The 120775-nt window shown below is 59.7% G+C and overlaps 4 protein-coding genes and 1 long non-coding RNA gene across 9 annotated transcripts; 4 read left to right on the top strand and 1 right to left on the bottom strand.

Moving 5' to 3' along the window:
• The first annotated feature begins 9620 nt into the window (after positions 1-9620).
• Positions 9621-60253, top strand: PACS2 (phosphofurin acidic cluster sorting protein 2). Of its 2 annotated transcripts, XM_033107673.1 has the most exons (25): positions 9621-9788; positions 37656-37787; positions 38665-38752; positions 40813-40902; positions 42027-42152; positions 42918-43080; positions 43612-43685; positions 43931-43987; positions 45088-45147; positions 47295-47452; positions 48658-48748; positions 49035-49109; positions 49619-49761; positions 50250-50382; positions 50539-50643; positions 50720-50826; positions 51173-51327; positions 51908-52018; positions 52348-52456; positions 56476-56518; positions 57742-57784; positions 58011-58146; positions 58834-59060; positions 59239-59352; positions 60033-60253. In XM_033107673.1, the coding sequence occupies exons 1-25, from the start codon at positions 9670-9672 to the stop codon at positions 60149-60151; spliced, it is 2778 nt and encodes a 925-aa protein (XP_032963564.1). In that variant the 5' UTR covers positions 9621-9669; the 3' UTR covers positions 60152-60253. The 2 variants fall into 2 exon arrangements, with proteins under 2 accessions (XP_032963564.1, XP_032963563.1); XM_033107672.1 differs by lacking the exon at positions 37656-37787 and having other exon boundaries at positions 43931-44011.
• Positions 60254-64091: 3838 nt separating this feature from the next.
• TEX22 (testis expressed 22) lies at positions 64092-75257 on the top strand. The gene is made up of 3 exons (XM_033108125.1): positions 64092-64682; positions 72016-72147; positions 72240-75257. Exons 1-3 carry the CDS (start codon positions 64518-64520, stop codon positions 72417-72419), a joined length of 477 nt encoding a protein of 158 aa, XP_032964016.1. The 5' UTR covers positions 64092-64517; the 3' UTR covers positions 72420-75257.
• LOC117023423 (uncharacterized) lies at positions 66641-79461 on the bottom strand. 2 transcript variants are annotated; one of them, XR_004423202.1, is made up of 3 exons: positions 79108-79461; positions 69688-70192; positions 66641-68617 (listed from the first exon to the last, which is right to left on the bottom strand). It is a non-coding gene; the product is annotated as an uncharacterized LOC117023423 (long non-coding RNA). The 2 variants fall into 2 exon arrangements; XR_004423203.1 differs by lacking the exon at positions 79108-79461 and adding an exon at positions 78476-78603.
• Positions 78673-112350, top strand: MTA1 (metastasis associated 1). Of its 3 annotated transcripts, XM_033108121.1 has the most exons (22): positions 78673-78769; positions 90779-90846; positions 94605-94698; positions 98109-98159; positions 98238-98364; positions 98431-98494; positions 100236-100353; positions 103322-103424; positions 103685-103784; positions 104396-104584; positions 105751-105825; positions 106028-106086; positions 106404-106519; positions 106762-106913; positions 107006-107195; positions 107294-107383; positions 108344-108496; positions 108640-108675; positions 110316-110327; positions 111267-111298; positions 111549-111700; positions 111784-112350. In XM_033108121.1, exons 1-22 carry the CDS (start codon positions 78742-78744, stop codon positions 111932-111934), a joined length of 2160 nt encoding a protein of 719 aa, XP_032964012.1. In that variant the 5' UTR covers positions 78673-78741; the 3' UTR covers positions 111935-112350. The 3 variants fall into 3 exon arrangements, with proteins under 3 accessions (XP_032964012.1, XP_032964013.1, XP_032964015.1); XM_033108122.1 differs by lacking the exon at positions 110316-110327; XM_033108124.1 differs by lacking the exons at positions 107294-107383; positions 108344-108496; positions 108640-108675; ... (2 more) ...; positions 111549-111700; positions 111784-112350 and having other exon boundaries at positions 106809-106913; positions 107006-107147.
• A 3339-nt stretch (positions 112351-115689) lies between these two features.
• Positions 115690-120219, top strand: LOC117023995 (cysteine-rich protein 2). The gene is made up of 8 exons (XM_033109304.1): positions 115690-115838; positions 118256-118350; positions 118465-118522; positions 118767-118907; positions 118985-119053; positions 119129-119223; positions 119507-119564; positions 119651-120219. Exons 1-8 carry the CDS (start codon positions 115796-115798, stop codon positions 119716-119718), a joined length of 627 nt encoding a protein of 208 aa, XP_032965195.1. The 5' UTR covers positions 115690-115795; the 3' UTR covers positions 119719-120219.
• Positions 120220-120775: the final 556 nt, after the last annotated feature.

The raw sequence follows: 120775 nt of genomic DNA, 5'->3' as shown, positions 1-120775 counted from the left end.
TTTTCCCTTGTGTTTTCTCAGGATATCATCAAATTCCATTAATAATGACAATATAACCTCCTCCTTCCTATAGCTCTTACTATTGTTTTAAGAGCTATGAGGTATGATCAAACAATACGGTGAATGTTTAAATAAAAAAAAAATTTTAGGGGCCGGCCCGGGGGCTCAGGCAGTTAGAGCTCCATGCTCCTAACTCCGAAGGCTGTCGGTTCGATTCCCACATGGGCCAGTGGGCTCTCAACCACAAGGTTACTGGTTCAACTCCTCGACTCCCACAAGGGATGGTGGGCTGCGCCCCCTGCAACTAGCAACTAGCAACGGCAACTGGACCTGGACCTGGAGCTGAGCTGCGCCCTCCACAACTAAGACTGAAAGGACAACAACTTGAAGCTGAACGGCACCCTCCACAACTAAGATTGAAAGGACAACAACTTGACTTGGAAAAAAGTCCTGGAAGTACACACTGTTCCCCAATAAAGTCCTGTTCCCCTTCCCCAATAAAAAAATCTTTAAAAAAAAAAAAAAAGAACAAGTAAATTAAATAAATATAAGATAAAAAGTTATATAAAAAAAATTTTTATAACAGTAAAGGACACATTGCCATTAATCTCCCTCAAAATATTCCCCCTCACTTCGAACACACTTATCCCATTGTTCTTGCCACTTTCTGAAGCAGCTCTGGAAGTCCTCTTTCACGAGTGTCTTTAGTTCTACTGTCATGGCTGCCTCGATGTCCTGAATCATTTTGACTTTGGGGAAGAGCCAGAAGTCGCATGGTGCCAGATCCAGTGAATAAGGTGGATGAGGACGCACCGTAATGTTTTTATTGGACAGAAATTGCTGTACCAGAAGCGATGTGTTACACGGAGCATTGTCGTGATGGAGGATGATTCACGGCACACTTACAACACAACTTCTCTCAATCGTAGCTCACACCCGACTGACTGCACCGAACAAGTTGAAACTTGTCACACACTGTTACTAAGATTCAACACGCCACTTCCCATATGAAGAACACTGCCTTTCTGTTTGATGGCACTCGGCAGCAGCGTTCACTATATTTTGTGATCACAACAGGAAGGCTCCGCGTCACACATTGCTTCTGGTACAGCAATTTCTGTCAAATAAAAACAGAAATTGCAGTGTGTCCTCATCCATCGTATTCACTGAATCTGGCACCGTGCGACTTCTGGCTCTTCCCCAAAGTCAAAATGATTCAGGACATCGAGGCAGCCATGACAGTGCAACTAAAGACACACAAAAAAGGACTTGCAGAGCTGCTTCAGAAAGTGGCAAGAACGATGGGAGAAGTGTGCTTGAAGTGAGAGGGAGTATTTTGAGGGGGATTCATAGCAATGTGTCTTTTACTGTAATATTTTTTCCCTTGACTCCCCTCCTGCCCCCCCAACTCCAAGTCAAGCCATTGTTTCTCAGTCTAGTTGTGGAGGACGCAGCTCACAGGCCCATGTTGGTATTGTGGGCATTGCGCTCTACCCAGCTGATCCAATCGGTCGTCAGCCGCTCACGGCAGCTCCTGGCATCTCTCGCCGGCTGCCATTCACTCACGTTGGCTACCGGCCGCTCGTGGTAGCTCATGGCAGCACATGGCAGCTTCACGGCAGCACAAGGCAGCTTACGCCGGCCGCTCGTGGGAGCCCAGCCGTTATTCTCAATCCAGCTGTAGAGGGCGCAGCTCACTGGCCCGTGTGGGAATCAAACCGGCAACCTTAGTGCGAGGAGCACAGTGCTCCAATCACCTGAGCCACCTGGCCACCCCCCATTTTTTTTATTTAAACATTAACCATATTTTTTTTATCACATCTCCTAACTGACCATTTTAATGAGATGCCAGTGATGTTTTACCACATATATGATGTTGGTCTAAATGGCCCCAAGTGGACATCTGGGTAAGCAGATTAGAGTAAATCCGTATCACAGAACACCAAAAGCCACTGAGAAAAACTTTCAAGGTTTCAGCAATTCTCTCAGTGTGTTGTTAGGTGAAAAAACGTGGTATGCATACTTCAATCCAAATTTGAGAGAAAGTATGTGTGTGCATAGAAAAAGACCGTAGAGACATACCTGAGCCACCAGACCTCCTGGTTCTGAGCTCATGGTTGTGTCCCTTCACTCTGTGCTTCCAACACCCAGCGGTGTGCGGGAAGGCTGGGCTGGTATCCTCTGAGACGCCTGCACCAGTGGTGGTTGCTGGCCACCTGTGGGGACACCTGCATGTGCCTCTTCTTGTGGCTTGGGCTTCCTCCCAACATGGGTCTGTCTTCCAAGGGCAAGTGGAGAGAAACAGGCAGAATTAGTCAATTCAGGCCACCATAGCAAAACACCACAGACTGGGTGCCTTACACAGCAGGCATTTATTTCTCACAGTCTGTGAGCTGGAAGTCCAAGAGCAGGGTGCCGGCCAATGCTGGCACCTGGTTCCTGGTGAGGGGTCTCCCTGCCTTACAGGTGGCCACCTACCTGCTGAGTCCTCCCCCAGGAGAGAGAGCTTTTTCTCTTATAAATCCAGTCCTATCAGATTAGGGCCCCACCCTTATGACCTCATTTAACTCTAGTTACCTCCTAACAGCCCTGTTCTAGAAGACAGTCACATTGGGGGCTTCCGCATACGAATTTGAGGGGGACGCAGTGTAGTCCTCAGCAGAGACACTGAGAATCAGAGATGGAGAGAGGGTGTGAGTGAGCCGGGTGGAAGCTGGGGGCCTATTCCAACCCAGCCCTGAGAGCCACGCAGGGTTGTGTCCACTGAGGCTCCTCCTGGCCCAGACAGGAGGGAGCGGGTGGTCATTGGCAGGAGAAGCCCAGGGGCCTCGGGAAGGGGTGGGAGCCAGTGCCAATCCAAAGTTAGGACGACCTGGCAGCGGACCTGGTGGCCAGACAGACGCTGCCCTCTGTGTAGTCATGGAGCCCGGGGTGGCCAAGCCCGGGGTGCCTGCCCGGCGCTGCAGGCTCCCTGTGTATGCCCCTCACTGCTGGCTAAGCCTGGCCATCCTGGGGCCCAAGGTGCCAAATCTGGCTCTCTGCTGGCGATTTGAAGTCGTGGGTTTGGGTGTAGCTGTAACCCGGGAAGGTGCTCTCCCCACGGGCTCCCTCAGGAAAACAGTGCTACTACCCGCCCTTCTCTGTCTCAGAACTTTGGTCCTTTGTTCCAGGAAATGGAGCGTCTGTGTTTAATGCCTTTTTTTTTTTTTAAAGAGGGTGCAGCCTATGTAGGGATCTAACCGGCAACCTTGGTGTTTCAGCACCACGCTCTAACCAACTGAGCTAACCGGCCAACCCTTTAACACCTTTTTAAAAATCACTTTCCTGACCCTGAAATTTGTTTGTGGAGATAAACATCCAGAAACTCTAATATCCACAGCACTGCTGGGTCCATGGCAGTTGGCAGGAGGCTGAGAGCCAAGTTCTTGTGAGATGAGCCCCCAGGGTGTTGCCTTTGAGAAGTCTGGCCATAAACAAAACAATAAGTGAAGATGGGTTTTGTTTGCCAATTTCTGTGGTGCAAATACTTCCACGATGGCCAGCGTCCAGCTGCCAGTGTGACATCCCGATTGTGGAGCTGGGAAGAGGTGCGAGTGGCACCGCGTGCAGACGCCACAGCCACGAATGCCTCCAGAGCGTGGGTCAGTGGAAAGTGTCTTAAATTATCAGGAAGAGGGCTGTGTGTTTATTGCCTTTGTTTTTCACACCATTTATTTCATTGTAAATTTATATAATTTTTAATAGTGAATGTGCAACGGGGGTCATACCTCCTGCAGATTTTTCTATTAGGCTCTTTTTTTCATTACAGATTTGCAAGAGCTCTTCACGTGTTAAAAAATTAGCCTTTTGATATACCTGTTGCAGTTTTTCCGTTTGTGGTCCGTTGACTTTTTTTAAAGAACAGAGACAAAATGATTAATCTTGTCCTTTAGAGTTTTGTGGCTTGCTTGACAAAGCCCTCCTCACTCCAACATGATAAACAGTTTTTTCTAATTTTTCTCTAGAGCTCTTCTGGTTTCATATTTTATGATTAAATTCCTATTCCATCTGGAATTTATTTTGGTGTAAGGAGTGAGGTAAAGTTTCAGTTAAAAAAAAATGCCTAGCCGGTTGTCCCAACAACATTTACTGGGTAATCCATCTTTTCCATAGTGATTGTGATACAACTTTTGCTGCGTCCTAACTTCCTGTATAATTCAGGTCCATTCCGGACCCTCAGCCTCGTTCCCTTGATCTGTACTGAGTGCCACCCATCACGTCATCCTTACACAACACGTGGTCATTCCTGACTCTTCTGTTGCAAAAGCATCCCGGACATGTGCTCACACTGTTTTCTGTAAACATCTGGGAATTAACTGGACTGTTTCCACATTAGCATACCGATGACGATTATAGTTTAGTACAGGTTAAAGGAGTGAGTAAACCTCTTTTCTTTCCCGAAGTAGGATTTTCACATTTTCTGGTTTCTTAAGTTCATGCCCAGGTGTTTTCTTTTCTTCTGCTGTTCTAAACAGGTGCTTCTCTACCTGCTGGTGGTTTGAGTGATGGGTGACACACCTCTGGGTTACCATCTCCTTTGTGACCTCTTCTTCACTCACCACTCGCTACGTAGCCGGGCCTCTGAATGGACGGACTCTGACTCCCTTGCCTCTGGGCTTCCAGGTGCATCAGCCTCTTGCGCTGGCCAGGGCCCCATGGAAAGCCACAGCCCTGCAGGAGGCCCCTCCTTCCAGGGTCCCATGACTTGCCCTGCCCAGCCCTCTCCCTGCCCTGTCTGGGTGTCCCGTATACCCACCCCCAATAGGCGGGTGCATCTGCTTCCTGGAAGGACGGCCCTGACACACGACAATAGTACGTTATTGATATGCCCACTAGTAACATCTCACCGAGGAGGCAGGTGACGTGTCATTAATGGGCATGTTAATAACGTACTATTGTCGTGTGTCAGGACAGTCCACGTTTCACTCTCACTTGCCCTCTCACCTTTCACCTCCCGTCATCCCTCGCAGTGAATTCACCTCCATCTCCATCTATCATCCTCATACTCTTCATCCAGTCCTGCTGAATCTTCCTCCAAAATCCACCCCACCTGTAGTCACACCCCACCCCCTCCCCGGCCTCCACCTCTGTCCATGCCCCCACCCCATCCCCGGTCCCCACCCTTTCCCCAACCCTCACCCCCATTCATGCCTCCACGGCCTCATACCCACCTTTGCCTCCACAATCGACGCTCCCCATAACCAGGGATGCTGTGGGAGCAGGACGCTGACCCTCTCTCCCACTGTGGAAAAACTCCCAGTGGTTTCCCATAGTGGATGCAGAACAAGCGTTGAGAGCCTGACTGCCGACTGCTTGTGCCAGCCTCCTACAGTTCCTGTTTCAGCTGGTTGTGGGCCCACCACACTTTCTGTTCCTCCGCTGGCCTGCTCAGAGCGCTGTGCCCTAACGCTGCTCTACTATGATGGGTCCCGCAGGAGGAGTGGCCTCCCTATTGTCTGTTCTCCTTTGTCCCAGAACTACGAGGAAAGGTATGTTATAGATCTGCACACCTCTCGCCACACTTTTGACCTCTCTTTTGCATTTTCTGTTAGTGCTGCATCTATTTCATATCTTCAGACTTGTCTTCCACTTCACCAATTCTGTCTTCAGCAGCACCTAATCTTTTAACCCATCCACTGAATTTCACAGACTTCAGTTTGTTTATTTATGGAGGATCTCTTTGGTGTTTGTTTTTGAAATCTGCCTGGTCTTCATTTTTCTATTAGCTTTTTCCTCCTGTTTCTTTTGTACCTGCTTGTGTTTTTGTCTGTGGGTGATAACTCCAGTATCTAATGTCCTTCATGTTTGATTCTTCTACCTGTAGTGCATGGGGACTTGTTTCCTTTGGTGTTGTCATCCCCTGCCTGGGTGCCTTTCTCTGTGGCAATCCTGCACAGTCTGGAGTGAAAGGATGTGTGCTGCTGCCACCAGCCACCCAAAACCCCCTAACCTGGATCTCTGGGATAATGTCTTGGCTTTGGGTCTCTGAGACCACACAGGGAGCATGAATTTTTAGCGCAAACCAGGCTGAGGGCAGGCCCCATCTAAACCCTTGGGAAATACTTTACCTTTCAGAACCCAGGCCACGCAGGTGCGTTTCTTGGGCACTCCTCACTGTCCTTTGGTCCTCAGCTCAGCCATCATCTTCCCTGCACTGTCCCAGCCACAACACCCTGGTTTATACTTCCATTCTGAAAGTACAATGTTTCTGTGTGTTACTTGACTGGTCCATAGTCTCTATCCAGGAGAACATAAGCTCTGTGAGGGCAAGAACTGTGTCCTGCTTTTTCTTCCCTGTGTTCCCAGTGTTTGAAATTGGCTTGATAATTACTTAGTAAAGGAACCAATGAACAAATGTTTGAACCCTTCAACTCAGCTCTGTGAGGGTCACCTGGGCTGTTTTCAATGGGCAGCTCTTGATAGAATTTGTAGCTTCTATAGCAATCTGTCAGCAGTAGTGGTGAGTGGGGCACCTCAGCCATGCCAGCCACTTAACAGGGCATCCAGGGGACATGCCAGATGGTGCCATGACTCTTGAAATGCAGGCTGTAGTCAGGGGTGGACAAGTCAATAGGACAAGCAGGCACTCCCAGATGTCTGAGTCTCTAACCTTATGTTCAATATCAATGGATGGATTATTGGTGCTGCCCTCAGGTGTCCATCTGCTGTGTGCAGGTCTTGGACCAAATGTCCACATACCTATTCCACCTTCATGGAGCATCTCAGACATGCCCTAGGCTCTGGCACTCTGCAGCAACCTTCTGCTCCCATCAGTCCCTTCCTACCTGCCCTGCACCAGGAGGCTGTTTGAATTCCTGGTCACAAGTGTTCCCTTCCTGTGAGAGGACTGCCTCCCTGGCTACTCCTTGTGATGTGCTGTGCCTGCTGTGCAGCTTCTGTCCCCACCTCAGTGATGGTGGCTCAGCTCCATAACATGTTCCCCCCCCATGGGAATGGATGTCACAGGCCACATCCAGGGGTTTCTGAAGTACTGTCCCTCTGCAGGACATGGTGAGGCCAAAAAGGAGCAACAATGGAGCCATAGATGGGGGAGTCATACCACTATATTCTCGCTGGCGGCTGGGCTGGAGACACAGGGAACAGGCTCCACATGAGGCAGAATCCGCCGACCGCTTCTCTGCTCACCAACCAACCAACCCCCCTTGCTAGCTGCAATCCGCGTCCGTTAGCTCAGCCACGGCAGTTATATCAGTGGCCAATGGCTAACTGGTTACAGCTGATGGCCAACTAGTTATAGCTGATGGCCATCTACTACCTGAGCCAGCACCTTTCCACCTGAGGCCGAAAGCCTGGAAACTGCTCTCTGGGACTCTGTCCCCACAGTGCAAAAGAGAGGTTCTGGCCAAAAAAAAAAACTCTGATCACCAAAGTGATATCTGTCCACCATAGAAAATTTGGAAAATAGAGAAGGCCATGATCTCATCCTCACTAATTTTGGTGTCCGTGTGGTTGTACCTTAAAAAACAAATGAACATACAGATCCCCAGACCCAGTGCACAGTGTGTTTTTCTGTCTGTGACGCCCCCCCCTTGCAGAAGAATTTAAGCATGTCCACCATAGCGGTGAATTGGAGCAACTCTGAGCCACTGTGTGGGCCCACGCCCTGGCTCCTTCCCGTAGCAGTTGCATAATCTTGTGTGTCTCTGTTTCCTCAACCATCAAATGGGGATGGGACAGGGCTGTCCTGTCCAGGAAGGGCTCACAACAGTGCCTGGTACAGAAGAGTGACACAGCTCTGCTGCGGGGGGCAGCTGGTGCCAAGCCCCGATGGGTACGGCTAGTCACCCATTTCCTCACTTGACCCCCCAGTTGTACTCCTTGCCTGGGTGAGACGCTGGCGCACACAGATACAGTGTCAGGTGGCCCGTTCATCTGTCCCTCACACTGTCCCTCAGTGCAGCATGCCAAGTGCTGAGGTCAATGGTGTCTGTCTCCTGCCCTGCCACCAAAGGCAGCCTGTCCTCACAGGGGACTGTACCCGCCCTCTGAACACCTCCTATCTCATAGGTATGAGACACACAGGTGATCGCCTGGCAGGAACTGCAGTGTAGGACAACAGCCAGTCTGTGGCTGAGGACAGACCCACCCTCATGCTGTCCTTACCCCAGAGGAAAGGAGCAGGAGCCGTGGGAAGCAGATTCTCTCCCAGTGTGGCCCTGGCTTTAAGCAGCTGCAGCTGTTTGTGGCTCCAGATACAGGGTTACAGCTGGAGGCTCTTACAAAGGAGGGAGCCGACTGGGATTCTTTGAGGAGAAAGCACCCCCGGGGCTTTATGGTGGTAAACCCGAGGGCACGGGAAGGAAGTCCATCTGCTTGGGCTGACTTGTTTCCGTAAAACTACTTGTCGACAACAGGACGCAGACAGGAACCAGGAGCGGCAGAGAAAAGCAACTATGTAATAATACCGTGGACAGGAGGAAAAGCTTTCCCTAAGTCTCAGCACCTGGTGACCGGCCAAAACAGCCGCCAAAACGACGGGGGAGGGGAACTCCTTGGCCCCCAGACTTAGATGTCCTTGCCTAGGGCCTTTTCCCACCTTCCTTGGCCCGTGGACCCAGTGGGTAGCTCTGGTCGTTGCCTCCTACTGGCCTGGGTCCCCAAGTTCACTGTGAGCCCAGGGTCAGGTGCCGCCCCTGCCCCATACATTTGTTCTCCATTGTCCTGTGTAAAAAATGCAGAAAGGGCTTTGCTGGATAATAAGGAAGCTCAGGCATAAAAAGGACACCCCAGAATGGAATTACGGAGGATCAATTCCACACACTGAGGCTGGGGGGCGCCCCAGGACCCCGGCAGGCAGGAACCCCTCCGGCGGACGAGGTGGGCGCGGGCTCCGCCGCCCGCGCCACTGGTCCTCCTGCTGCATACCTCCGCCGGGCCCTGGGAGACTGGAGGGGCGCGGAAGCCTGGTGGTCTAGGGGGTCGGTGCGGGAGACACAGGGGACCCGGGGACTGGAGGGCGCCAGGGGCCACGGGGAATGCGCAGAGGATGGGGAGACTCGGAGTACGCTCGAAGGCCCGGGTTGGTGCGTGGGGACGAGTGCTCCTGAGGGGGGTGCTGCAGAACCCAGGGGTGCGCGGGACGCTCGGGCAGGGAAACGCTCTGGGTGGGCGCGCCCGGCGGGCGGACCCGGCTTTCTCCTGGCCTTTCCCGGCCGCTCCCGGGGGGCGGGACGGAGAGCGCGGGGCGTGGCCTGTAGTCAGGCGCGGGCGCGAGCTCCCGCAAGCCGCGGGCGGAGATGCCTCGCGCGACGCCGGCGGGGAGGTGAGCGCCTACCTCACTTCCGGAGAGCGTTCCGCGGGCCGTGACTGGTCTTGAGGCGGTGAGCGCGCCCCCGCCCAGCCAATCGGCGGCGGCGGCGCGGTCGGGGGCCGGGGATGCGCTGCGCGGGCGCGCGGGGCGGGGCGCGCGCGGCGCGGGGCGGGGCGGCCGCAGCCTCGTCGCCGCCCGCGGGCCTGTCTGTCGCCTGCCCGGCCGTCCCCACCGCCCTGCCGCCATGTGACCGCGTCGCCGCCCTCCGCGCGCCCGGCCCGCCCGCCGCCCTCTGCCGCCGCCGCGCGTCCGCGGCCCGGCCGCAGCCCCAGGCCGCCGAGGAGCGGGGGGCCGGCGCCATGGCCGAGCGGGGCCGCCTGGGCCTCGCCGGGGCGCCCGCCGTGCTCAACACGCCGGTGCCCATGAACCTGTTCGCCACCTGGGAGGTGGACGGCTCCAGCCCCAGCTGCGTGCCCAGGTACGCGCCGCACGGCCGGCCGCTTTGTTCCCGCGCGCACCTGCCACCCACCTGGGGCCGTCCATCTGGGATGGTCCACCCGGGAGCTCGCTCCGGGGCCCCCACCGGGACCGGGCACCCGGGACCGGCCACTGTAACATCCACCTGGGGCCGGCCACCGGGACCCCACCCGGATCTCGCGCTCGGGGCCGTGGCGTTTGCGTCCCACTTTCGGAATGCAGACTCGTTCCCTGCGAGTAACCCCTGATGCCTGGAGGCTCCCCGAGGTCCCCGTCTCCCGGGCGCGTTCACCTGGTTGGCTCCCAACCGGCATCCTTGCACCTGCCTACTGATGTAGTGCTGGTGGAGTCGACCGAGGGTGTCGCCTCTTTCCATCCGTACCACAGATTTCCTTTTGCGTCCAGCCACACTGAAGTCTGAGCAGCCTGGGAGTGACTCTCAGGGCACGCAGTGTCCAGAGGACACACAGAGCTGCGACCATGATCACACTCGGTCATCTAGCACACGTGTTTATTCGTTGTCCTGGGAGGGGTCTGGGGCTACCCCCTCTTTTTTGGTTGGTGGTCATGTTCCTTTCCTGTTTGCACTATGCCTGGTAATTTAGGGACGGACATCTGTTTGTACATAAACACTGCTCTTTGGAGCATGCTGTTAATTTTGCCATGGCCGAAGACGTTGTCCTCCCACTTGGTGGGGAAGCCCCATCGCCCCCTGGTAGCTGCTGGACGAGGTTTGCCCACAGGCCAGAGCTGTGGTCAGCCCCACTCCACTCAGACTGCCGACTTCCCTGTTTCTCCTGTCAGCTTGAAGCTCTACTGATCTCTCTCCGCTTTTGTGGTGCCTGCTGTGAAGCTCCCAGGCTGAGGGGCAGAGAGGAGTGGGTGGTTGCAGCAGGGCCTGGTTCTGGAGAGACCCCAGGAGGCAGGGAGGGCAGAAAAGAGGTCTCCCTGGGGAGACCTGTGCTAGGGACCCCAGGAATGCCCTCCAGGCACAGGAAGTGGCTGGGGTGCACTGAGGGCCATGCACTCTGCCATGGCTCCTTCAACAGGTGTCACTGAGTGAGGTGTTGGGGATGCAGGGGGTGTGGACAGCGGGGTTGCCCTCCCAGAGCGCAGGGCTGAGAGCTGAGGGCACTCAGCACGGCTCCCACACCTGTGTGGGCCTGGAGGCCAAGCTCAGGAGTATCTTCTCAGGCCCAGCCTCGTCCCTTTCCTGTCTTGGCAGTTGCCCCACTGCCAGGTCCCCGTTAGGGGACCCTCGTTGTGACCTCTCCCCTCCCGGCTTCTCGTGTCTGTTCCCTCCGCATTGTCACCACCACCAGCATGCGCTGGACCTCTTGCCCTGGCTGCCTTCCATTAGAGCTGCCCCAGTCCACGCCTGCCCCCTTCCTGGCCAAGTGCCCAGACACAGTGTGGCATGTACCTTGCCTTTGCTGTGCCTCTTCACGGGCTTCCTGGGGATCCACGAAAGACCACTGAAGTCTTAACCTGGAGGGGGGAGGTGGCCGGAGAGGCCGTGCTGAGGGGTTGTGTCAGCTCCCCCAGGGAGCTGCTCGTAGCCCAGTCTGGTGTGAGAGCGGGGAGGTCGTGGGTGGGATGTGGGGTGTGGGCTGGACAGCACTGGGTGTCGGGGAGCTGCCATCATGCTGGGCAGGGCAGAGCTGCCGGCATGTGGTACAGAACAGTGTCTCTGCTGAGGGCCCCTCCTTGTTCCTCCGGGACACCCATCCTTGTCAGGCTTGTGCGGGGACTTCTATGAAAGGGGTCATGTTGTCTTTGTTCTCAATTTTGCCCGGTCTCGAAGTTTTTGCGTGGCATCTGTGCTGATGGCTGTCACTACTGCCTGGTGACCCTGTCAGACAGCAGCGTGAGTCTCTGCTCTGTCAGGGGACTTTTGGCTTATTTTCCAGGTTTTGGCCGGTTACGACCGTGCCACTGTGGGCATTCAGGCCCTGTCCCTGTTCTGTGTGTTTGTCTCCTATGTGCGGGCAGGCCTGAGCGCATGCCGGCGTGGGGTTTGGGGGTGTGCTCCGCGTTACTACCGGCGGCTCCCCAGAGTGCTATGCCAGCCCGGCCCCCACCGGCATTCTTACCGACACTGCCTGACTTTTAATTTCTGCCAATCTGGGGGGTGTGAAGTGGTATTGTGGTTTTAATTTGAGTTTCTCTGATGGCTAATGTAGCTCACTTCTACTTCCTAGTCAGCGAAATTCCTCTTTCTTCTGCCAGTTTTCTTTCTCCTTCCCCCAACCTGAGTCTCAGCAGCTTCTTTACGGGCACTGATCTTGCTTTGGCCACGTGTGTTAAAACCCCCTCTGCTGACAGTATGTGTTTCTTGGCTCCACACAGTGTCGGCCTCTGTCCTCTTTCTTGCTCTTTCGTCCCTAGCGTGGCGGGGAGTTCGTGCCAGGCACCTTGGCGGTGATGTGGGAGGGCTCGGTTTCGTGGATTTCCTCGAGGTGACACAGCCCTCCTCCTCCCTGCTGACCCCGAGCCAAGCTGTGTCCGGCGGGGCCACCCTTCCCTGACTGTGCCCATTGTCCCCAGAGGGCTCCGTGTCCGCTGGCTCCAGCAGGGTCTGGGGCCTTTAGACCCCTGCACTTCCACTTAAATTGTTTTTCCTGTTATGTTTCATGAACTCGTTAACGTGTCTGAGGTAGGACATGTGTGCACGTGCTATTGTCCCTGCACTTTCTCCGGCAGCCTCCTTGAGAGCTCCGTGGCCCTGTGAGGGAGGTTGTGGAGGGCCGGCTTCCACTCGGGGAAGGATCAGCAGTGGTCAGCAGGGGCAGCTGCATGCAGGAAGCCACCCCAGCAGGCAGCAGGCCCCGGCCGCCTGTGTCGCCTGGGATGTGGGGCCCTGGGCCTGCGTCCTCTGCTCAGACTGCGAGCCTTTGCTGCTCATGTTGCTGGCCGTCACCGTGGAGGAACAAACCACACTGTTTAAACCTGCTCCTGCTGGTAGGCGTTTGGGTTGTTTCCAGGTCAGGGTTGTTGTGTTCAAAGCCGCTGTGACCATTTGGGTACAGGCTGTTGGGACGTGTCTTTTCTCTTCTCTTCGGTAAATAACTGGTCACAGGGGAGGTGAGCGGGTATCAGCTTTGTAAGAAACTGCCAGTTTTCTGAAGTGGTGACACCACCTTCTGCGGCCACTCGCTGTGTTACCTTCTGTGTCAGTGTCTTTAGTTTTAGCCATTCTAATGGTCTCTCCTTAGGTTCTACTTGTGCTCACTGCGAGTGGGTGTTGAATATAACCAAACGCTCTGAGTTAAGGGCGTCATGTGCTGCTTCTCCTTTGTGATAAATGCGTGAATGACCTGCTAGTGGGGACTGCGCCCTCTGGGAAGGATAGCCGAGCGCCCGTGTGTGGCGACCTCGCGCTCTGAGCGACTGGGTGGCCTCTGCGCCCACGTCTGGGCTCTGTACTCTCCCTCGGCTAAGTCTTGTTGGGCTTCGGGCCAAGACACCTTGTGGAGAAAGCCAGGACTGTTTCCTCTTGCACTGTCCCGTGGTGTCGTCGGCGTAAAGCTGGAATTCTTCCTGGGATGTTTGGGGGTAATGTCCCACAGCAGCCTGAGCTGGGTCGCCTTGTGGGAAGTCCGTGCCCTGGTGCAGCCCCTTTGAAGGACGTTTTTTTTGTCCCTTGGGTTTTAGAAATACATTTTTTCTGGGAACTTGTCCATTTTGTCCAGATTTTCTAGTTTACTGGCATAAAGGTGTTCGTATTAGTCTTATTTTTTAAATGTCTGCAAGATCTGTGGCTCTGTCCCCTCTATTCTTTATGTGACCTCGTGCAGAGGGACACGCACACTGCTCTGTCACCACGGGCTCATCAGGTTTTCAAATGAAATTAGTTCTCATCTTTATTCCCTTCTGTTTACACTCCTTAGGTTTACTTTGCTGTTCTTGTTCTAATTTCTTAAGGTAAGCACAGCTCATTATTTTCCCTCCTTTCTTTCACGTAGGCATTTGTAGCTGCAAAATAAGTAACGCTTTAGCTGCGTCTCACAAGCTTTTTTATGTGGAGAATCGTTCACTTACTTGTAAAATCTTCCATTATTCTTTCTCTTTACGTGATGGGCTATTTCAAGGTTTCTTACTATCCAAACATACTGTTTTCTCTGGTGATGTTTCCGTTGTTGAATTCATTTTTTCTCCATTTTACATCATTCGTTCTTGTTCAAGTACGTGGTCAGTATGGGACTTGCCTTATGGCTCAGTTAGAGGTTGCTTTTCCTATAAGTTCTGCTTGTACTGAAAGGAATGTGTTTGGTGGTTGAGGTGCCGTGTTTGGTGTCTGTTCACTTAGGTCAGGCCCGGGCCGTGCTCTTGACGTACGTCCCTTTGTGTTCGAATCTTCCGATCTGACATCGGTTCTGTCGTGTGAGACAAGGGAACTAGGTACACACACGGTTAGAGTTAGACTGCCTTCCCATGCTTGAACTCTTTAGCATGTGTGGCTCGTGACCTGGTCAGGGTAACGCTTTCTGTCTGAACCTGGACCCTGAGAGCAGCATAGCGCTCTGTAAGCTCCCTTTCGGGTAGTATTTGCCTGTTATATTTTCTCCCAACTTTTTACTCGAGACTTTTCTGTATCCTTGCATGTTTACATATATCTTTGGTTATTTGACATGAGTCTACATTTTTGTTTTTGTTTAACCTGACAATCTTTATTTTTTTAAATAAAACATTCAATACACATTTGTTTTTCTTTTTTGTCTTTAAGTGGTTACTGTGAAAATTGTCCTTTGCATGCTTGCCGCTAAATTTTAAAGTTAATTGTATGTTTAATCTTTTCCTGAACAACACGGGGACCTTAGAGAATGTCATTCTGACCAAACCTGTCATGTTTATATGCTTTTGTTTAATGTGTTTCAGTTGTCTTCTTTTTAAGCCCATAAAAGGTTATTACAGTTGCTTTCTGTCTTTGATAATTGATTAACGTCCAAACTCCGTACTTTCTCTTGGTCGTTTTTCTTGCCTCTCGGAATTGGAACCCTTCCTGTTCCTTCTGTCTGACAGCGCGTCTTCAGGGGCTGCTTCAGTGACCCTGCCGGTCACTAGCGGCTCTTTCACTGTCCAGCAACGTCTGACCTCACTCCTGGGGCTATCCTGCTGGCCCTGGACATCAGGTGGCAGGTCCCCTCTGCACGTGCAGGTGTTCTGATGGCCGTGGGCTTTGGGGGACAGGTCCTCTCTGCGTGAATGATGTACCTTCCCTGACTTGGCTCTCGGTTTTGCTGTTGAGTGTGAGTGTCAGTCACATGTGAGTCATTTGGAGGTCTGTCCTGTGTCCTCGTGGCTCTGCAGTGGCCTTTGTGTCAGGGTGGGTTTCTGCTGTTACTGCCCGAGTCAGGGCTGTGGACTCTGAATTGTGGACTGGTGGTGTTCGTTCATCTGGGAAGTCCCAGACACTGTCAGGTGTCACCTCTGCCAGCCTGTGTCCTCGCTGCTGGGGCACCGGCTGGGTGGGTGGGTGCCCTTCCCACTGACCGGCGTTAGCGGAGCAGCAGGCTGGGCAGGCTGCATGTCCCTGTGGCAGCGGCCAGCGCCAGCCCTTTTCCCACTCAGTGCACGCCCCCTGGCCCTGGGCTGTCGGGCCCTCCCCACCCTGCCCAGCGCCTGCGTGGGGGGCTGCTGGTGAACGTGCCTGGAGTTGAACAGAGATGCCACACTCAGGCGTGTGGGTTTCATTTCGTTCGGGTGATGCTGACCTCCTGGAGGGTGTGCTTGGTTGGGGGGGGCAGCGGCGATGGGTGGCTGTGTAGGGCAGTGGGTGGGGAGGGGCGTGCGGTTTGCAGGCTCTGAGGGCGCAGTGCTGCCCCAAAGAGAGACTGCGGTGGCTGACACTTGGGGGTGCCTGGCCTGTGGGCTGGGTGTGTCGGGGGGCAGGCAGTGCAGATCCACTGCGCGTGCACGCGTGCGTGCGCATACACACGCTGAGTGTACCTTCTCTGTGCCTCCGTCGTGCAGTGAAGTGGCAGTCGGTGTCCGTGGGGCTCATGCCGTGATCACCTCCTCTTTTTGAGTTGGCATCTGTGCAGAGGCCAGAGCGGGACTTGAGTCCAGCAGGGCTGTGACGTCCTCTGATGCTTTGTGACCTGGGACATTGGGGGCCCTCGTGTGGCCCTCCGTGTGCTCCTGTCTTCGCAGATCTGAGCTCGAAACTGGGTGTCCCCCTCTCCCCGTTATGCCTGGCGTTCTGTCCCGGGAGGATGGAGGCGGTGCTGGTGGGGGTGGGGCGGCTGTTCCAGACAGTGGCTCTGCGTCAGGAGAAGAGTGCGGGGTGCTCTGACCCTGTGAGGGGCGTGGAGGCAGCAGGGGCAGACCTCGAGTGTCCGTCAGGAGCCCAGCGCCCATGACATGGCCAGAGTGACCCATCGCAGAGATACGGAAGCTCAGGTGCGGGCGGGACCCCCGCCACGGCCCTCCTGCCCCCCGTGATGGGCACGACCAGGTCTTGTCCAGTCTGGGACCCCGAGCTGCTGGCCTGGATCACTCTGTTGTCCTTCCTGCTGGTGCTGGGCACAGTGTGGGCTCCCGGCTGTGAGAGTGGACCGTGTGTGAGCGGCTGGCCCAGCTGCCATGCCTGGTCGGCTCCAGTGGCTTCTGGACAGTGGCACTGAAAGGTGGCCCTACAAATAGCATGGGAACGCATGTAGAAGCTGGGTCCCTCCAGCCTGGAGGTGGGTGGCGTGGACGTGGCCTCAGTGCGAGGGACTCAGCAAGTCAGTGTCTCTAAGGACTGCTTTCCTTGTGATGGCGCTTTGTGTTTTCAGTCCCCAGCGAGCACTGCCCTCGGCCTGCTCCTGGGGGATGCGCGCGCGTCTGTGTCCTGCAGGCTGGGACGCACGCGCTTCTCAGGAGGCTGCTCCCCACACTGCTGCTGGCACAGTGCTCCCCGCCTGTGGACGGGCATCAGGGCCGCGGCCTGGACGGGTCCCCTGAGCAGGGAGCCTGGAAGCGGTGGGGGACGTCCTTGTGCGCTCGCACTCCCTTCGTGGGGGCGTCTTGGTGTCTTCATCTGAGGGGTGCAGACGTGCTCACTGGTCACTTGCACATGCTCTGAGGCACTGCCCAGTGACGGAGTGAGGTGGTGACCCTTCCTCACCCTGCGAGGGCCCAGGGGTGCCCTGCCCCTCTACCTGGGTGGGCGAACATTGGCTGTGAAGACCTGTCTGGCTTTTGGACTCTTGTGACCTACCCCTCAGCCAGGACACTGCCATCTGTTCCTGGCCAGGGTCTCTGTGGGCATCCTGGGCGGCCCCAGCCCCACGCCAGCCACACGCGCCCGCTTCTCCAGGAGCGTGAGTCCAGCTCAGGCTTGAACCCGTTGCAACGTAAGTTCTAGTTGTCGCTCTTTGGAGCTAATGGAGATTGGCAGTCACCACGCCCTCCTCTCTGGCTTGGCCCTGGGATATGCTCACAAACCACACAGCGTCAGGTCAGCGTGTGGGGCTCATTGGCAGGCAGCATTTACTTTTCGAGTGAAAACCAGCCTTGGGGGGCCCCAAGAGAGGAGCGGGGGTGGAGGCTGAGCTGGCGGCTGGGACCACACTCTGGTGCTTAGCGCTGCCCCACTCAGAGCGAGTCCTGGGAGGGACGAGGATGCAGGCAAGGCCGAGGGTCTGGCAGTGGCAGGAGACGCGTGTGTCTGGGCTGGTCAGCACCGACCAAGGACTGCCCCTTGGGCCTGGCAAGTGGCGCGGCTGTGCTCGGGTGCCGAGGGACTCGGGGTCCCGGCTCCCCCACCGGCCACACTCTTCTCCGGCTCTCAGCTGGTAGCACATTGTGCATGGGTCTTGCGCTGGCCTTGCAGGCTGTCACCTGGTTCTGTGCCCAGCTGATGGCAGTGCCTGCTGCAGGTCCCGCAGGGGTCTGGCCTGGGAGCCGTCTTTCAGTTCTGCCCCCCCCACCTCCCCACTCGTGCCCCGGGGGAACAGGTGGGACCTGGCTGTGGGTTCCCGAGCACCGTGGCCTCTGCCAGGTCACTGAAGTTAAGACGTTCATTAGGAACCTGGGCCGGAAGCAGCTGTGCTGGGTCTCCCGTGGCCCGGCTCAGGATGCTGCAAAGGTTGTTCTCTGGCACAGACGGGCAGTGAGTCCGTGAGGAGAGCCGTGTCCTCGCTGCCGTGAGGCCCCAGGGCCAGGCACACGTGACCTGGCCCTAGCCCTGAGCTAGAGAGTGTGCACACCTGCTTTCCCTCATTCATACTTTGCCTCCTGGAGAATAGCTCCCTGGGGAGGGCGATGACGGCTGCTGGAAAACAGCCCCCCAGCCCCCGGCGCCTTGGGGCACGGCTGCTCCCGCCCAGCACTTGGGCCCTTGACAGGCCGACATTCCATCCCTGTGCCACCACGGGAGCCCTGCGGGGGAGGGGGGGCAGCTGCCACCAGCAGCCCTCGTGTGGCGGACACAGGAAACTGCTGTGCGCTGGTCTCATGGTCACTGGAAAGCTGGGATGTCGCCCATGTGCCCTGTACCTGGCAGGAGCAGTGCCGGGCCCCCGGCCTTCGGGTGAGCGAGAGCTCAGTGGGCGGCTTGTCTGAGGGGTGGAAAAGAACGTGCTTGAAAGGACCCTTAGGAGAGCCCTGGTGGCTTTCCTCCTACGCTTAGCTTTCAGAGGACAGTGAAGATGGCGGTCTGCCACTGTAGGAAACGTGGCGGGGGGCCCCATGTTTGCACGTCGCTGACAGAGTCCCCAGCGTAAAGGGCAGGTGCGTTCCCTGCTATGGAGGTGACAGCGCTCGGGACCTGCCCTTAACCTTCACACTAGACAAGGCTGGGCCGCGGTGCAGACGAGCCGTGTCCTGTGCTGCCCCGGCCCCGGGCCCACCTGCAGCCCACTCCTGCAGGAGCAGCGCCCCCACCCTGTGCTCGCCCCCTCACACCCTGTGCCTGAGTGGCACTTACTCTGTCATTGGACATTTGCTCCCAGGCCACTGTCACCTGCCCTACCTGGACGAGGAGCCCCAGGAACCAGGGCGGGCCTGCTGTCCCCTGCCAGCTGCTCTTGGGGAATGGACTGGCCAATGCCCAGAGGAGGGTGTGGACCCCCAGGTCAGCTGCAGTGCAGTGCTTCAGGGCCGGGGTCCTGAGCACCCTCCGGGGGTCACTGTGGTGCTAGGCAAGTGGCCACAGCCCTCTGGTCCCCTCAGGCCTGGAGTCACTCCAAGGCCATCTCACAGGAGCTGGGCAAGGTGCCCTCAGCCCTTTGGGGCACAGCTGAGACGCACACCTGCAGCTCCTCCCCAGCTCTGCAGCCCCGGTAACTGGCAGGCCTGGAGCACCCCCTCTTTGGAGGTGTGGGAGGGCATGCGAGCCCAGAGGGAGACAAGCACCCCCTGCCTGCACCAGTGGCCCCTCCAGAGAGGACAGGCTGTGAGGCAGGCCCCCAGATGGGCGCAGTGGTGCCTTCCAGGCCGTTTAGCTGCTCAGACACTCAGCACCCATGGGCTTCATGCTGGGAAAGCCAGGGCCCCGAAAGGTGACCGTTGTGCCCATGGGGTCATGGGACGTGGCCTCTGGCCTCACCAGGTGACAGCCCTGGCACATGTGAGCACCTGCCCGGGGTGGGCCCGAGGGCAGTGGCGTGACTGAGAAGATGACAGGTACTTGGCGCTGGGCTCCCTGGACTCTGCCAAGGGTGAGACGGCTGACAGGCAGAGCCTGAGACCCAGGCTTTCCAGAAGAAAGGCCAGCTTCTGGGACCCAGGCGTGTGGGGAGCATGGACCCTGGTGTTGGGACCATTCCAGTGGTTCCTCTGGTGGGGTGCACAGCCTGGTGGGGTGTGGCCAAGGGAGACGTGGTGAGGAGGGGCCCGAGGGGTAGGCAGCTGTCTAGGAGGGGAATGGAGCAGGGGTGGCTAGAGGAGGCTTGGGGTCAGTGTTTCGTGCCGTGATGGGGGCCGGGTGCTGCGGGGTGCACCCAGGGGGAGGAGGCATATGTCTGTTCCCCTCCCATCACCTGTTTCTCAGCAGAGTGAGAGTGGGAGGGATGTGAGGCGATGGCCCAGCGAGTGGAGGGGAGGCAATCCTAGGAAGGCTGGGGGCTCGGACGTCCCTGCTGGGGGCCTGGGTGGGCAGGAGTTCTTTGGGGCTGTGTCCAGTGTCTCAGGTGGAGTAGTCAGTGACCTGGTATTCCCAGGTAAAACCGGGAGGCCGGGAGGGAGAGTGGGCGCGGGGCTGGGTCTGGTGCTAGAGCAAGTGAGACGTGTTCTGAGTGGTGGTGCAAACGTGTCATCTCCTGGGGACAGGACGCGGGGTGGGGGGGGCTGCAGGGAGGTTTCTGTGGAGAAGTGGGGTGGGCTGGGTCTCCACGAAGCCCAAGGAGGAAGGGGCTGGGGCTTCTGGACACTTCCCGTTAGGGCGTGTCCTTTCCCAGAGGAGGCCACGGAGACAGGACCGCTGTGCTGCACGGTTTCCCACTCTGACACGCCGGTGGCTTGCCCCCCACCAGCTGGGCCAGCCGCATCTCTCTGGACCCCATGTCCCACTGGCACTGTGGCCACCTGCCCAGCTGGGACACCAGGATCCGGGCCCACCCGAGACCTGCCGTGCTCCCATCTCTCCCAGGACATTCCGGAGGTGGCCAGGCCTGGCCTTGGTTCAGCTTCCAGGTGACCTGTCCTCTTATCACTTGTCATCTCTAATGGAGCCCTGCTTTCACCTTTCGCACATCCTGACACCATCCTGCTGCCCCCTCTGTCCCTGCCCAGCCCACAACGACGGCCTCACCAGCCCCGGGAACAGCATTGTGAGGCCCACACTGGCTCGTGACAGGCGGCTTTCATTTCTGTGATGACCGAACTATGTGCACTTATTTCTGTCGCCTCATCTTCTCTTTGTTGTGCTTTTCCTTTGCTATTTTTGGTCATTTTCTTGCAAATTGATAGAGGTTGATTGAGTTTTGTTTATTACTCTCTCCAACAAATCTGATTTCTGGTCCATTTGTTACTGATTTGCTTAAAAAGTGAGATTCCTGACCCTGAAGGAGAACCAGTGTGTCCACCTCCCAGCAGGGAGGGGACCCTGAAACACAGGACCCTGCACCCTTCCTCCGCCCCCTGGTTTCAGGTCCCTCCTCACAAAGGGCCAGCCCTCCAGCTGCACCCAGGTGCTCTCCCGCGGGGCTGTCAGTGGGAGGTGGTTCCCTGGTCGGTGGTTTGTGCCCTAGGCATTTGGACGATTCTGTGTTGTGGCCTCTGGTGGTTTTGAGGGGTTTGCACTCAGCCTGCTCATGGTTCCTGGGGGTAATGTGTTCTCCCTGATTCCTGGGCTTTCTCTAGATTCATCGTGTAGGGATGACTTTGTTGTCAATGCTGTTCCATCCTTCTTGGGACTCTGTCGTGTTTGCTGAATACGAGCGTTTGTGTTTTTCCCGTTTTGGGAGAATTCTCATCTGGTCAGATGTTGTGTGTCCCCTTCTCTGCCTCCCTGTTCTTCCACCTTCCTGGAGGGGCTGTGCCCTGCAGTGCTCAGTCCTGGGGTGTCCACCTGCTGTGGGGCAGAGGAAAATCCAACAGGCTTGCCCCTCCCCTCTCTGGGTCTCCGCAGCTTAAACGGGCACCTATCCCTTGGCTGGGAGGCTGGCAGTCCCATATCTGGTGAGGGAAGGGGACAGGGAGCTCCCTGGCCTGCTGTAAGGTGTTGATCCCATTCGTGGGGGCTCCCCACTCCTGATCCATCCCCTTGGGGTTAGGTTTCAGCATATGGATTTGGGGGACACAGAGTTCAGTCTGCAGCACCAGTGTCCCCCAGCATTTCGGGGGATATCCACCTGGAGCAGCTCACCTCTCGGGTGCTTTGAGGCCACATGGGTCTGCGCCCTCCACCCCTAGCCCTGGCGCCCATACGCAGTGTGGTCTCACCCACGCTGAGCCTGTGGCCAGCAGAGGCCGGCTCACAGTGGGCCTGCAGCCCTGTGCTGGGAGGGGCCCCCGTGAGGGTGTCCACTACGCCTGGGACTTGGAGCTGGGTTGGGGCCCTTGTGGACCAAGTGGTGTAGGACGTCGGGATGCGTGGAGCCCGCCCTGTGCCCTGTCAGCTCTGTCTGCTCCCCTCCTACCCGTCTGCTGCCACACCTCCCTTCACCCCTCGGTGTCCAACAAACAGGGTCACCTGCAGTGGTACTTGGTTTTCAAACATAATCCATTCCGAAAGACCGTTCAAGTTCTGAAATGTTCGAAAACCGAGGCACGGTTTCCCCGTAGAAAGTAATGCAAAATGGATTAATCTGTTCCAGACCTTTAAAATCAACCCCTGAAACTGCAAATTTAGCATGAATTTTACTATCCAATGATACCATAGATCCATAAAATTTTTGGTGTTCGTAAACTGAAACGTTCGTCAACGGAGATGTTCGAAAACCGAGGTACCACCCTAATGTCCCCCTAGATGGCTACGCCCCGCGCCCAGCAGGGGCCGTTCTGTGCCTCCCTCGGTCTGCCCATGAGTGGGCACTCTGGGAGGCTGCCCCATCGTAGGTGTCCACATCGTGGCTATGCTTGCTAGCCACACGCCGCACACTCTCTCTGTGGTCAGCCATGGGCCCCGCTCCTCTGTTGACCCATCACTGAGGACTGTGCTGCCCGGGCTGGGGACATGCCTAGACAGGCTGGACTGGAGGTGAGGCCAGGTGTGCTCTCTGAACCTGTGGGAAAGCTGGATGTTAATGGAGCCGGAAAAAGGGGTACCTGTCTCCAGGCCCACCCCGAGTGAGCACGCACCCCTCCCACCCTGCTCCTGCCCATGGGAAGTCGGGGGAGGGACAGGAGATGGCTGGCAAAGAAGCCCCTGGGAGGCTATCACCCGCATCCTGTCCCGGCAGACCCCAGGGCTGGCGGCCAGCCAGTCCCTGCTCTCCTGACCAAGAGTCACCTGAACCACCGCTTCCCGCCTGGAGCACGGCCGCCTGGGCCCATCGCTCGGTCCCTGAAGTCTGCTGTGGCAGCTCCAGGCCACAGGCCGTGCTAGAGGGTCACGTGGCCTGACCGAGGTGCTTTTGGGGCTCCCTAGCCCGCACCCCCTGCACCGAGCTTCCCATTGGGGCCTGTGCCGCCTCTGCTGTAATGAAGCCATGGGCAAGCCCTGGGCAGGTACTCTTTCCTGACAGGAAGACCCATCAGCCCTCACCTGCTGGGACAATGTGGGGTTCCCCTGCAGCTCTTGCTGAGGTGCCTGCAAGCCTGGGGCTGCTGGACTGGAGGCGGAGGGGCAGGGAGTGACCTCTGGGCCTCTGAGTCACCAGGACAGAGGATGCGGCCTGAGGACGGGGGTCCTGATGGCTGGGACCAGACTGGGTGATGCCGCTGTGTATAATGGCGTGGTCGCTGGCTGGCAAGGGGGTGGTGGTTTCCAGCGTTGCCTGCCAGCCCGCGGAGCCCCGCCCCCCACAGACACTTGGCACTGCAGGTGCCCGTGCTGAAGAAGCCTCTGAATGCAGCGCCCCCCACCACCCTCAGACGGGCCCGTCTGTCTCCGCCCCGACCCCATGGCTGGCACTGGGGGGTGGGCTCACAGCGAGCCAGCCCCCTCCCCCTTTGCCCTTTCCAAGGGGTCCCGGCCTGGGTGATGAAGCCCCTGATGTCCCTCGCCTCCTGCAGGAGCCACCCTGGCCCCACATGCTGGCGGCAGGGCCACTGAGAGGGCACCTCTGACCTCTCCTGATCAGCAGGAAGCTAGATAAGGCTCCGACAGCAGAGAAAGCTGAGCTGGGCCAGTGAGAGCTGGCAGCCGCCTCAGGCCTCCGAGAAAGGTGACCAGTGCTCGGTGTGGGGAGAACTTGAGCCCTCACCTCCTGCAGAGTTGGCCCTGACAACCGTCCACGCCTCGGCTCTCCATTGCTGGACCGTTCTTTTTTTTTTCTTTCTTTCTTTTTTTTTTTTTAAAGATTTTATTGGGGAGAGGTAACAGGACTTTACTGGGGAACAGTATGTACTTCAGGACTTTTTTCCAAGCCAAGTTGTTGTCCCTTCAGTCTTAGGTGTGGAGGGCGCAGCTTAGCTCCAGGTCCAGTTGCCATTGCTAGTTGCAGCGGGTGCAGCCCATCATTCCTTGCGGGACTCGAGTAGTTGAACCGGCAACCTTGTGGTTGAGAGCCCACTGGCCCATGTGGGAATCGAACCGGCAGCCTTTGGAGTTAGGAGCACGGAGCTCCAACCGCCTGAGCCACCGGGCCGGCCCAATGGACCGTTCTTAACGGAAGTGCTTTGGACAGCCTGCTGCTCTGCAGGCCGTGCCCTGGCTGCATCGGCCTTGGGCACAGCCGGAGCCCAAGCAGGGCGGCAGGCTGCTAGCAGGGCCCACAGGGAGTGCATGGGTGCCCCTCTGCCCCCGCCCTGGGCCGTGATGTCTGGGAGGCGGGCAGGGTGTGGGGGCCGCCTGGCCAGCTGCCAGTGCAGAGCTCTAACTCCCACTAGGACAGACACGCGACAGCACAGGCAGGTCAGCCCTGGAAACAAAAGGCCCCTTCGTTTTTCCTCCCACGAGACACTTAGCGCATTTGGGGCCACAGAGGCACACCCACCCCTCATGTCCCCGGGTGCCTGGCAGAAAACGGCAATGTCAGTGTTGTCACAGGGCCAGCCAGACGCTGCTGCATTTTTTACAAACCCATAAATGCTTTCTGGTCCTACGAGGGCCCTACCCTGTTGTGGGGGGCTGGGCCCAGCCAGGGCCCCTCTTTGGCCCGAGTGGTTGGCTCTGTGCCAGGCCTCCAGCTGGGCACTGCTGCTGGGAACATGAATTGGGGCAGCCCCTCAGAGAGTTACGCAGTCGCCATGTGACCCAGCAAGTCACGCTTTCCAAAGGAATGGAACAGGGACTCGGACAGAAAGCTGTCCACCGATGTTCACAGCACCTTTCTTCACGGTTACCCAAAGCTGGACCGAGCCCAGGTGGCCATCAGTGGGTGAGTGCGTGAACAAATGTTCTGCCCCGAGTGGAATGTTACTCACCCTGACAGGAGAGCAGGCCTGACCCGCCCCAGCGTGGTGAATCCGGAAAGCGTGCTGCTGCGAGGCAGGCAGGCACTGAGGCCACCAGTGAGTGACTGCATGGCCAGAACACAGACCAAGGGCTGCCACCGGAGGCTGGGCAGAGCGCGGAGAAAATGTTCTGGAATCAGAGGTGAGGGCCGCTTGACATGAATTTGTGCTGCCTGCCGCCGATTTCTACACAAGATGGTTGAAATGGCGATTTTATGCTGTTTTTTTGTTTGTTTGTTTTCCTGCTTTCATCTGTGTTTATTTTCCTTTCATATAAAAGTTACCGGTTTGAAATGTCTGCAGGAAGATGCCACTATCAGCCAGGCTAGTTGGGAATATGGTACGTGTTTTGCCACAAAAAGTTGTAAGAAAGGAGGACAGGAACGGTTCTAGATTGGAGGACACCAGCCAGGCAGGCGCGCGGGTGTGATGCGTGGCTGCTGATGGCGGAAGGATCCCCCGGATAATGGGATGGCAGGCGTCGGGCTGGTGGATGCCTTGGGGACAGCCCCTCGCTGGGGAGGAGACACTCCCTGGGGCTTAGGGACTCACGCTCCAATTCACCGGGTGGCCAGAAATCGCAGGTGCACGGGAAGGTGCCCGAGACCTGGAGCGTTCCAAAGAGAGCTCAGCTGGGCTCCGGGTGCGGGAGCAGCCAGCCAGCCTGAGGCTGTGGGGCCCGAGGGCCTGTGTGTGAGCGGGCCCCTGCCGGCCTCCTCCCTCCTTTCTATGGCTCGTCTGTCCTTTTGTTGTGCTTCCGTAAGAGCCTTTGTGCTGGCTGCATCAGCCCCTCGTCTGCCTTTGGCACTGCGGCCCTGCTCCTGAGGCGGCCCGCCTGGCTCTGACTTCGTTCACAAGAACGTCACGTTTCAGTCTGAAGAATAGTGTCACTGCCCAGAATCGGCTCAGCGAGCAAGCGAGTGAAGGCACACGCTTGTCCCCTGCGCACAGCAGGGCTAGGGCACCGTTGGGTGAGATAGCCCTGTTTGTGGGAAAACCCTCTTAGCAAGTTTTTAATCAAAAGTTTAAAAACCAGCCCCCGTGCACTGCTGCTGGCAGTGTAAAATGGTGCAGCCCCCGTGGAAGACAGTGGGGCGTCCTCAGAGCACTTAGAACAAACTGACCGTGCCACCCGCAGTGTCCTCTGTGTGTGTCCTAGAAGTGAAGCAACTTAGATAGACATTGGTGCCCCCACGCTCACAGAGGCAGGCTTCACCAGTGCCAAGACAAGGAAGCCACCAAGTGTCCATGGCGGCTGATGGGTAAGCCACCTGGTCCACCTACACACTCGGACGTCATTCAGCTTTAAAGAGGACGGACACCCTGACATCTGCTACGACACGGATGGACCTTGAGGACGTTATGCTCAGGGAAACAGGCAGCCACAGAGGGGACGAATCCTGTGTGATCCACTCATACGAGGCCCGACAATTAAGTTCGCGGACTTGTTGCAACGATGTTGCTAACCTGTTTTTATGTCAGAAGGATTGTTTGTTATGATTTTGTACCAACTGGACAGTTCACCAAGTTGACTATTTAGAAGTGCTGAAAAGGCTGCGTGAAAAAGTTAGACGACCTGAACTTTTCGCCAGCAATTCATGGCTCTTGCATCACGACAAAGCACCAGCTCACACGGCACTGTCTGTGAGGGAGTTTTTAGCCAGTAAACAAATAACTGTATTGGAACACCCTCCCTACTCACCTGATCTGGCCCCCAGTAACTTTTTTCTTTACGCAAAGATAAAGGAAATATGGAAAGGAAGACATTTTGATGACATTCAGGACATCAAGTGTGATTAGGACAACAGCTCTGACGGCCATTCCAGAAAAAGAGTTCCAAAATTGCTTTGAAGGGTGGACTGGGCGCTGGCGTTGGTGCATAGCTTCCCAAGGGGAGTACTTTGAAGGTGACCGTAGTGATATTCAGCAATGAGGGATGGAGCACTTTTTCTAGGATGAGTTCGTGAATTTCATTGTCAGACTGCGTATGAGGTCCCTGGAGGAGTCAGGTCCACAGAGACAGGAAGTAGATGGTGGGGCCGGGGCCGGGGGAGGGGGTACTGGGCAGTGAGTGTTTAATGGGGACAGAGGTTCAGATTGGGACGATGAGAAAGTTCTGGAGACGGATGGTGGCGATGGTCACACAACAGTGAATGTGCTTAATGCCACTGAGCTGTGCACTTAAAATGGTTACAATGGTAAAATTTTATGTATGTTTTACCACCATAAAAAAAGACAAAATTAGACATTGCCAAACTATTCTCCAAATAATGCTGTAGCAACTAACACCCCCTCCTGGGGGAAAAGTTAAACCAGAACCCTCGGTGCTGACCGGCGCTGCCTTCACCGGCCTGGCTGGGCTGTGGGTGCAGCTGGTCCACATGGGCTCCAGCCCTCTGGGCAGGGACTGCCCTTGCTCACACCTTGCCCTCCCAGAGCCCCAGGGCCCCTTCTTGAAGAGCCTGTCCCCACCCGTCCCCCGCGAGTGCCCTCCTGCAGCTGAGTGGAGCCAGGATCCCAGAGTACCTGCCTGCTGCCCCAGCTCCTGAATGGGGTGGTATTTTAAAGGAGGCACCACCCCCTCTGCCCAGATACTTGGGGGGCCCTCCAGTCTCTGGTTTGCATCACACGTGCTGGGACATGGGGGACAGTCTTCCAAAGAGAAAACTGCCACTTTGTGTTGTTTCAGGCCTCGCTCCCCCCCACTGGGAATTGGGGTTCCCAAGGTGAATGGGCTGAGGTCTTTGTTCTGGGGCTGGGGTGCTGGTGCTGGCCAGGCTTCCTGGACGCAGGAACGGGGCGTGGGCCATGAGGGGCCCTGCTTCCTTCTGCTGTGTGGCTGCGTGTGGGGCCCACAGAGGGAACTCGGCAGGGTAGGTGCGACCCGCCATCCAGCCCCTGGGGTGCAGTAACCGTGCGGCTGTCCTCTTGACATGGAAATGCCTTGCAGGCCTTCGTGTATGAAAACTGCTTCAAAACCAGGCTTCTGCGAACTTTCTGAAATGTCACTTGTTCTGCAGCTCACAAAAACCAGGGCTGTCGGGGTGTGGTGCCTCCCTCCCAGGATACCTCCCTGACCTCAGGGGCCCCACCAGAGTCTGAACTCCAAGCCCCTCATCCCCGCTCCCCTGGGCTGTGTGTGTTCCTGCCCCCAGGGGTCTTGTTGAGTGACACTGCTGTCCCGTTCTCCCTGTTCTCCCATTCTCGGTGCTCCTCCCTCACCACGTCCCCGCTGGCCTTCTGTCCCAGAGTCGCAGGGCTGTATCCATCCACTCTTGATCCCTGCCCCCCAGGGTCCAGGCCCAGCAACATGCACCCCAGGCCACTGGATGCCCCTCTGTCTCTCCCCTTGGAGTCCACCAGTGCAGGTCAGCTCCGGAGTGGACGTGGCCACACCTGGAATTCCCCGCTTCCCTGTCCTTCCCCCCACTGCTCTCCCCTCTTACCTTGCCAGCACCTCCCTCTTTCTCCAGACTCTGGCCCTTACAACACAACCGTCCAGCCTCTGTCTGGTGCCTAGGCCAGCCCTTCAGTCCATGGCCTGGAGCTGAGTGGCTCTGCAGCAGCTCTGGGCTGGGCGAGGACCAGCCCCCGGAGGCGTGCCAGCCTTCTGGGTGGGCGGGCACCAGGCAGTGCAGAGCCTCCGCTTGTGACCCAGGAGCTCCATCCTGTGGGTGCCCCGCACTGCAAAAGGCCTGGGAACATGGGGACACCACAGCAGCTGGTGTTGGTGCTGACAGACAAACATCCACAGAAAGGGGCCTTGGAGCCAGCTGGATCGCCCGGTCTCCTGGGAGCCCACCTGATGGCAGGAGGTGGTTCTGAGGTGGTCACAACCTGCCTTCAGCCAACAGCCTAGCCTGGGGTGCCCAGTTGTCCTGGGCTGTGGGTACCTCTGCAGCTCTGCTGACCATCATGGCTTACTTCCTGCACGTACTCCCCAGTCCCTTTGTAAGTTCTTGGGGACGTGTGTGTGTACCTGTGTCCCTCAAAAGTTGCCAGAAGTCCTGCAGCCCCAGCTCTTCCTGCGTGACATGAACCAGAGGCCCTGAAGATTGAAGAGTGTGTACAGGGCAGCTCTAAGGACCAGAGACTGTATTCCTGCCCAAGAGTCCTCATCTTCAGGATGGTCCCCAATGACAGCAGCGGCTGCCTCTGACCAAGGATGGGTGTAGCGATCAGCTTAACTAGAAGCTGCGGAAGGAGAGGTGGACTGTCCCATCCCCACTGAGACAGCGAGACCAGCTGCTCTGAAACGGCAGGGCCAGCAGACGCAGAATCGTCCGGAGAGACGGAAGAAAAGGTGTTAGATGTACACCTCTGCCTGGCTTAATGACCAGGAAACCCCCTGGGATCCATTTGGATGAAGAGGGACGCAGGGCCAGGCAGGAGCTGGGAGGGCTGCTGGGGATGGCTGGTGGGTCCCAGACACACGTCTGTGGTGGGGGTCTTGTGAAGTGGGGCGCTAAGCCGGCTGCTTGTCCCGTAGGGGGTTGGAGAAGCCCGGAGTGAGCAGCTGGTGGACTGCCACATGGAGTAGTCATTGTTAATTCTGAGAACAGACTCCTCGTATGAAATGCGTACATTCAAGGTGAGAGGTCAGCATTGAGTCACAGGAGCATCCAAGTCAAGTTACGTGAAGAACGGAGAGAATAAAAAATTAGAGGAGCAGACGTCATAAAGAGCAACACGTAATGAAGGAGAAACAATGCTGGATGTGGCTGAAGCCAGCTGCTGCCAGGAGAGGCCTCTGGGAAAACGAGTAAGAGGAAAGGAGAATGCACCAGATGGCTGGAGGGGTGGGTGGTACGGCTGAAGTCGGAGTTGAAACCCAGAAATACAGGGGTAAACATTGTCAACCCACAGGGAAAGTTGGTAAGTGGGCTAATTCAGTAGAAAAAATGTGAATTACTTAGTAATTGACTTAGTAAAATAGAAAATGTAAAGAGACCAATTACATGGAAACCTGCTCTCTCCCCAGAGAGCACCAGATGGTTTTATGGCTGAATTTCTCCAGATCTTTAGGAAATAAGCCCTATCTCACATGATGTGTTCCAGAGACTGGGAAGGTTAAGGAAGGATGCAAAGCTGCTGTCTGATAAGGGCAGCTGGGTCATGGAGGTGCCCAAGGGCAGCAGCAGGGAGAGAGCAGGGCAATGCACTTGGGAACACAGGTGTGAACATCTAAGTCACACGTGGATCCCAAACCCCTGCAACATATGAAAAGGTGACTGTGCATCATAAAGTAGGAATTACTTCCGGGATGTGTGGTGATTTATTTAACGTTAGAATAATTATTTTAACTTACCACTTTGCAGCCTCGCACACACCATCCCTGCAGGAAGTTCACAGCGCTGCTGTCACTGTCCTTAAACATTAGAAACATTACCTTTAAAATCAAGAAGAAAGGTGCAACAGGACCTGGAAAGCAAATAGGATGGAGTTCAAAGAAACAAAGTTGCCATTGGCAGTTCAAAAGGACAATCAGAGAGTATGCAAATAATTAGAACCAAGAAGAATACCGGAAGGTTGATTGATGTAAGATCAGCATACTGAATCAGTACTGTTGAAATACCTGCAATAAGCGGAAAATAAGAGAAGTGTTTGTTATTCATGAAAGCAAGGAGCCGCTGTCTAGGAATAATGGGAACAAAGGGTGTTAAAGACTTTCCCAGGAGAAGCACCTAACGATGTCCTCCAGGACATAAAACACCTGACAGGCAGACTCAGCGACCTGAAGATGTCAGTTCTCCCTAAACGCAATTCAATTTCATAAAATCCCACATAGGACTAGAACTTGGCAGGCTAAGTCTAACGTTTATATGAAACAGGTGAGTGAAAATGAGATGTGTTTGTGTTGGGGACTGTTTCCCTTAGCAGGGTGTATTTAAATGAGCCACCCCGATTAAAATGGTATGAAATCAGCAGAGCACAGAAAGACCCAGACCGCGCGTCACTTCAGAGGTGGCCGGACTTGGCAGTAGGGAGAGGCTGTGCTCCTGAGTAGGTGGTTTGGGGTGATTGGACATCACATAGAAAATAATACAGTCGAGTCACTCTCACAGCCACAACTCTTGAGTGGACAGGTGACCTCAGTGTGAGAAGAGAAAGTAAAACTGGGACGAAGGAAGTGGAACGACAGAACATAGTATCTGGGAAGCATCAATCATAAAAGACACGCATTTAATTCTGTAAACGTTTTTTAGAAAGCCATTTATGTGACGGCCTACAGCGAGGAGATGATATATGCAGTACCTAAGCCAACGATTATATCTAGACAGTAAGAAAATGCCAGTCCAACAGGCTATGGACAGGCAGTCCACAGGAAGTGCCCAGGGCCAGTGCACACCTGGACAGGGGCACAGCCTCCTACAGAGGAAGCCACAGGGGAGTCACGTCAGACCCCCAGATCTAATGACGCTGTTCGTTTGCATGTCAGCGAGTGTTACGGGCACAGTTGGGCCCCCTCCCCCCCAAGTTCACATGTTGAATCCTTAACTCTCCTAGTGCCTCGGGAAATGTGACTGCATTTAGAGACGGAGCCTTGAAAGATGTGATTGAGTGACAGTTAGGTCCTTACGGTGGGCCCTGACGCAGTATGACTGGTGTCCTAAGAGGTTTGGACAGAGGCAGACACCAGGGGTCCCGTGCAGAGGGACGGCCGTGTGAAGCGGCAGTGGGAGGGCAGCCATCAGCAGGCCGAGGCCTGGAGCATCCTTCTGACCAGAAGAAGCCAACCTTGCTGGCATCGCGATCTCAGACTTCCAGCCTCAGAACTATGAGAAATGACGGACTTGTGTAAGCTGCTGTCTATGGCGTTTGTTAAGGCGCCCGAGGACACTGACATTGTGACGTGTGGGACTCAAACGGGCCAACAGGAGTCACACTAACCCCACGACTTGGGAGAGCAGTGTGGTGGGCCCCAGACGGGTTCCCAGTGTGCAGGGTGCAGGCTCAGCCACCCCACTCAGCTGGGTGATGCCAGGAAGCTCCCACACAGCCCATAGCAGGTTAGTACATGTGGGTTACCCACGGTCAACCAAGGTCCGGAATTTTAAGTAGACGCTTCCAGAAGTAAAATGGTTCATAGGCTGTCAGTTGTGCGCCATTCTGAGCAGTGTGGTGAATCTCCAGCATCCCGCTCCGTCCTCCCAGGATGTGACTCATCCCTGTGTCCTACGTCTGCACATGGTACCCCCCCCCCACTTGTCACAGAGGAGCTGGCGTAGTCACTGGATTGGCTGTCAGTATCGCAGGGCCCATGTGCAGGTCACCCTGATTGTACTTGACTGTGGCCGGAAGGGCAGGAGCAGTGATGCTGGCAGTAAACTGGACACACTGAAGAGAAGCCATGAGCGCAGCACAGTAAGATATTCTGAGAGCGAGACTGCGTTCACATAACTTTTATTACTGTTAGAATTGTTCTGCTTTATTGTCATTGATCTCTTCCTCTCCCTAATTTATAAATTATCATGTATATAAAGGAAAAACCACAGGATATATCGGGTTTGGTACTATCTGCGGTTTCAGGCATCCACTAGGGGTCTTGGAAGGTGTTCACTGCGGCTCAGGAGGGGGGAGCAAGTATCAACTACACTCAGTAAGTGCACAGCAGCCAGGGGTTTGCACATTTGCTGTGTGACCTGGCGTCCCCAGCTGTCTGAAAGAAACGAGATGTTGGTGCCAAGGGCAGTTGCAGAGGCACACGCAGGGTGGCCCTAGCCACATGATCAAAGAAACAACACTGCCATGTACATGCGTGTGTAGGGCAACCATGGCGAGCCGGCAGCTGAGTGTGCAGCCCACGTTTCTATAACAGGCAGGAAACAGGGCTGCCCCCTGGTGCTGCCTCGTGTAACTGCAGAGGTCTGTGCTCCAGGGCTGGGCCGGGGCTCTGCCATCCTCGACACATGGCTTCTGCCTGTGTCCGACCTGACTGCCTAGTTCCTGCCATTGTGGCCAGAGGGGAGACAACCAGCAAGGTGCTGCCCAGGACGTGATGGCCATCACCTCTGCTCAGGGGCCGCCCTGGCCTGCTCAGTGCCTGGGAACAGGACCGAGGTCTGGCTTGGATGCCGAATGACACCCAGCTACCAATGGAGGGTAGGGAGACCGAAGTTTAGGGACAGCTGACAGTGTCCTGGAAGGAGACCCTCTTCCAGATGGTGGTTCCTCAGAGAGAAAGGAGGGAGGGTGAGGAGAGCGTACGCGGGTTTCTCTGGTTCTGGTCTTCTTTAAAAAGATCAGAAGTTAATTCTTATTGGTGGATATGTGGGGTTTGTGGCATCACTCTCTAATTTTTCTAGCCAAACACTTCTGTTTTAGAAAACAAAGCAGAATCCTGTTCCTTCAGGTGAGGTATCACCTGCCCTGAGCAGATGGGGGAGGGAGAGGCCCAGGTGTGGAGGGGTCCCCCCTGTATGGAAGCTGTGCAGAGCTTGTACCTCACACTGACTGCGATTAAAACACTGGCTTCCTTCCCGTTACTACTGATCTGGTCCGATAGCAGCCTGTTCTATGGAACAACATCCCCAGGTTAGTGATGAGTCACGGTTTGTGGGTTTTGAATGTACTTGCTCGTGATTTCCTTGACGGCCAAGTATAAAATACTGGCTACAATCCAGCCCTCAGGCCTTTGTCTCAGAACAGTATTGGCGAGAAAACAAACACCTTTGTTCTGTTGGTGTGGGTCAGTTTCTGTATGCAAATGATTCTTCTTATGCTTTTAATGTTTGCACAAATAGCATCAGCTTGAACATCTCTTAGGGGGAAAAAAGAAGGAAAATCATAGCGGCTGTGGGTGTCCATAGTCAAGGGAGATGTGCCTCCAAAGTGGGAGCTGTCCCGCATGTGGGCCCCTCGGGGCTGAGAGGAGGAGCCCCTCTGCACCACTAAAAGCTGGCCTCTCGTGACCTCTGAGCTCCTGTGACAAGGACACGTCCGAGGGGAGTGCCACTGTGCTACTAGCCAGAACCATCTCCACGCTGTGGACGGCACGCGCTAGACGCACCCGCCTTCCCAGTCAAACACGCTAAGGGATGGAAACTAGAAATAGAGGTTGAGTAGTTCCCGGAAGCCAGAGCTCCAGACCCTGAGACCCCCACCCCCAAATGTGTGTCAGGGACCCATTTGTAACTGGTTTAGTGGAAGTAGGGTGTAAATCAGGCCCATTGTTTCAACTAGCTGATGTGTCCCTTAGGTCCTGTGGTGTCTTTAATGTTTGAAAATTTGCTTTTTAAAGTTTGCCTACTGTGCAATTCAACACGGTCCGGCTGTGTGTACAGCTCTGACCCGAGTCCTGTCACCCCTCCGTCAGGCTCAGAACACTGGCCAGTTCCCCCAGGCCAGGCCCCTTGCGGCCCCATGGCCGTCACCAATCCTGTCCGCCAAGGGGTCTCCGTCCTGCTCTGGCCCACAACCACGGCACGCGAAGACGCGGGCGCCATCTGCCCGCCCCAGCTTCTCTGTGTCGCGCCTCCCTGGGCCGGTGCGTATGCAGAGGCTTCCCATCTCCTGTGCCCGTCGCCCTGCAGCGCGCTGGCCGACGGATGGTTCTGAGGGACTTGCAGGTCCGTCCCGGTTTGCGGTCATGAACATCTGCTGTGACGCGACGCGTTCCCTGGGGAGGTCTGTGCAGGGGCTGTGCCCAGGGAGCCTGTGTCTGACCCGGGTCCCAGCGGCAGGTACCGTGGCGCCTCCCTGTGCGCCGAAGGCCTTGGCCTTGCTGTGGCGCTCGCTGTCCGTGTGGCTCCCCCGCGTTTGCGTCCTCGCCAGTAAAGGCGGGCCCGTGTTGCAGTGCTGCTTTACTGACCTGGCCTTGTGGGTGACGTGTCTGTCCACATCTTTTGCCCATTGTTAGTTGGGTTGTTGAGTTTGAGGAGTTGTTTATGTATTGTGGATAAAGCTCTTTGTCAAACGTGATTTGCAAATATTTTCTCCCTCTCAGCGTATCTTTCCATTCTTAACGGTGTTTTCCACAAAGCAAAGTTTTAAGTTTTGATGAAGTCAGTTTATCACACTTTGCTCTCCTGCTCTGTTAACGCACGTGCCTTCCCTTTTGTTGGCACCACACCGTGGTGATCACTGTGGGTTCACAGGAAGTCTCCATGGCAGGTAGAGGCAGGGCCCAACGTACCTCATTCTCCTTTTCCCAGTTATTTTGATTGTTCTGGTTCCTTTGCTTTTCCGTATCAATTTTAAAATCAGGTAATTGATACCAGAAAAAAGGCCTGCTGTGGCCTCCTTGGAATTGCCTTAAATCTGCAGGTCCGCTGTGGGGCATGGTGCCCCTGTGTTTAGGTCCTGGATCCCTAGCATCGGCTGTCGGGAGTTTTCAGCACACAGACCCTGCATTTGTTTTGTTAGATTTGGATATTTACTTTTGGTTTTGGAGCCACTGTAAATGGACATTTTTAAAAATTGACTTCCAGCGACTGCTTTTTATGTATTGGACTTGTATGACATGATCTTGCTAAGCTCACAGGTTCTGGGTGCTGGTTTTCACATTTTTCTACATTCCTGGGGATCGACTACGTGAATGCGCAGGCTGTCTGCAAACAAGGAGAGTCTGTTCTCTCCAACCATCTCCTTTTATTTTCTTTTCTTGTCTTATTGCACTGGGCAGGCCGCAGCGCCATGCAGAGGCAGTGGTCAGAGGGCATGGCTTTGCCTGTCTCCAGTCGTAAGGGCCAGTCATCCATCGCTGGCTTTCTAGCTCCATGTCAGCTGGGGCCTTTGGACGTGCTCTTTGTCAGGTTGAGGAAGTTCCCATCCATCCCTACTTCCCCAAGAGTTCTTAATCACAAATGGACATTGAATTTTGTCAGAAGTTTTTCTGGGTCAGTTGAGATGTCATGGTTTTCCTCAGTAGGCCTGTTGCGGCGAATGATTTTCAAGTGTTGAAGCAGACTTGCACTCCTGGACAAGCCCCACTTGCTCGTGCCATGGTATGCGTCACTCCTTTTGTATGTGGCTGAATTCAGTTTGGTCGAAGATTTAAAAATCTATGTTCATGAAGGAATACTGGTCTGTAGTTTTCTCTTTTGTATGTTTTTTCTTGTGTTGCTGTCAGAGTCATTGCTAACCTCATAAAATGAATTGAAGTATTCCTTCCTCTTCTGTTTTCTGGAAGATCTTATATAGAATTGGTATTACATCGTCCATTTGCCTGGAGTTTTCTCCTTCAGAAGGCTTTTAACTGTTAATTCAAGCTCCTTAATGCATTAGGCTGTTCAGATGGTCTGTTCGTCTCGGTGAGTCCAGGTGGATTTCTGCCCTTCGTCCAGGCTCTCAGATCGATGTCTGTCCTGACCACTCGCGTTGAGTTAGCTCTGTGCTGATGGCCTTCTATTCCTGATACTGGTCATCTTTTCCTTCTCTCTTTTAATTTTTTGTCTGGCTGGAGGTTTTACCATGGTATTGATCTTCCGAAAGAACCAACTTTGGGTTTGGCTTCCTCTGTTCTTTCTCTGACTTCACTTTGGGTTTAACACGCTCTCCTTCTCCTCGTGTCTTACAGGGTGTCCTTGACACCGTCCTTCTTTTCCAGTGTGAGCTTTTGGCGCTGTGGCACCTTCTGGCAGTGTTTAGCGGCGTGACACATGTCTTTGCACTTTCGTTCCCCATGAAGTATTTCTGGTTTCCGTCGACACTTCCTCTGGCTGGTAGGTCATTTAGGGGATGCTGTTTATTTTCCCAGGTAGTTGGTGTTCCCCAGCTACCTTTCTAGCACTGAGTTCTAGTTAACGCCATTTTGATCAGAGAACACACTTTATGTGATTTCAGTTCTTTAAACTCATTCACATTGTTTTATGGCCCAGGCTGTGGCCCGGCTTGGTGAATATTAACTCATTTAATCTGCCTTCACCGACTTTTATCCATGCAAGTTTGTTTGTTCAATGAGGCAGAGCCTGAGGAATCAGAGCGGCCCAGTGGGTGGAGGGGCCAGACTGGGAGCTGTGAGGGGGCGCCGTGCTGTGTGAGGTGTCAGCCCCCCCCCATGGCACTCCAACTTGGAGCTGTCCCTGCCTTCAAATCAGGGTGTCACAGCCTGGGGAAGGTCTGTCTCCTGGCTCCTTTGGGCTCAGTGGAATGCAGACAACATTGGGTTTCAATTTATAAAGGTGACTGTGTGACCATGCAGAGCGGTCAGTGCTATTGAAAGAAAAGTTTAACGTCACTTACAGTGCTTGGGGAACAAGAGGTACGCCATGCCACACAGGGCCTTGGGGGGAAGCACCAGGGACTGTCCGGAGGCAGAGGCCAGACCAACCTTTTTTATGGGGGCTTCCATGGAAAGGCATGGCTTGGCAAATAGCTTAGGACCAACGGCCCCTCGGGCACAAGGGCTGTCCCTAGTTGTCTGCTGCCTGTTCTGGTGTTTAGGGCAGGGGCTGGTGTCTTGGTGTTGAGGACTGGATAAGGAGGGGGTTCAGGTGTGGGCTCTGGATCCAGGGAAGACGGGCAACTTTGGCCACGGAACAGCAGTGAGTCTCGGCTCTGCCTGGACAGCGGCGGGTCTCGGCTCTGCCTGGACAGTGGCGGGTCTCGGCTCCGTACCTGGATAGGGTGGGTCTCAGCTCTGCCTGGACAGCAGCGGGTCTCGGCTCTGCCTGGACAGCGGCGGGTCTCAGCTCCGTGCCTGGACAGCAGCTAGTCTCAGCTCTGCCTGGACAGGGTGGGTCTGTCTTGGCTCCATGTGTGGTGGCCAGGCGCTCAGGGGCTCCTGAAGTATGTGGTTCCAAGGTCTGTGATTGCTTGTGCCCAGGCCCTATTCCCAGACCCATGCCCGCCTGCCTCATGCATGGCTCCCTGATGTCTGGATGTAGACGTGTGCGGGGTCTTCCTTCTGACCCACTGTGTCCTCACGCCCCATTCACAGGCACAGAGACAGCAGAGCGCAGTGTCACTTTGATGGCAGTAAACGGCTGTACCATGTGGCCTGGCTGTATCTGGTGTCTGTCCTGCTGCTTGGGGTTTCAATGCGTACCTTGGGGACCGAACAACAACTCAGGTGGGCACGGAAAGTCTGGATTTCCCAAGTGGGACTCCAGCACAGACCTTGGGAGTTCGTCCTGGCCCTTGAACCTATGCTGGTGGACAGTGACATGTTGGATGGCTGTGCAGTCACCCTTACGCAGCCGTGTCACTGTCCTGCGAGCCAGCAGGCTGACGCCTGAGTGGAAGTGAACCAGGGCCTCTGAGACGTGTGACCCTGGCCGGCGGATGCGGGTCTGCACACACTCTCACTCCACCGACCTGGCGCCTCATGGGGCTGCTGCCTCCAGGAAGACCGCTGGCGCAGGGCAGCACATGTGCGCGTGGGCTGTAGGAGGAAGGTTCAGGCCTAGTGGACACGGTGCACATGTGTCCCCCACACTCATCGCCACGAGTCTGTGTGGCTCAGAACGGAGGATGGAGGTGAAAGGTCAAGAAAAGCTCCCTGACCAGAGGGGAGCGTGGGCAGGGCCGGTGGGGTGGGGAGGCCAGTGCCCTCACAGCTGGGGGCGCTGGCACCCTTGGCTGTGGGGGCACCACTGGTCGGCACGCCCTTCTTTTGCCTACTGTCCACAGACCCTCACCGAGCTCCCCCTACGACAGGGAAACCCGCCCTCCAGCACCCTCTGGAGAGGGGCGCCTGGCCGACAGCCTATGGATGCTGAGGGCTGCCTGCCACACAGGGACCATGAGGGTGGCTCCCAGCCTGGATGGGCCTGGGCAAGGGATCCTGGGAGATGTGTTGGCCAGTCTAGAGGGGTGACGGTCGTGCTGGAGGCTGGGGGCTGAGGGCATGTGGTCCAGCGTGACCCAGCTGTAGCCAGGGCCTTCCTGGGGTACAAGGAGGCGTGGGAGGGTGCAGTCATGCTGAGCCGAGTCTGTGCCCTTTGCAGATTGTGCAGCCTGACCTTGAAGAAGCTGGTGGTCTTCAAGGAGCTGGAGAAAGAACCCATCTCAGTGGTGATTGCCGTGAAGATGCAGGTGAGGCTCTCTCTCTGCCACTGTCTTGGGGCCACGCAGGACGGCTGTACTGCCCAGGAGACGACAGGGCACGACCACACCAATAGGCAGCCCCACATCTGTGCAGGTGGCTGGGGGCCGAGTGCGTCCAGGGAGCGGGAGGGCCTCTCCCGGGCAGTTGGCTTGGAAGACAGTCCTGATGCTTTGGCAGCGTTGGAAGCCCCCTGGGTGCAGTGCCATCCCCTGTGGGGCAGGGAGCTAGCCCAGCGTTCTGGAAGGTGGAGGAAAGCGAGTGCTGAGCTCACCTGCGGATGGGCCTTCCCGGGGCAGAAGTGCGGACCCTCCCTGCGCTGCACACACGCCCCCCGCACGTGCGCCCGTCACCCACGAGCCCTGACCCAGGGCCTCGTGTCTGTGCGCTAGTGCTCCCCCAGCTTCGCAGCCCCCTTTGTCTGGTTTGAACAGGTCACTGTGTCAGGAGGGCCGGACCCTCAGCACTGCCTTCGCCCGGCAGCCAAGGAGGCAGGGGCCCCGTCGGCCGTCTGGGCTATTGTGGCCTTTTCAGGGGCTCCTGGGTTCCAGGTCCACTGCCCAGGATGGGAGGTGGCTCTCAGCCCTGGGCTGCCCAGATAGTGCATCCTGTGGCCCTTGGCGGCCATCCCCCCACAGGTGTGGGAGCGTGTAGGATCCACCTCTCCCCGCTGTCCCCCAGCACCGGCCCACAGCCTCCTCTAAGTGTGGGAATGCCCTTGGCGGGGCCCCCACAGCTGACCTACAGCAGGTACCGGTGCCTCTCCTCGTGCCTCACACCCCACCCAGGCCCAGCCTGCTGGGGCCCACGTCTGTGGCCCCATGTGAGTGCTCGGGACTGGCCCGTGGGTCACCAGGGCTTCCTGGCCTGACCTGCAGGAGCTGCTCAAAGACCTGGGGCCATGGAGCTTGGCTCACCTCCGAACTGAAAGCTGGCGTCTGAGGAGGCAGAGGCCCGTCCACTTTTGTAGGCAGTTGCCGCCACCTGGAAACATTACTTTTAAATAAAGTTCTGAAGAAATTCTATCCTTGCTGGAGGTGCTGTTGCGAGTCCTCAGCGTCCCAGCAGGCCGTGCAGAGCTGTGTGCTAGGCCGCAGGAAGCTGCCCACGGCTGGGCTCTGGGCCTGAGCCCCTTCCTCCAGCTGCCCATTTCCCAGACCCCTCGTGACCAAGCCTGAGCATCCAGGATCAGGGTCCGAGGCACTGGGAGCCGCCCTGCCTCTCCAGCTCCCCCACTGACTGGCTGCTTGCCCACCCCCACGATGCTCAGCTCCTTCCGGCTTCCCTTTGGGCATCTTCCTGTCTGGGTCACCTGCTGTCTGCCTGCTCTGCACCTGCGTCCGAGGAGCTGGGCCATGCCAACCACCCCACCATGTCCCTCCGCCTGTCCTTGGCCTGCTCCTGTCACCTCAGTCCCCACCCAAGCTGAGGTCCTTCTGTTTGAATTCTCAGAGGAAGCAATCTTGCTGGCCTTTCTCACTGACCCAAGCCTGCGCTGTGCTGGGTGCCCGCCTGGCCTGGGCATGGCTTTGTACACGTGGCTCACACCCCACTCACCACAGCCGTTCAGTGACGACTTCCTGCCAGCCTGCAGGCTCGTTGGCATGCAGCACATTTGTTCCCATGCGTCCATGTGTTTCTCGGGTCTGTTTGTAGGCCCTCTGGTGCCCCATCCTGTGACACCGCCGCCACGTTTTCATTGGTGACTCTTGCAGGGTGGTCACGCCCCACCGTCCTGCGTTTTCAGAACTGCCTGGCATCTCACCCAGCTCTTCCCAGTGTCCAGTCGCCCTGCACCCTTGGCTGCATTTCTTGGTGGCTGCAGTAAATTTACAGTGACTGTTCTAAGTGTCTCAGTCCTTAGGCAGATTCCTAGAAGAGGATTCAGTGGTTCAAAGGCGTGGACGTCTTTAGGGCTCTCGATAAATCTGTCGAGCTGCCCTCGGGACCTGTGCCCCCACGCTGTGGCTCCTCATCCTGAGAGTTTGAATAGAACTGAGGGGACGTCTAGCTGGTGTCACGTGAATGGCACGCTGTCTTACTCTCCCAGGGCTCCAAGCGCGTCCTGCGGTCCCATGAGATCGTGCTGCCCCCCAGTGGACAAGTGGAGACCGACCTGGCCCTGACCTTCTCACTGCAGGTGGGCTCTCCTCAATGTCACCCGCCCCACGGTTTACTCTGAAACATTAGACAGTGCGCGTGGCTTTATAACAGGTGGAGTTTTTTCATCCCCGTTCCATGATAAAGAGAGAGCAGTGAGGCTGGAAACTCAAATTACCGAGTTTCAGTCTTTCCATTCTCATGTTGGGAAGAGATGGGGAAGGGACATGGAGACGCGTAGTATTAGCTCAGACCCCTTCAAAGTATTTCTGGGGGCGGGCAGTGGATGTGGGCTTAGTTTAGACCGGGACACACACCCCCAGAATGAAGCAGACAACATCCCCTGGACTCTGTCCACCCAGATCAGCCCCAAACTGACCAAAGGGCAGCTTGTCCTGCCTTTGTTTCTGTTCTCGTGGTTGTTTTAAGATCCGTGTTATTTGGATTCAGCAGACATACTTTCTCCTTGCCTAACACGTGCTTTAAACGTTCAAACTGTGTTTAGTGTCAGTCCATTTCAAACCCACAAAACCCGTTTCTCCTTGTAAGTGGGTAAGACAGGTGTGGTCTAGTGGATACAGGAGAGCTCTGCCGGGTCCTGCCTCCCGCCCTCCCCCAAAGCCACTTCCCCCGACCCTCGCAGCCCCCTGCTGCCTGGCTTTGTGGGGGGGAGGGCAGGGGGACACGTGGGTGGCACCCTGACCCCAGCTCTGTCCCACCACAGCGCGTCTGGGGCTTGTGGGGATGTTTTTCTTTTTGTGGGGGTCAGGTTTATTGGAGTATAATTTACAAAACGTACAATTCCTTCTTTTTGAATATATGGTTCTGTGAGTTTTAAGAAATGGGCACAAGTGTGTAACCACCATCGCAGCCCGGTCTTCAGGTGGAACTCCAGGTGTATGACCACTCCATTGCCCCAACTGCAACATTGGTTTTCACTTGTGAACTTGGAGAAGAACCTGTGGACACCTTCGTGCACACAGCTCTGTGACCCTCAAAGCCCTGCCACACCCCCCAGTGGCCCCGACCAGCCCCGGGTGCATAGCCACCTGACACCTTCGGCAAACCGCATGTTGCCTGTCGGTGGCTTTTAGTGTTGACTGGGGCCAATGAGCCGGTGAGGACCCAGTGGGCGGCCTGTGTGACAGCACCCCTCCCCCGCAGTACCCTCACTTCCTGAAGAGGGACGGTAACAGGCTGCAGGTCATGCTGCAGCGGAGGAAGCGGTACAAGAACCGGACCATCCTGGGCTACAAGACGCTGGCGGCGGGCGCCATCAACATGGCCGAGGTGAGGCAGCCGGGCGGCCCCGTGGCCCTAGCACCACCTTCTCAGCTGGGATCTGAAGGGATGGCTGCCCTTCGGCTGAGGGTAGCTTTTGGCCTGGACTCGGTGTGACCTGTCCAGCAGGACAGGGCTGCAGACGGCACCAGGGATGCCCGGGAGGGTGGTGCATGTGCTCAGGGTGGGTCAGTAACATGAAGTTGAAGTCCCCTGGTGAGGAAACGATGGGAAGTGTGTGAGAACAGAACCAACCCTAACCACCTGTCCTGGAGGGCCTAGTGGTCCCCAGCTCCAGAGCTCTGGCTCTCCAGGACTTTGGAAGCAGCAGGCTGGGCCCAGGGGCGGGCAGCAAGGGCACGTTGGGGTCCCTGTGCTTCGGGGCCTTCACGGTCATGGAGCTGTGTTCAGGGCGTCAGGGACGTGGAGCTGTGGGTAACCACCTGGCGTGGGGCAGGGCAGGGCCACGGGCAGGTGGCCAGTCTCCGTGGTCCTCACAGACATGTGGTCATATCCTGTGGGCTAGTGGTCATGTCTGGGAGCTGCTGTCTTCACATAGTTCGCTGCAGCTGTGGCCCCCGGGCAGGCGGGCAACCTCTAGTCTCCGGAGCTGAGCCGGGCGCTGCCCCCCCAGGCTGGCCCAGTGTTCTCCCCCTGGCCCGTCCACCTGGCTCCCGTATCCTCTGGCCCTGTGTCCCTGTCTCCTGCCCGTGGCGTCCCCCACCCACACGTCCTGCCCTGGTCCATTCTGGAATGTGCCACCCCCTCCCCCAGGTGATGCAACGCCCCCCCGAGGGCGGCCAGGTACTGAGCCTCTGCAGCAGCGTCAAGGACGCCTCTGCCAAGGTAGCCGAGATCTGCATCTTCTCCCTGTCCAGCCAGCCCATCGACCACGAGGACAGTGCCATGCAGGCTGGGCCCAAGGCCAAGTCCACGGGTGAGTGCCCCTGCCTCTGTGCCACCTGGCCACCATCCTGCAAGTTTGAGATGTCAGAGGTGGTGGTTGTGTGGGGTTTGGGTTGCCTTGGTGGCCCCGAGGTCAGAGCAGAGGTCCTTGTGCTGTTGTGGGGACTTGGCTGTGGGGCGTCCCAGCCCTGCCCTCGGCATCCATGACGTCGGCAATAAGTGGAGGTTGTGGGATGGATCGTGGTGCCTCCCGGGTCTGGGTACAGGGCCTAGCATGGGCTGTCACCGTCACAGGTGGGGTCACTGTCCCTGTGAGATGAAGGGGGACCGGCAGGGTCCCAGTCGAACACAAGATCCAGGCTGAAATGCATGCTGTGCTGGGCGGGAAGGGCTGTGGGGGCCGCCATGGGTGCGGTGGGGCCTGAGGTGGTGCAGAGTGCGGCCCCCTCCCCCACTGCCGCCTGCACCCCACGCATCTGGGCCGTCCTTGGGTTGCTGCCCCGTTGCCAGGATGCCGGGGGGAATCTCAAGGCGCTGCCCCTTCCGTGTGCCCACCCCGCAGATAACTATTCTGAGGAGGAGTACGAGAGCTTGTCCTCTGAGCAGGAGGCCAGCGACGACGCCGCGCCAGGGCAGGTACCTGGGCCGCGCAGGCCAGGACCCCAGAGCCAGCGGCTCCGTCAAGACCCTCCAGATCCGTCACGGGGGGCGGGGGGCTAGGCACCCAGCCCCAAGGGCTGTGCCAGTTTCGTCCCGGGGCTCGGAGTGTGTGGGCAGGGACTCAGGCACAGCCCTTGGGCCCCTGGCCTCCTGCGTGAGCCCCCGGGAGGCCGCCATCCCTGTGGGCGGGGTCCCTGGCCTCAGGTGCCGTGTGTCTGCAGGACCTGGACGAGGATGACTTCGAGGAGGGCAAGCCCAAGAAGCAGCGGCGATCGATAGTAAGAACGACGTCCATGGCCAGGGTCGGTGGAAACTGGTGCTACTAACATTAGGGAAGGGCGGGGCGGGCGCCGGGCGGGGGGGGCGTCGCAGTGGGCATACGCTGAGGGGTGGCCTGCCAGAAGTGCTGTCTCTTCCCCTCAAGACCCCATGCCGTGGCCTGGGAGTAGGGACTGCAAGGCACTCAGGCATTGCAGTGAGAGCTCCCCTGGCAGACGCGAGCCAGGCGGGGCGTCCCCATGCAGACCCCACCTGCTGTCTCAGGCTTGTGGACAAGCTGGGGTGGCTGCCTTCTTGCCCAGGTCACTCCATGAGCATAGCTGGGGGCTTTCCTGTCCCCACTTGTGCCCAGAGGTGCCCTGTGTGAGGCCAGTCCCATCTATGTTCAGCATGCAGCCCCCCTTGGCAGGGCTGGCAGGCTTCTCCAGGAGGAAAGCCTCTGGCAGAGTCCTCAGCTGGCACAGAAGGCCCCCCACTGGGTGCTGGAGCTCCTGGGACAGCTCACAGCTGCTCCCCATGAAGCCATGGCAATGGGTGCCCAGGGCCGCCCTGGTGCTGACGGCCCCAGCACTTCTGTCTGGTGGCACAGTTGCCCCCACGGCTGCAGCAGTTTGAGCCTCAGTCCCAGGGCCTGAGTGTCCCCCCTCTGGAGGGGGAGCCTGGGCCTGCTTTGGCAGGGTCGTTCCCCACACACACACTGTGTCTGAGAGTAGCCGCCTCGCTCCGAGGCTAGTGGCTGGAGCAGAGCCTGTGCAGCCCAGGGTAGCACTGGGGCTTAGATGCAGCTGGGGCTCTGCACTGCACCCTGCCGGGCTGTGTACAGTGCCTGGGGAGGGGCCGGGGACCTAGGCAGGGCGGCAGCCGCGTCTGCCCGGAGGCTTCTGGGAGAACCTTGGAGTCAGCAGACGCTGTCTCTCTGGTTCCTGTGGTGGGTCTTCCCAGCCCGTTTCCGATATGACTTCAGCCGTGGTGGAAAATGCTTGTTGTTAAACTTCCGAGGGTGCCGTTCAGTGTGCATCTCCCTCCCGCGGAGAATGCGCTGGGCGTGTCCTGAGGGAAGCGTCTGGGCTGTGGCTGTGAGTGTCCTGTTGTCCCACAGCAGCAGAACTTCAAGCAGAAAGTCGTGGCGCTGCTACGCAGGTTTAAAGTGTCGGAGGAGGTGAGAGCTACCACGGTCCCCGCGCCCCCTTTCCCCCAACCCCGTTTCGGCCAGGTCCTGCCAGCCCTGTCTCTCCGCCCATCCCTGTCCCCGCCCCGTCTCTGCACCCCCGGGCTTCACCCACAGAGCAGGTGGTGGTGTCCACCCCCAGAGGCACCCCAGGGTCCAGCAGAGACCGCAGGAGACCACCTGCTGTGTTTCTTGAATTTCACCTGGATGAACAGACCAGGAGGAAGGCTGCACTTCTTCCTTGGGGGGTGTGATCACAGGTTTTTGTGGGTTTTTTTATGCATCAACTTTTCATAGCAGTTTTAGGTTCACAGTGACGTCCAGCGGAAAGTGTAGCCATTCTTTACGTCCTCACCTACACACAGCCTGCCCACCGTCAACACACCATGTGTTTTGACATTTCTTCTTTTAGCTTTTTTCTAGTCTTCAAATTTTCTGATGAGTGCGCATAAATAACCCTTATAACCAGAGAGAAAACACCTTCTTTTTTCTTAATGTGGTCAGAGGAAAATTAGTCCCCAGGTTCAGGACCCACCAGGGAGATGTGGAGCTTAAGTATCTGAGCCCAAGTGAGGTCATCACACACGGTCATAACAGCAGGCAGTGATCTGAGCCTCCCGGGTCGGCTGCACATGCACCTCCACGGCTGTGCCCTGGGCAGGGGCGGCGGCCGCCCTCGCAAAGGGCTCCGCACACTCATCCCGGCTTCAAGGCCATTCCTCGCACATCCCCAGCTGACTTTCTGCCGAAATCGACCAGCTAGTCCTAAAACTTAGGTGGGAATAGTATGGACCCAGAAGAAAGACAGCAACCAGAAGAAAGACAACCAACATGAGAAACAATGTTGGCCTCATGCTTTCTAATTTCACAACTTACCTCCAGTCCATGGTAATCAAGACTGTCTGGCAGTCAGTTAAGAGTCCAGAAATAAGTCCTATTTAAGGGAAATCGATTTCAACAGGGATGCTAAGACCATTCCATGGGGGGAAAAACAGGTTTTTTAGCAAATAGAGATGGAACAACTGGATAAATGCAAAAGAATGAAGTTGTCCCGTACCTTGCACCCTGCACAAAACCCAACTCAAAATGAATGAAAGGCCTAAATGTAAGAACCAGAACTATAAACTCAGGAGAAAACACAGGAGTAAATCTCCGCGACCAGGGGTCAGGCAGTGGTTTCTTAGATGTGACACCAAAAGCACACACAGGGCAAGGAAAACCAGATAACTGGGATTAATGAAATGACAGCCCACAAAATAGAACATTTTTGAAAATCACGTATCTGATAACAAGACTTGCATCCAGAATATGTCGAGAACACGTACAACTCAAAAAGACAACCTAGTTAAAAAATTAGCTACTCAGTTAACAGTTAGGCACAGGATCAGACTAGACATTTCCTCCAAAGAAGATACACGAATAGCCAACAAGCCCGGAAAAGATGTGTGGCGTCACTAGTCACCAGGGAAATGCAAACTGGCACCTCAGCGAGGTGCCAGGTGGCTGTGACGACGGGAACGTGGGAGGTGCCGCGCTTTGGAAAACAGTCTGGCGGTCCTGCCGCCCCTCAGGAAGTTAAATGCACAGCTGCCGAACAGCCAGCCATCCTGCTGCCGGGTGTCTGCCTGTGAGAGGTAGAAGCACGTCCACGTGAGGACTGGCAGTCACGGAGGCTTCACTGGAACGGGCCCTTTGTGTCGTGGCACCGGTGGGCAGACACAACAGGATGGCGCTCACGGCCATGGTGCTGAGGGGGAAGCCCAGCACAGGCTGCGTGCTGCGTCACTCCAGTTGTGGGATGTTCTGGAAGACGCCAAGCACAGGGGACAGTCACTTCGGGGTGGCCTGGGGAATGGGGAGGAATTGTAGGGCAAGGGGCCTCTGAGGTGGGGAGGGGCACACAGCGACACACACCTGTCCAGCTTTGCAGTCCAGATGGGCGTCTCCGTGTTGAAGCACGGCTCCATCAGTGGGATCGGGGGGCCTGTGACGGTCCCCGGGGGATCGCCCCAGTGTCTGGGATAACGGCTGGTGGGGCTGCTGGGGGAGGGTGCTCGGTGGCTCTGCCCTCCTGCCTATCCTGCAGGTGTCCCTTCCCCAGCCCAGGGCCAGCCCTCACGTGTCTGGCCTTGTGGTAGGTCCTGGACTCGGAGCAGGACCCTGCAGAGCATGTCCCCGAGGTGGAGGAGGACCTGGACCTGCTGTACGACACACTGGACATGGAGAACCCCAGCGACAGCGGCCCGGACATGGAGGACGATGACAGTGTCCTGAGCACCCCCAAGCCCAAGCTCAGGTGGGGGGCCAGGGCCTGGGCTCGGGGGCTGTGGCTCCTCAGGGTGCCCCAGGGGTCTGAGCTGAGAGGTGGCTCAGGGTGGGAACCAGGCCACGGTCTGGGATGTTCTCTGGGATCCGTTGGGTGCATGGTCAGGGGGAACCAGAGGGGAGGTAGATGGGATCTTGCTGCAAGTGGCTCTGGTGTGGGGGATGGGGCGGTGGGATGTAGGATGGCGGTCGGGGTCCTCCCGGGGTGCTGGCTGGGTCAGGGGTCAGGGGTCCTCCCGGGGTGCTGGCGGGGTCAGGGGTCCTCCCGGGGTGCTGGCGGGGTCAGGGGTCAGGGGTCCTCCCGGGGTGCTGGCGGGGTCAGGGGTCTTCCCGGGGTGCTGGCTGGGTCAGGGGTCAGGGGTCTTGCCGGGTGCTGGTTGGCCGGGGTGTTGTCACGGGGACCAACAAGTATGAGGCCACAAGGCTTCTGTCCATCGGGGAGATGGGTGCTGGCAACCGCAGCGGTGTCCCTGTCACAGACAGGAGGAGGGAGCTGCACTGTTGGTACCTGTCCCCGAGGTGGTTGGTATGGCTAGTGACAGCAGGGATTCCCAGGGAGAGGACAGGGGCAGAAGAGGTGCACAGTTCTGGGGGTGAGGAGTGGCCATCTCAGGGCTCCTGACCCTCCCCTCACGTTTCCATGTCCCCACATGGCTTTGTCACCAGACATTACATGAGTCCCAATCATCATTTCAGCTTGAGCTATCTTCTGAGTGCCTTTGAATCTTGAGTCTCTCCCACCCTCTCCATGTCCCTATTTCCTGGGACAGGACGTTTGGCCGGCTTGGCCAGGGTTGGCCCAGATCTTGCTGATGGTGCTTTGCTTGTGCTGTTCAGCGTGTTCCTGTGCCCCTACAAGCTGGCTGGGGCTCCCAAAGCCCCCACTTGGGTGGTCCTCCAGCAGGATTGTGGGGTGGAGCTGTCACCCTGTGCAGCTGGCCGCCCAGCCCAGTCCTAAGGCCCTGAGCAATGGGGTTTCAGGGACACAGGTCAGGCTGATCTCAGCAGGTGCCAGACGAGAAGGCACCCGGCTTCCCGGGCTTGTTGTCTCTCCCACGCCGTGGTTCTTGAGGGTGGGGGGCCTTCTGATGCTGCTGCTGTGCCATGGGGCAGTGGCTGTGCCTTTGGTGTGGAGAGGGTCCTGGACAGTGATCCCCTCTGTCCCCATGCCCCCAGGCCATACTTCGAGGGCCTGTCACACTCCAGCTCGCAGACAGAGATTGGGAGCGTCCACAGCACCCGGAGCCAGAAGGAGCCTCCGAGTCCGGTGAGTCCAGGACCCCCACCGGGCCCCCCCCACCCTCCTGTCTCAGTCACCCAGGGGTCACTCACACATTGGTGCTGGGCAAGCCCAAAGTTCACGTGCTCTTGGTTTTGTGGTGTGGCTGGGGTCTCCCTGCCTGGTGCCAGGTGACTGGCGTGGGGCAACCCTGAGCCCACGGTCCAGGAAACCCCAGCCAGTGTCTCGGGCCACCCCCCAGCCCAGAACACCCTGCACACAGTTGGATCAGCCTCGGCACGCTTGTCAAACACAGCCCATCTCGTCCATATAGGCCGACGTACCTGAGAAGACACAGGCCCCGGGCGGCAAGCAGCCGAGTGACAGTGTCTCCGACTTGGTGACTCACGTAAGCAGGCAGAGGCCGCGGCCAGTCATTGTTGAAGCACAGACCTACCCACACGCTGCCTTTAGGGGTGTGGCCCGCAGGTGGGGGCTGACACACAGGTGCTCCTGCTCGTACTGCCAGGGACCACCATCAGGGCCCCTGGCCACCCCACCCTGGGGATGCTCAGGGTGGACAGCGGTGTGCTGGGTCACCTGCTGGACAGCGGTGTGCCCTGCTTTGCTGTCAGGCACAGGCCCCATGACACTGGTTCCTGCTGTCCATGTGGGTATCCCGGGCTGTGGGGCAGGTGTTAGATTTGGGGAGGTTTGGTGGGTCTCCCGGTGGCGCCAGGGCCAGGAGCCCTGTGGTGGGAGTCAGGTCAGCTCGGCAGCTCCCCAGGGCCGCGTGCGGGTGTGTCCACAGGCGGGGACCGCCAGCCCCCAGGAGGCCTGAACAATCCCACACACACCGGGAGGAGGCCCAGGCAAGGTGTGCGTTCTGGCCCGGCAGTGTCCTTCCCCTCCCAGCAGGGCACACCCGCCCCAGGGGAGCTGCTGGCACAGCCTGAGGACAGCCCAGAGGCGGAGACCTCTGCCCTGGGTGTGTTCAGTGAGAAGCTGCCGCCCAGTGGGCGTATCACCAAGACCGAGTCTCTCGTCATCCCGTCCAGCAGGTGACAGGCCACCCCGGGTGGAGTGTGGGCCCAGCAGTGCCTGTGGGAGGGAGGCCGACCTGGGAGGGACGCCCGTCAGCAGGTGTGGGCGCCTGTCCTCGCCAGGCCTGTCTGATGGTGAGGAGCATTCTGATTTCGGCGCCACCCTGAGGTCCACATTGGTCCCCACACCTCCACTTGTCACTAACTGCCAGCAAGTCTTCTGGGCCAAAGTGTGGCTGCCGTTGAAGGCGAGGAAGGTCATCATTGGCCCGATCTCGCATTTCCTGACCTGGCCCCATCAGCAGGCACCCCCACGGGCGGTGCCTGTGTGAGGGCCGTCTGCTCCCATAGCGCGTGTCGCCGGTTGAGTCCCGGGGCCAGACCCTGGGAGAGCTGGGCTGCAGCCCCTTCAGGGCACAGGCTCAGGCTCTGCGTAGCCACCCTGGGCGCCCCTCCTCTGGGGCAGGGAGCACGTGGGCCTGCCCCAGCCTGGCCTGTCCCCACAGGACCGAGGGCAAGCTGGCCGGCCGCCGGGGCCGGAGCACATCCCTGAAGGAGCGGCAGGCGGTCCGGCCGCAGAATGAGCGGGCTAACAGCCTGGACAGCGAGCGCTGCCCGGACGCGCGGAGCCAGCTGCAGGTAGGCAGAGCTGCGTCCTCGCGGCTATGACGGCCCCACGGGGCCTTTTGCCTGTGACCTCTGTCCAGAGCTGAGTTCTGCCCACTCTGGGCAGCGGCTGTGGGGGCTGGGGGCACGGCAGCCCTGCCTTCCGTGTGGACGGGTCTGTGTCTGCAGATCCCCAGGAAGACCGTGTACGACCAGCTGAACCACATCCTCGTCTCAGACGACCAGCTGCCAGACAACATCATCCTCGTCAACACGGCCGACTGGCAGGGGCAGGTGGGGCTGGCACCCCCCCAGCGGGGCCGGGTGGGCTGGGGGCGACTGCAGCCCACCGTGCACCCTTGCTTCCCAGTTCCTATCGGACGTCCTGCAGCGGCACACACTGCCCGTGGTGTGCACGTGCTCCGCGGCGGACGTGCAGGCGGCCTTTAGCACCATCGTCTCGCGGATACAGAGATAGTGAGTCCCGCGCCCATGGCGTTGCCACTGGGTGTCTGTCTGTTGGGGTCCCCACTCCCAGCCTTGCCTGTGGCTCCGTCGTGGGGGCTGCCAGTGTATTCCAGATGTGCCGGCCTGCAGGCTCCCACAGTCCCGGATTCTCCTGGATCTGGGGGGGAGACTGGTGGGCGTCCCCACTGTTGGGGGGCCATAAGGGTGGAGAGAGGCCACAGCTGCCCCTCCGTGCGGGACAGGCCCCGATTCAGGGGAGGGGGCCGTGCTCGCTCGGGGCGGAGCAGTGACCACGGTTGTGCCGGGAGGACAGCGCCCTGACACGCCGCGTCCTCTGTCCTGCCGCCCCCCGCAGCTGTAACTGCAACTCGCAGCCCCCGACGCCCGTGAAGATCGCGGTGGCGGGCGCACAGCACTACCTCAGCGCCGTGCTGCGGCTGTTCGTGGAGCAGCTGTCCCACAAGACCCCCGACTGGCTGGGCTACATGCGCTTCCTCGTCATCCCGCTGGGTGAGGCTCGGATCCTGCCTGGACAGACGCCTTGGCAGTGGGCGTGGGACGGGCAGGCCGAGGCCCTCTGCCGCTCTCCATAAGTCAGTGCTCCGTTTGGTTTCTGTTGTCAGAAATGCACCGCGGCTTATAAATCCTTTAAATGACCAAAACCCTGTGTCCCTGAGCTCTGCTCGCTTTGCTTTACACAGTTCGCTCTGTTACAAACGTCTATACCTGTCAGTCTGCTGGGAAGTGACTAGTCTGCAGCGGCAAAGAGCCTCTGGTCTCCCTGCTCCTGCGGGTGCAGGCAGTGGGCGGGGCCGGGGCCGGGCGCAGGCTGTGGGCGGGGCCGGGCGCAGGCTGTGGGCGGGGCCGGGCACAGGCTGTGGGCGGGGCCGGGTGCAGGCAGTGGGCGGGGCCGGGGCCGGGCGCAGGCTGTGGGCGGGGCCGGGCGCAGGCTGTGGGCGGGGCCGGGCACAGGCTGTGGGCGGGGCCGGGTGCAGGCAGTGGGCGGGGCCGGGGCCGGGCGCAGGCTGAGGGCGGGGCCGGGCACAGGCTGTGGGCGGGGCCGCCTGCCTTGACGCTATCCTACCTGTAGGGTCCCACCCTGTGGCCAGGTACCTGGGCTCCGTGGATTACCGCTACAACAACTTCTTCCAGGACCTGGCCTGGAGGGACCTGTTCAACAAGCTGGAGGCCCAGAGCTCTGGTGAGGCCCACACCACCAAGATGAGACCCCCATGTGCCCACCTCTTTGCCAGGCTGTAGCTCTGCATGAGCACATGGAGTGTCCCCACAAGCCACACAACTTGCTGGGGGGCTGGGCTGGGAGACGCAGGGCGGGGCTCTGAGGGAGGGATCTTCAGGATCTGGGGACGCCTTGCTGCCCTTGCCTGGGACCCCGAGAGGGTGGAGGTCAGAGGGCCCCTCAGCCTCCCCAGGGTGGCCACCACTGCTGGACTCTGCTGGGCAGCCTCAGGGAAGTAGATGTGGACTGGGGCCCAGCTCGGACCTCACGCCGCTGGGCTTCTCGTGCAGTGCAGGACACGCCAGACATCGTGTCCAGAATCACGCAGTACATCGCAGGGGCCAACTGCGCCCACCAGCTGCCCATCGCAGAGGCCATGCTGACCTACAAGCAGAAGAGGTACCTGGCTGGGCCCTGGCCAGGGCTAGGTGCAGGGGCTGTAAGAGAGCACCCAGGCCCATGCTGCAGACGCAGACCGCCTGTGGCCACCGTCCCTCTGCGTGCCTCCCTCCCACCGCTGATCTCAGCCCAGCCGGCCTGTGTCCCAGCTCATTGGGTGGCACATTAGGGGCTCCAAGAATGGCCATCAGGGACAAACCCGGTGGGCCAGGGGGTGGGACCGGAGCTGGGCTTGGAGTTAAGGCTGTGTCCTGGTCCTTGACCACAGGACCCCTCACTGGCCCCAGATGGGAGTTAAAGTAAGCTGGTCATATTATCGCTCTATTTCTGTATGTGTTGCCGTTCCCCGTAGTGAAAGTTAAAAGAGCAGCTGTCATGTGCCCAGCCTCTAGCAGTGACCTGCTCATTTGAATCCAGGCACACGCCCCAACAGCCAGGGCTTCCCGGGCCAGGGGCCACATTCCCACCCAGCTGCCCAGCCTGGGTGATGTGGAGCTGGGTGCACAGGCCAGGGCCTCGGACACGGCAGGTCCTCTGTGAGCCCTGGGCGGGCCAAGGGCCCATCCCTGGGAGGTGAGCTAGACGGGCAGGCTCTGCAGCCAATCACACGAGGTAAAGCGTCTCTACTCCTAGGGTTACATCTTCCCTACAGCGGAAGACAAATTAATTCGAGTGTTGTGGAGGGGCCGTGGCCTGTGCAGCCCCCAGCTGCCACTCTTCCTGACCAGAGGGGCACACCATCCCTGCGCGGGGACCTCTGCTGGCTGTGCCTGGGCTTCCGCGCGTACAATAACATGTCTGTTTTCTCTCTCGGTGGCTTTCTGAAAAGGAAAAAGAACTTTCATTTTGACTTTACCCTCAGGTACCACTGTTTCTGGGTCTGTGCCCTCCCTCTGTCCCCAGGCTGGTCTTTAGGGCTGTTTAGCAGTGTCAGCAGGTGGGGGTGCGTCCCAAAGGGCCACCGCCCCAGATTCACTCCCCCACTGCCCACTTCCTCCCGGGACTGCACTGGCCAGGGCCTGTCCCTTCCTCAGCACTCCAGCGGGTTTATGGATCAGAAAACCCTGCAGCTGACGGTCGGCCAGTGGGCTGTCCTGTCTGTTTCAGTCCCGCGATTTGGTTTAAGAAGTGGCTGAGTTCAGCCCTGCAGTGAGTAAATGTGCTTCATTTCTGACGTCATTTGTGGCACTGCCTCTTAAGTTAGAAGCCGGTGCCTAGGATCAAGTTTGAGCCTCTGGCCGCTGACACCACACTGGCCGCGTGCGGGCTTTGCTCCCAGCACATGGTCACGAGTCCGCCTCCCGTGCTGATGGCCCTAGAAGGACAGCATTAATGCTGATGGCAAACGTGGGGACCGAGGCAAGCGAGGACGGGGACTTTCCCCGGATGACAGCGGTCAGTGCCCTGCACAGAGGGTTTTCTCAGAGAAGTTGTGTGGCTCACCGGGAGAGGTGGCCGGACACTGATACCCCCACATGCGGGTCAGGGGCTTTTCACCCCAAGCAGGCTGCACCCTTTGAAAACTGTGAGAGCATGTCTGCGGAGAGCTGAACCCCGGGCCTCCCCAGAGCCGCCTCTCACGCGGCCCCTCTCGTCCCTCCCTCGGGCACCCTCCTCTCTGGGTCTTGGGTTATTTGCTCTCCTGGGAACGCCCCCCCACCCCCAGCGCAGGGTCATTGGTCCCAGGTGGCCTCCCTGCTGGGTCTTGGGACAGACTAGAGGGAGGGTCTGAGCTCCTGGGACCACCCTGCTAAACAGGCCTTCTTGGGCTCGAGAAAGACCAGCCGCCGTGTGCCCCACTGCCCCTCACTCGAGCCGCCCGGGCTTGTGGCACGAGGAGCCTCCAGCATGTCTCGTGGCCTGGGCCCAGCTTTTTGTCTCCCCTGGTTGGCTCATCTGAGCAGCAAGCCCAGGTTTTGCGGGACCCTGACCCTCCTCCCGTGCCCCCCCCACCTTCGCGTTACAGTGGTGACACCGGCACTGGGGGTGGGAGTGGGCTGCGAATGCCTTGGATGGAGCCTCGTGAAGGCCCCATGTGTCGGCCACCCTTAGAGTTCAGGGCCAGGAAGTCAGCAGGTCAGCCTTAGGACCCTGCTGTCCACCCAGGAGACCCAGCAGAGGGTGTGGGCAGCCCTCCTGACCCGTCTCCATCCTGAGCCCCCTGAGAGCGTCTGCAGGGAGGGTCCTGTCTCATAGCACCCAGTTCCCCGCTGAGGTCACCCACCTGCCGTGTGCAGCCCAGTGGCTCTGGGGGCAGTGGGGATACTCGGTGCCCCGGTCCGGCTCCCACACCCTGAGCCCCAATGTGAAGGTGACGCTCATGTGATGTGTCTCATGAACGAGACCCAGAGCTGGGGGTGTGGCCACGCCTGCCACGGACGCCTGTGTCCCCCTCTGTAAGCAGGGTTCAGGTTGAGGGGTCTCAGGGGTAAGCCGGTGTCACCCCTGTCGCGCCAGGCACGTGTCCAGTGCTGGCTGTTATGTGCATGGCCCAGAGGTACAGCTTGGCTTGGAGCCTTCCAGCAGCATCCCTGGGCCACGTGCTTCTGAGTCCAGGCCCTTCAGGCCATCACCTGACTTCCTGCGTGCCGCTCGTGGGGAGGGTCGTGGGGACAGTGGCTTGCGAGTGGCCTGTGGGCTAGAGCCTCCCATGCACTGGGCCCAGGAGCCCACGGGACCGCCTGCCTCCTGCTGCCTTGCATGCAGAAGCCAGCCTGGGCACTGCATTTGATGGCTTTACTGTTTGAAACAGGAAACGGGGGACATTTTCTCCTTCGCCTGCATTCCCCTTAGAGAGGACAGAAAGGCTGGGAGTTTGGTCATTTTCAGTGAGACACACTGAATCTGTAGGCTCTTCCATCCAGACACATTTTCTAGGTGTTGTATGGAGGTGGCGTGGGCTGTGTTGGGGCTGAGACTGTGGACCCCCATATCTAGGTGGCACCTGGGGGAGGGCGGGTGCTGTGGCTGCTGTCCCTTCATGCAGGTGACAGGGCTCAGGGCAGCACTCCTGCCAGGACCAGCCTTGAACAGCCACACGTGTCTGTGTCAGCCCCTGGGCACGCTTTGTAGGGAGCGCCAGCCAGGCTCCAGGGAGCTGGTTCTCAGGGGGCGCCGTCCCCAGGCCTGCTCGCTGCAGAAGTCTCTCCCGAAGGACCCTGTACCTGGTGACACCCCTCAGGCCAGCACGGACAGAGGCATCTGCAGAAGAGTGCCACAGGCTCTGCAGTATGGGGAACAACACAGAGGTGGCTCTGAGAGAGTGGCCCAGAGGGCTGGACCTCGGCAGCAGACACCACCAGCCAAGGAAGTGGCCGAGGAGGCACAGCCCTTCTCGAAGGCCACAGGAGGGACAGAGGGCCCAGACTGGCCCTGCCCTGTGGACCGTCCCAAAGGCCAGGAAGGACACGCTTGTCCAGCCTGAGTCCTATGGGACGGCCCCTCGGGCCACAGCCCAGGCCAGGGTGGAGCCCGGCCAGCAGGCAGCCGGCTGCAGAGACTGGCCACGGGGGCTTCCCCCAGCCTCCGTGCTGACCGCGGTTCCAGGGAAGCCACCCTTGTGCTGGCCGCTGTCCAGAGCCAGCTGCAGACAGCCTGCCCCACCTGGCACATGCCGGCAGCTCAGGACGGCAGCACGCAAGAGTGAGGGCCTCACGTGCGAGCTGCCCTTGGGCGTCAGTGTGTTACAGCGGGGTGTGTGCACCCCGTGAGCGAGGCCCAGGGCCTGGGGCACAGGCTCCCACCCCAGCCTCATCTCCAGTTGGAATCACCTTTACCCAGACTGTCTGGGTGAAACCTCTGCGCCCTGGTTTTGGGGTGGTCACCCCCATCATGGAGGAGGCCCAGAGTGTCGCTGGGGGTCCCGGGGGCTCCCCCACCCCCTCCAGCGCAGACAGCTGTGCCCCTCTCCCGGCATGTGGGATGGGGCCTGGGACCCGAAGGTCCAGGCCGGGCACTGCACCCACGTGGGCGGGCGGGTGGACATGTCCCGAGAGCGCTAACCCTGTGTTTGCTCACAGCCCTGACGAGGAGTCCTCGCAGAAGTTCATTCCCTTCGTGGGGGTGAGTAGCCTTGCTCTGCCTGCCTGGGGAGACTGTTAACCAAAATGTCAAGTTTTGTCAGCCTGTTGTTGCATTAAGTTGATATATTCCAGAACCTTCTTCACCAGTTTGAGCTGAGGACTTATGTTAAAGTACCCCCATCTTAAAGCCCGTTGTCTTTCTCACGTGTTGAGTGGGGGTAGGGCCCAGGGATATAGGGCTTCAGGACAGGACCCACCTGCGTGGGGGCAGAGGGGTGCCTCCGTCTTGTATGAGCCAAAGCACAGGGAGGGGTGTCCCTGTGTCACTTGCTCACCTGGGGTGTGGCCTACAAACCAGGAGGCTCAGTGCCAGCCAGCTGCTGTCCCTCTCCTATCCTGAGTTTTTGCAGCTTTGTACCCACTGGTGGCCTCCAGCGAGGTGTCTGCTGTGACAGCCATAGGTAGCCTGGCCAGTGGGCCACAGGGCAGAGCGGGGCATCTGCTCACCCTGGTCAGGCATCCTGGGAGGAAATGAGTCTAGAGCAGCCTGTCCTATGGAACCCTCTGGAGTGACAGGACGGTCCTGCACTATTGGATACAGCAGCCACAAGTCTTCTCTGGACACTTGAAATGCCACCATGTGACCAAAGCATGACTTGTCATTGTACTTCCCTCTATCTTGCGTAGCTCCCACAGTCGTCCACACAGGTCTTGGAGTCCCAGCAGTCCACACGGGCGTTTGGAGCAGCACCTGCCTGAGCCAGGCACCTGGTGCAGGCTGCAGGGCCTCCATGTCCAAGCTGGGAAGGGCTCCCTCGGTGCCCTCGCTTGACTCACATCTGGGCCTGGCCACTCACACAGGCTCCCAGTTTGCTGAGGGTTAGCCATGGGGGAGGACACCTCTCCTGCCGAAGGTCATGTGCGTCCTGAGCACTGGCCGCAGCTCGGGGACAGCCCAAGGGCCACTGGCTGCTGTGGCCCCTCCCAGAGTGCAGGATGGCCAGGGGCATGCTGCAAGGCGGGAGTCTCCCACGTGGCCCTTGAGGGAGGGTCCCTCGCCCTGGCGGTGGGACCCTGAGCGTGGCTTTGCCCATGGACAGGAGGGGCTGGGACCTGGCTCTGCCCCAGGAGCCTGACTGGCGGGGGCGGCAGCTAGTCGGCCCAGGAAGCCAGGGCCCTGCCTGGGTCTGGAGCCTGGGTCTGAGTGGCGGTGGGGCTGGCCGCCACCCCACGCTGCTGCCAGCCAGGCCTATTCCTTTCTAGGTGGTGAAAGTTGGAATAGTGGAACCATCCTCGGCCACGTCAGGTAACCCCATCCTCCCTACCCTCAGGGACGGGATGCAGGGCGGGCAGGGAGGCTTGTCCATGCCCACTGGGCATTTCTGCTCACTGAGAGGGCTGGTCCCTGGCAGCCCAGGAGGCCTGGCAGCTCCTCCCAGTGAGCGGTCCCCGTGTCCCACATGCCCTCCCCAGCCCGGGGTTCTGCTGGGGCAGAGCAACGGGGGAACTCAGCGTCCCCCGACTCCCCAAAGGTGACTCGGACGATGCAGCACCCTCGGGCTCTAGTGTACTCTCGTCCACCCCGCCGTCCACGTCTCCCGCCGCCAAGGAGGCCTCGCCCACCCCGCCCTCCTCCCCATCAGTGAGCGGGGGCCTGTCTTCCCCCAGGTAACGCGGCTTCTCTGTGTGGGGGCTCCTCTGCTCACGTGGCGCCCACCCGCTCCCTACATGTGCTGTCCCGACTCCTGTCCCCCACCCATAGTGGGTTTGGGTCAGAGAATGCTGCCAATTGCTGCTGGTCACTGGCCACCTCCTGAGGTGCCAGGAAGCCAAGGGTCTGGCAGGAGGGTGGGCTCAGAGCAGTCTTGGGAGGCGACGTATGGACGACTGCTGAGAGGACACGGGCTATCTCGGACAAGGATGCCCCGTCAGTGACGGGCAGGGCACGGGGCCTGGGGACAGCATTGCTAGGGACACAAGGGTAAGTAAACGGGGTGCTCTGTGCACAGACGGGGGTTCTGGGAACCACGGTAGGGGCAGAAGGTGTTGGAGACAGTAGGCTGGTGGTCAGCAGCCCCTCTCGGCGCCCTCGTGTCTCGTGAGCAGAAGTCACCCAGACTGAACTGTGGGATCTGGGGGAGTCTTCGCACTTGGGGCCGGGGGGTTGCGGGGCAGCAGGCCCAGACAGCCCGGCATTGCGACAATGCAAAGAGGCCATGGGCACAGACTGGCTGTCCCAGAAGGCCAGGGATGGCCCTACAGTGAGCTGCAGGTCAGCGAGGCAGCACAGGCAGCAGCTGGCACCGTCCTGCCCGCATGTGAGGGTGGATGGTGAGCCTCCCTCTGCTTCCCCAGCCAGGGTGTCGGCGCTGAGCTGATGGGGCTGCAGGTGGATTACTGGACGGCAGCCCAGCCCGCAGACAGGAAGAGAGACGCAGAGAAGAAGGACCTGCCCGCCGCCAAAAACACGCTCAAGTGCACCTTCCGGTCTCTCCAGGTCAGCAGGCTGCCCAGCAGTGGCGAGGCCTCGGCCACGCCCACCATGTCCATGACCGTGGTCACCAAGGAGAAGAACAAGAAGGGTGAGGTGGGGGTGGGGCTGGCCCCTCTGACCAGAGCCCCAGGCAGAGGCCACCTGGGCGGGAGGACGGGCAGGCGCCACGGGCATGGTGAGAAGTGGGCATGTGGTGGGCAGGGTCGGAGGGCCACCCCAGGCGCTGGAGGAGCAACAGGAGGACAGCATGGCCCCTTCCCTCCTAGTGATGTTTCTGCCCAAGAAAACCAAGGACAAGGACGCGGAGTCCAAGAGCCAGTGCATCCAGGGCATCAGCCGCCTCATCTGCACGGCCAAGCACCAGCAGAACATGCTGCGGGGTGAGCGGCCGCAGGCCCCGGCTGGCCCGGCGTCCCCGCAGCTGGGTCCTGACCAGGGTCCCCGGTCCTGTCGAAAGTAGGGAGCACAGCAGCCCCCATGGGCACCTTCCTGAGTGAGCACAGGAAGTGCCTGTTTGCTGTGGGGTGGGCATCCGAGCTGTGCTCGGAACACGTGTCTTTAAGGCACTTGTGTGCATGTGACAGCTTTTCAAGTTCCGAGCAATAATTTTTCGATCCTGTCTGCTGTTCTCGAAGCCTGGCTGTGTCTCAGGTGTTTTCTGGAAGACACTACACCCTGACTGAAATGGGGCTCCGGGGGCTCACAGTTTTCTCTTCCCACGAGCTAGAGTCTGATGGCCTCGGGTTTCGAGAACCGCCAGCCTCCCTGCCTTGACTTTTCTGGTTTAAATGGAGGGTGTCTGCCACCTGGTTTGCATACGGGCTGGGCAGAGGGGTGTGGACCAGCAGCTCCCCACGGTCGGTTGGGGAGAGGTGGCCTCATCGGGTGGCTCAGAGTGGAGGGAGGGTGGGTGGCAGGCCCGGCCAGCAGGTCCGCCTACCTCGGGCGGTAGGAGCAGGCGTGTGTCACCCAGGAGCCTGGGAGCCCTGGGCTGTCGCCCCGCAGCCTGTGCTGTGTCCGGGCCCACTGGGCAGCGGGTCAGGCGGTCCTGTCTCCACAGTCCTCATCGACGGCGTGGAGTGGAACGACGTCAAGTTCTTCCAGTTGGCAGCCCAGTGGTCTTCCCACGTCAAGCACTTCCCCATCTGCACCTTCGGACACTCCAAGTCCACCTTCTAGCCCGCCCGCCGCCCTGCAGCCCTGCGACGGCCGAGCGCCGGGAGGGCCCCGCTGCTTTCCTGTTAACATTTCAGTTTACTACAGAGACAGATCCTTAAAACACAAACAAAAACCGTCTTAACGTCCGAATGTGCTCACAACCTGGAAACTAACGCACGGTCCCCGCTGGGAGCCCCTAACTGCCCTGCTCATTAACCAGGATGTTCTGGGAGGCAGCGCGGGGACTGGCAGGCAGTCCCCGAGCGGGGGAATCCCCAAAAGCGTTTGACCTCAGAACCTGCCCCCCAGGCCCCCAGCAAGAAAGGTTCTCGTCTTTGTGTCCTTCCTCCCTGAAAGCCAGGACTCTGTTCCTCAGGGAGCCGGGCCCCGGCGGTGGCCTGCATGCCCAGGCACAGAGCCAGGCCGCCAGAGGCCACGTCCTGAGCAGAACATGGAGGCCGGTCAGCCCAGCCCGGGGCCCCAGCCACCGACCAGGCAGCCAAGCGGCCCCAGCACCATGCACTCCTGGTTCCCAATAAACTCCAGCCTCACAGGCAGCGGAGGTCTTACAGTAGCAGATATTTTTAATGCTTCTAAATACATGTTACAATGTAGCTGCCAAATAGACGTTGCTCTTCGGAAGTCCTAGCGCCTGGAGCTGGGCAGAGCCAGCCAGCACTTCCCCCTGCCCAGCCCACACCCGCCTCCCATAACGCACTCCCTCAGGCTATTCTTGAGACATCCTTGTGCCCCAAACTTAGCAAGCACAGTGTCCTCCTACCCCCAGCCCTAGCCCCACCTGCTGCCTGGCAGGTGTCTGTGTCACCTGCGGCACTAATGTGGCCAGTGAAAGCTCAGGCAGGGCAGCCCGGCACTGTTGGAGTGTGGGTAGGTATAGGAGCTGGCCGGCCTCTCTAGGCCAAGCTCCTCAGAGAGAACTGGGTCCCACCCTCTGCCTTCCCGTGCAGCAGGAGGGACATCCTGACCTCCCAGGAGCCAGGGCACTCCCCAGTCCTGCTGCCTCCCCCAAACCCCACACTCCAGGTCTCCACAAGAAGAGCCTTTAGCCTCTGCCCTGTGTGGCCCTGGGATCCCAGCAGCCCTCCACAGGGTTGTGGGCCTGGTTTCCCAAGGCTGAGAGCCATGCAGGCTGTGCTCAGAAAACAGTGCCAAATGCATGGGCTGCAAGCCGCCCTGTGCTTCAGAGAACAGGCCTCACCAGCAGCCTGCAGCACAGAGGGGTCCCATCCTTGGGGAGTGGGGGAGGGCTCACCTTTCTTACCTGTGACCTACCTGCTTACCTCCTCCCCCAGGTGGCTAGTCAGGGTCAGTGTCCATGGCCAAGGGCCTTGGGTCTAGTTGGCGGATGGGACTTGGGCATGACCTTGGGTGCATCCCACGCCTCAGGTGCCTGTGCACAGAATGCTGGACAGAGGGCCCTTCACCACGAGAGCCCCTTGCTGAAATACACCACCTCCAAACAACGCCTGGACCAGATGCCTGAAACTGAACTCTGCCTTAGGGCCCTGCCCCTCCCTGGGAAAACCTGGGGTAAGGGCGCAGGCCACTGAGCCAGCTACCCCTTGGGCAGCCTGTGAGGCATCCACCTGCAGATACACTGAGAAGCGAGTGAGCCATGAGACCTTAAGCCTCCCACCCTTGTTCCCACCACTGGCCTTGGGGCCTTTGTCACGGCTGAAGTTAACTTGCCAAAGGTCACTCAACAGGACAGGTACAGGTGAAATGGCCTTGACTTAGCTTTCTAGCTTCAGAGCTGGTTTTGGAGGAAGGGGCCAAAAGGGGCTGTCTTGTCCATCCTGGCTGTGGGTGGCCCCTTTCCTGGAGCCATCCTCCCCCATGTGCTTTCTTGTCCACTTCCATGGCTGTGTCCTTATACACTTAAGGGGAGGATACCCTGTTCCCCAGCCCTGCAGAGACCGCTGGTGGTGTGCTGTGCCTCAGTGCCCTGGAGGTCGTGCACACCCCGGCCACCGTGACCCACTGAGACCTGGGCTTCATTCACCTGTGCCTCAGTTTCCCCATTGGCTCAACGGAGATAGTCACATATCCCCTGCCTACCTCATGGAGCTGTTCTCAGGATACACATAAAAGCACCTTGTCCCTCAAAGGAATGGGACACAAGCCAACACCATCTGAGACAGCTAGTGCAGCCGTAAGCATGGGGGAGGGCAGTGTGGGATGTAGAGAATGCAGACCCTGGACAGCGACCCCACAGGACAAAAGGAGCCCCCTCAGAGCAGGGGTTGCCAGCCCTTTGGGTGACCGAAGGTAACTGGAACTCAAAAAGTTAAGCTGCCAGTCACCATGGGGCAAGGCGAGGCTCCTCCTGGGTGGTGTGGCAGGCTCTGCTCTTGCCTAGGCCCCGTGGGGGTCAGACTCGGTCCTGTAGCCCAGCCATCTGCTTCCCTCTTCCCATGTCTGTCCCTTGGGTCACTGTCTCTGCAGCATGCAGGCAAGTATTCTGTGTCATGGCCACAGCTTGGGGATGAGAGGACCCGAGCCCAGAACCAGGGGTCTGCAGAGGCAGAGGGGAAGGGGCGGGATCAGAGTGGCCAAGGCCAGCCTTGTGGCACTGTCCTCACTTCCAGATGGGAAGACCTGACTGCCCTCTGGGGTCTGGCCTTTGTGCTGGGACACTCGTCACACGACCAAGCCACTTGTTCTGGAGGGCCAGCTGCCTGACAACACCTGTTCCTTGATGCCTCCCCGGACCTGTGCTGCCCTTCCTGTGGCGGGAGGGAGAAATGTCCCCGGCAGGGGGGTCTGCAGGGAGCGTCCTGAGGGCTGACCTTGGTGGCGCCCCCTGGAGCTGACCCTGCAGACCCCCACCCAGTTCATTGTGAGGTTTGGTTTCTAGGATGTACGTGTTGCTACTTTCTTTTTAATGGAAAACAGGATTAATGTAAACAGCCTTTCGGGGGAACAGATTCTAAACTCACGTATGTGAGCACATGGACTATTTCAAGGTGCTGATGCGACACTAATAAACCTGGGGGGGCGCTCCCCCAGGCCCTCCCTCGCCTGCTGTGTGATTCCTGTCGGCGGCCACAGCGCCCTCCCCGACCTGCCATCCTCCCGCCGCGGACTCCGCCGAGTCGCAGGTGCCGGGGGTGGGGGGAGGCTGTGAGGCCGAACGACCGGGAGGTGGGGGCCCCGGAGGGCTCCGGCAGAAGAACCCAAAGCTCCGATCTGCGCCTTGGAGACCCCCGGGTCTCGGGTCTCGGGACACGGACGGGTGAGGAGGCTAAGAACCGAGTCGCTCGGAGAAGCGCGAGGACAGCATCCTGGAGAGGCCGAGAGGAGGCCCCTTGCTGGCAGGCGCCAGGGCGCAGGCGCAACGCGGCCGGAAGCGGAACCGGCGGGGCAGGGGGAGGGGCTGTCGGAGCGGAAGTTCGGGCTCGGCTCCGCCCCATCAGGCCTTCGAGAACCTCTGTGGACCCCACCCCTACTCTTTGACCCTCCCACCGCGGTAGGCCCGCCCTCCACTGCCTCGTACCCGGTTGTACCCTGCCCCTTCCCCTGCCCCTTTCCCCACCTCCGTACCCCAGTGTACCCCGCCCTCCCCACCTCCTTAGCCAGTGTACCCCGCCCTCCCCACCTCTGTACCCCATTGTACCCCGTCCTCTCCCATCTCCGTACCCCATTGTACCCCGTCCTCTCCCATCTCCGTACCCCAGTGTACCCCGCCCTCCCCACCTCTGTACCCCATTGTACCCCGTCCTCTCCCATCTCCGTACCCCAGTGTACCCCCTCCCCTCACTGACCCGGGTACCCCCAGTGGTGTCCTCCTCACCCTCCCTGTGTGTTCTTCTGACCCACCCCCACTTCCCCACCTGGTCAGCGACCTCCCCCTGCAGTGGAGAGGGGCGGCCTCAACCCCGCTTGGGCCTTGGGGTGTGGTCCCGGAGCTTGGAGGTGAGGTCACAGGGGTGCCGGCGTCCCTTCAATCTCTCTGGTTGTCGTTTTGCGCAATCGTGCGTGGTTCTGTGCCTTCGGTGCACAGGCCACCCGGGTCCTGAGAAAGCGCGGTACTCAGGCAGAGGGCACGTGCCTGGAGTGGAGCCAGGGTGGGAGGCCCGCCCAGAGAGGTGTTGTCCCTGGGGGAGGTGGGGTGCTGCGGCTGCTCCACGGAGGGTCCATGTGAAGAAAAGTGGCAACAGGAGCCCGGGCCCCAGGTCACCCACTGGAGTCCAGCGTTGAGTCTCACTGGCCTGAGGCTCCCCCAGCACTGTCTGGCCAGTGGCAGAAGGTGAGCCTCTAGGGCCTGACACTGCCTCCATCTGCCAGAGGGGCTCAGAGAACACAAGAGGCTTTGGGGTCCTTCGCCTAGAGCCCAGAGGTGCAGACAAGCAGGAGCTGGCTGGAGATGGAGAGCATGAAGCATCTGCTTAAGGACCCCCAGAGGGAAAAGCCGGGACCACAGCTGGCCCCAGAGCACAGGCAGCCCTCTCCCTTGCCCAGCCCGACTGCAGTCTGGGGCCAGCCGGGTGTCCAGAGCAGCAGTCAGCAGAGACTGCAGACTCAGGACTGGGTAAGCTGAAGAGCCTGGCCTCGGCCACCCCACGGCTCCCCTCCGGGAACCCCAGGAACTGGCTCTGGAGGTGGGCTGGGAGGATGTGCGTGAATGGACAGGGCTGAATGGTGCCTGAGGACGGCTCTCTTCCCTGAGTGGGCACGAGAGTGGGCTCGCACCCCTGCTGCATCCCATAATTGTGAGCCGTCTTCCTGCCTTTACTGGGCACCTGGGTGGGGCCATGCGAGGCCAGCGAGAGGGGCACCCCCACCCGGGATTGAGACGGCGGCCCCAAGTGCAGGGAGCCCAGTCAGGGGAAGCTGCCTGCCCACACAGTGGGGACAGGACAGCTTCGGCAGGCAGTCAGCAGAAGCACTTGTCTTCGCAAGTCGTGACCAAAACATTCCTAGAGACTCTACTTGTGACAGCCCCAAACTGGAGGCACCTCTCTGTCCTCCCCGCTGCCCCCATTGGTGAGCAGTTGCTCCGTTCCCATACTCCAAAGCATTACCGACACAGCCTCAACACCGGGAAGACTCAGCAGCACAGAGGCTTCTCCCCGCGCACTTCTCAGTTCCGTGTCATCAATGACAAAAATGCTGTTAGGTTGGTGCAAAAGTAATTGCGGTTTTTGCAATTTTTAACCTTTTAAACCGCGATTACTTTTGCACCAACCTAATAAACATCTCTTTTTCAATACGGCAAACTGGTCAAATGGAAAAACCAGACTAGTTTCAGCCCTAACATGTATGACTTGGTATCTCAAAGCTTCAGTTACCAAAGCAACAGGGTCCTTGCACGTGATTCATGAACAGCAGAACCAAACTGAAAATCTGGACATTGACACAAGACATAATTAAAAACAAAACGAACAAGTCTTGGCGAGGACATGGAGAAATCGTAACCCTGTGCACTGCTGGTGGGGTGTAAAATGGTCCAGTCACCATGGTAACAGAACGGAAGTTCCTCAGAAAATTAAGCAGAATTACCGTATGACTCAGTGATCCGCGCATTTATTTGAAAGAACAGAAAGAGACACAAGCAGGGACGTGCACGTGCGTGTTCACCAGCATCCGGAAGGTGGAAGCGGCCCAGTGTTCATCAATGCTGAGTGTGGTCAGCACAGAGTGGGACGTCACTCAGCCTTAAAAAGAAGGAGGTTCTGACACCTGCTACGACATGCGTGGGACCTTGAGGACACTGTATACTAGTAAAGTGAAATAAGTCAGTCACAGAAGGACAGATCCTGTGTGATTCCACTTACATGAGGTCCCTGGAGAAGTCAGGTCCAGAGACAGGAAGTGGATGGTGGGGCCAGGGCTGGGTCGGCGGATGAGCAGTGAGTGTTTAATGGGGACGAAGGTTCTCATCAGGACGATGAGACAGTTCTGGAGACGGATGGTGGTGAGGGCTGCATCCCAATGTGAATGTCCTTAATGGCAGTGAGCTTTACACTTAAAAATGGTTGAAGTGGTAAATTTTATGTATTTTATCACAGTACAAAAAGCATAAAAAGGAAAAAAGAAGGAATGGATGTCATTTAATGACATACAGCTGCCCACGGGGAACAAATAGGGTGAAGCAAACGAACTTCTCCAAGCCCCATTAGTGGCATTTTCAGTAAGAGTGGGGTCTAGTCTGGGGGGGAGGGGTGAGTGCGTGTGTCTGGCCCTGAGTAGTTAACCGAGGACACGTGAATGGCGGGCAGTGTGAGAGCAAAGCACGTGTGCCCAGCAGGCCCCGGGTGGGCAGGACACACTGAGCGAGGTGGGCTCATTCCGGGCCCGGCTGGGCCCTGGACTGGACACCCTGACAAGTGGATCAGCAGGTTGTGCTGAAAACAGAGGGACATGAGCGCCTTCCTGTCCCCACACCCAGCCCCCAACAGACACAGGAGCGAGAGACAAGACGCCAGCCACTTTTTGCACTGGCAGGAGCACCCTGAGGAGTGCACTTAGAGAGACAGCATGTGGGACATGGCACATGCACCTGAGAAAGAGACAGATGGTCCCAGAACGCACGGGCCTTCCACGGAGAGCGAGCCCCAGCTGGCCACGAAGAAAGTAAGAGGCATGTCATGTCTGGAAAAGAAATGAAATTGTTTGACAAAAATACGAAAGGCAGAGGGTATAAATGTTGACAAAGGTGTGGGGACAGAGCCAGTGCTTCTGCTGGTGGGTGTGTGCCTGGCTATCCCAGAAGAGCCTGCATGTGGGCAGAAAACAGCCCAGTTGTCCCATCTGTCGGGGTGAAAGTGGTACAGCAATGACAACAAATGAGTCAGCCCCTCGAGAATCCATGCAGACATGTCCCAGGACTGTGCTCAGTGAGGAGCCCACGGAAGGCCATTCCGTGCCTGCGGCACTGTGCGCCTGCCTGGCTAGACCAGCTCAGAGTCGAAGGCCGCGGGGACTGGGACGTGGCGTCCTATGGCACTCGGCTCACAGGCGGACGAAGGAACCCCGGGCAATGAGACCTTGTGCGTCACATTGTGTTCCTGGGGGAAGTCGGAAGCAAGCATGGCATTGTTCATTAGACCAGTGCGTTCTTGAGTTTATAGATGCTTTCCTTTGCATTTTTCCATGTGGGCATTGTTTCCAATTGTAAACTGAACGCGTGCCTACGGTCAGGCTGCGGTGGGACAGCCCTTCTACGGGCAGGTCTGGAGCCCAGAGCCCTGAGGTGGGCACAGCCCTCCCTTGCCTGCCTGCAGGGACCGGCCGGCCGTGGGCTGCGTGAGCGCCTGGGGACTAGGGGCACCTCACAGTGCCTAGGACATAGATGTACAGCTGTCTCCTGAGAAATGACCAAATTCCCAGTTTCAGTGGGTGTAATGCAGCTTTCCGAGAAGAAAACGGTCAGGGATGAAACAAGTAAGAAAAAAGACATAACTGATTCGAGGAGCACAATTACCAACAAGAGTGACTCGCTGAGCCCTCAGATGTCGACCATGACTGGATTTCAGGGAGCCCGTGACTAACACACACCTTGTCCCTCCTAGAACCCTGAACATGGCAAGCAAGGCATTGGAGAGGCCTGGAGAGGCCGGAGCAACGGAGGGTGAGGCTGGGAAGCAGGTGGCCAGCCCCGCGGTGACTGAGGTCACAGACGGCTGGAAGGCCTTGTCCTATAGAAGCCACCAAGAGGCGCCTGGCCCAGCGCCTGCAACAGGTGCAGGGGGCTGGTACAAAAAAGAAAGAAAGAAAAAAAACAGATCAATAACAGCAAAGGAAATTCTAAAGTGGCCCCAGATCTTCCCTAAATGAAGAATTTATGGGTGGGCACCCCCAAGCAATGGAGAAATTAGTCATCCCCGTCCGTGAGGCTGAAACTGCCCAGAGCCAGCCTCACCTAGACACCCACGCTGGGAAGAGGAGGACGGAAAAGGGAAAAAGAAGGAACCCGATGTCCCGATGTCACTGGCAGGAGCACCCTGAGGAGTGCAAACAGCAGCACAGCAAGAACACTGAACAGCACGGCGGTGTCGGGGTGCCCTGCCCGCCTCCAGGAGAGCAGGGGCTCTGTCTGCTTCACTGCTTTCCCAGGACCTGGGAGGGTGCCTAGCACACAATAGGTGCTCAGTGAAAGTACTGAATAAATGAAGTTGTATATAAATACAAGAAAATTGTATCTGAGGAAGAAGGAATTTGGGAATTAATAAAATGCTCTACATTATCAAAAGGAGGAAGGCCACACGATTATCTTAGTAGATGTTGAAAATAATATTCATAAACTTCAGTTTTGTTCCTTAAAAATAAAACAGAACTGAAAACCTGTTGACTCTTCATAAGGTCAGAAGGGATGGACATTTCTGTACCCTGAGAAAGGGGGCTGTCTCGTGGGCCTGGAGTGGGCCAGCAGGAGTGTTCCTTGCAGACTCGGGCAGCAGTGCGTTGCCATGACGATGAGACAGCCTGCGCAGGAGTCAGGAAAATGAAGGGAGCTATAAACACCTGAAAAGAGAAGACATAATGGTCACTATTTGCAGCTAATACACTGTCTGCCTAGAAAATCCACGGAAGCCAATAAAAACACACCACTAATAGAATAGGAAGGTTGGACATATGACCACCATTCAACACAATCGTCTTCAGCATAAAAGTAACCAACCAGAAACGGACTAGCAAAAAGGGCCATTCACACTTAAAACAGGACCACGATGTCTTCTGAGTAAGTCTGGGCTTGGCTGCCGCCTGTACGGAGAACACTAAGGGGTGGGAGGGAACCGCAGGACAGGATGAAACCCAACCCATTATTAGATGGGAAGACTGACCAAAACCTGCCAGATTTCCCAAGTAACTAATTCAGTGCAATCCCAATTTTTAATAAACTTTCTGTGGATCCTGGAAATCATATTCTGAATGTACACAGTGTTCCTGGCAGCGTATGCTGCCAACAGAAGCCCCTGAGTCTAGCAGCTGAAAGCGCTAATGAATACATCTGCCCCGTGTCTGCAGCAAGAGGCTCGGCAGCTGCAGACTGGGTGGCGGGGCCCCTCGAGGGCACTGTCAGATGTCAGGCAGAGCTACAGTCGTCCGAAGCTTGGCTGAGGCTGGCGGGGGACCTGCCACTCACATGGCTGGGCAGTCAGGGCCAGACGTGGGCAGGAGGCCTTCGGCTCTCCACCGCCTGGGCCTCTCCTCGGGCCTTGAGTGTCCTCAGTCACGGTGGCTGGCGGCCGCTTCCCCCCAGCGAGTGCTCCAACACAGAGCAAGGAGGAGGCTGCAGTGTCTTGTGACAGCTGTGGAGGTCACACCCCTCATTTCTGCAACTTCCTATTGGCTACACTGGTCATCCTATCTAATGTGAGATGGAAGTCCAGGGCATAAATGTGGGAAGCGACACTGGCCAGCTCAGTGAGTGAGGCGTAGTCACGGGCCGGCCCGATTCCCCGCAGGAGAAGTAAAGGGCATCTGTACCGGGAACCATCGTAGCGAAACTGAAGGACGCCAGAGACAGAGATCTCAGAAGCAATCGAAGAGGACAGACGCACACCCTTCAAAGGAGCAACAGTCAGACTAACCTGGACGACCTTAAAGCTTGACGGGGTGTGAGGAGAAAACTGTCACCCTGCGAGTTCATGTCCAGCAAAAATACCTTTCAAGAAAAGGGCAAAATAAGTAAATAAAATGACAAGTGGGAGAAAGAATTTGCCCCCAGCTGACCCTCACCCCATTCTGAGTGAGAACAGACCTCACACAGCAGGAAAGTGACCGCAAATGGAAGGAGGGGCACAAAGAAGGCAGTGTGTGGACAGATGGAGACTAACGTGGGCGAGTCCGGCCGTATGCAGATGTCGCACGCACACACAGGAATCCCAGGGCATGCACACCCACCACGGCACAGGTGTTAGGAGCGGCCCTGTGAGCAAGGCAAGTGTCCTAAACTCCTGTGCTGGGTGAGAAGGTGATGGAGACGTGGTCAGCTTCAGACTTTGATGAGTTTGCACATACACCAGGATGACACCAAAGAGAACCACTTCCAAACCAGTGGAGGGAACAGCGGGAAGGACACGAGGCCTGATGGGTCTAGAGGAAAGAAGAGAGGGCAGGGGAAGACCCGTGAAACAGGCGAGACAAAGCACGAGTACCGACAGCAGTAACTCAGTAGGTGGACCAGACGGCCCAGGCGAAAGGCGGGCGTCGTGGGAGGACCCAACGCCCCTTCCCGAGGACGTGCACCGGGACTTGTGAGTGGAGCCTGGGGCTCGGACCGGGTGGGGAGGAGCCGCACCACGGCGGCTGTGCCACTCAGAGCGGGCTTTGCCGCTGCCTCCCCTGAGGCCTGGAGTTGGAGCCGGCGGATGGCCCTCAGACACGACTGGAGCCACCTCCCCGGGGAGTGGGGAACCGGGCCAACGAACACTGTGCTGGGCCTTTACGGAAACTGTCACTCTGACGTCACACTTTTCATCTCCAGGGCTCCTGTTTTCTGAATGGCCCTCCCACGGACACATCGTACCCGGGAGGTCACAGCTCCAGGTCACAGCTGTCTGTCCTCTGACTCTGAGGCCTGTGGGGAGGCTCTGTTCCAGGCCTCTGTCCGAGGCTTATGGACGGCTGTCTTCGCCGTGTCCCCATGCCTCACATGGTCTTATTCTCTGTGTCTCTGTTCGAATGTCCACTATTTACTTGTCGTCCTAACCATTTTTAAGTGTACAGTTCAGTAGTGTGAAGTCTATTCACATTGTTGTGAAACACATCTCCAGCGCTTTCTCATCCTGCACATCTGAACCGCTGTCCCCATTACACACTCACTGCCCAGCCCCTCCTCCCCCGGCCCCGGCCCCACCATCCACGTCCTGTCTCTGTGGACCTGACTCCTTGAGGGACCTCGTGTAAGTGGATCACACAGGATTTGTCCCTCTGTGTCTGCCTTGTTTCCCTTTATATAGTGTCCTCAGGTCCACGTGTGTCGTCACGGGTCAGAGTCCGTCCTCTTTAAGGCTGGGGACGTCCCAGTGTGTGGCTGGACCCCATTCGTTTACTCACTCATCTGTGGTGGACACTGGGTGGTTTCTACCTTTTGGCTATTGTGAATGGTGCTGCTGTGAGCGTGGAGGTACAGCTAGCTCTTTGAGACCTGCTTTCGATTCTTTGGGTGTATATCCAAAAGTGGGGGTGTTGGATTATATGGTGATTCTTTTTTTAATTTGTTGAGGAATGGGGACTTCACTTTGAGTTTGTCTTTGCCCTTATTTTTAGCATGGCAACCCCCCCATGGCAACCCTGTCTTCCCCAGGGAGGTAGCAGGATGGGCCCCAGCTAGGCAGTCTGGGAGGGGCCCCCCAGGGTCTTTCACAGACAGCCTAGTTCTGGGAAGTTCTGCCAGCAGGGCCCTGCGAGAGTGTGTGGGGCCTGCTTCTGGCCTTTCCCAGTTGGTAGCACCCCCAGTTTCTTGAGCGTTGTGGATTCCTGAGCATTATTTCTTCATTTCTTTGTGGTCATTTTAGGTGGACTTGAGGAGGAAAGGCTGACTGCTGGGCCCCGCCTTTCTTGAAGCACACGACAGTCTGGCCGCGGTTCTCCCGGCCTCCCCAGAGTGTGCGCGCAGGCTCAGGTGCCCCGTCAGGGCATGAGCCGGGCGCCCACGGCCTCGGCTGTAGACTCCACGTCTGGGGCCAACCTGTGCGCACAGAGGCGGGCAGGGGCTGGGAAGGCGTCCAGGCGCAGACCGCGGTGCAAAGCCGCGGAAGCCACAGGACCAGGGGCTGCGGGGCCCTGGCCGCCGTCCTGGGAGCCTGAGCTGGATCCGGGGAGGGATGACTTGGCATCCACCTGGGGAGGGTGCAGAGGATCGCGGGTGCAGGGACCCCGGTCGTGGCGGCCAAACCGCTGTCCTGTCCCCGCAGGTGTGCGAGCCACCACGGAGGAGCAGGCGCCCCAGCCGACACTGGAGCCTTAGCATCGAAGAGCGCCGGCGTTGGGCCATGCTGGGCATCTGGCAGAGGCGTGGGGCCGCGGGGGGCTCTGCCCACTGCCTGGTGCGCTGCCGGGAGGGCCACGCGGGTTCGCGGGGGCCTGACTCTTCTGAGCCCCGCCCCGGCACCGCCCCTGACCCTGCCATCTCCCGCAGGACGTCGCGCAGATCGTGGCACAGCTAGTGTCCCAGGACGTGGACAAGGACGTACTCATCCCCCACCCGCGGAGGTCCTTCGAGTCCAACCACGCCTTCCATGCCTTCCTGGCCCAGAGCGTGCCTTCCTGGCAGAACTCGACTTTGGAGGCCCAGGTTTCGAGTTGGCCGCCCTCCTAAGAGCCACTCAGCTGGTGTCTGTCTTCAGCACCTTTCCTGGAGGGTCCTGGGGGAGGTGGCTGGCCGGAGGGACACTTTAGGCCATTTTCACATACCACCCAGGGCCACGACCAACCCACGAATGAGAAAACTGGCCCAAAAGCACTGTCTGGCTGTCTCTTCCCAGAACACGCACCCCGGAGGCCCTGGAGGCCACCTCCAGGAGGGATGCCTTGCTCCAGCCCAGCCTGCAAGAGGCCACCTGGGGGCCTGGAGGACAGCGGGGTGGGGGTGGGGGGCTGTGCCAGGAAAGGCCGCCCACACCTGTCAGAGGCCAACAGCTGTGGGCGGCCTGGGAGGGCCTGGTTTATGACCAGCTTCTTTGCGGGCCTGGGCTCAAGGGGTCTAGGCTGGGGGGCCAGGCCCCCTTGAGGAATCAGGCGCCTGCTTGAATGGCTTGGTGAGATGGTGGGACCAGTAGTCCTTAGGAGGGTGGGGCTTTGATATCCTGAGACCTCAGGTCCTGGTGCCTGCCCAGCCCTGGGGTGCCAGTCAGCATTGGGCCCTGCCTCCAGGAGCCCACACGTAACCCGGGGTGACACTGTGATGGGGAGCAGCCAGGGGCTGCAGGGCCAAGGAGCCGCTAGACACGGGAAGGCCTCCTGGAGCAGGGAGCCTCCCCACCTCTGCATGTGAGCGGACTGGCCAGCCCAGAGGCAGCGTGGCGGAGGTCTGGGGTCGCTGTGAGGAGCTGACCCTGCGCCTGCTGTGCTTTTGAGGGGTGGTGAGGCAGGGCTGCATTTTTGGGGAGACCAAGATGGAAGGGGATGGGAAGTGGCAGGGGAGAAAGGGGGTGCTTGCAGGCTCCCAGCCCTCGTGGTGCGAGGACAGCAGCAGGGCAGGCCTTGGTGACTGACTGTTGGGCTGACGGGGCTTCAGTGTGGGCAGCTGGGTACAGGGCGCTCTGGGCAGCAGGAGCTCACCAGCCGCGGGACCGGGGCAAGGGCAGGCGTCAGGCCTGTGCTGGCACCAGCAAACGGGCAGCACTGCCCAGCCCGCTCCTCCCAGAGCCCACTGCTCAGATGCTGCACCCCTGCCCCCCCCATGCCCCCACTCCCGCCCTTCCTGACTGCAGGACTCAGGAAGCTAGGTGCCCCCACTCTCTCTGGGGGCCCTGAAAGTAATTTTGTTCCAGGTCTGTGCATTTCTCAGGATCCCTAGCGTGGGTGGAGGGCCAGAGACGGAGACGACGGGTGGGACTAGGGGAGATGTCCTTAGGGGCGGGGGGGGGGGTTCAGGCAGGGCTTTGTAGCTCCCAATGAGGAAGTGGGGTGGGTGTCAAGGGCAGGCTGCGTGCTGGGCAGGACGGCCTTCCCCTGCTCAGTCAGCCGTTAGGGCAGGTGACAGGTGCTGTGGAGGCCTCTTGCTGACTGGCCTCATGGGCTCGTTAGTCACTCGAGGTCCAGGGCTTTGCTGGCTCACCCGGCCAGGATTCTGGGGTGGCCAGTGCTCTGCCCTCCACGAGGTCCCCCCACCGGGACCAGCTGTCAGGTGGCCCCAGAACCCCCACCACAGTGCCGAGGCCTGGAGCTGGGAGCCTCCTGGGCCGCCTCCCATGCAGGCGGCCACAGGGCCAACCTGACTCTCGGGAATGAGCGCCGTCTCCTGGTGGGGACTGGCACGGAGCCTGCGGCCCTCTCCAGCAGAGCACGGTGCGGGGACAGGGGACAGTGCCTGGAGATGGCTCTGTTGTCACACGAGGTGTTGCTGCCCTAACAGGTCACCACAGACTCAGTGTCTTCAATTCATGAACTGTGAATTCTGGACAGTCCAAAACGTCTCACTGAGCTAGGGTCAGGGTGTGGGCAGGGCTGCCTTCTTTTCTGGGGGCTCCACAGGACAATCGTTTCTCGCCTTTCCAGCTTCTAGAAGCACCCACACACCTTGGCTCATGGCCTCTCCTCCATCTTCTAAGTCACAACGTAGCATCTATGATCCTTTCCATCATCACATCTTGTCTCCGTTCCGCATCCTCTCCCATTAGGGACCCTGTGATTGTCGGGCCCACCCCATAAATAACCCCGGGTCCCTTTCGGGTCGCCTGGTTAGCGACCTGCACTGTCCCTTACCATGTAACCCAGTGCAGTCACAGACATGTGCACCTTTGGGGAGGCACTCTGCTTTCCACAGGGGCTCCTGGCACCGCGTGAATAGAGGCCAGGTGTGCTACTCACCATCCCACAGAGAACAGGACGGTCCCCACAACCAAGAATGAGCGGGCCTCCAATGTCAGCAGTGTCCCCCGAGGAGGGTATAAGGCAGCCCAGGAGCCCAGGTGAGAGTAAGGTCCACCCAGCAGGCAGGGCAGGCAGAATCAGCGTGGTTAGGATGTCACTCCTGGCCACCTCTGACAGCGGGTACTGCAGTGCTATCTCCGTATCCACTCTAGACTGTTCTTTCACTTCAGATTCCCGACCAGGTATGTCTCTCCCCAGCTCTAGGAAGAGCAATGCACCTCCCCGGGACTCACGGGGACACCCCTGATTGGAGGGAGGACATAGTCTCTCGGGTGCAGGCTCTGGGCTGGCCATGTGGTCCCCTTCATGCCCTGGCATCCGTCTGTGCCTCTGCGGCCGGTGTGGAGCAGGGTCTGAGGCTGCTCTAGACACGCCAAGCAGAAAGGGGAGCCCCCTCAGCCCAGCCCCCAGGACCAGTGGGGCACCTGGGAGGTGTAGCTTGCGCTCCGAGGGCCAGTGGACAGCCACTGCCTGGCACTGCCCCCACTGAAAAAAAGGACTTCATTGGCTTTGCGAGGACACTCACTATTCCACAAGCCAACAATAAAGTTTAAAAAGTGTTGCCCACGATTTCATCACCGAGATATTGTTGTCGATGTTCGATAAAGTTTACGCAGGTAGTTGTAAAGGCCCAGGCAAGCATGAGCGGTCACGTGACACACAGAGACCGTGCAGAGCTACTCCTTTAAGTAAAAGCATTAAGGGAAAACATGGTCAGTGAAATGTGAATGCTTCTTTACCCCAAGTTTCAAAGATGCTCCTAAGATTATTTTTAGAAATTACAAAAACCATGATGGGACGAGTGTCACTTGGTTTGAGGCAGCATGCTTCCATTAGCCAGAGCTGGCTCTCCTGCTTCCTGTGTCCTGTGACTGTGTCCTTCCTGCCCACGGACTCCCCATGGTCCCCTGCACCACTCAGCCCTGAGTCCGTACTGACTTCATCATGTCTTCAGTGGTTGGATGTAAGGTAGCTTTCACATTTTTAAAGAATTTTATTTCTTGGTTTCTTCCAGGTTTAAAAATGTTTTCCTGGGGCCTCCCTACTCCCGGGGGGATTTGGCTGGGGAAGGGTTAGGTTCTGCTTTCCTGCCCCAGGCTCCTGTTCATACTTCGGGCGCTGCTGGAGACCAGGGCTGGCCTGACTACGTCCTGGTCTGTGATGCCCTCTCTGTTCTCTCCGTCCTTGAGGGTCAGTGACTGGTAGTCGGGTCTCGGGTGGGTCACGCTGGGGGCTTTCCTAGACTGTGGCGTGAACTCTCACACAGGCTCCCAGCGGGCCCCAAGGGCGCCTCCTTCACCAGTGTCCTGACCGCTAAGCAAGCAGTGCCCCTCGCCATGGTCACTGTCTGAAAGCATGTGATGTCATCACACCATTCGTTACCTTCCCTCCTCCCCTAGACTTTGCGCCCCTAAGAGGGAGTCTCCCAGGTGAAACAGTGTGGCCTGAAGTCGGTGCTGAGTGAACCGCTTTAATTGCTCATCCAGCCACTCCTGTATCAGGGACCTGCCATCCTGCCCCTCCACAGGGGGGCCTCTGCTCTGGCCCTGCTGCCATGTCTCTAGTTCTCGGGCTCCTCCTGAGCCCCGCTCCTGCTTCCAGTGCTGTCCAGTGCTGTTCCAGAAGCTTCCAGTGCTTCCCAGCCCCGTCGGCCTGCCCCTCACTCCCCCTTGTTCTGCTGCTGCTGTTGACTCACGGATGTGCTCTGACCTTCTTCACATCACTCCTGCTCTGACGAGTCTGTTTGCTCTGCTACCAAACGGAGGAATTCGTCTTTTTTGCAATGTATCAGATGTGTTGACTTGGCGGAACTGGTTTATGGCCTTAGTCCTACATGCAGCCACTTTGTCAGTCAAGAGTGGGAGCCAGCTGGAGGAGCTGGGCTGCGGTGTCCCAAGACACTATTAAATGTCATTCTGCTTTGTGACAGGCACGTCACCTTAGGGGAGACTTGGAATTCTGGTGTCTTCCCTCAGACACCGGTTGACCTCAGAGGCCTTACTGTCCACTCTCAGGCAGCCCTTCCTCCCTTCACCCCCACTGGATAGAGGGAAACAGTAGGCTGGGTGCCCATGGCATCTGCTCTCAGGTTGAGGCCTCCAGTTTCTGGGAGGGAGGCAGAAGCTCTTGTGCATGATGGCTGCCTGGTCACCTTCTGGTTGTCCTGACTCCTAGGTCACTTTGTGAGGTGTTGGTGGAGGATTTTACGCTGCAGCTTTGCTTTCCAGAGGAGTCGCAGGCCAGAAAGGGAGGACAGAGGCCTGTGGGGGGGAGGGGAAGCACCCCACTGCCTCTCCTCCCCTTGGAATATCAAATCCTAGTATCACACCTGTGTCCTATACCTAAGCTCCTCCCCCATCAATCACAACTGTGGTCTCACCCCCTCGCTGCCCTTTCCAGCTAAGTTCCTGAGAGATGGTGGCCCATGGTGGTACCACGTGGCATGTAGTCCATTGCTCTCCTGGGACCTCTGCCTGCTTTCATCCCAGCACACGCTCTGGGCTCCTGCCCACCTCGATAGTTCCCTGTAAGGACCTGTCCATGGGGGGGTCTCCTCTACCACGTGGCATCCTGTGCTGAGCCGGGAGCCTCTCCTGAGCTCCACTCCGTGAAAGAGCCCCTCCATGTCCCACAAACTGGACATGCCCCCCCCCCCGCCACAGACCTGCCCCATGTGAGTAAACAGATAACTCAGGTGTTGCTCAAACCAGATCCCTGGAGACCCCAGCACCCTATTTCCCTCACCCCCCAGCAGTGCTGTCAACCCTGTCTCCACACTATGGCTGGGACGCCATCCTCTCTGCTTCATGCTCTCTCCCCTGGGGGCATAAGGACCCTGGTTTTGCCGGCACTGCATGAACCAGACTCTCCACTGTCCTAGGACCTGAAGCAAGAAGTACACAGACTTCCAGATTCCAACTGGTGTGGGAAGGAGAGCCAGGTGCCTCACTGCACACAGGCAGCCCTTCCAGCCCTCCTGTCTTCTGGGCATGGCACATCCTGCCATCCCAACCCACTGAGTCTGGGTCAGTGAGGCCTGCTGGAACCCCAGCCTCAGATGTGTCTTCCAGAGGGTGTCCTCTGGGCATACATGCTGCCCTCCTGCAGCCTTTTCATCAGACCACAGGCCAGGGAGGCCATGCCAGCTCAGTAACTGGTTCACTTGGAAGTGGGGTGGGGACACCCCCACATGTGAGCATGGCTGGGGGAATGGGTTATGAGCGGCAAGGCCTGAGACCCAGGGTGAGTGGAGACAGCAGCCTTGAAGGGAGGTATGGGTCCCATCGTGAGGCCAGAGCATGGCTGCTGGGCTTTAGGGCAGTGGAGGACTTGGAAAAGACCCACCGGAGATGGGGGTAATGGGGGGGGGTGGGAGGCCCCTGGAAGGGTTCGGGAGGCTGTGGAGGGTGTGGTGGGGATGCTGTGGGAAGGGACGCTGAAGATGTGGACCCAGGGATGGGGAGTGGGGAGGACCCACCCCGGTAAGGGACGCTGAGGATGCCAGAAGGACCCAGACATAGGGAGCACCCTAGTGGGTTGTAGGAGGACCCCTCTGGGGAGGAGCAATGGGAGGATCCACGAGGGGAGAACTGGAGGGGATCCACCTGGGGGCTCCAGGGAGGGCCCACGGTGTGGGGAGAACAGGGAGACCCACCAGGGGGCTGGGGAAGAACCACAGGCGTTGGGGGGGAGAATAGGGAGACGCCTCCCGAGAACTTGGGGAAGGACCCACTGGGGGGCCGCGGGGAGGACCCACGGAGTAAGAACGGGGGGACCCACCTGGGGGCTGGGGAGGACCCACGGGGGGGCGCGGGCGGCTGTAACGGCGCCGGCGCCGAGGCCCCTCCCCCGCTCGCGCCGCTCCTCCTCTTCCTCTCCCGCCCGCCGCGGCCTCGGTCCCTGCGCGGCCTCGGCGGCGGCGGCGGCGGCGGCAGCGGCCCCTTTAAACCGCCCGCCCGCCCGCCGCGCCCCCGCCCGCCCGCCCGCGCCTCCATTTTCCAGGCCGCCCGCCGCCCGCGCAGCCCGCGGCCCCGCCGCCGCCGGACATGGCCGCCAACATGTACAGGGTCGGAGGTAAGGCCGTCGCCGGGCCCCGGGCCCCCATCCCCTGCGCGCCGCCCCGACCCGTCCCGGTCCCCCGGGCCCCCGTCCCCCGCCCTCCAGGCCGCGCTTCCTAAACCGCCGCCGGGCCCCATCCCCGCCCCGCCGCACCCGGTCCTGGCCCCAATGTCCCTCCCCTCCCCCACCCCACCGGCGCAGCCCGGCCGCGCAGCCCGATCGGCCCACGACGCCCGCACCCCTGCTCCCCTCCCCCACCTTTCGAGCAGCCTGCCCCTCCACTTCCACCCCTGCCCCGACTGCGGACAGTGGGGGTGGCGGAGTTGGGCCCTGGGGAGCGGGGCTCTGCCCACCTGTTGGGGCGCCTGCGTGACCTGGGGGCCCTGGGGAGAGGCCGAAGCATCCTTTCGGGCCTGGCAGCCAGGGCTGGGCCTGGGGCCTGGCCAGCCCCCTCCCGGAGCTGGAGCACGTGGTCTTGCGAGGTGCTTGTCTGCTCTCCCAGGAGCAGGAGACTTGGGCCTGCAGGGCTGGCTGGAATGCTGGGGGCCGTAGGCCCCTGTGGGGATGGGGAGCCCCAGGCCTGGGCCACGATTTCCCCAGGGTCCAGGGACACCTGAGAGCTGCGTGTGTATTTGGAGGCTTCCCTAGCAGGATCCCTTGGGATCCTCAGCAGGATGCTTCCAAAGCACCCCCAAACTTTTCACTGCCTCCTGTGCCCCAGGCCAGCAGGGAGGTGCTTTGCAAGGGTTGGGGAGAGGCCGGTGACCCCTGCCCTTCTGCCCTGGTGGGGACTGTGCTGAGCAGGCTGGGGCCCTGGGGGCTTCACCCTCTTGGGCCCCAGGAACCCCCCTTACCTTTGGGCCTTGCCCCACTTTGTGGGGAGGGTCCTCAGGGACTCTGTGCCTCTGGATTTCCATGGAATTCTGAGCTGGTCCTCAGGTGGCTTCTCCACAGGGAGGTGAGGGACCTTGCAGCCCCCCATTTCATCGATGTTCAATCTTTCTGAGACTGTCAGACACTCACTTGCCCACCTTTGCCCGGCTCTCCAAGTCACCTCTGCCCCCAGTCTGCCCCCTCACTGGCCTGCTGACCCCTGGGTGTCTGGGACACATCTCCATCTAGCCAGGCCTTTTTTGTGACCAGGACCCCATCTGTGCAGTGGGTCATCAAGGCACCTGCCTGCTGTCCGGCCCTCCTCTGCCCTCTCAGGTTCAGAGGTGGTCTCTAGAATGGGGGCCTGCACCCCACTTAGCAGCAGGCCCTTGGGGAAACAGGGAACAGGCAGGGTGCAGGGGCCCTGTAAGGGAGGAGCCCGTTCATCTCCCACCTTGGGGAGGCAGGAGTGTCACCACACCCTAGGGAAGGCCCCATCACTGCTGCCCTGGACCCCCAGGGGGCCACTTACCTTTCTCCACCCCCCAGCCCCTCTGCACAACCCCCAGCTGCTGTGGCTCAGGGCTCCTGCATCCATCCCTCTCGATGCTGTCCCCCCTTGCACCCTCCTGGACCACCTTTGTGCCACACAGATCCCCTCCTACCTTCTGTGAAGCCCCCATGGCACCTGCTGATGGGAACAAGTCCCTGTGACCTGAAGCCCACCTGCTGCCCCCTTGAGGTGACCAGCTAGAATCCCCTCTTGCAGGCATGGTCTTACCCTCGCATCCCGTCTGGCCCTGAGTGCAGAATAAATGAAGGCTGAGGGGGAGGCAGGGTGGGGGCTGCAGCCACTGTGCCTTTGGCCCTGCCCAGGCACCTCTACCCGCCTCTGCCTTGTGGGGCCTCCACTGTGCCTGCTTGTTGGGATTGGCCCTTCCCAGGCTCTGGGCCCCTGGACCCCGACTTGGGGTCTCCCCTTGCGTGTGGGTTGTGTCACTTAGCCTCTAGGTCTCCTACCTGCTTGAGTACTCAGCAGGGGCCCGGCCACCCCCCAACCTTCCCTTGCCTCAGTTTCCCTGAGGTGTGGACAGGGCTCTCTGACCTGCAAGGGCTCCTGGGGAGGCCTGGCTGGCCTTGAGTCTGCGTGTGCCCCTCTGAGGGTGCTGTGGGATCTCCTCCCAGTTTCAAGTGGCGCTCCGCAAGTGTGACCACAGGCTCCACTTTGAACTCCTGTCAGCCCCTGGGAAGACCCTAAATGTGGAAGAAACTGCATTTAGCCTTGGTTTTGGTTTCGGGGCGGGGACCCTGACGTGCCATCCCCTGGGTCCCGGCAGGGCTGGTGTCACAGTGTGTGCGGTGTTGGCAGGTCAGCATCCTGTTCCCAGGTGCTGCTTTCTTGGGGAGGGGCCATCTAGAAGACGGGCCCTCTGGTCCCTGAGTGGATTGTAGCCTGGAGGACACTGCAGGGACAGTCTAGGAAGGGACTCCCATTGTCTCCACTCAGAACCCTAAGAACAGAGCCTTTTCCAAAGGTGCCCGATTCTGCAAGCACAGCTAAATTTGGGTTTCAGATAAACAATTTCTTAGCATAAGTACGTCCCAAATAACGCATGGGACATACTTATGCTAGAAAATTCTTTGCAGAAATCTGCAGTATCTGGATGTCCTGCATTTCACCTGATGGGCTGTTTCAAGGCCCTGCCAGGATGTGTGGGCGGGGTGAAGGCATGGCTGTGGCTTTGTGCCAGCTGACCAGCTGGGTGGAACGGGTCAGCCTGGGAGGGGACAGGGCCTGGCTCTTCCCAGGGAAGTGACCTGGCCATAGACAGAGGCCTTCTGTCAGTAGGCTGCGAGTCTGGCAGGTGGGTGGGCGGGGCCTGGACACGAGTGGCAGGGTCAGGGTCCACGACCTCTGCCCCTCGGGGCCTGTGCTCCAGAGGACCCGGGCAGGCTTCTGGAACGGGCCGTGGCTGAGGGCTGCTTCTCTGCACACCTGCCCAGGTGCCTGGTGACGTGTCAGCCACCCTGCAGTGTTGTCATGCGGCTGACAGGCTCTGACCATTTCCCACAGGATTTTTTTTTTTTCTTCCATTGCAAGAAGTTAACACCCATTCTTATGGATAGTTTGTTTTTTCAAATATACTTTAAAAAAGTGCCAGGAACATCCTGCCACCAGGCAGCCTCTGCTCTCCCCACATCATCGGTTTTGTGTCTTGCTGCGTTCATTACGTCAGTACGCTGTCCTGCTGTCAGAAACGCTGCTTTCATTTTTTTATTTTAAGCTTTTGACAAGGTAAGACAGTGCCAAGCATGAGCCCCCAACTTCTGAGTGGCCTTCAGGGAAGTGCTGAGCTGCCCCAGGGGTTGGGGCCCCCCTTGTGGCTTTGAGAGAAAAGTTTGACCCTTCTGCTCTTGGATTAAAAAGAAGCAGCTGCTGATCTGAGTTGGAGCGAATCCCTCACGCCTGGGCCCCACAGGGCGGGACCCTTGGGGTCTGGGCACCCCTGCGTGTTTCCAGTGCCTTCCTGGAGGCTGGCTCAGAGCAGGGCATCTGGACATGTGGACATGGGTGCTGGACATGCCAGGCATGGAGGCGGGCGCCTTGTGGTCGGGACCGCAGGGCTCCTCCCGGGCTGCCTCCAGCTGAAGTGGAGGTGCGCCCACCTGGATTCCGGGCGGGTCCCGCCGGTCTGTTGCCCCGAGTCCCCCGGAGGAACCACCCTGAGGCCCCTGCCCAGCCCCCCCCCCCCCGGCACCCCAACGTGCCTTCTCTCAGGAGTTCAGGCTCTGCAGTGTGTCCTGTTCATCGGCCCAGGGCCTCACTCTCCGTGCCTGTCTGTCCTTAGGGCAGCGGGGGTGGGGGCACACAGCTCATGGCAGCACACAACCTTCCTGGGCTCCCAGGACCCCGCACGGCCGGCGAGGGGTGCTGGTGCAGTCTTCACAGTGGTTGAGCCCGGGCGCCGCTGCCCATGTCGGGGCGGCCTTGGGGGCCTGGTGGGCGGGGCTGCTCAGATGCTCTCAGGAGCCTGCCTGCCCTGCCCGTGCTGGTCCCTTGAGTCCCTCCTGCACGTGGTGGCCTCAGGCGCCCACGGGCACCACCTGCCTCCGCACATTTCCAGGGCCTCATTCCTCCGGGTTGGACGTCTTCTCCCAGCTCCGTGGCCTATGCCCGCACTCCGGGCCCTTTCGGCCCCTCCCTGACCACCTGCTGGCCGCTGCCTTCAGAGCCGACCTGCTCATGTCCCCTGCCTGACAGTGCGCAGTGGTATCCTGTGTGGAGGGTCAAGTCTGAGCCTCTAGCGGGCCTGGAGTCCGGCCCCGCCCTGCCCGCTGCCTCTGGGCTCCACTTCGCCCTCTGCCTGGTGGCCCCAGCCTGCCCTTCACGGCCCCCCAGTGTCACCCTCACGAGTGGGTACTGGCTGGGCTCAGGACCCCAAGGTGAAGGCCCAGGTTCCTCCGGGTGACAAGGGGCCGTTTGTCACGGGAGTGAGGTGCACAGAGGGCAGCACCTCCCAGCAGGAAGGGGGTTCGAGTGGCCAGCAGGTTCCCGGAGGCTCTGTGAGTGCCAGGCAGATGGGCTCTTCGGGGTGCTGTGGGTGGGGCACCCCTGGGGGTCGTCTCTCCTGTGGCCACTTGCGGGGACCAGGGTCAGCACAGGGCCTGGGCAGTGGCCAGCTGGGAGTTGGACGTGCTCCTGGTGGGAGTGGTGGCTGTCAGCGGTGGGCACCGGCAGCGCCTTCAGAGAAGAGCCAGGGGCGGCAGGTGGTGGGGGCCAGGCAGGGACCCTCTGTCCAACCAGCAGATGTGCAGAGAACCGGCTCGCTCAGGCGCCAGCACCCCTACGACTGGACATGAGCCTCCGTCTGCGCTCCAGCCCCTCACTGCAGCCGAGTGGCCCTCTCCTGGCCTGCCAGTGCCGTAGTTTTTGTATTTTTGTTGACGACTGCGCTGTTTAAAATGGCCCCGAGTGTACACTGAGCTGTCCACAGTGTCCTGAGCACAGGAGGCTGGGACGTGCCTCCCGGAGCAAACCCGTGTGGTAGGTGGGCTCCCCTGAGGCCTGAGCCCCGGGGCTGCTGGTCTGAGCTCTGTCCACGACTCGGCCACGTGCACCAAACTAGGAGTCTCTACTGGAACACACGGCACAGGTCCCAAGTTGGTGGGCTACTGAGAATGTGTGACCAGGGGCTGGCAACACCCTCAGCCTGCGTCCCTGAGGAGGACGCAGTTCCTGCTCGCTGATTCCGTGTTTGTGGTAAGTCTGTAGGACATGCTGCTGTGACTGACAGGACTGGACTATGTGTGTGTCACATTTAAAGTCAGGTGTATTGCAGTGGACTCTGCACATATGACTCTCAGTTGTCACAATTCCCTGATGCTGACAGGTGTACACAGTGGTGTGGCACTGCTGACCCTCAGGGCAGCCCACAGATAGTCCCCTCGTCCCCCAGCTCCCGACTACCACTGACCTGTTCCTGCTCCCTTTAGAGAATGTCATAGAAATGCATCCTTTGGAGTCTGGCTCTTTCACTCATCCCTGTGTCCCTCTGCCGGTGGTCCATTCCTTTGCTGGAGAGAAGCCACTGTGTGGACCGTAGTTTATTCAGCAGTGGGTGGACATTTGGGCCTGTCCTAGTCCGCTCAGGCTGCTGTAACAAGGCCACGCATTGTGTGGCTCATAAACAAGGGAAGTGTACCTCTCAGTCTGCAGCTGGAAGTCCAAGGTCAACGCTCCGACAAGACCTGCTTCTCTTATGTGTACAGGATCGGGGACCCACTCATGGGGGCTCCACCTGCCTCCCGATGCATCTTGTGGAGGGTCACAGCGGGCTGGTTGCAGCTGCTGGCGATAGGAGTAAAGCCACTGTGATGTGGACACCTGTGCTCAGTGTCACGTGCACAGAAGTACCCAAGATTGGGGGCATTTGTCTGAATTGCAACGCACATTTGACTTCATGAGAAACTGACGTTATTTGCAAAGTGGCTGCCAGCACGTGGCATTCTTCCCGGCACTACCGAGGGGCCCAGGGGCCCTGCATCCTCCCCAGACCGGGGCTGGTCAGCTTTTTGCTTTTGCTCAGTGTCTGGTGGGTGTGCTGGGCAGCATGGTAAGGTTTCACTTTGCACTTCCCTGGTGACAAGTGCTGTGGGGTTCTTGTCGTGTGTTTATTCACCACTCATGGGTCTTTGGTCAACTGTACAAACTGTACAAATCTTTTGCCTGGTTTTTAAAGTTCAGTCATTTGTTTTCTTGTTGGGTTGTGAGAGTTCATTTTGTTCTCTGGATTTCAGCCTTGTATCAGATGTGGTGTTTTGCAGACTTTTTTATAATGTGTGCATCTTATATATCTGTGAAACCTGCCTGACCTAAGGCTACAGAGGTTTTTGTCCTGTTTTCTTATAGAACTTTTTAAGTTCATGATCCATTTGAAGTTAATTTTTGTGAGGTAGCAGTCAAAACTGGGTTTTTTTCCCTCATGTAAACGTCCAATTGTCCCATTTCCATTGGTTAAATTCAACTGTGCTTTCTCCTCGGAATGTCCATGCTGTCCAGCACGTGCCACGTGTGTGGCTGCGTCTGTCCCTTTGTTCTCTCCCACTGGTCTGTGTGTGTCCCTGTATGTGCACGCAGCCAGGCTGCTGTGACTTCACAGTCAGTTTGCGGTTGGGTTCTGGCAGTCTTCCGACTTTGTCCTTTGGAAGCTCTTTAGTCTATCCCAGTGCCTTGGATTCCCACATGAAGCTTAGGACTGGCTTGTTGGTTTCTACAGAAAAAGAAAAGGTGGGTTTTGGTTGGGATTGTGTGAAGCTGTCGTATGGATCCATTTGAAGGAGAAGGGGCATCGTTGCCAACATCCAGTCTCCTCGTACAGGATGGGCAAGCTGCAGCCACTGCCTGTCACTGGGACTCGTGAGCAAAGAGAGGTTTTTACATTTTTAAATGGGTAACAAAAAAGTCAAAAGAAGAAGACTTTACGACACATGAAAGAGTAACTCATTTATCAGCCAAGCAAGGAAAGCTGTTTACTGATGGTGATATAGCAAGTTTGATTGCAACCTCCAGAGAAAAGTGTGGGTGACCCAAGCTGAAGGGAAGGGTGTGACCCACATGTGGACACAGGGCAGGTGGCTTGTTTCTCCCTTGTGAGGCAGCAGGCACCCAGTCCTCCCAGTTACTGACAGTCAAGCTGTGTGCGTGGACCAAGCACACTGAGAATCCCCAGAGCAGCTGGGGACCAGTGCAAACTGAAGTGGAATCCACTAAGATGTGATGGCACCCTCAGGTGAAGCTGACTGGATTTCCATGGTCCCCACGGCTGGTGGCACGTGGCCTCTGGGTTTGTGTGGTGTCCACAGAGGAGGTCAGCATCTGAGCCAGTGGTGGCATAAAGAGGACCTGCCAGGCACCGTACTCAGGCCACTGAGGGCCAGCATAGGACGGAGACATGGGGAACAGGCTCACACACAAGGCTCTGCTTCTTGGGGGGGCCCTGGCTGTTACAGACACATTACAAATGATAGTGATAAAATGGGGGGCAGAAGAGGACACATTTATGAAGCTCATTCAAGCGAGAGACACTGAAAGCCTCTTGTCACCCATTTGGAGACATGCCAACAGTATTTTGTGGAAGGCACTTTAGTTTTCCCACCTTGAACTTTCTCTGACTCTGTGGACTTAACTATCACCAGTTCTGGGAACTTCTATCAGAAATAGAACCTGAGCATTGACTCACCCCACCCAGCAGCGGCCGTTAAATCTCACTGCGATTTCTTCCACTCTGGATGGAAATCGAAGTTTTCGGACCGAGAAGGACTAGTCTTCAGGCACCGTTGTTAACCACCCAGTACCTTTGGGAACCCATCTTGCTACATGCTCCATCGTGGTCCTCTACAAATTCACCTCGAAATTACGGTAGTACCTCGGTTTTCGAACATCTCCGTTGACAACATTTCGGTTTAGACCGCCGTAAACCCGGAAGTAAATGCTTCGGTTTTTGAACACGCCTCGGAAGTCGAACATGTCAGGCAGCTTCCACTGAGTACAGGATCCTGAGGCCTCGCTGTCGGCTGTTTTCAAATGTTTCAGACCTCAAACGGTCTTCCGGAACGGATTACATTCGAAAACTGAGGTACCACTGTATGCAAAATAGGGCTTGACACAAAACTTAGGCTGCGGTAAAGTCCTTTTAGTGGTTTGAATCACAAACTGCTTCGTGCGACTTCCTTACTGTCAGAAGTATAATAAAGTGAGAAGAGACGCTTTCCCACCTGGGCTTGCCATGGGCACTTTTGCTGGCTGACCTGTCGGCCTCCAGCAGGGCAGAGGGAGTGTCGGCTTCCAGACCCGCTTGCTGCCCAGGGTGGTGGGCACGCTGAGTCTGCGCTTGGGCACAGAACTGCCCAGCCCTGGGCTCCATCGTTCACGGGCAGGGCCCGTAGAAATCACAGCAGCCTGCTTGTGGTCGTGGATTGTTAACAACAGTAACGGGCCAGCAGAGGCCAGGTGCACGCATCCTCTTGACCCCTCCCCATGGAGTCCTGGGTGGTATCTAATTCTCCCTCCACTGCGTGTGATGGGACGCAGGAAGTGTGGCTCACCAACCTCTGTCCAGGATTTGTCCCAGGCTAGTCTCGTAGTCATGGCTGACTGTGTGTCTGGCCGTTGTCACTCAGTCTCCAGCCCTTCAGAGCTCTTGCTAACCTCTGGCCCCACCACAGATCACATTGTTAGCACCCGCCCTGGGCCCACGAGCCCAGGACGCTTCAAGGACTTTGCCGTGACGTCGCTGGAGCAGATCAAGGGCCACACTTCCTGGACTGCGCAGGGTGTGGACAACTCGGGCCTGCTGAGTCAACCCTTCAGTGCACCAGTACGACGGGGAAAACGTCAGGAGAAAAACCTAAGGGTTTGGCAGACCCTTCCAAGCCATGGATTTCCTTAATTAAAATCACTTGCTGGTAGATAGAGATCAGTATCTGACAGAGCTGAAACACAGAGGAGCACGTCACACACTGACATCTGCAACTGCTTTTGATGACAGAGACCCTGACCTGGAACCCCCATTGAACAAATGTCCTCCCCCAAGGCAATCCACTTTCCTCATCTGTAGACCAATGTTATTACAAAAAGTTGTGCTCAACTATTATTGTTTCATTTCTAATTTCACCAGCCAGAAGTATGTGGCAGTGTGCTGTGTTAGCACCCACGTGCCCCCGTGGGTCAGCCTCTCGTCCTGCAAGGCTGCTGCTGTCTGCCTTCTGCCTGTGCTCTGGCCCATGACGTCTGACGTGTGTAGTTTTCAGCACAGATTTTTACACACAACTCTACATCGTAAAAGATCTGTAGATCACTTTTTAAATTGATACGTCAGTATTTAACGTTTATCGGTGCTGTCATAAGTGGTACTTTTACATATTATTTTTTTACTGCACAAGCCTGCTGAACCCTCACCCGTTAGTTCCAATGTCTTTATTGAAGGCTCAGAATTTCGTCGTAGAAATGACGTCATCTGCACACAGCACGTTTCCAGCCTGTGTGCCCCCCTCACCGCTTTTTCTGCTCGTTGGTGCCAAGCGAGCAGTGCAGCCAACGGCCTTGCTGTGCCCCTGACCTCAGGGAAGTGGTCAGGGTTCCATTGTTAAGTGTGACACTCGCTGTAGGTCTTTCATAGATGCCCTTTATCAGGTCGAAGTTCCCTCCTTTTTTTTTTAAAGAAGTTTTTTTAATTTTTTAAATTATTTATTTATTTATTTATTTTAATTGGGGAACAGTGCACTTCTCCAGTGCCCATCAGCTCCAAGTCGTTGTCCTTAAATCTCCTGGAGAGCGCAGCTCAGCTCCAAGTCCAGCCATTGCCCTTCAGTCTTTAGTTGCAGGGGGCGCAGCCCACCATCCCATACGGGAATCAAACTGGCGACCCTGTTCAGAGCTTGTGCTCCAACCAACTGAGCCATCCGGCTGCCCACGTCGTAGTTCTCTTTAACCCCTAGTTGGCTTAAGGGTTTTTATCGGGAATACATGTTGCATGTGGTCAGGTCCTTCTGCCTCTGCGAGCCAGCCATCTGGTTCTTTATTCTGCCAACATGATTTTCGATGTTGAAACGGCCTGTGTTCCTGGCGGACCCCTGTGGTGGCCTGTTGTTCTCCGCTGCCCACCTCGCTTTGCTAGTGTTTTGTCGAGAAGCTTTGCACCTGTGTTCACGAGAGGTGCACTGTGGGCCTGCCTGCTGCAGTGTGTCTGGGAGGTGTCCCCTCCCTCCCCTCTGCTTTCTGGAAAGTTGAGGTGGAACTGGTGTTAAGTCTGCCTTAGATGGTGCGTTTGCCGGTGAAACCCTCTGAGCTGGAGGGCTTTTCCTTCTTAGCTTTCTTTTTTGGGAAGGTTTCAATTTCTTTAATGAGTTAATTTCTTGACTGAGTCCGGGTTACCTGGGCCTCCTGGTGTGAGCCTTGGTACCTCATGTCTTTGAAGCAATTGCTCTGTTTTGTCTGAGCTGTGAGATTTTTTTGGCAGGAAGCCGTTTCTCAGCAGCCAGATGTGCTGTCCCCTCATTCCTGCCATTGGTCGTCTGTGTTCTGTCCATCGGGCCAGGTGTGGCAGGTGTGCCGAGTGCGTCAGCAGTCCACTGCGTCTGTGTTTTTCCCGCTCGCTGCACGATTCACCTGCACTGAGACTCACTCCCCTCAGGCGCAAGTACTGTGGGTTTCGTCATGTCAGCAGCGTGACGGCTGTGGGACGGCCCAGTCCCCCGACACCCCCCTCGCCCTGTGTGCTCACCCTTGCCCGCCCTGGCTGCAGCTGTCGTGCGCATGTGACCCACAGGCCACCCGGGCCCTGTGAGAACTCTGCCACTGGACAGACTCGTGCTGGTCTGTGTGTCCCCCACTTGTGGGGGTGCGGGCTTCAGTCCAGTTTGGGGCGTATGTGAGTGACTAGTTCAGCTTCAGTTTGTTCTTTATCTAGTTTCTTACTTGAAAGCTTAGATGACTGATTTGAGACCTTTTTATAAAAATCACTTGATTGAGATATAATTTATGTGGGATTAAATTCAACATTTTGCGTGGACAGTTCAGTGAATCCTGGCATTTTCACGGGCCATACAGCATGGCCACGATCTAAGCTCAGGACGCCTGCCCCCCGAGGCGAACCTCCGTGGATGTGCTCTCAGCTGCCCGTACGTCCCGGGGGCAGTGTTCACAGTGTGTCCTCAGGTGTGTCCTCAGGTGTGTGTCGATGGCAGGAGGCCCCTTCCCAGCGTCCAGGCAGCTCAGCTGGGACCTCCCGTGTGGAGAGGGCTGCCTGGTCCTTGGGCGTTTGCTGGCCGTGCCGCGGTTTGTAGATCGGTGCCCAGTTGTGGGCATTAGCGCCACATCCGGGCTTTAACTGGATGTCAGCCCAGGCGAGCCTGCTGCTCAGCTGTGGGCCTGGGCCTCCCTGGGCTGCGAGGGGCGGGGGGGCTTCCTGGTGCAGGTGGGTGGGGACCTTGGCCCAGCTGCTCCTGGAGCCCGCAGCGCTGCTGCGTCGGCTGGGTGGCAGGCTGGCAGCTGGGGGGCTTCGTGGCGTCCTAGGCCTGCCCCTGTGGGCCTGTCTGGAATTCCTCTGAGCCATGGCATAGCTCTCCCCGGTGGGGCCTGTGGGGAGCAAGAGCACAGGTGGTTTGTGGGGGGGGGACATTTGGGCACACGGTCTGGGGGACATATCGGGGCAGCAACCTCTGGCTCTCCGGGCACTTGATGTGGCTGTGCCCGCCCTGCCTGGGAAGCCCCAGCCTCCGTTTACTGCTTTTGTTTCTGGAGAGAAGGTGGGGGAGCTGGTGACGGTGTACGGTCACGGGGTAGCTGTCACCATCCCTGTTGCCCTCCCCCAGGACGGTCAGAGTCCCTGGGGGACAGCTGGGGTGGGAACGGGGGGGAGGGCTGCCAGCCCCTCCTGCCTCGTCTCTGCCTTCGCCCAGCGGGGCCCTGGTTCTGGGTACGTCTTCTCCCCCCTGGGATGGAGTCTTCTCCCTGCCTGTACCCAGAGCTGAGGGCGCGAGTGAGTGGAGGGGGTGGGGGCTGTCCTGGGTCCCCAGGGAGGTGGGAGCCTTGCAAGCCTGGGGGCCCCGCCCTGCGTGTGACGCTGTGACACTGTCTCTGCCTGTTTGCAGACTACGTCTACTTCGAGAACTCTTCCAGCAACCCATACCTGATTCGCAGAATCGAAGAGCTGAACAAGGTAGCACGTGTGTGTGTGTCTGTGTGTGTGCATGTGCCTGTATATGCCCGTGTGTGTGTATGTATGTCAGTGTGTGTGCCCGTGTGTGTGTGCAGGACTCCGGCCCTGCCTGGGGGTGGCAGGGTGCTATCCTTCCTGTGACTCCGCCCAGGAGCCACTGTCACTGATGAGACCACAGGCCCCAGCCTCTGCGGTGTTTGCAGGAGCCTGGGGCGTGGGGACAGACTGCTGCTCTGCTCAGACCTTTTGATGGCTTTGTCCCAGGGTCACCTGCCTAGACCTGGCTCCTTGGTGGCCTCACTTGAGGGACATGCTCAGCGGGGCCTGAGCAGAACAAAAGTGTTGAGGGTCTGAGTTGGTTGATTCTTGGGACCAACCAAGACCCATGGAAGCTGCGCTCTGCATCGGTCAGAGGGGTCTCGGGGCCTCAGGGTGGCTACTGTCCCTCTGCCTCCCTTGCCTCTCGCTTGGGTCACCTCCTCTCATCTCGCTCCACATCTGCAGAGAGGATGGGCCTGTGCCTGTGAACGGGGTGCCCAGAGCCTGCCAGGCCGTGGGGCGGGGGAGTGGGCTCGCGGGTTCCAGCCCTGTTCCTTCTCCCTCCCGGACTGGCCTCCGCCTGAGCCCAGAGCCCCTCACTGTCCTGGGTAGGCAGTCCCCCAAGGACCCCTCTGACCAGAGGCGTGAGCCGCCCTCCCTGTTTCCTGCTGGCCCCCGGTTGGAGGTGGTCTGGGTGGTGCTGGGGGGGGGCGGACATGTTCCCTCCTCCCAACACATCCCTGGCCCTGCTGCTACCCCTCCCCTGGGCCCCTCCCTGCCTTCCAGAGCAGCCCCCCTCCCACAAGACCGCATTGTCACACCTCCATGTGACAGCTCGCCTTTGGGGTCTTGGGACCAGACAGGACAGTGGGAAGGTCGCAGTGCTGACCCTCCAAGAGTCACACTTAGCCACAGCGGAACCCTGACCCGCCGTGCTCGCCAGCCTCTTACTGCAGCACCTGGCACCACCACTGGGAGGAGCAGCCGTAGCCTGAGCTGGTCGGGCCCGTTGCAGTGACCTGGCAACTCCCAGAAGGCCGAGGGCTGGGTCTGGAGGTGGCAGGGTCAGGCCAGTGGCCCGGACGCCTTGTGAGGCCACTGCTTTGGAACCGGTGCCCTGCTCAATGTGGCTGAGCCCCGGGCCAGCGGGAGAGGTGGTGACTGTCCTCAGCTGCACGGGTGCGAGTGGTCACCCCTTGCTACGTGTCGGCATGCGGTGGGGCGCCCCCTCTGTGGAGCCTAGCCCCTCAGGACAGGGAGGACGCCTCCAGATGGGAGTCGCTCAGGGGAGTCCTTGAATGAGAAACTGATCAAGACAAACCAAGAAGAGCTGATGCCGGAGCAGAAGGGATCAGTGCAAACAAACCATGCATGTCCTCGGAGCGACAGGGTGGGGACTCGAGTGAGGAAGAGCCCTGACGTGATGATGGAGATGGAGGGGAGGGTTTGGTGCTGAGGTTGAATCCCCCAGACACGGCCAGAGGGCAGGGACCGGGCGAGAGGAGGCTGGCTCCAGTGGCCGGGCGTCGTTAGTGGGAACGACGGACAAGATGACAAGCAGACCAGGCAGTCGTGGCCGAGGACCCTGGCGTCCATGTGCTCATCCTCCCCAAACCACGTCCCGAGGGAAGTGGGAGCCCAGCGTGGGGACAGCCGGGAGCTCCTGAGCGCCCTCGTGGCGTCAGCGCGTCAGGACCAGGGCCATCTGAAGATGCAGCAGCCAGGTGGTACTGGGGGGTCTGGGTGGGAACAGGAGTCTGACGAGTGAGGGCGCCGGGGACCAGGAGCAGGGCCACCGCATTCCCTGCCCTTTTCTGTCAGTTGGAAACGATTCAATTAAGAAAAGCTGTCACCCACCTGCTGCACTTGGGGTCCCCTCCCTGAGCCCTCAGGCACTGGCTGGCCCCCTGCTTCCCCTGCTCTTCGCGACCACTTTGCAGAATGGCTGCTGGCCATCCAGCAGAGCCTCCCACCCCACAGGGCTCTGGGCTTTTGTGAACTTTCAAAGGAATTCTTAAGTTTTCTCCGTAGAACTTAGATGGGACACATATTGTGTTTATGTTGTGGCCATGGAAAATGAAATCTTCATATGCTGGAGAAAACTGCTGTTTTGGAGGAAAGGTGGGGTCTGAGCTGTGAGAACTGAGGGGCAGGTAGAAGGACGTGGGGACGTGGGGGGATGAAGCGGGGTGCGGGGGGGGATGTGGGCCATCAGAAGACAAAATGTTGGACGTCTGCTCGGGTTAGAAAGTACGGCGTGGGAGTCTCTGAGGTATAGCAAAGGATAAAGGCAGAACACACGGGCGCTGCACCCAGGGGGGCTTCTCCCTACCCATGGTGTCTGGGCTTGGTTTTTGGGGGCCTGGGGACCCCACTCAGCCTGCTCCCAGCACTGTCCTTGCTACACTTGTCCCAGCTTTCTTCCTGGGGCTCTTTGGGACTTTACATGGGGAGGGGCCCAAGCAGATTGGGGACATAGATTGGGGTCCTGAGGGCTGAGCACAGAGGGGCCTGGGGGCCTCCTGGGTCCTGCCCGGCTGGCACACAGGCCACACTGTCAGAACAGACCAGGGCACAGCCTGGGCCAGAGGGGACACGAAGGGCACAGTGTGGGGGTCACCACAGACCCATGAGGCCCTAGGTGTGTGCAGTCCGTGACAGCACACGCTGCCAGAAGGGGGCTGACCCTGGCCGGAGGGTCCCACTCGGGTCGACGCTACAGGCTGCATCCTGGGTGCCGAGTGCCGTGCTGTCACCCCTGCGGCATTCACAGTTGTCAAGAATGTCCCTGTCATCGAGCACAGCAGGTGGTCTCTGGCCAGGTTTCCAGGAGGCACTTTTGGTCTGGGGTTTGTGGTTGAGGCACACTGCAACACCTCTGCTTGCCGAAGACACTGGCGGGTGTGACAGCATCTGACAGTGTTTGTGACGCAGCAGAGCTGGCCACGCTGTGGCTTACACTCATGGATGTGGAAAACTCCTGACTTTCTTGAAAGATTCCTGGCCTAAAGGAATTAAGTAACGAAAAGTTGAATACTTTCCTTAAAGGTAATTTCGTTTGCTGTCACAAATGCTGGAACACAAAGTTCTTCGAGGGTGAGAACTGTGATGTGACCCTTGCCTTATTATTAAAACTTCGTGAGCTCCTGTTGTTGGGAAAAGACACGTTCTTTCTGCACGGTCGTTGGCCCAGCCACCTGCCGAGCATGCATGCTGCCCCCTCCCCATGTTTGTGGAGCTCTGCGAGTCCTTGAGCCTGTCCCCACCAGCCGGTAGTGGCCCTCACAGGTGTCACGATGAGGGCACCATTTAGCCCTCGTGCTGGGAGGGGACACTGCAGGCCCTAGCTGGCTGCCTCTCGGTTCCTAGTGACAAGGGCCGGCGGCCACCTGTCTGTCCTCCATCAGCCACCTCCAGGATCCGCAAAGGCAGTGGCTGCTCAGGCTTGAGGCGGAGCAGCTTTGGCCGAACTCTGGTCACAGCTGACCTTCCCAGTGGCCAGGCGTTGACTGGGTTGTGGCCTCAAGCATGCAAAGCTGCAGGGAGGGGCTGGGGAGCCCGGTCCCCGATGGAGGTGGGGCATGGGGCCTGCTGGGGGAGGGGCCGAGGGGGCAGGCCTGGGGGTTCGGGTCAGTGAGTGTCTGCCGGCCGAGGTGCTGTGCCCCTTAGCTCGGGAACCCTGGGGTGGCCCCTTTGGTGACGTGCCCTTGCTGTTGCAGACGGCCAACGGGAACGTGGAGGCCAAGGTGGTGTGCTTCTACCGCAGGCGGGACATCTCCAGCGCCCTCATCGCCCTGGCCGACAAGCATGCCAGTGAGTCTCGGCCCCACGTGGGCGGCCCCGCCTTCCCCGCCCCTCCCCAGGCCAGGAGTCTGGCCTCGGAGGCCACCTGCAGCACCTGCTCTGTCCCCCCTCCCCTACCCCTACTGCATCTGTGGCCCAGGGTCCGGGGTGCCCAGCCCAGGTGGGGCTTCACGAGAACTGGGTCCTGGTGTGTGCTTGTCACCACAGGGCATCGGGGGTCATCTGCCCCAGGGGTTTCCTAATGCGATCGCCGCGCACTTGTCATACAGCCAGCCTTTCTGTGACCCAGTGACCACGGACTGCGGGCTGGCCCACAGCTGTCCACGTCCCAGATGTACTGTTAGGCCACCTCCACACAGCCTGCCGGCGAGGTGGGAGGTGTCAGGGTGTCGCCCGTGCGGGGGTGACATCTCCCAGTGGGCATGGCATGCAACTGTCCCTGGTCCCCAGACGCTTGACTACAGGGCTGCCGTGGGCATTCTTGCTGATGGCCGTCCGGCCTGCAGTCACTTTGTTTGTCGTGGCTTCCATAAGGTGGCATCCTGCTCTCCTTGTCACTGGGTGGGCACAGTTACAGCAGAGACCTTGTTCCTGGCAGCCGGGGTGGGATGAAGCCCTGAGCAGTGCCTGAGGTCAGTGCAGCTGGGCTGGCCCCCAGGGCAGGCCCCTGTGCCACGCGGCGCGGACGAGCTCTCGGCTGGGCCCCAGCGCCACACGAGGTTGCAGGAGTGGCTGTGGGCCTAGGCTCCGTGTGGTTTTATATCCTTTAGTTTTCTCTGGCTGTTGTATGCTTTGCGATGTCCCCGTGTGGCTCCGTGTCCAGTGGCAAGTGACAAAGCCGAGCTTGGCGGGGGAAGCATTAGAGGTGGGACACAGTGGCTGCTCGACTTCTGACCCTAAAGCCTGTGCCCACCACCCCGCACTGTGGCCTCCCGGTGGCAAGCACAAGAGGGGGGGGTCTCGGGTCCATGAGCTGTGTGACCCCGAGGAGTGTTTGTGTGGTTGCCAGCCTGCCAGGTGTCAGCAGGCTGGTGCCTGCTTCAGGCTGTCAGGACACTAATGAGGTCTCCAGGAGTGGACTGGCTGGTGTGTGGCCCAGGGCAGCCGGCTCACTGTGGGCTCCGGGGCATTGATGACCAAGGATCTCCTTACCTGGGTGCTCTTCCTGACCCAGAGTGATCACAGCCCCCCTAGTTACGTGGTGACACACTGGCCCAGAGGCTGACCAGTGGCCAGAGGCTCCGGGAGGGAGCTGGTGGGGGGTGGTTTTCCAGAAGGGCCGTGTTGGAGCTGGTGGGTCTGGCCGAGGTCAGCATCCCAGCCATGGCCCTGAGGTGTGCCTGCAGAGAGCCTGTGATCACACTTCCCGGAAAGTGGCCTCGGGAGGCCTGTCTGCCGGGGCTCCTGTGTGCCTTAAGTCCCACGCTGTGGGGGAGAAATATCTTCGGGAAGCATGTCACGCAAGGCCACCAGGCCGCCATCAGGCAGCTCCCGTCTGCGTCCCCGGAGGACCCCAGCCTCCTGCTGATGTTGAGCTGCAGCCGGTCTGCAGGAGCCACGTTCCACCGTCTGGTGTGCTCCCCGGGAGCTGCTGCGCCCAGCGCCGTGGGCGGTGTGCGGACACTCTGGGCCCGGAATTCTGGCTGGAAGGATGGAGGCCCAGGGGAGCCCTCTGCACAGTCAGGTCCGCTGCTAGGGTGTCTTCTGGGCCTGGGAGCCCGAAGGACAAGCCCCTGGGCCACCCCACACCAGAGGAGCCTTCCTCAGGTCTCCGAGGCCACCATCCGCTCTGCCCTGGCCCCTTGTGGGGCACAAGCACAGCCTCCTCAGGCCACAGTGGCTGTGGCCACAGCTCCCTGCCACCCCTCCCCCACAGAGCCGTCCTCCTGAGAGCAAGACCTTGCCCGGGAAGACCTCAGGCACAAGTGACAGGCCCTCCCTGGAGCCCCCAGAGTCGGTGGGGTATGTGAGCTTGTGAGGGAAGCGCGCAGCTTGCCTGTACCTCTAGGGTGAGGTAACAGCTCTGAGCCCAGGGTCAGGGCCCACCAGTGTCGGAGGAGGGGGTCTCTGTGCCAAGAGCCACCTGCCCTGCGTTAACCACCTGGATTTCTGGGGGTGCAGGTGCTGCAGGGCCCAAGGGCAGTCTTGGAGTGCCGGTGGCAAGGGGCAGGGGTCTGCAGGGGAGCTCCTGGGGACCGGAGGCCAGCCTGACCCAAGCTCTGGCCTTTCCCGAGGCCATGAGCGTGGCCCTGGGAGTCCCCTTTTCGGCCCCCGTGCTCACCACTGCTGACGGCGCCCTGGCAGGGTGCAGGTCCAGGAGCCACTGTGGGCTCGTGTCAGGCGCTGCGTCTGTGGGACCCAAGTGGGCACTGCCCACAGGACCGTCTCCAGGGATCACCTCTGGCCGCAGTTCCTGTTTCTTCTGCTGCTTGGACCAGCACTGCTGTCACAGGACAGGCATTTCGATGCTGGTGACATCCCCAGGCAGGGTTGCTCATGGGGTCCCTGGGAGTGGGCAGTGAGATGAGGGAGCTGGCAGTGTGAACGCAGCCTGGAGCAGACCCAGAACCGCCTCCCTCTGGTCCCCCTGCCCTCAGTGTCAACTGAGAGTCTGGGGGTGGTCCAGGACTCCCTCCAGCCACCACAGGGGGGCAGCAGAGGACCACAGGCCCGTGGTGTCTCATGGCTGAGGGATGAGGGACCTGGGTGGGAAGTGGCCTGGCAGGTCTTACATGCCAGCTCTGGGTGGTCCAGGAGAGGCCCGGAGTGGGGGCATGCAGCTGGGAACACTGCTCTGTACCCCCACCTTTGAGTCAGGGGCAGAGGACAGGGATTTAGCTGTCTGGCTGGTGGCTTCCCAGGACGCTGCCCAGAACCAAGCTCCGATGCCCCTGCCCTGGTGTTGTCCCCGCCTGCTACCCAGAACCACCCCAGACCTCCACGGTGCCTTCAGGGCACCCCACCCCCAGGCTGTGTGCTGGGGTCCCCATCGTGGAGGCCTCCCTGCCCCCATACCCCGACACCCACGAGTTTCAGCTCCCTCGGGCAGCACTGTCCCAGCCCGGACCGTGTGGCCCCCGGGTCCACGTCAGGGCAGGAAGCATGCACACTGCCAATGGGACTTGGGGACCTTCCTCCCCCTTCCCCCTTGTATCCTTGCGTCTGAGGAGGCTCTGGCTCCCTCCAGCCTGGGGGCGGGGCGGGCAGTGTGCCATGTGCCTGGAGGGAGACTGGTCGAGGGTCATGGGGATGCTGCTGGAGCCCTGGGCGGGCGGGCGCTGGGACGGGTGGGCGAGGTGGGCGGGGTGGGATGCCCGATGGTCTTTGCCTGTGTCTACTACTCTGCACGGCGTGCCTTCTGGCAGGCAGCAAGTGGCAGCTGTGTCACTAACCTGCGTCTGGGCCCATCTGTCCTCTAGCCCTGTCAGTCTGCTACAAAACCGGACCGGGCGCCGACAACGGTGAGGAAGGTAAGAGCACCCTTGCGGGGCTGCTGGAGGGCGGGGGGCGTGCTGGGGGGTCCCGCTGACGGCACCCATGTCCTTCAGGGGAGATGGAGGAGGAGATGGAGAACCCTGAGATGGTCGACCTGCCCGAGAAGCTCAAGCACCAGCTGCGGCACCGGGAGCTGTTTCTCTCGCGACAGCTGGAGTCACTGCCAGCCACCCACATCAGGTAGCTGGCCGCTGGATGGGTGCCAGAGGGTAGCCTGCCTGCCCTTATGGCCATTTTCTCTTGCAGAGGGAAATGCAGCGTCACTCTGCTCAATGAGACCGAGTCACTCAAGTCCTACCTGGAGCGGGAGGTGAGGCCGCAGTGCGGGGCATCCTGGGCGGGGCAAGGGGGCTCGGCTCACGCTGCGCCCGCGACCAGGCTCTGTGCAGCCCTGAGCACGCCACTGGGCCACTTCCACCCATTTCTTTGGGGCCGCACAGCCACGTGTGTTGGCCCAGAACCATGTTGGCCGAGCGACAAGAAGCATCCCTTAAGTTTATAAAATCGGAAACATCAGTGCAGCCATGGGCTCGGGACCATGGGCCCAACCTCCTTGTCCCTTGGACAAGACCCTTTGTGGGATGCCACCCCCACCCCGAGTTGTGACACCAGCAGTGTCTCCAGACAGCGCACATAGCCCTGGGGAGCGATGGTCAGTGCACAGATGGCATGTGCTGAGGCCAGTTGGGGTCAGAGGAAGCTGAGGCAGTTTAGTGACTTAAGAGGGACTAGCAGTGAGGGAGCCCCTGAGGTTGGGTGAGGAGCGGCCATTCTCTGGCTCTGAGGGGCCTCCCTGAGCCACTCTGCCCACTCTGCCTGCAGCCACCCCACGTCATCGTCAGAGGAGGGGTGGGGGCCGCACACACGTGTCATCGCCTGTGGGGTGGGCACCGCTTGTCGTCGGCCACTGTCTCCTCCCCGACACAGCCTGGCTGCCGCAGTGGGACGCGGTGGGTGGGGAACAGCAGACAGAGTCCAGGGAGGCGGCCTGGCACTGAGGCGGCGCCCAGGCCCTGACTCACAGTCAGGGGTTTGGGAAGCCGCCAGGAGGACAGTGGCTGGAGTGCGTCCTGACGAGCAGGCGGAGCTCAGGAGACATCACGTGCCTGGCACGTTTGGAGAAGGTGGCTTGGGTCCCACACGGGGAGGGCTGTGCGTGACCACCTCCCACTGGGCGGGCGGGAGCAGGGGCAGTGGGCCCCCCAGGGATGTTTCCACTGGGGAGTGGGGAGTAAAAACCCTTTAATGACAGAGCCACGCAGGAAGTGATGCAGAGAGACGCTTGTGAGCCAGAAGGGTGCTGTGAAACGGTTCAAGTGGGAAGCGCGTGCGTGTCGTGTTGTGTGTGCGGAGAAGGGGCTTTAAGTGGCGTGGGGGGGCCTGTGTGTGTCTCCCACTGTGGGCGCCTACGTGTCCTCTGCCTGTCCCCACTCATCTATTTAGGAAGCGTGTCATTCTTACACTGTTAGAAAACACGTGCCCTGACACCCTGGTCTGCTCAGCTGGGCAAGGGTCAGTGTGGTGCCATCTCAGGCCAGGCAGGCCATCCTTGCACGTGCAGCAGAAGACAGCTTAGCACAGACCTCAGAGCCCTGAGGGACAGAGGAACCGCCTTAGGGCCTGTTTAGGGGAACAGAATGGGCAGGGTGAGAGGTGGCTGAAGGGGCAGGTGGACAGTGGGCTGGGGGCTTGCACTGGGAATCTCAGGCCAGACCGTCGGGGTCCGGCGGGTGAGTTGAAGAGGCTGAGTTGTGGCGCGGTGGGGTGAGCGGCAGCTCCGGGCACCCAGTCCAGAACATTCTGTGACTCGCCCTGTGTGCGTCTCCTGTGGCAACCACACGAAAACTGCCATCTTCCCACAGATGTGCCCAGAATCTGTCAGGTTCATTCCCACACATCTCAGGACTTGTTGCTGTTAAACTTTTATAAGCTCAGGTTTTAAGCTGCTGCTGTTGATAGAAACGCAGTCACCGCAGCGCCCTTGCTAGCCCCCATGTCTGTTTTCTCCCACTCGAGTTGGGAGGCCGCGTGACATCGGCGCTGTTTTCCAGGACTTCTTCTTCTACTCGCTGGTCTACGACCCACAGCAGAAGACGCTGCTGGCAGACAAAGGGGAGATCCGTGTGGGGAACCGCTACCAGGCGGACGTCACCGACCTTCTACAGGAAGGTAGGGCTTGGCAGGGCAACCGTGAGCCAGGGGAGGGGTCCTGGGGCCACACCGGCACGTGTACATTTCGCAGTTGTTTTCATAACTTTTTAAAAACTAGTTTTGTCTCCAAAAAACTCATTTGAATGGATCTCCCCATTTCGCCGACTTCTATGGGTGGCGCGGCCACTGTGGTGGGGGGCACTGCGCCCCACCTCCGGTCCTGCAGCAGCCCCGGCAGAGTGGGTGGCTGGGCTGACCCCTGGTGCGCCCCATAGGTAGGACCGCAGTGACCAGAGAGGCCGTGCGTCTTGTCTCAGCCGGGGGCCCAATGCGCAGCTCTGGGATGTGAAGCCGCTTTCTGTGGGGCAGTCTGACAGCTGTGACCGGGGCGCTCTGTGGGCCTCCCTTTGGTGGCACATGAGACAGTGCTGCACCTCAGGCTGTGCTCTCTCTGGAACGTGCTGGCTGCACCCTGGCAGGCTGCGTCCCGTCCCAGAGGCACCAAGCAGGGCGCTCTGGCTGGCGGGGGTCCTGCATGGCCTGGTCCTTGTGAAGGCAGCTGCCCGCAGTGGGGACCTGCCCTCTTTGTCGTCCTGTTCCTAAAGACCCTGCCACCACTGTTTGCTTACTGTCACCTTGCCCCTCGTCATCCCTGGCTGTGTCGTCGTTTTCTGCTAGAACTGGGGGTAGCTGCAAGCTGGGAAGGAGGGCTGTAGCTGAACCTCTCAGGGTGCAGCCTGCAGTGACTTCCGCACACCTGCTCTCGTTGGAGCTTCTGTGCAGCTGGCCCTGGCCTCGGTCCTGTGTCCGCTGGTGTGTGTGCTCACCTCTGCTGGGTGAGCAGGCCCCGCACCACGTGCGGACACGGGGCCCCAGGCTCCAGCTGGCCAGGGTCCTGACTTTCCTGTCTTCCATCTGCCTGGGGCAGTCTCAGGGATGGTCTCAGGACCGGCTTGCGCTGGTGACCCTTGAGGAGGGGGTGTGGCCGTGGCTCTTGTCCCCTGGGTTGGCTCTCCCTGCTTTCCTTCCCCTCCCTCTGCGGCCCGCTGGTCTCCTTCCACAGATGTGACATGTCACCTGTGTCTGGTCCTGCCTTGTGCATGTCAGTTTACACACGCCTGTCACATACTTGCACCATGTGCACCCTTCCCCTCGTTGGTTTTGTTGTCTGATTTTCTGGGGTCCTGCCCATCTAGTCAGATGTAAGGAGGAAGCTGTGTGGTGACAGCACAGTTCCTTCCGTCTGTCCACATGTGTCTGTCTGTCACATGCGTCTGTGTCCTGTGTGCAGCCCTTCCATGAATGGGCAGTCCGAGGCACTGGACATCCCAGGGGTCCATGGGGCCTCTGGACGTGGTGCTACCCCCACGATGCCCAGTCTCTGGCGGGTGCCAGTCCCGCCTTCCCAGCCTGCCTGAGGGTTGAGGGCCTGGGGACGGCCACGTCCAGCCGGAAATAGGAGAACCCACGTGAGGACCAAAGGAGGATGCCAAGTGGCCTGAATGTTAGGACCTAACTTTCTGAGCAGTCACTTGGGTGCTGGGTGGAGAATGTGCCTCAGCCCCTCTGAGCGGCCACTCAGCCCCTGGGCCTGTGGGTCCCAGGAGGTGGGGCCTCGGCACTACCGGCTGCGGCCGGGAGGAGCGGCCCTGATGAAGCCTGGGCTGCTGGAGCAGAGTGGGGATGGACAGCGCTCCGCTTCGAGTGTCCCCACGCCTCCTGGAGCCCATGACCCTTGCAGTGAATGAAATCATACACCTGCCTTTGATGCATTTGGGATTTCGAAGGGACGCTCCGTGGGAGCCAAGAGCAAGTCAGCTGGGTGTGGGGGACAGATGGGGTCGCGGGCCGCTGCCAAATCACCCTTAGACCCTGGACGCCAGCGTCCTTGGTGCCCACCTGGCCACAGGTGAGGGGTCTCAGGGTAGAGTCCCCACTAGGAAGGAGCCCACCCATGACACTGGGAAAACCCCACAGCTGGCTCGGACACCGACCTCCAGGCACTGCGAGCAGTGTGCGCCCTTCGACCTTTGCCCGGCTGTGTCATACACAGAGCTTTCCTACCAGGCCCTGGGGCCTCACATTCCCTGTGATGGGGTCACGTTTCCTTGGCGACTTTACGCTTGAGCCCCGACCCTCCCCAGGCTCCCCAGGGTGTACTGACACTGTGAGGGTCCCCGGCCTCAGTCTGGAGGCTCATCGCTGCAGGGTGCTGAGCGGCTTGTGGACGGGCCTTGGCAGAGCCCTGCACCTTGTCCTCTCCACGAGTTGACTTCACTTCACAGGCAGTCTGGCCTGCTGGTTCTGAAGCCTTTGGCAGCTCCCAGGACAGAATCCCCAAACAGCCACGGCCCACTGAGCCCCCGCTCTGCTGTCTGCATGGGGATTTCTTCCTGGAAAGAAAGATGGACTGAGGTGGGGCCCTTTTTGGCACCGTGAGAGGCACTTGGGTGGCAGGTGCCATGTCCGGACCATCCTGCGTCCTGGTGGTGATGGGGCTGCTGGAAGCTGCAGGGTCTCAAAATGAGAAGCTCATTAAACCAAGACAAGCCTGTCTCGGGGGCTGGGGGGCCCTCCTCGGGGTGCCGCCGTCCTCCCAGCGTCACCTGTCTTCCAGCTGCTCCACCCAAGACCAGGTGGTTGCTCCAGCCCCACTGTGCGCTGTTTTCAGATGTGAAAACCCATCGTGTGCAAGTGTGCCCCACAGCGTGTGTTTGTACACATGCACCTGTGTCTGCATGTGTGTGCACGCCTGTGCTTGTGTATGTGTGCGCACACGTGCCACACTCACTTCTGGGCTCACTCGGCCCTCCCCTGCGCCCCCAGCACCGGCAGGAGGGTGTGTGTCTCCTGACAGCAGGCCGTCGTCCCCCGTGGAGCCCTTGAAGCAGGGAGACCCTTGGCCCCGACAGGCCTGGCCGGCAGCTACAGGGTCTCTTTGCAGACTCTGTTGGTCTCACGGTGCTGCCGCTTTTCTTCCTTGCAGGTGAAGAGGATGGCCGCGACCAGTCCAAACTGGAGACCAAGGTGTGGGAGGCGCACAACCCGCTCATAGACAAGCAGATTGACCAGTTCCTGGTGGTGGCCAGGTGAGCTCGGGGCTGGGGCTTCCCCTGGTGTGCTTGTCTCTCCTTGGCCCTGCAGGGGGCGCTGGGGATGTGGAGGCCTTGGGATCTGTCCTGCAGGGATCCTGCAGTGTGGCCAGTTTTTTAACTTGCTGCCCAGGGGCCACACTCCTGGGACCACCCCAGCCGGCTGTGTCCCTGTGCACCTTTTCGGGTCCAGGTGTGGTCCTGCCACCCCTCCTGTTTGGCCAGCCTCAGTAATCAGCGTGTGTCGTCCTCCCCAGGTCTGTTGGCACCTTTGCTCGGGCCCTGGACTGCAGCAGCTCCGTCCGGCAGCCCAGCCTGCACATGAGTGCTGCGGCTGCCTCCAGGGACATCACCCTGGTGAGTGGCTGGGGCGGGACGGCCGAGGCCTGGGCATCCACCCTAGGGGCCCCATTCAGTGCTGGTGGGCCTATTGCTAAGAGGCCGCTGGCCTCAGGCACTGTCCTCTCTGCCCTGCTCCTTTGCACTCTCCTTTTCCCCGAGGGACAGTTGCACCTTGCAGCAGACAGCTCACAGCCCAGGGCAGTGTCTCCCTGGGGTCACTGCACTAGCCAGGGGAGAGAGACCGTAGGAAGGAATGGGTCGGTCACATACCACACATACCACCTGCAGGCTCCACATAAGGGACGCAGCCTCAGGGCTGAGCTCACCCCCACCTGGCTTCCTGGGTCCTCCGCGGACGGGCTCTCCCCGCCAGGGTCACCCCGGGAGCAAACCTGTCTGCATTCCTGCTCTCAGCAGGCCGTCCTCTCTGAGCTCTCCCTGGGCCCGTCACTCCCCGTGCCCCCAGGTGACCCTGGGACTGGCCTTGTCTCCTCCTAGGTGGGAGTTGGGGGAGGAACAAGCCCTATCTGGGGCTCCCCTGTGTCCTTGTGACGGCCCAGACAGGGCCCGGGCTGGGGCATGGCCTGTGCAGGGAGGCCTGGGTGACCCCGTGTGTGCTGCTGCAGTTCCACGCCATGGACACGCTGCACAAGAGTGTGTACGACGTCGCCAAGGCCATCTCGGCCCTGGTGCCGCAGGGCGGGCCTGTGCTCTGCCGGGACGAGATGGAGGAGTGGTCAGCCTCGGAGGCCAGCCTGTTCGAGGAGGCCCTGGAGAAGTACGGGAAAGATTTCACGGACATTCAGCAAGACTTTGTGAGTCCCCCTGCCCCTGAGGCCCCTTCTTGGTGAGCGGTTCTCTTGGGGACCCCGGGGGGGCAAGGGCTGAGAGCTACCTCTGCTGTGACCTGCTTCCAGGGCGAGGGTCGGTGCCAGACATCACCGGGGCCGTCACCGACTCTTACAATCATGTGCTCGTTGGAGTTGATTTGGTTTTATTTGTTGTTTTGAACCAGCTGAGCATTACCTTGGGGTGACCTCATTTTGTGTCCTTTGAAAGTGACCATCTAGGAGCCCATGGGAATTACAGTGCAGGCAGGGAGGCTTCCCTGCTTTACGTATCCCTGAAACTCATCTGGAAGGGGAGTGGCCTTGCCACCACTGTGGGCTGGTGGGTCGCTCAGAAAGGCATGTGTCCACGCAGAAGGTTGTGGGTGACTGAGCAGGGGCGTGAGGCAGACACGTCTAGACCACTAGAAACCTGAGCTGAGAGAGCAGGGTCTTCTCAGAGCGAGAACAGCACCAGAAGCAGGTGGCTGGATTTGCACGGAGGCTGCAGGGCTGTGATCAGACAGAATTCAAGGGGCAAGTGCTGCCCGCCGCCCTGGCGTCACCCACCTACTCCAAGGGACAAGGAGCTGCAGGCGCTGGGAGACACGGGGCAGTTGGACCCCAATCTTGGAGACCCCCACCTCATTCTCCTTGTGACAGATTAAGTGGGCACAATGCAGCCGGCATAGACAAGTCCGAGCCCCAGGCTGTGCGTCTCCCGTGTGGCACAGGGCTTGGTGCCGTAGGTACTGCAGTGAGCCCAGAGCAGCAGGGCCACAGGCAGGAAGGTGACCACGCTGAGCGAAACTCTAGCCCTTAGGAACTCAGAGACGGTGCCTGAGCCGTGCGTGAGTGGGGACTGCAGGGTGCGGGTGCAGCTGGAGAACATTCAGGCGAAGACACTGCACACTCACTAGCCTTGGGATGTCAGCTTGGAGGCGCTTGGAGCACCAGGGCTGTGAGCACCGCCGTGTGCCGAGGTCCAGGTGCTAGCGGGAGCAGGACACCTCAGGCTGGAGGAGTGTTTTAAGAGATGTGGGGTTCATCCTGACAGGCCTGACGTGTCCGCTTAGGGACGCGCCCTCCTCCTGGCGGGGCGATGGCAGGCTGTCCCGCTGTGCCCCCGCCTGACGCGCCCTTCTGTCACCCAGCTGCCCTGGAAGTCGCTCACCAGCATCATCGAGTACTACTACATGTGGAAGACCACCGACAGATATGTGCAGCAGGTGGGCTCCCTGGGCTGGGCGGGGCACAGCAGAGGCAGGGTCAGGCATCCCAGGGCACCGCTGCTGTGCGTGGCAGATCCCGCGTGACTTTTAGGGTGATTTCTCACAGGCAGATGGGCGGGGGGACACTGGAGCTCCCAGCTCCACAGGGAGCCCCTCCCGGCCAACTGCTGGCCTCTCTGATCCTGTTTTGTGTTTTAAGAAACGCTTGAAAGCAGCAGAAGCAGAGAGCAAGTTAAAGCAAGTTTATATTCCCAACTAGTAAGTGTTCCTCCTGCTGTCCCCTCCGTCCCTGGGGCCTGGGCTGGGGTCTGGATGGGCCTGGGTGGGGATGGCTCGGGGCCTGGCCCTCCCTTGGCTTCTCAAGCAGCACAGGCCTCAGCTCGACCTGCCTGCCTGGTTCAGCTCAGCTGCCCTGAGCACCAGCAGGCTGCCTGAGGGTGTAGACAAGGGCTCCAGCCTCCACAGGAGCCTCTTCCAGGACTCGAGGGGGCACGAGGAGCCCTGCTTTCCCTGGAGATGTGCACACCGGCCGGCGGTTGCGCCCGTGACGCCCTCCCTCTCTCCCTTACCTTAAGTAACAAGCCAAACCCGAACCAGATCAGCGTCAACAACGTCAAGGCGGGTGTGGTGAATGGCGCGGGGGCGCCAGGCCAGAGCCCTGGGGCCGGCCGGGCCTGTGAGAGCTGTTACAGTAAGTGCCTGCTGCCCGGGGCCCGGCCCCAGCCCGCAGCGGTGGGCGCCCTGCCCCATCCCGGGACCCGGCCTGGAGGGCGGGGGCCGCATGCTGCCCGGGGAAGCCCTCCTGGAGGACGCCGGGTGCCCGGGCTGGGGGGGGCGGCTCGGCGGGCGGATGGGGGCGACAGCTGTGTAGTGCTCTCTGCCGTCACTGGTTCTGCTCAGGAATCCGTCTATCTCCAACTTTGTTGTCCGTAGCCACCCAGTCTTACCAGTGGTATTCTTGGGGTCCCCCTAACATGCAGTGTCGTCTCTGCGCATCTTGTTGGACATATTGGAAGAAATATGGTGGCTTGAAAATGCCAACCCGGTTAGATGGAGAGAGGCCAGGACCAAACCGCAGTAACATGGTAAGTGGGCACCCTCCCCGCCCCCGCGCGCGGCCTCCCTGCCCGGCCTGCGGTCATGGCGCTGTGTCGGGGCGGCGCGCCCCCTTCCGCAGAGCCCCCACGGCATCCCAGCCCGGAGCAGCGGGAGCCCCAAGTTTGCCATGAAGACACGACAGGCCTTCTACCTGCACACCACCAAGCTCACGCGGCTCGCCCGGCGCCTGTGCCGAGAGATCCTGCGCCCGCGGCACGCCGCCAGGCACCCCTACGTGCCCATCAACAGCGCCGCCATCAAGGCCGAATGTGAGTGTGCTCCTGCCCGACACCTTCCGGCCCCTGGGCGGCAGGGGCGAGCGGGCCCGGGCCCCTCAGGCGTGCCCCTCACCGTGCCCGGCCCGCAGGCACGGCCCGGCTGCCCGAAGCCTCGCAGAGCCCGCTGGTGCTGAAGCAGGCCGTGCGGAAACCCCTGGAAGCTGTGCTCCGGTACCTCGGTGAGCCTGCCCCACCCCAGCATGTCCCCGCAATGCCTGCCCGTGCCCCCGCCCCCCACAGGTCCAGCCTTCCGGGCATCCTGAGCGGGCCCCTCGAGTCCCTGCGGTGTCCCGGGGCCAGGGTCGGGGTTGCACACGGCCACTCCTGTGATGCCTCTGAGCCAAGATGGGCGTCTTGTGACGGCGCCTGCAGGACGTGTCTCCCAGAGGGCAGGCCCACACTGGGTGGGATACGTGTGCACTGGCCAGAAGCTGCACACAGAGGGCCTTTGCGGCTTGAGGACCCTGAGCACCTCAGCTGGGGCCCCATGGGCAGCTTTGCCTGCCACCCGGCCAGCCATAGGCGGGCTGGGGCAGGGCTCGCTGCTTTGCTGGGCTCAGGGTGGGCTCATGAGTCAGTCTCTCCAGCGTGGAGGTGACTCTTTCCGTGAAGGACATTCCAGAACCATGAGCTAAGTGTGCTCCACTCAGACACAAGTGGCTTTGTTATCACTTGCTATCTGTGGTCTTGGTCTGGAGGCTAGCCTTGCCCCTGCCTGTGGGAGGAGGTGGCCCATGGCTTTGAGAACCACCAAGGGTGTGTCCTCGCCTGGCCCGCTGGGCTGTTAATTCGTCATCTGGCCAGTGGCCATCCAGCCATCTGCCATCAGCTCTGGTGGCCCAGACATGGAGGCCTCTAACGGTCCTGCTTGTTTGTGGGCCTTCGTCTGGAGCCTGTAAACGGCTGGCGGCCACCCGGTGACCCGGCCAGTTGACCTGGGCAGAGGAGCCAAGCGGTCCAGTCCCACCAGGCTGTCCCCTGCCCCAAGGACACCCTGAGGTGTGGGATTGGCCTGGACGCTGGGTGCAGGCTGTTGGCACTCTCCCTGATGGGCACTGGTCTCCGTGGATCCTGGGCAGAGGTCATGGGGCCTTTCTGTCCTTCACCCACGAAACACCTGCCTGTGTTGCTCCCGACAGAGACCCATCCCCGCCCCCCCAAGCCTGACCCTGTGAAGAGTGCGTCTGGCGTGCTCAGCAGCCTGACCCCTGCCAAGTCGGCCCCTGTCATCAATAACGGCTCGCCCACCATCCTGGGCAAGAGGAGCTATGAGCAACACAACGGGGTGGATGGTGAGTGCGGTGGGGCGGCCGGCGGGGCCTCTCAGCTGGGCCGGCGCAGCCGGTGGCCCCAGGGCCCTGGCCCCTTGTCCCCACACCTGCGCCCGCTGACCGTGTTCTCTCTCCCTCTCTCTCCTGTCGTCGGGCGCTGCCAGGCAACATGAAGAAGCGCCTCTTGATGCCCAGTAGGGGTAAGGCGGGGATGGCCGCTGAGCGGCGCAGTGCTGTGTGTGCTGTGCTCGTGCGTACTGCGCGGCAGGCGGCTCAGGGCACGTCGTGGGGCAGTCCGTGCGGGCCAGGCCGCAGCCCACTCCCCGACTCACTTGTCACTTGTCAAAGAACCAAGTGCAGCCCATGCACCGCCATTCCCCCAGATGCGTCTCCTGTCCTAGGGCCTCCAGCTCTTGGGCCATCCCTCCTTCCTGGCCCGGCGCCTGGTCAGTGGACTGTCCTCACTTGTGTGGCCCTGGTGCCCCCTCTGCCTGCCTGTACTGTCTGCCATCGTGCTGTAATTGCCCGCATGCCGTCAGCTTCAGCACTAGTGGCCGCCCGTGCTGTGCCTGCAACTCTGGCGTGCGCCCTGCCTTGGGGGGGGTCGATGGATGGAGCTGTGGGCGTGGTTGGTGGGGCGGGGCAGGGAAGGGGGGTGGTCTGCCAGCCCAGGTAAACACCCAGGCCCCAGAGCCCTTCGGGAAGGGGACGGAGGTCTACAGAGGGGTGGAAGCAGGCCACCTGGGGACTGGGGCTTCTGACTGTCCGTGTGCCACCTACGGCCATCACTCCCCCCCACTGGCCAGGGCCCTGCTTTTGCCCCCTTAGTTGGGAAAGAGACGTCTGTGGGCTCTGGGGCTGCTTCAGCATGAGGGACTAGGAGGCATGTTGGCTGGGAGGGGCATATGCCCTCGGGGTGGGGGGCTTGGCCACGGCGACAGGAGCCTTGTCGGGAGGTAGACGGGGAACCAAGCTGAAGGGAAGGATTCAGGGGACGTGCTTGGAGCTCCTGCCAGCCCCTCGAGATGGGTGGTCAGGGTCCCCATGTGAGCACCCCAGCACCCCGGGCCTGCCAGCATGGACGTCCTGAGCCCCTCCCCAACCAAGCCCAGTACCAGAGGGCTTCTCATCCCTGGGGGCTGGCCAAGGCAGTGGGTGGGCCTGTGGGAGTTAGCCCACAGGCCACCTCGGTGGCTGCAGGTAGTGGCCATCCAACCCAGCCCTGTCCCCGGGGCACTCTCTCGGACACATCTGGGAGCCCCACCAGCCATGTCCTGTGGAGGTGGCCAGCAGTTGTGCTGCCTGGTTCTGCCATCTCACCTCTTGGCAGCCCCCAGCACCCTGCTGCCTCCTCTGAGCCCTCCGGCGAGGGGACTGCCTGGTGCCCGGTCTCAGCAGCAGGGCTGGCCCTTCCTCTCTGCCCCCGATGGGTACCCAGGAGTGGTCTGATGAAACCTGCAGACATGGAAGCGGGTGCCCAGTAGCAGGCATCTTGAGCTTCGGGCTTATTTTATAAAGCCATTAATGAACAAGGTGGATAGAGTCCATGTTCTGTGGGTTTTTCCCAAATCGGGGTACTTCCATGTCAACTTGTCAGGCATGCAGGTCCCAAGTGCTGCGGGCAGCCTGCAGACAGGTGGCATAGACAGGTGGGCAGGTGTGAGCTGAGCTCGGGGCAGGGCTGGCCCCCACTTGTGGGGGCGTTCAATCACTAACCTGCTGGTCCACACGCCTCGCTCTGCACACCCCCTCCCACCTCCCGCCGTGTAGCTCCGCTCGTCACGCTCATTCTAACACTAAATGTATGTTTTCTTTCCTCCACAACCCAACGCTCCAATAGGTACTTACCTGGGTAAGTAGCGCTGTGGCCCCTGCCCTGCATTGGGCACCAAGTTAGGAGGCGATTTGCAGGACACCGGGGGTCGGGGCAGCAAGGTAGCTGGCACGTGGTGAACAGCAGCTCCTGGCACCCCGGGGGCACACTGACACGTTCACACACCCACAGAGGGAGGCGATGGCGGCTCTGAGCTGGGTCCTGCCTTCCCGCTCAGGTCCTCACCCAACAGGCCTTTGGGAATCAGAAGCCTTGGGCGCCACTGGGGTAGCCAGGCCCAGGCCGTGCTGTGGACTGTGACCTGGATGGCACCTGTCCTGACTCACTGCAGAGGCTTGTGGCTCCAGATCCCTAGACCACAGGGTGGGAACACCTGTGCCCTGGCCAGAGCCTCCCCAGCTGGCCGCTCCCAGAAGCTTCCATCAGCCCCTCCCAGGGTGGCCAGCCCTGGGGTCAGTGAGGGGAGCCGGCCTCCTGGGGTCTGAGCAGTGCTAGCTGAGGAGTAGCCTCCCTGGGAGAGCTCTGTGGTGCCACTGTATTTGTAGCTGTGCCAGGTGTCACCTGGTCACTGTGTACACCGGTTCCATTGGTCTTGGCCAAGTTGGTGGCAGGCAGGCGGCCGGGGGCAGGAGGGGGGCAAGCTGTCAGATCTGAGACTCCTGGCCTCCTGCCTGAAGCCCAAGCTGGTGCTTTTTCTACTGGCCAGGCCGAGGTGGCCCTCAGAGCCCCGAGAGCCATGGGTGGGGCTGCCCGGGGCCACCTGGGCTGGGCCAGAGTGAGGGCAGCTGAGGCACCCTCGTCCCCCAGGCCTCGCCTGGGTGTGGGATGTGGTTTGGGGTGGGGAGTGGCCCAAGGGGTCTCCTGCCTTCTGGGGCAGGCTGAGGCTCCTCAGCTGGTATGTGGGTTCAGGACATGCCCTGCCCCCAGCCTCACGTTCTGTCCTCCCCCTCTTGTCAGGCTTGGCGAACCACGGACAGACCAGGCACATGGTGAGAGGCTGGGCCCCACCCCACACGTGTGCACGTGTGTGCTCACATAGCTCCCTTGGGCTTTGGGAGGAGGCCCAGCGGGACCAGTGGAGGGGCAGGCAGCGGCATGCCCCCAGCCCTCAGAGTGTCCTCACCCCCTCGGGGTTTGGGATGCCGTGCCATCTGCCAGGCAGCTGTCTGGGGGCTCTTAGGGTGCAACGTGCAGCATGGAGGCCCCAGGGCAGCCCCCTGATGCCTTCCCTCGCTGCAGGGACCAAGCCGGAACCTCCTGCTCAACGGGAAGTCGTACCCCACCAAAGTGCGCCTGATCCGGGGGGGCTCCCTGCCCCCTGTCAAGCGGCGGCGGATGAACTGGATTGACGCCCCTGATGACGTGTTCTACATGGCCACCGAGGAGACCAGGTGGGGCCTCCAGGCCGGTGGGGTCGGGGGGCAGTGGGGCAGCCATGTGTCCCTGTCACTCGGGGCTCACTCTGCGCTCACAGGAAGATTCGCAAGCTGCTCTCGTCCTCGGAGACCAAGCGTGCCGCCCGCAGGCCCTATAAGCCCATCGCCCTGCGCCAGAGCCAGGCCCTGCCGCTGCGGCCGCCCCCACCCGCGCCGGTCAACGACGAGCCCATCGTCATTGAGGACTAGGTGCCCCTCGCCTGCCCGCCCGCCACCGCCCACCCTCACCTGCCCAGAAACTGCTCCTGGGGCGTCGGGGAAATAAGTGCAGCCTGACTTACTCCAAGCACCGAGGAGCTAGTGTTTCCTTTGTGTTACATTTTGGCCGGAGAGAGAGAGGAGCCGCCAGTGTCCGCACCGCACTGCGGGCTCGCGGGCTGGCCGCAAGTTTTGTTGTGTTCTGTTGAAGGTGCCATTTTAAATTTTATTTTTATTACTTTTTTGTAGATGAACTTAAGCTCTGTAACTTACACCTGGAATGTTAGGATCGGCGCAGCCAGCGGCCGGCCGAGCTGCCTGGCAGGGTTGGCCCTTTGTCTTTTCAAGTAATTTTCATATTAAAAAAAACAAAGGAAAAAAAACTCATAAAAAGAAAAATACAACCAGCCCCGCTCGTGTCTGTTTATTCCCCCCTCTCCCTCTCCGGCCCTCCCTGCCCCTAGCACTTTGCAGGAGCCGGCCTAGGATGGACGGCTGCTCTCCCGGGTGGGTCCAAAGGCTACCCAGCCCCTCTCTCCTGGGCCACCCTGTGTGCCAGGTGGGCAGGCCAGAGGACCCTCAGGGAGAAGCCCCAGTGAGCAATGTGTGACCCATGGTCATCCTGGCCTCCAGACTGGCCTGAGGGTTCTACCTGTATACCTGCCTCTGGCAGGGCCTGGAACCTGGGGTCGGGAGGAGGGCGGGGGAGGCTCGGGGACAGACTCGGTGTCTGTCCGAAGCCAGGGACCTGGCCCACACGGCTGTGTGGCTCTGTTAGGACCCCGCCCTAGCTGTCTGAGGGCCTCTGCCCAGAGCCTAGGCAGCCCCAGCAGGTGTGGAGTTTCTACGCGGGAATTTGCTCAGATTTCAGCCCGCATTCTCAGAAACCCTACCTCTGGCGTCCCCCCGAGACCCCCCCTTGCACGCCTTCAGGACAGGTGCAGGCTACCAGCCGCTGGAAGGGGGTGTCTGGGAGGGACGCTTCTCAGCCTGGGCCACTGCAGCTGGCCCGCCCTGGGGGGCTCCCTCGTCCCTCCTTGAGTTCTGCCTCCTGCTCCCCCAGCCCCAGCTTGAGGTGTGGACTTCTCAAGCTGGGGAATTAAAATAGAAGTCACTGCTCCCTGGCTGGAGACAGATAAGAGGCATCCGGGCCTCCCTCTGACAGCCTGTGATGGGCCAACAGGGTGACAGGCCAGGGTGTTGGAGAAGTGGCTGTGACACCCCCAGGTCTCTAATCTGCAGTCCTGCCCCTCCATGGTCCCCACTGCCCAGAACACAGTCTCAGCTGGGAGACCTGGCTGTGACCTTGAGACAGCCTCAGGGGTGTGGGGGATGTGGCGGGAGTGGCTCTTCCCAGGCCCTGCCCTCCTCTTCAGGCCCAGGGACTTCCTCCCAATTTGTCCTCCCCCAGGCCGGAACCAGGCCTCACCCATCCTGGCTGGGCAGGGGTCCCCCAGCGCCATGCGGGCAGGGCCTGGGCTGCCTGACCACCTCTGGGCAGCTTTGAGGTCTGAGGTGGGGCTTAGAATGGGGAGTGGGCACAAGGTTGGGGAGCAAGGGCCATTTCAGGTGGGCAAGAGTGGTCCCCGTGAGGGGCCTGCACGCAAAGCCCCTTCCCGCCTCCCCTGCCCCTGCAGAGCTCAGCCCTGGGTCCTGAAAGCCCAGACCTGGATCCTGCTGTCATTTGCCAGTGTTGCCAGGACAACAGGGCACGTGAAGACGGGTGATCCGCAGGGCACCATGCCACTGTGGCCCCTGGGGAGGGACCTGCCCCCACACCTGGGCACCTGTCCCAGCCATGTCGGGCCCTGCCTGCTTCCTTCAAACCCAGCTGCTGTCCTCACCCAGCCCCAAATCCTGATCACTGGGAGCCCTGTCCCTGCCCCACCGTTACCCTCAGCGGCCTCAGAGGTGAGCACCACTTCTCTGACCATTGATCAGTGCCCCTTTCCACCAGGCCCAGCATAGCCCTGGCACAGGAGGGAGCCTGTGATAGGCCTGGGCAACTCCCCGGCCCCTCTCCTCTCCAGGGCATATGGCCAGTGCTGGGTGCCCCCCCCTTTACCCCCATTCTCTCTCCAGGCAGGACTGGGGCCCTGGGGCGCCTCCTCCCAGGAGACACCTGTGCCAGCCTGGCCAGCTCCGCCCTCCACAGCAGTCCTGCAAATTTCAGAGGGGGTGGAGTCAGGGAGGGTGATCCCTGGCCAAGGGGCTCTCAAGCTGTTGAGAGAGAGGTAAGCGGCGCCACTGGGCAGTGGGCCATGAATTATTCAGAGATACCCGATGCCCGCCAAGGAGCGGGCTGAGAATGACTGACCTGTGGGCAGCCCCCATGGCGGCCACCTTGTCCAGGGAGACCGCTGAGGCCTCCTGTCCTCATCTCTTGCCTTGGCTGGCACAGGGCCAGAGTCAAGTGTGGACAGGGAGAGGGGTTGGTCAGGCTGGTCAGTCAGGCTTGGGGGGACCTTGTGTTTCAGTGGCTGCAGGTTGTGAGTACAAGGAGGGGGTGGCCACCCCAAGGAACTGGGCCAGGACAGGGCATAAGGAGCGCCTGGGTTCTGGAGGCTGTGGGACACTGGCTTGCTCATCTGCTCAGCAAACACACGGCGTCAGGGGCCAGGAGCCAGGATGGATGCTGCAAGGCCCCAGGGCCTCTGGTGGGGCAGGTCACGGTCAGAGGAGAACGGGGTGGGCACACAGCGGGGGGCCTGGGCCTGGATGGGGGCTCTGTCCATCTGCCAGGTTAAGCTGGGGCTGGAGGCCCAGAGAAGGGCCTATGGGGAGGAGAACTCCAAGGAGGCAGGGGGTCCTCCAGGTCCCCCAAGGGTCAGGCAGGCCCCTGCTCCGGGAGGATAATAGGACCCCAGCTCTCTGGCCCTCCAGTAGGATGCTTTGGAGCCAACAGGCTGGAGGTGGGAGGTCCTAGGCCCTGAGCTGGTGGGTCCAGAGGAGTGATGCAACGGCAGGGGTCCCGGGGAGTGGGGGTGAATGCACAGAGGGCACTCGCAGCGCTCCCCATCTTTTGCCCCTTCTCTCATCTGCCCCTACCGCCCCCTGGAAGGCAGAGCTCCGGGAGGACGCCTTCAGCACCCCCAGCACTGCTTCGCCCCCTCCCCCATCTCCTCCCAGCAGTTTCTCTCTCGCTGTTTTTGGAAGTAGCGGGCGCCCTGCCCTCTACCCGCGGAGCCTTCCGCACAACCGACAGCGTGGGGCCGGGGAGGGGAGGTGGGTGGCGGGTAGGGCGGGACCCGGCCTGGGCCGGGTGGCCGAGCGGCCGGGCCCGCTAGGAATCCGTCTCGGATTCAGCCGCGCCGCCGTTGCTATAGAAACCGAGCAACAAAGGGAAGCGGGGTGCGCGGCAGGGTGGGGGTGGGGTCCTCCCAGGGGAAGTGGTGCCTAGGCGTCTGGGCCGGGCGTGGCAGGCGGGTCCGCCGTCGGGGCGTCCGTCTGCGTGTCCAGGGGCCGCCCTTCCGGGCCGAGGCCCCGCTGGCCAGGACTGCCCCAAGCCGAGGGGGCCGCGCACTCCCCGCTCCGCCCCGCCCCGCCCCGCGGCCCCGACGTTGCCATGGAAACAGGCAAGGCTAGGGCAGGCCCCGGCAGAAGCCACTTCGCGCGCGTGGCTGAGGGGCGCCAAGCAGGTCCCGCCGCCCCCCAGCCCGCCAGGCAGGTGCGACCCCGCCCCGGCGGCTACCCGACTGCTGGCGACGGGACCCGCGGGGCGGGACCTCGACGCCCCGCCCAGGCCGCGGAACCAATGGGCGCGCGGACAGCCAGGTGGGCGGGGCGGGCGCGGCCTCGGCGACGCGAAGACGGGAGCGGGCGGAGAGCGCGAGCCGACCGGGCGCACCGACCATGGCCTCCAAGTGTCCCAAGTGCGACAAGACCGTGTACTTTGGTGAGTGCCCCGGCCCGGCCAGCACCCCTCCGCTCTTCGAAGTCAGACCCCGGCCGCAGACCCGCGCGCCCGGCGGTACCCGGTGTGCGCCCAGCCTCCGCCCGGGGATGCGCGGCCCGGACTCGGTTCGCCGCGCTGCCCACGCGGGTGCGGTCGTTGGGCGTAGCTGCGACGAGGTGGGGGCGGCCACGCCTGAACCCCGAAGAGCCCAGTGGGGACGGGGTGGGAGCGCATGTTCCCCCCAGGATGAGGCCGGGGTTGGGGTATTCTGGGTTTGCTGGAGCATCGCGGTCCGACGGGCCGGGCCGAGCGGGGCGAGGTCGGGCGGGGCCGCGCGCTCGGGGCGCCTCTCGCGCGCGCTTGACTTTCTTGGCCAGTCCCTGCGGAACCCAGTTCGCCTGCCCGCGGACACTTGGCCGGGCCGGTGTGTCCCCGAGCAGTGACACCCTCCCTCCGCACCCGCACCCCGACCTCTGCCCACGCGGGGCCGGGCCAGATCCAGGCTCTGTCTGGACTCAGTCCACGCGGGGGCGATCTTGGCGTGTCCCAACGCGCTCCCTTCCTTGGTGCGAGTTAACCCAGGACTTTCCCACGGGTGGAGTGGCGTGACAAGCGAGTTTGAGAGAGCACTGGAGTCCAGGTGGCCAGGCCCTCCTGCCTCAAGGTCAGAATAGGGCGGGACAGAAGAGGGGTTGGCTCTGCCAGGATGCCCCCTGGGCAGACGGCACCTCCCGGCGCTCACCCGTTGAGCGGCTTACTCATCCACTCTCCCTCTTCCTGGCTGAGCCTCTGACTGCCAAGGCGGCAAAGTCTCTGCCCACCGACTTCCCTCAACACCTTCAGAGGGAAGACTTAGAGCCAGAAGCCAGGATGGCCACAGTGTGGGGACAGACAGGGGACCCTTCCCAGGTCATCCTGGGGCAGTTGTTAGGTTCCAGGATGAGGACAGACTGAGGTAAAGGAAGCTAGCTGCGCGCTTACGGAAGGAGGAGGCCAGCAGTTGTTTGCTGTTCCCAGAGGGGAGGGACCGGATTTGGCCTGGAGTGCTTCTGGTTTGGCTTGGAGCCGAGGGGCTTCCAGCTGCCTCCCCAGGAGCCCTCCCCGCCCTCTGTCCCCATCTCAGAGAGGGCTCCTGCCTGTGAGGCTCAGGGTGGGGGATAGTCCCAGGTCTTCCTGCTGCCCACGACTTTGCCCCCAGCCAGACCAGCTCAAGAGACCTCCAGCTGGGCCAACAGTCCTGTGGAAGGCCTGGAAAGCGTTCCTGATAGCTTGGGCGGCCAAGGGCTCCCAGCAGGAACAAAGGCAGCTTGGACCCGCTGGCTTCTTTTCTGGTCGGGGGCACTAGTGGAGGGTGGGGGGGCCGGGGTCCTGCCCACCCCTCAACCAGGCTGCACCCTGCTACCCTCTGTCCCTGCAGTCAACATCCCAGAGTGTGAGCAGAGTGGAACCTGGGCCAGGACACCCTAGAGTGACCTCAGGATACTGTGCCTTTGTGTCCCCAACAATGGTGCAGCTGGGTGGGGTGCCGGTTCCATGCTAGAGCCGGCAGTGCAGCGTGGTTCTGGCAGCCCTGAGCCACTGCTGGCCAGCAGGAGAACTGGGAGAAGAAACCCGGCTGGCATGAGATCCGGGTCGTCTTGGGCTCAGCCAGCTCCTGCCTGCCCTGGCATGGACATGGCAGGGTGGCCAGGCCCTCACTCCCAGGCTGCCAGGGCCCTAGGGGAGGCCTGGCCCAGACAACAACCTCTATGTGAGGAGGACCTGCTGGTCCTTGGCTTCCTCTTGGGGCTCAGCCAGATTCTGCCCTGCCCCCTACCAGGGCCCCAGGCTAGCTCTCTTCCCGGAATTCCGGCTGGGCTCTGGGCTCCGGCCTTTCTGCCTGTCCTCTCCTCCGCCCTTTTCCTGGTGTTCCCCCCTGGGGAGGACTCCCATACATCCCTCCATTGGGAGGTGGCCCAGAAGCCCCAGCGCCATGTGAGTGTGGGGAGGGCACTTGACCTGACCCTCAGCAGCTGGTTCCAGACCTTGGGTGCCAAAGCAGCAGCTGGAGGCAGTGGGGTGGGGACTCGGGGCCAAATGTAGACAGGCAGGCGTCCTGTCCCTTGGGGTTCCCACTGGGGGATGCTGGTTGGCCCTCCCCACTAGGTTTGGAGGTTCCGGCCACTCCCCTCAGCAGGAGTGCTCTGCCAACTCCTTTGGGTCCTTACTGGGGGGTTGGGGGATGGCTCAGGGACAGTGTGAGGCTGGTGTGTAGAAGGAGGGGCAGATGTGATGTTGAGGGTTAACAGGTGCTTGAGCTGGGAACCCTGGATAAGACGCATGCTCCAGCTCACAGCCCAGGGCGGGCAGGGTGCCGGAGACCCTGGGGAGAGCGGGACCCCTCGGACACTGGCCCTGACCTCCCCTTCGCTCCCCAGCTGAGAAGGTGAGCTCCCTCGGCAGGGACTGGCACAGGTTCTGCCTCAAGTGTGAACGCTGCAGCAAGACACTGACGCCCGGTGGCCACGCTGAGGTGAGCCCCTCTCTCGGGCTGGGTCGGGGGGGCTCCCCGGCTCTTTCCACCCTCAGGCAGGGGGTGGTCCAGGAAGCCCAGGCACTGGCCCTCACCCCGTGCTCCTCTGCCTAGCATGATGGGAAGCCGTTTTGCCACAAGCCTTGCTACGCCACGCTGTTTGGACCCAAAGGTGAGCTCGGAGTGGCCCCCCAGCCTGACATCTGCTCTGGTCCAGAAGGGATGGGAGGTTCTCCCCATCTTCCTTCTCTCCATGCCCTTCCCAGAAATGGGCCGCAGCCCACAGCGCCTTCTAGGGGCTGGGTCGTAACCCCATAGAAGAGCTGTGGAGGACCTTCTGAGAAGTTGTGGGGGTGTGTTCTGGCTGATGGGAGAGGCCACCAGCCCCCCATCCTACAGTGCCTGCCACCCCACAGGTGTGAACATCGGAGGTGCCGGTTCCTACATCTACGAGAAGCCCTCTGCGGAGGGACCGCAGGTCACCGGCCCCATTGAGGTCCCTGTTACCCGAGCTGAGGAGCGAAAGGCGAGTGGCCCCCCAAAGGGGCCTAGCAAAGGTAGGCTAGTCTCCCTGTGTGGGGGGGTTGGGGGGGAGCCGCTCAGCCGGCCATGACTCCTCTCCAACCCACCCCAGCCTCTAGCGTCACCACGTTCACGGGGGAACCCAACATGTGTCCTCGCTGCAACAAGAGGGTCTACTTTGGTGAGTGCCCACGCCCAACCCCAACCTGTGGGAGGTCCACCGCGGGCCATGTCGTCACCATCTCCCCCTTCCCAGCCGAGAAGGTGACGTCCCTCGGCAAGGACTGGCACCGGCCGTGCCTGCGCTGTGAACGCTGCGGAAAGACACTGACGCCCGGCGGGCACGCGGAGGTGAGGGGCTGTGAGGGCGCGCTGGGGGCGGGCAGGCTGGACGGGAGGGGCCGGCAAGGGGCGTGCGCCTCCGGAGGGGGGTGCCACGCCGGGCGGTGAGGGCTGCCCCCTGGTGGCCAGAGTGAAGGCTCGCGGGAGCGCTGATGCTCGCGCCGCCCACTACCGGGTGAGTGCACTGGTCATGGCTTTGGGAGCTTGAAGGTTGTCAGGGAGGGAGGCAGGCACTAGGGGGGGTGGGGTGACAGGAGTCGTGGACCCCGCCTAAGCCTCCTCCTGCTCCCAGCACGACGGCCAGCCCTACTGCCACAAGCCTTGTTACGGAATACTCTTCGGACCCAAGGGTGAGTGTGGCCAGGAGGGGTGGGGAATTGGGCCCCCCTCTCCCTCTCCCCACTGCTCCCCACCACCCTGCCACCTCTCTCTACAGGAGTCAACACTGGAGCCGTGGGCAGCTACATCTATGACAGGGACCCTGAGGGCAAAGTTCAGCCCTAGGCCCACCCCCCAACCCCCAGGGCATGGGCCCCTACCACAGGCCCCACTGCTTAGCTCTGGGGGGGGAGAGTGACCAGTCCCTCCTCCTCAGCATGTCCTGTCCTTGGGGAAGAGGAAGCTGCCCTGGGCCGTCTCCCCGCTCCTCTGGGTGTGGCTGCCTTTTTGTCCCAGCACCTGTTACCCCCTCTTGTGTCTTCATGGCCCCCTCTCCGTGTGGCCCCACATGTCTCTGTGTCTGTGTGTCTCGTGGCCCCATGTGTCCCTGTGTATCTCCGTGGCCCTGGGTGGGTCCCTCCAAGGTGGCCATCCCACTTTCCCCTTCCTGCTGCCCCCCAGTATTATTTATCTCCTCTTGCTGCTGTGACCACAGCCACGCCCCTCACAGTGTCCGTGGACAGGGCACCCTGCCAGGGCCCTGTGCCGTCTCCCACACTGCCTTGCAAGCACCCACCCGCCACCCTCACACAGTTTTTGCTGTCAATAAAAGGTTTGAGGATTGCAGGACCCAGTGCTGTGTCTCTGGTTATGGGATGGACATGAATCCCGCACAGGATCCCTTTGTCCCATTCACAAATGCTCCCAAACTGAACCCAGCTTCTGGTAGAGAGGCAGGTCCTTTTCCCAAGGTTGATGGTGAGGGGAGGAAGGCTATGTTATGGGCTGTGGTGCCAGCACAGGCTGGAGGGCAGCTGAGAGAGGGGCAAGTGGGTGGAGATGGGAGGTCTCTGGGGATGGGGTCCAGAAAGGGGCAGAGCCTTGTTATGCTGAGGTCCCAGCTCTCTGAATCCTACGTGGCTGAGCCTGGCCCCCTGGAAATGCCAACACTGGGCACTAGAACCAGGAGATGCTTGGGTCCTTCAGAGACATAGAGGTGTGGAGGGTCAACCTTGGGAAAGTGGCAGAGGGCATGCCAGGCGGAGGGAGAGGAGACAGGTAACCAGAGCAGGGGTCCTCTGCAGGGTGGGAGCTGGTGAAGGGTGGATGGCTTGAGGTGGGCCTTTAGGCCAGGACTGACCCTGGCAGTCTAGAGGGCTTGGATGGGGACGGGGTATGGTTA

This window comes from Rhinolophus ferrumequinum, chromosome 6 (genome assembly GCF_004115265.2).
Source record: "Rhinolophus ferrumequinum isolate MPI-CBG mRhiFer1 chromosome 6, mRhiFer1_v1.p, whole genome shotgun sequence".
NCBI lineage: Eukaryota > Metazoa > Chordata > Mammalia > Chiroptera > Rhinolophidae > Rhinolophus > Rhinolophus ferrumequinum.
Note: the sequence above shows the minus strand (reverse complement) of the source record. Positions and strands in the feature narration are given on the sequence as shown.

Coding starts and splice junctions, on each gene's coding strand:
- PACS2 (XM_033107673.1), top strand. CDS start 9,670: ATGGCCGAGCGGGGCCGCCTGGGCCTCGCCGGGGCGCCCGCCGTGCTC. Junction 9,789..37,655: donor AGCCCCAGCTGCGTGCCCAG/GTACGCGCCGCA, acceptor CCCCATTCACAG/GCACAGAGACAGCAGAGCGC. Junction 49,762..50,249: donor CTCGTCATCCCGTCCAGCAG/GTGACAGGCCAC, acceptor CTGTCCCCACAG/GACCGAGGGCAAGCTGGCCG.
- TEX22 (XM_033108125.1), top strand. CDS start 64,518: ATGGAGAGCATGAAGCATCTGCTTAAGGACCCCCAGAGGGAAAAGCCG. Junction 64,683..72,015: donor GACTGCAGACTCAGGACTGG/GTAAGCTGAAGA, acceptor CTGTCCCCGCAG/GTGTGCGAGCCACCACGGAG. Junction 72,148..72,239: donor GGGGCTCTGCCCACTGCCTG/GTGCGCTGCCGG, acceptor CATCTCCCGCAG/GACGTCGCGCAGATCGTGGC.
- MTA1 (XM_033108121.1), top strand. CDS start 78,742: ATGGCCGCCAACATGTACAGGGTCGGAG. Junction 103,425..103,684: donor CAGTTCCTGGTGGTGGCCAG/GTGAGCTCGGGG, acceptor CGTCCTCCCCAG/GTCTGTTGGCACCTTTGCTC. Junction 106,914..107,005: donor GACCAAACCGCAGTAACATG/GTAAGTGGGCAC, acceptor CCCCTTCCGCAG/AGCCCCCACGGCATCCCAGC.
- LOC117023995 (XM_033109304.1), top strand. CDS start 115,796: ATGGCCTCCAAGTGTCCCAAGTGCGACAAGACCGTGTACTTTG. Junction 118,523..118,766: donor CACGCTGTTTGGACCCAAAG/GTGAGCTCGGAG, acceptor GCCACCCCACAG/GTGTGAACATCGGAGGTGCC. Junction 118,908..118,984: donor CCCAAAGGGGCCTAGCAAAG/GTAGGCTAGTCT, acceptor AACCCACCCCAG/CCTCTAGCGTCACCACGTTC.